The sequence below is a fragment of the Lissotriton vulgaris genome, chromosome 12 (assembly GCF_964263255.1).
Source record: "Lissotriton vulgaris chromosome 12, aLisVul1.2, whole genome shotgun sequence".
NCBI lineage: Eukaryota > Metazoa > Chordata > Amphibia > Caudata > Salamandridae > Lissotriton > Lissotriton vulgaris.
In genome coordinates, this window is record NC_141700.1 from 274,686,136 (window position 1) to 274,830,314 (window position 144,179).

At 46.1% G+C, this 144,179-nt stretch overlaps 1 long non-coding RNA gene across 2 annotated transcripts; it reads right to left on the reverse strand.

The window, feature by feature from the left end:
* Positions 1–8,029: 8,029 nt before the first annotated feature.
* Positions 8,030–94,793, reverse strand: LOC147673948 (uncharacterized). 2 transcript variants are annotated; one of them, XR_015302525.1, is made up of 3 exons: positions 94,674–94,793; positions 9,148–9,533; positions 8,030–8,392 (listed from the first exon to the last, which is right to left on the reverse strand). It is a non-coding gene; the product is annotated as an uncharacterized LOC147673948 (long non-coding RNA). The 2 variants fall into 2 exon arrangements; XR_015302526.1 differs by lacking the exon at positions 94,674–94,793 and adding an exon at positions 9,629–9,663.
* Between the last annotated feature and the right edge of the window lie 49,386 nt (positions 94,794–144,179).

Here is a 144,179-nt window from a genome sequence, read left to right on the forward strand (position 1 = left end):
ATGGTATAGGTCGAACCGGTTACAAAGATCCATGAGAGAGCAGGAGAGGAGATTAGCTGCTTTACAAGACCAACAGTACAAAAGTTTAAGAGCTCTCTCATTTTTGCACAACGCAAGGTGGTGAAAGAGTGACACAGGGCTCTCATTTCAATTTACGAAGCCACGCAAAGTCACCCTGCATGGCTTTGAACGGCCTCATAAATCATGAGTAGGGCGACTTAGCACAAATAGCATTACTCGGCGCCTGGGAGCTGTTCCATGGTTCTTGCGGTGGGTTTTCCTTTGCTACACCCAGGGAATTTGACGCTGCCCCAGATTTTTTTTTCTTCTCTTTCTATTGCTTGCTACATTCTGCAGCACACATGGAAAGAGAAGAACACACACCTCTTAGGAATGAATTGGTGCAGGAAGGTGCATCTTCCTGCACAAAAACAATCCTGCATGCAATGGAGGCACTTTTGCACCAGGGTGCAAGGGCGTCTGCGTTGGTGCTAGGAAGCTGAAATGGCACCAGCACAGGGAGAAAAGACCGAGATGCGTTGTATTGCTTAAATGTGGTGCATTGATGCCCTTTCACTTTGGCATTAGGCAGCACTGCAAGGTGCGTTGTTGCACTCCGCTGCCCTATGCCAAAATCCCATAAATAAGCCCTCAGTGCCTGATTTATCAAGAGAAAGAGATGCAAAATCTTAATAAAGTATTACATTTTCTGCAAAAAACCTTTTATTACCCTGGGTAGTTGCACTTTTTGGTAGCGCAAATAGCACTTTGTCCTGCTTTGCGCAACATTGCCTCAAGGGGGAGTTTAATTGGTGGTACTTGTGCATTTCAGCGCTATCCACTCATGGTTTTTGATGCAAAACCAGGCTACAAAGATTGTCAGATCTGTTTTGCTCAAATAATAAGGCCTAACATTTTAAACCTTGTACATGTGCTTCACTGTACAGCGCACACCCAATGTGAGAAATATGTTTTTTTAAAAGATCTTTAGGCTGAGGATTTTGTACAGGAAAGACAGCCTTCTAGTACAAAACCTATGATAGGCAGCACGGACATCTTTGCAAATGTATGCACGTATTTCTCGACAGCATTAAAGAGCGCTAGTAAAGGGGGAAAGAGCACAAGTGTGTCACGATTATTAAATATGGCTCTGTGCTGCTCTCTCCCTATAGCATGATGTAATGCATTATTTTTGTTGCTGCACTGCATTGCACTTGTGTTGTGAATCTGTCCTTTAGTTTCCCATCATGGGTTTTAATCAGGGCCAATAGAATTATGTGATAATTATGGAGTTGCCATATTTTCCACATAATCCATCATCTGCTGCATAATCTGCAAGTCTTAACAAAAAACATTGCTTCTAGCTCAAACAGATCAAAAGTTACTAAAGATGCAGCAATGCATGTTGCGGTACAGTGGAAGGTACATGGCAAAGGTTGACTGTACATCTTTCAGTTGCATATTGCTGTATTTGCGTGTTAAACTAGTACTAATATGGTGAAACCTTTGTCCAGGCTGTGCTAAAGTAAGTAAAATTGTCAAAATAAAGACCTGATACTGTCACAAGTACTGCCCCATTATGGTGCATAATTTAATTGCTGCATAATTTAGTAAAACCTATCACATAGGTTGGTCCTCCCTTGCTGCATCATTTCAGTGGCCCTGGATTTAACCTCTTAGGTGCTGCGCCTATTCCAACGGCCGACGGCACCACTACCTCAGGAGTGCTGCCATCGGCCATTGGACGTTCGAACCTCACCTGCGCAATGGAACGTTCAGCACTGGAGCTGGACGTTCCATAGCTGCTAAGAGGTTATTACTAAAGTTCACAGCGTTCTGGAAGATGCAGTCGCGGTTCATTAATATTGAGCTAATAACACTGACACTCTTGGAAACAAGGATTTAGAAACTAAAATTACAGGACTGCTAAAAAATAGCGTTTTTGTGGAGTGATCTGTTAATCCAATCTAGATTGCTGTGAATTCGCCACATATTATAATAGTAACTTCCTTCTAGACATTTTATTGGATCCTATTACTCCAAATTTTTCTTTTCCCATCATAAAGTTTGGACTACATTGCACAGCATGCTTTGAACTGTTGGTTGAATAATCAGTACTGTCTGAAAGTCACCCAAATTGCATAGGGCTCGTTCACAGTAATCGTGCAATAATCAGGCCACACTGATGTTTGAAGAGTAAATGGCCATTTATTAGGACCAGGCTGCACAAACATAAACAACAACCAAATACACATTAATCAACAACAAATCCCGCCCCAACATCAACTCAACCTTCATACACTCCAGACTCACCTTCCATTCCACTTCATGACCCATTCCGTTCTTCATCCCTTTCTTCAGATCTCTATTAGCATTCTGGCATTACACTCATGCCTCTATTCCCCCACATCATTCACTCTTCCCCCCACGAGAGGTGGGTGCGCCCGCTAGTGACTCCCCCACCCCTCCCAAGTACCGCCAACCCGGCAGCCCGTCCTAAACTGGCACGCTCTGCCAACCCTACCCCAGAACCCTAATAACTGAAGGGTGGGTGGGAGGCCTTAATTAAATCACCCCACCTAACGATGCCAGAATGCCAGAATGCAGGAAGAGGAAGTCGCTTTCCTCTCCTGCATTCTTATACTCACCCCCAAACCACACCCCTAACCCCAGCCTGGCCCTCCCAGCACGAACAACTCCGGGGGAAGACTAGTCTGCGACTTTCACTTCCCCCGGGGCCCTGCATCACGCAATAATCAGGCCAAACGGACGTTTAAAGCGTAAAAGGCCATTTATTAGGACCAGGCTGCACAAACATAAATAACAACCAAATACACATTAATCAACAACAACCCCCCACCCCACCCAACATCAACTCAACCTTCATACACTCCGGACTCAGCTTCCATTCCACTCCATGACCCATTCTGTTCTTCATCCCTTTCTTCAGATCTCTCTTAGCATCCTGGCATTACACTCATGCCTCCAGTCCCCCCCCTTCATTCACTCTTCCCCCCCACGAGAGGTGGGTGCACCCACTAGTGACTCCCCCACCCCTCCAAAGTACCGCCAACCAGGTAACCCCCTTTAAGGCGGTCACCTTCTCCCTCCCGCCCTGGAACCACTGTGCATATTTTGCACCCGGTCAACTCAAGCATTCCTGTGACACCATATTGCCTCATTCCACAACTTGCTGACCACGTCTCATCTCCATCATGTGATAGGCTTTCCACATTGACGAAAGATGCACACCATTGTCCCTAAAGAGTAGCGGTTCTTGCAGTCGTAGTCCAGGGTGCTCTATTATTTTAATACCTTTTTCTTCACAAAAGACCCTCATAGCTCTGTTCAATTTCCTCCAAGTCTTTTCCACTGCCCCATGTTTGATTGCCCCTTTCCAAATCCATCTAGGGACAAATTAAGCCCATGCAATACAAGTCCCAGTCAATTTTTGTCTCATCACTTCCATGTCTCTTTGCATCAGCTGTAAGAACGCCAAACCCAACAGCCGAATTAAGTTGTTCTCCCCCAAATGGATAATCAAGAGATCCGGACATCCTTTCTGAGGGACCATCTTCGGGAGCCTGGGCAATAGTGCCCCCCCATCGCATCCCACCTTACCCCACCAATGCACCTCATGTTGTTGTCCTCTGAGTCCCAGGTTACGGCCATGCACCTATTGCTCTGCATACTTGGAGGCCCAGTTCACAAACAAATGCTCCACAATCCATGTGACCGTCTTGGCCACCCACTCAACCTATGAGAAGAAAAAGGAATTAGTATACATCCTGAAACACAGCTCCCCCAAATCCCCCCATTCCCTTAGTTGCCCCCAAAACCCAGACCAGGTCCCTACTTCCGGACATAATGCTCACAAAACCGAGACTTCCACCTACCAATCCGTCGGATCCTGTCCCAAGACCAACCCAAAAGTGCTGCCGCCGTTGCAGCCCCAATGCGGAAAGAATGCGTCCCAAAGCCCGCCGGATTCACCCCCAACTTGGTCAACGCTATGCGCAAGATCGCCAACAATTGTGCAGCCATCACTCTAGCCCCAGACGCATGACAGAAGATCTCACCAATTGTAGACACAGAGGAACCCAGAAATGCCCTCCACTCAGCCACCGGGCACACTTCCCCACAGCCAGCCCCACACAACCAAACGCACTTACACCACCACGACTGATCTAATTTTAGACTGTCCCAACCAAATCCCCAGACAACCAGCATCCAACCTGATGATCTCCTCATACCTCCTGCCGCCTCTGGCCCTCGTCCCCAGCAGCTCTGAGACTCTGAACGCTTCAAAAAAACATCCATACCATGCACAAGCGGAAAATACGAACCTCAAAGCTGTTATAACAACACAACGGTAAAACCTCAACCAAAATGACCAACAAATCAAATCAAAACAGCTACCCTCAATGCCCCTTCCCCTCTGCTCCCTACCCCAACCCCAGAGCACCCTACCTATGACCACATCTTTCGTGGGGTCAAAACCGAAAAACAAGCTACCATAAAATGACAGCCCCGCCAATTTTCCAGCAATGGTCGCAGACGACAATCCCCTGTTAATGCAATGTAATACAAACTGCAACACCCCTTGCTCCACCGCTGAACGATCTCCACATTCTGCATCTTATCGCCATCCAATAAATGGGCCGAACTCTGCCCACGCCAGCCTGTAGGTCCGCTTCGTTGAGTCTGCTATAGGTTTCTCCACCAGGCCTAACACCTTCACTCCCCCAAGGCCCAGAGGCCGTCCGGCAAACTGGTCTTGAATTGATCTGCTCCAGGTGCCAGTCTCCGGAACCGCTGCCACTGCGAACTAGACAAAGCATCCACAATGTAATTATGCGCCCCAGGAACATGCATGGCTCGAAAAACCACATTCAACCTAAATCATTTCAGCATGAAACTCCTCAACAAACGCAGCACTCTCAGATCCCTTGCCCTCTGCTGGTTGACCAACTCGACCACAGTCATACTGTCCACATGGAACAACACCGATCTGTTCTGAAACTCCGACCCCCACACCTCCAATGCCACCAACAAGGGGAAAAACTCCAAAAACGCAATGCTCCTCCCCTGCTTTACCCAATGGGCTGTCCAATCCTCAGCGCACCATCTGCCATCCCAAAGATGCCAAAGCCTGCTGCCCCGGCTGCATCAGAGTACATTTGGATTTGCCAAACCATCCTTTCTTCCACAAAGTCCAATGACACCCCGTTGAAGTCGGACAAGAAAGTCAGCCATGTCCTCAAGTCAGCCCGCACCCCCATGGAAATTCGGACTCTGTGATGTAGTAGGACAGCCCCCGACATGACCATGCCGAGCCGCCAGCAAAGCGTCCGTCCAGCCCTCACTACCCGACATGCAAAGTTCAGAAAGCCCAACAGTTGTTGCACTGCCCTCAACACAATCCTCTTTTTCCCGATCGCCCACAACCGGCATGCCTGTATCTCAGCCACCTTTGTCTGTGAAAGGTGAGCCATCCAGTGAATGGAATCCAGCTCAATCCCCAAGAACGTCAAACAGAAGCTGGGCCCAGCTGTTTTTTGAGGCACCAAAGGGACCCTGAACCGCTGAGTCATCTCCTGAAACTGTCTCTGTCTGGGTAACACCAGAGTCAAAAAGGGAGGCTGAGTGCCTCAAACATAAGGGGTAGTGGTCACTCTCTGTTCAGTCTTCAACTACTAGGTCATAAACCATAGACCAGAGTGGGATAGTTACCAATATGTAATTTATGTAACTTTTAGAATTTCCCCAAGTAAATGTTGGTAAATTAGGGCTATCGGAAGGTAATCACCCATTACAGGCACGAAGACCATGTGCTGAAACCAGCCTTAACAGTTGCGCTACAGCACCTGTGCAGGATACTACTGGGCTACTATCCAAAGATGGAATATTGTTAGGCAGGTCCTCTTCTTCTAAAATATTTTCAAACCCAGCCACGGGTTCAAATTTACGGTTGAAATCACCCCCAATAATTATCAAAGCTCTCTGGCTAATCATAGTTAAAATTTGATCCAGATGCTTGATAACTTCAACTTCTCTACTTGCTGCATTTGGTCTACTAAATACATATATTAAGGATGTAGACCTCCCTTTTGTCTGGTGCTAAAAACTTATTCCCAAGATGTCTTGACAAGGGGGATCAATTTGTTTAAAGTCAGCACCTAGAGTAATTTTCACCCAAATAGCTAGGCCGCCCGAAGGCCTTCCTCTCGCTGACGGAATAGCAGCGGTACTAAAGGTTTTAAATCCTATTTTATGAGGGATTTCCATGTCCCAGGTTTCTTGGAGTAGGACTATTTCACGCTGCCCAATATAATCCTGCCATACTACATCCCTTTGATTTCTCCTAATCCCTGCAATATTCCATGAGGTAAATTGTATCTTTGATTTACATTCTCCCATGGTTTGTTCACTGTTTATCTCCTCACTTCCATTTTCTAGTGTTGTGGCTTCTTCACAATCATTACCAAAGCTACGGACAAAATTGCCATTTAATATATCATCCTCGTTCTGCTTGGCTGCTGAGTCTTTTCCATCATACACTTTGCTTAAGTCAACAAAGCACTTTGTATATCCTCCAGAATTCCTACATTTAGATTCATTCTGAATATTTCTAGGGTTACCTGTCAGATCCCTTAGGCAAGTACTAATAAGCACCTCTGAGACCATATTATCAATGGCTATAGTTCCTGTCCCTATAGGAGCTAACAGAGCACTACTAGGTATTGCCACAGCTGCGCCCTCATTGGTCTTGCCTTGCCGAGTTCCAAGTAGTTGTCAGTCCTGAGAATCCACTCTGACAATGCTTGGTATCTATTAAATTGTGTGGCCAGTGGAAGTCCAATAACTTTGGGGCTCATGCATCAATGTGTTGATTTGCGATTCGGAATTTGCGAAAAATAGAGAATCGCAAATTCCGAATCGCAAAACGGAATGCATCATCATTATTGCGAATTTTTACCGATTCGGTAAAAATCGCAGAAATGTGCGAATCGCATTAATTTATGCGAATTAATTGCGAATTCGCATTTTGCGATATCGCAAAATGCGAATTCGCAATTAATTCGCATTTTCATGCATCACAGCCCAGCCACACCCAGGAAGCCAGGAGCCTAATTGCACACACCTGCCAAGCAGATTCAAACTGAAAACAGGCAGTTGGTGCATTCAGCTCTGTTTGTCTGCAGTGGAGGAGTGTTTTGGAGTGCTGCTGTTGGAGAAATGGAGCCAGAAACTGCCAGTCAGGATGTACAAGTCAGAAAAAGGAAAATCAAGTTCAGTGAGCAAGAACTGGAGATACTGATTGAGGAGGTGACTTCACACCACGACCAGCTGTTTGGAAAGCTCTCTTTGAAGGTCCCTGAGGCTGCAAAAAGGAAAGTGTGGCTAGCCATACAGGCTAAAGTGAATGCTGTGGGGGTTGCCCACCGGGACATCACCAACCTACAAAAGCGTTGGTACGATTTACGCTCACGAGCAAAAGACAGTATAGCGTCCAGAATGAAGAGTAGTTTGAAGACTGGTGGTGGCTCCCCTGACAATAAGGTCACAACTCCCCTTGAGGATTTGGTTGAGGGGACACTTGTTGCAGAAGCTGTTGTTGGAGTGACCAACATAGACACCTCTGAGCATGCTGGCACTTCTCAAGGTAAGATTAATTTTTTGGGACAAATGCAAACTTAACTTAAATTGGGCTGCAGGATGTATTTAGTCATGTGTTTGATGTAGTAACATATAATTGTAATCTTCTGTTACATCATAACTTGCATAGCACTAGTGTAAAAGGCAATTTCATTGAACAGTGCAATGCATCATGGGAGTTGTAGTTTTTAGGTCTAAATCATTATTCATCAATGCAATATGTACATTGTCAGTTTGCCTATCAAATAATTGTTACACACATGGTAAATGAAGATTTAAAAGGCGTCCTTCTTCTGGAAAACATTGTCTTTATTACAAATCTTTTTTCTGAGAAGACATTACATTGATTTCATGCTTCATTTTTTTAATTATAGATGTACTAAAGGCTAATGAGGCAAACCCTTTTGATGACATCAGCATGGATGTACATAGCCATTCAGACAATAACACCATGAGTTCCTCACCCTCTGTGCATGTTAAAAAAATCAGAAAGTCAGTGCGGAAAGTACTTGAATCAGACTCTGAGCAAGATGCCAATGTCACGGAATATGTGGTTGAAGATTCTGAGAAGGCTGCCACTTCCAAAAAAAACTTCAGTGGTCGTAGAAAAATCCAAGAATTCTACCGAAGAAGGCCTCGCACTACAAATCCAAATGACTCCACAGTGGATGATGTCCATGCTAGTACAGTAGAACTCAAATTATTGAAAGTCCAGCGTCTTCAGGGGAAAGACCTGAGAGTGATAAAGGGACAAATGAGTCACATAGTGGAAGACATCAGTGGAATCAATAAGAGCTTGAAAACATTATGCAAGGTCATTGAAGGGGCACATACTGCCTCAAATCTGAATTCAGAGCGTGTAGCAAATGCATTAGTCACATTAACTGACATTTTTCAAAGTCAAAACATTGCCAACTGCAATAGACATTTGAGAGCTGTTGCAAGTATGCACACATATGCCCGGGCTCTGAATAGGGTGACCAGCAGCAATGCAAGTGTCATAAAACACACAATGCGCATGCAAAAGGGCATCAAAAAGTGTTGTGCTGAACTATGTGAAGGATTGAAAAATATTAAAAGAGGGGATCATGTGCTGCCAACTGATGACAGCAAGAATACATCTTTTGAAGGCAATGTGATCAATGAATCTGCAGGAACCAGTGTTGCTGCACACACAGATGACGTGTGTGAAAGGCGTAGTAAAAGAGGAAAAGAAATGTATATTTCCCCATGCATGGTTTCTGAATCCGTGAAAAGTAAAGCTTTAGGTTTGCGTGGAAGGAAGAAGTGATTACTTGTAATTGTTGAATTTTATTTTACACATTTTCAATGTTCAATGATATGGACTAAGAATTACATTAGGCCAATTTCTTGAATTGTTTATCTTTTGAGAAAGTCTTTTTTTGAATATTTTTTTCAAACTACTACTGTGTGCAACATGGTTTATTAAAGTGTTCACCTTTTGAAGCATCAAAATATGTTTCCTACCTTTTATTAAAAGTAATGTTGTGTGATTTCTTCCCTTCTTCTTCTCCCTTCCGCTGCGTCCGGTCCATGAACTCTTGCATGTCGTTGTTGTGGCTGGTTGAAATTATTTGGTAGCAAATCATCCTCATGTAGTTCAAGGCCTCTCCTAGTTGCTAGGTTGTGCAACACTGCACATGTTGCAACTATTTTGCAACACACATCAGGCCGATATTGCAAGGCTCCTCCAGTCTTATGCAGTATTCTGAACCTGGACTTCATGACCCCAAACGTCCTCTCTATTATGCTGCGTGTTGAGATATGGGCCTTGTTGTACAGTTGTTCTTTGCGGGTAGTTGGATTCAGGTATGGGGTGAGAATGTAAGACCTCAATCCATATGCACTATCTCCTACATTGATAGATGACATATGTAAGTAAAACATCACAGACATTGCAATGGATGTCAGAATCATTACAATTTGCATTAAATTAAATAATAATTACCTAACAAATATCCATCTCCAAATTCTCCAGCAAGTAGGCGATCATGAATGGCACTATGTTTGAAAATATAAGAATCGTGGGCACTACCTGGGTAGCTGGCAACTAAGTCAGTGATGATTCCTTTGGAATCACAGATTGCTTGTATATTTAAAGAGTGGTAACTTTTTCTATTTCTAAAAATGTACTCATTAGCAGCTGGTGGACAAATGGGGACATGTGTTCCATCAACACATCCTATGACATGTGGGAAGTGTGCCACGTTATAAAAGTCTAACTTGGTCTGCATTAACTCCTGATGCGTTGAGGGGAAAATTATGTGGTGATTTATCCTATGGAGCATTGCATTCAGGAAGTCATTGAAGAATCTAGACAATGCACTCTGTGACACACCCCCTGCAACTGCTATTACCCCTTGGAAGGAGCCAGAGGCTAAAAGGTGTAGACAACATAAAACCTGCACATGGGTGGGTATGGCTTGGGTTCTACGCGTCTGCCTTTGCAGTAAGGGGTCCAACTCTGCAATTAAATCAATGATAGTGTCTGCATTCAGTCTATACTTATCATATATGTCAGCCTGTGTCTGCCCAAGCAAAGTAATGCGCAACCTGAAAACCCTTTCACTGAGTTCTCTTCTCCTCCTCCCTGCTGCTCTCATCCGCCATCTACGTGCTAGGAAAATTGCTGCTGCCATCCTGGAAGGGATCCAGAGTCATTCTGAGGTCCCTTTTATAAGTTGGTAATCATTTCAACATGTGTTGGTTTGAAAAAAAAATTTACCACCTGGTCTCACTTCTTCTTATTTTTGCACTTCCTAAATGTGTTTTCTGAGAATTACTGACATGTGCGAAAATTGATGCATTCCGTTTTTCGCATTTTTTTAAGGAATCGCAAAATTTGCGATTTTTTAACGAATCGCAACAAGGATTGCGAGTTTCTAAGGAATCGCAATTGATTTTGCATTTTTTTAAGGAATCGCAAAAGTAATTGCGATTCCAAAATGGACAAAAAAATGATGCATCTCATTTTCAGATATTGCATTCGCAAACGGCCGATTTTTGCGATTCGCACCGTTTGCGAATGCAAAATCTGTTGATGCATGTGCCCCTTTGTTCCCTCCTCCCAGTCTATAAAAATATCCCAAGGTAAGTACACTAATCCCAGTATCAGGGGCAAAAGTTGCATCACAATGTTGTAAAATATGGTAAACCACCCTTGGCCTACGAAAGGTAACCACAATGCAATCACCTCTTGTACTCTTGGTTGATTGCCCTATCCATCATACCCTGCGAACCATTATAATCTCATTGCTATTAGAGGGGTGAAAATTCTTATGTTTGGCCAACTTGTCTACAGTTTTGTTCCTTAGGTCAGACCAATTTTCTTTCTGTCCAACCCTTAATGCTGGAACCCCAGTCAAAATCAAAACATGAGGGCATAGTGGCGGGGGGAGTCGCAGTGTTTCTGTGCTAGGGGCCGCAGTATCATTAGGTTCATTAGCTCTCAGACACCCAATAGTAGCTCTCCCTCCATCACTCATGGCTGAAGTTACTACATTCCCCCTATGTGGTCCTAGGAACAGACCCCTTTTGATCCTACAGACAGTGCATCAGAGCTATTTTTCCCCCTTTTATTTGCAATGGGCCTGTTCTTATTTGCATTCTCAGAACTCCCCTCGTGGGCAGATAATGAAAAGCTATCCATTGTCGGCCTTATCACCTCTCTTTCCGCTCCAGATGATTGCACACCCACAATATGACAACTTAAGGTTTTTGTTATAGACTCTAAAACACTGATTTTATTCCACAGCATAGAAAAAAAATGTTTTCAGTCAGGTCTCAAATTTGAGTTAAAGCTGCTCGTAGTCCATGGACATTCAGTCCTTCAGGAAACTCGGTCATGGCTTCCTTAGTGTTGGCTACTTCCAATGGTATAAAAGATGAGCTTAGATCTGTTTGTGTTCCAACTGTAGTGGTTTTTAAGAGGGCGGGAATGCCATTGTCATCCTTACCCTTGGTTTTCCTTGACCCAGTGTCCGGCTTCCTTTTATCTGACCGGGGCTCAATTTATCTGTAATCATGTTTTTTGCAGCCCTGGCCATGGTAGTTCTATTTGGACCCACTAAAGAGCTTGTGCTCGCTTCAGGGGGAGATAGGGAAGGGGCAGGAGCTGGAGTGGACAGGCCACTCAAGGTAATATTTGGTGGAATCTCCTGATTGTTATCCTCCAAAACAGGTGAAGAAATACCAGTTATTAAGTGTCTCTGTACTGTAGAGGGGTCTAAGGAAAGATGCCGCTCAGTTAATTGGATTTCATGGGTTAATAGTGACTCCACCCTTACTAGAAAGACATCTAACGTGCCAGCGACCCCCTTGCGTTTTTCCATTTTTTTATAGCCTTGTCAATCAAATAACCCAGGTTTTCTCAGGCTCTTTAACAGTACCTTATTTTTCCAGTCGGGTTGCGGGTTTCTGTAGTAATCTGAGATGACACCAGTATGATGTAGTCAATGTAGGTTTATTGTAGTAAAGATAATGCAGGTAAATAGTGTAAAAACAGCTTTTTTAAATGAGAGTAGTTCTGTGGAAGTCCCAGTATGTAGGGACTGACTTGTACCTTCAGGTGTCAGGAAACGGCTTTAGCCTTGTTAAAATGTACATGCAAGTCACTCTGTGCGCAGAAATCCTGAAGGAAAATAAAAGGCTTACTGTGTGAAAGTTCTCTCTCTGCGCAGCAATCATTAAGCAGAACAAATGGCTTACTGTATGTGAATGCTCTCTCTGAATGCTCTCTCAGCGCAGCATACAAGGAGCTTCTTGCAAAATCCATGTAAGAAAAGGAAAGACTTACTGTACTTTGAAGATCAGTTTGCGCAGAATCTATGAAGTAGGCTGTAGAAGTGCCCTGTTTAGATGATGTACAGCACGTATGTTTGGGGGCTGTCTGATGTTGTTTGGGGGCTGTCTGATGTGATGGACACCGGTAGGACTGCACTGCGCGCTGTTTTTGAGTAAGATCCATTTGTTTCATTATTAGCTTAAAGTCTTTAAAGAAAGGTACCTGTGAGGCCTTGTGAATGTCTTTCTTGTTGCTTCTTCTTCTTTTTTCTTTGTTTAGTTGTCCGTTGCTTGTAATATCTTTACACCAGCGTTTTGTAGAAGTCATGTAGAGGTTTCTTTAGCCACTTGTACCTTGATTTAAGCGTAGATACGTCTCCTAGTCGTCGCCAAAAATAATATGTAGTAATCAGGGATGACACCAGTATGATGTAGTCAATGTAGGTTTATTGTAGTAAAGATAATGCGGGTAAATAGGTATCCATAAGCTCCATCAAGGTCTTAGATAGGTCCCATCACAGTCCTACCGGGAGCAGCCTGCTAGCTGCTCAGCCCCATCCATCCAACTGTCACTCTCTCTCAGTCACTCAAACCTTCCACACATAGCTCACACACTCAACGTTCCATTTAGAACACACACACAGGCTGAGCAGCTAGGGAGAAGAATAACATGAGATATATAGTAAGAGGAGAATACTACAGTTTCCAAAATGAAAAGTCCAAACTTCTCAGAGGGGTAGCCCAGCCCTGCCTCTTCCTGCTGCTGATGGGCGCAGATGCACTTGTTCCGCGCTGCGGGAGCCCTGGCCCCCTTTTCAGTGCCTCCTGGCACTCGAAAAAGCGGTGCATGGCGTGTGCGCCGCAAAGGACTGTGGGGGATGATGTCCCCTGGCCGCGCCGGGCATCGGCGTGGCTCTGCAGTGGATGAGAAGGCCCCCGATTCAGTGGCAGCTGTAGTGGGCTCCAGCAAGGTGTGACAGGATGTTGCAGGTAGCAAACAAGTTTACTGACCACGCTGGCTCTTCACTCCCCCTCGGCGCTGCAGATGGGGCACCACTCGTTTGCCTGTCGGGCAGTGCCTGAAGCTACAGTTTTTGGCACCGGTACTGGTCTCCTTGCAGCCAGGTCACTCACTTGAGCCGCCGCTACCAGAAGGCCGCAACGCTGCCCGGGCTCTCCGCAGGCCTCGAGATTCCTTGACCGGGGCTCACAGCAGAATCGCCGAGCCCGTCTTTCCGGCAGCCGATCCCCGGCTCGTCACAGGCCGCAGTTCCGTCTCGCTGTTCCTGCGTCCCTCAATGTACTGGCGTGGTCCGGAAAACCGCAATTCTCAGTACAGGGGGTAACTGCACACTATGCCGGCTTATATGCCCTTGGATGAGTCGCCAGGTCACGGATAGTTGTCGGAATATGTGCTCTGCCGGCAGAGCCACCGCACTATGTGGCCATCTTGTTGCTCGGCCACGCCCCCAAGGCCTGTTTCTTTTAGTTGTGGCGTGACTTGGCCAACTTTGAGGCATTCAGGTATGATGCCAGTTCTCAGGGAGCTGTTAATGATCCTGCACCAGAATGGGGCTATGGAGAGTTTTCGTTTTTTGGTCAATTGGGTGGGTATAGGGTCAAGGATGTGAGAGGTGGGTTTGAAGGTGGAGGTTAGCTTGAGGATCTCGGCTTCCGGGATGGGGTTCAAGGACTTCCATGTTTTCGTTGAGTGCATGCACGTGCTTTCTATTGTCATCGGAGGCGTGCTTTTGCAGGCGGGGTTGTTATTGATGTCTAGTAAGAGCTCAATCTTGGTGATTTTTTCTTCGAAGAAGTTGGCAAAGTTTTCACACAATTCCTTGGAGGCCTGCATAGAGGATTCAGGGGGCTTGGAGGTTTGTTGCATGATGATTTTAAACCGTTTGTTGGGTCTGTTTTTTGCGTTGTCCAGGGCAGAGCAGAAAAAGGTGGATTTTTTGCTGCTGATGTGTTTTTTGTACTTCCTTCGAGCTGCTTTGGGTTGTTCGAGTAGGCTTGTGCAGGGGTTGCTCCTCCATAGTCTTTCTGTAGCTCTAAGTTGTCTCCATTTGTTGTTAATGTCTGTGTTGAACCAAGATCTAGATGATATGTTCCTGGGGTTTTTTAGTTTCAGGGGGGCTACTTGGTCTAGAATAGATGTCAAGGTTGTGTTGTAATGGGCAGTGAGTTCTTTAGTGGATAGATCATCCATGGAAGTAGTGAGGAAGGAGTTAACCCTTTCCTCCAGGTCAGTCATGTTGATCTGAGTTAGGTTTCTGGTCCATTTGGGCTGGTCTTGGGTGGCGGGTTGGAAAGTGTTTGGTTGAGTTAGGTGGAAGAGGATTAAGTGATGATCTGACCAGTCCACGTGCAGGGTGTGGTTTATCGTGACGGTATCGCGTTTGGCGATAATGGTATCTAGGATTGCTTCTGTATCACTTTGTGAATCTCCCAGTGGTGATTCCAGCATGGATCTTCAAAAACGTAGACTCTTTACTGAGAAATTTGATATGGGGATCAAGGTGTCATAGAATAGGCCTCGCTAAATTGCAGGTGCCTAGTTCTAAAGGTGGTATGGGGCCCCAGACTTCAAGGTATATTTCATAGTTGGAGAATTGCAGTGGCTGGCTTATTGTCTAGCAGGCCGTAATTTGTTTGAAATTGAGTATACGACTGCATGGCTACGGATCAGAACACTACAATCATTACTTTGTCCCAAATCCAAGAAAATGAGGAATGCCCCCTTATTTCTCCAGATGGCGCTCCACTGTTGGAAGCTAGCACTGAAGTATGCCAATGTACCCACCCCATACACGCCAAATATTCCCCTCTGTGGCTTGCCAACCCCGCGAGGAGTTCTATTGCTAATAGGTTGGAGCCTTGGGAGGAAGCTGGAGCTGTGACGGTGGGCTCCCTGTTCACAGACAGAATCCTAATGCCCCACGCCGAGTTTGCGGGAACCCATGCAGTACCTACTATACTGTTTTTACCCAGCCACAATAACACATTTTATGAGCCAATATTGGCTAGTGGAGCATTGAGAAGCCCCCACCTTTCAACTATTACAAGTACACCACATAAAGGGTCATGGAAGCCACTTGGTCAGATGGTTACACCTGGGATTGAGGGAACATTTAGACGTCCCACTGGTCTCTCTTCAGCAGAAGTGGGAGACAGACATAACTAGGGCTCTCACAGACAGGGAGTGGGCGGTGCTTTAGAATATCCCAAACAGGTCTCTTGTAATGTCTGATTAAAATTCATGCAGCTCTTAATATTGCATAGGGCGTACTTAACGCCGCATAGGATTCAGGCAAGGTACCCGTCTGCTTCCTCAGATTGTCCTCATTGTTATTTGCCTGATACTGGATTCATTCATATGTTCTGGGCATGTCCTTCCTTGCAAGGGTATTGGAGTAAAGTTACTGCAGGCCTATCCCAATTATCGAACGCTCTTCTTGGTCCACTATCGAAGCATGCCTCATGGGCCCAAAAAAAGCAGTGGTATTGCGCCGCTTTGCAGATCTTTCCATAATATTGGCCAAAAGATTGCTCACACAGTGCTGCAAATCCCACTCAGCACCGAGGAAGGAAACATGGGGGGAGGAGGTCATCTGTTGGGCCACAGGAGAAAGAGAGGCGCTGCAGAGGGAGGAATACAGGGGACATAGAAAAAAAACACTCTCAATAGAATGGGCCCACCTATTGGAACATTTAAAGTGTATATTACAGTTGATTAGAGGGGGTGTACACTGTAGCCCACCCTAATACACCTGATCTCAATAATTGGAGTGGCTCACCGTGGATTAGTTACCTCTGACCTACTGGCCAGTTGTCCTACCCTTTCCACCCCCTTCCTCTTCCCATCCCCATCAAGCAATCAATCAGGGAGGTTTTAAGTGCACAACTCACCTGTGAGGGTTTCAAGGCACTGAGGGAGGGGGGGAGCAGCTCGGGTCAGTCGAAGAGCCAGGTCTTGAGGATATTCCTGAAGATGTGTAGGGTGGGGGTGCGTCTGATGTTGATCAGCAGCTCTTTCCAGGTCTTGGCCGCGATGTAGCAGAAGGTTCATCCACCTGTTCTGGCTCTGTGGATGCGCGGAGGTTCAGCGAGAGCGAGGTCAGCGGATCGGAGATTTCTCTGTGGTACGTGGAAGGAGATTCTGTCATTGAGGTATTGGGGTTGGGTGTTGTGGAGGCATTTGTAGGCATGGGTGAGTATATTGGAAGTTACTCTTTTATCGACGGGGAGCCAGTGGAGGTTTCGCATGTGCTGGGTGATGTGTTTGTGTCGAGGGATGCTGAGGGCAAGTCTGGCTGCTGTGTTCTGTATGGTCTGTAGTTTCTGGAGAAGAGACTTGTTGATTCCGGGATAGAGGGCATCTACATATATAGGATACACACATCTGGCAGCCCAGACCATGTAAGCAAGTTTTTATTTGTTTCACAGGGGGCGAGGGGGGCTGGAGTTGAGCATGTTGCTTATAAAAACATCTTCTGTAGTGTGTATATATAATGATACGGTTTACAGCACCATCTGAGTGTACACAGATGCCATGTTTATCTTTTTGGTATATGAATATACGAAATGCAAAAATGTGACTGATATGTTACTCATGTGAAAGTTTATTATTGATTCCAATAACGTAGATGATCTGCTATATGTATACACAACATTAAAATGAATACATTATATATATTTCTTTAAATGAAGAGAAGCAGTAGCTTTTGCTTGGGGTGTAGAGAAAGTTTAGACATACAACTGGGGTACATCATTAGTGGTAAAAACTGATGGCAAGTCTCTTTTATTCTTTTTGAACAGCATCAGCACTGGTAGGCATCTTCACATCCTGTCAGAATTCTCTCCAGGCTGTATGATTACAATTAAACAGTCTGATGTGTTCAAGGCGCACAGAATGTCAGGGCGGACTGTTTGTCAAGGTTTCCTTCTCATAACCGTGGCCATTTGTTACGAGATAGCATGTAAGAGTGTGTGATAGCTTTAGTTCATGACAAAATCATCTCAGAAAAAAACATGGTCAGATGCCCTCGAGCAGGATGTCACTGACTAAGGTCCAAGAGTTCATAGCACATGGATGGTCAAGAGAAAAGCCTCTCAGTCCTAAACTTTGCAGCATGTGGAAAGTATGCGAGCAGTTATAAGTTGAGGATGAGCTAATTTTCAAAGGGGTGTGTCATTCTTTCTGGACCGCTTTATGGGAAATTAACTCTTTACCTCAGAGTGGGCATAATGAACAAACAGATACAATTAGCAAGATCAGGTTTACCTATATTTGCAGAGCATGGATAGTGAAACGTCTTTCTTCAAAACTGAAGTCAGCGTGCCAACTCTGTAAATCACTTAAGATGTTTCCTGTCAAAATACCAGTCCACAACTTTCCCAAGGCACCATGTAATGAACTCGCCATTGATTTTTTAGGCCTGTATGAGCAATTGGATGGAGATAAAATATATGCCCTCATATTGATTAACTATTACACCCCACTCAAGTGGTTAAGTAATCCCAATACCGAATCTGTGATGCAATTTCTAGAAAAATCCTTTCATAGACAAAGCATTCCAAATCCCATTACTTCTTCAATCCTTGGGGTTTGGCCTGGTGTCATATGCTGACAATGCCCAGCTTGCGCTCTCATTCTCTAATAATCCTACGTCAGACCTTGCCAATTATCAAAGGGGAATGTTAGCAATCCTACGTCAGACCTTGCAAATTATCAAAAGGGAATGTTAGCTGTTGCAGAGTGGATGAATGTCAAATGTTTACACCTGAATTCGAGCAAAATGAAAATTCTTATGCAAGGCAAAGATACCCATTCTTGAGGTAAACATTGGTGATCTTCCTTCCTTGGGTCCCACTCAAGACCTCTATCATAACTCTAGGCATCTAGATGGACAGCACCTTAAACTGAAGCGCAGGCCAAATCGGTAGCTGGCACTTGCTGGCACTTGCTTTGGGCTCTTGAGAGGACTCTAGCACTCGACAAACCATCAGTCAGACAGTAATCCTATCCTGACTAGACTATTGTAACATTCTGTACCGGGGTGTCAATAGGCAAGTTACTAGAAGACGCCAGCTGGCACAATATGCTGTGACTAGGCTGCTGTTCTCCCTTATGAAATTGTGCTCCGCTTCTGGCCTTCTTCACAAATTGCACTGGCTCCTTGTGGATAGGCATGTTCACTTTAAGACCTTGTGTATTGCTCTTAAGATCCTACATAGCCAGGGGCCTCAGGGGACCCCCATTCTGTTTAACCTGATATCCCTATGCAGGCCCGCACATCCTCTGCGTTTGACCTATCTCAATCTGGTCACTGTTCCCCTAATCAGGAGGGAAAGAGTGGAAGGCTGCTCTTTCCGTGCCAAGGCCCCATCTCTCGTCAACTCGCTTCCATTTTCTATCAGGAACATCCAGAACCATTTACATCTTAGAAAAACCTTGAAGACCTGGCTTTTCTGTTCTTAGGGTCTCTTCTCTTTTATTTCCTTCTATAGGCCAAAATCTGTTTTAGTCTGGGCTTTCACTGGACTAGCACTGGGAAGCCCAGTTGCTGGGGCAGCTACACACTTTACAGATTCTATAACATAACATAATGATGTGCAATTTACCTTTTTCAAGTTTATGGATTACTTTAGTAATGACCTCAGTAAGATGGGCATCACACTTAAACGCACTGTTACGTATGCCCACGTCATGAATGGCTTTGTCCAAAGTTTTAGTAGGATGGTGGTTGAAGGAGCTCAACTTGCAAGGGAAGCTGGATTGGATAATGACAGGTATATTTCTAAACTGCTGTCATTTTATCTTGCACATCACATAATTCAACTGGTTTTACCCTAATTGAGTTATGCAGGGGCAGAGAACCTCACACCTCATTTCTCCAAAACCGGACACAAAATTCAAAATCAAGAACTCCCTGTCCAAGCCCGTCCCAGTGACCCTGGGGGTACCGCAAGGATCAGCACTATCTCCAACACTGTTTAATCTCTTCCTGGAACCTCTAACGGAAATTCTACAAACCTCTAACGTGCAATACCACATGTATGCAGATGATACACAGCTATACCTCAAGATACACTCCTTAGAGGATATCAAACTACTCAACACAGCTCTTAGGAACACCCAAACTTGGCTGGCAGAAAATCATCTTAAATTGAACGCCCTAAAGACTGGATTTCTTCTAATAGCCCCAGCGGCTCAAATCCCGAAATTGCAAGACTGGATCAAACATATTACGGCGTTCAACGTACAACTGACCAGTGTGGATTCAGCGAAGTCACTTGGAATAACTTTAGACAGTAACCTCAACATGCAAAAACATATCAGCAATGCTACAAAGAGAGCCAACCTTCAGATAAACACATTGAGGAAACTAAAACTCTTCCTACCACACAATGACTTTAAGCAGGCAGTACAAGCTCTGGTTATACCCAGAGTGGAATACGGTTGCGTCACCCTTTGTGGCCCGCCCAAAGCATCAACTGCACCCCTTAGAGCCTCAATCAACGCTGCAGCAAGACTCATAACTGGATCTAAACGTAGCTCCCACATCTCCCCGGACCTTCAATCCCTGAACTGGCTACCCCTAGATGCGAGAATTCAGCTGAAAATTGCGTGCATGACGCACAGAGCATTACATCAAAAGACCCCCAGTTACCTGGCACAGAAACTGACGATCTCTGGTGGTTCCAGATTAAGTATGGGCGAATTTTGCGAATCTCGCGTTCGCGAATTTTGCGGATTTGCGAACTCGCAATCTGCAAAATCCGCGAATTCTTGCGAATTTGCGGATTTTAATTTTTTTTTGTGTTCGCAAGGATTTCTGCCAGTTCGCGAGGGTTTCGTACAAGTTCGCAATTACGAACTTACATTTCGGCACGCAACGGTCGCGATTATGTTGTTTCTACGTCTGGTTCATCATCACAGGTTCCCAGCACCCTCTGTTTCACCACTGCAACCCTCTGTTACATCAATGCCACCCTCTGGTTCATCATTACTGTAGATTATGGGGGGGAAAAGCAAGCACACCAGCCCTGCTTCAACTGACATGAATTAATTTGGGGTTAGTTTATTAATGTGTCACTGTTTTAAAATTCCAGTCTGGCACCTGCTTCCTTATCTGTAATTTTGCTTTCTGTTGCAGTGCATTTTTTTTCCCCAGGACCTTTGTGGCCTACTTGTAGCTATTCTATGAGCCTGCTGTGAGGGTCAGAGCAGGGTCATACAATTGTTGCAACTAGCAACTGAATTCTGGAGGGGCCCCAGTCAGGAAGCACTACAGGGAATTGTTACTAATGATGAGTTTGAACTCTTGCCCCTGCCGAGTGCTTTCAGTTTTGAAAAACTCGTTTTTCTGCAATTTCGCGGGGTTCGCGGGGCGCGAACACACGCGAGATCGGATTCGGAAGCCGCAAATTCGTGCGAATATGCAATTTGTTTTTTTTGCGGCGTGTTAGTTGGCAAGGTTTTGTGCGTTTTTGCGAGCCGCTCGTAGCGCAAGGCGCGAAGTTACCCTCGCGGTCGTTCAAGGGCGCGGCCATCTTGTTTGCCTGACGTATTTCCGTTTCCGGGCGCGAAGTGTAATCTCGCAAAGTCTGCGGCTTGCCAGTACAGTTTCGCGCGTGTTCGCAAGGAAAATCTCGCGCGAACTTACCCGCGCGGTCGTGAACGGGCGCGGCCATCTTGTTTCTCATTCATTGCTATGGTTCTGGGCATGGTCTTTGTATCCTCTGTCAATCTCTGCCATCCTTTGCTTGTTTGAAGTTTTTTTTATCTATTTTACTTATTATCTATCCCTCTATTTTTCTAGCCCTATATTTTTGTGTTTACTGCTACTTTTGGTTAATTTTAAACTACTTTTTTAAACTCTTTTCTTTTCTTCTCTTCCCTATTCTATTTTCTTTATTCCTTTCCGCCCAGACCATGGTGAAGGGAGCCGGGAAGCATCCCGAGAAGGGGAAGGGTCCCGCACCCCGTGTCCGGCTCCCGTGCGGGCATTTGAGGGGGGAGGAGGTCGTACCCAGGGAGATCTTTAGCCCGGAGGAGGTGGGCCAACTCATTTTTTATGTTCAGCGCCGCCTCCCCAGGACCATCATGGGAGGCGGCAAGATCAGTGCCGGGTACGGGGCCCGGGAGCGCCGGAAGCGGTGGGAGAAGGTGTGCCAGGCCATTTACCACCACTCTCGGGTCTGGCGCACCTACAACCAGGCCACCCACCGCTGGACGGATGTCCTGACCCGTGAGCGAGATCTGCTCGACCTCCTTGGCCTTGAGATCCCCGGGCTTGGTGAGTAGTAGTAGCTATTTCTTTACTACTATGTTTTCTCCTGCTGTGTTATTCTATTGCAAATTTTTGTTTTTTACCAAGAGCAATAATGCTGCTCATTACATTGTAGGTAAATTATATTTCAAAATCTTCTGTGCATTTCAGGTACACTGCTCTCCTTCTTCTCAGTAGTGTTGCTACTATGCTTATTTGTTTTAGATTTTGTGTTCATTTCATTGGCCTGTGAAATTATGTATGAGTGTAGTTTAAAGAACTGCGTAATGCTACACACTAAGGTTCTGATTTTGAATTACCGGCGCATCCCTGCAAAGTAGCAGGTATGCGCCAGTAATTGTGCGTCACGCCACCATCACCCATGGTGCGCCGTATTTACAATGCGGCGCACCATGGGCCCAAAACGTCACCAAAGCGTTGCTGGAGTTGCGTCGCAACGATGGAGCAGCTCCATCAATGCTCTGGGGTGCCCTAATGTAGTAGGAAACTTTAGTGTTGTCGCTGATCTTCAATCACGATGGACTTTGGCTGTCACTTTGCGTGCTGCGGACTGCTGCCTGCCAATCCTAGGCAAACCTTTTTAGTACTTTGTTTAGTGAGTTACATAGGGTAGTTTCCAATTCGACGGTCCGCAAATCAAGCAATACTAAAGTAATAACGTAGTCGACCACATGAGATTGGTCAATAATATATCCCGTGGAGTCGTTCCCTATTTGCTATTTCGCAAAAATATTTTGTTAGTTCTTTTGAAATGTTTGATTTGGTTGAGAAATATCATCCATGTTTTCTGTTTTTCTTTCTTTCATGTTGTACATCAGCTTCCCCCAGGGGCAAGAGGAGGACACAGGAGGAGGAGGAGGAGGGTGCTGTTGACGATGCAGGCCAGGACCGGGCAGGCGAGGGCTCCTTTGCTGGCCCCAGTAAGTTTTAATTTTAATATAGAGTACTTATTTTTTCCTAGCGTTCCTCATTCGATTTTTTCTAAATCGTCTTTGATCTTCTTGTAGACACGATCTAAATTCTTATCCTGCCTCGACTATGACTCCGTGTGGTATTACTAGATTATTCTTATTAGTCTGTCTGTGTAGCTAACTAAGATTGCACATTTGGCATTTCCATTGGACTCCCATTCTAGTCAGCAATAGCTCTATATGCACTGAGTGCAGTCCTCTGGGATTGTCCATGATGTCTTTTCAAGTATTCTAAATGTTTATGCTTTGACCATTGCCAACAATAAAAAGGTGAATGACCACCAAGAAAGAATAAGATACTACTTTACTTTTGGTTTGGATAGGAGGACAATCCATTCTACTACTGTTGCAGGGACAAATCTGCACAAACAGAACTATGGACACTAAATAATGCATTGCTTAGCTTATCAATTATAATAGGTGCTGTTAGACTTTCCACATACCTCAGTGATAACAGACTTTGTAGTTGAACCCCCAATCTCCTTACTGACTAGATAGTGTGGCAGAGTCATTTAGCTCCCAAAGTCACCGATGGCAGAGGCACGGACTCATGCTTGCAAAAATTCCAAAACCTTTAGCTCATCCACTCTAGTCAAAAACCACAGAGTCTATTTAAGTTTAAAAGTTTTATTAAAAGTAAACACATTTATTAAAATCAAGTTTGTCATAAAAGTGAACGTGTAACTGAAAATGGAAAAGTGCTTAGTGCTGACGATTAATTGGACACATTTCTTGTGGTCGAGCCGAGCTCTCACCTGGTTTGAACTTGATCCTGCTCGTGTTCTTAGAAGTCAAGCTTCTGTCTGTTAGGAGAAAAAGTGGTGCGTGTTAAAAAGTAAAAAGCAAACATTCATCAGTTGTGCCAAAAAGTGCAGCAAGACAGCAGCCTTCCCTGGAAAAAGGGACATTTTTACTCTAGAGTACACGTCATAAATTATTAAATTGTATACTGTTTTTTTCACATTTCTTTCTTCCTCCTAGACCAAATATTATATAGTAGTGAGTGGTGTATTCTAACATTATTAAATGTACTTTGTAGGTGGAACATCTGGAGACGGGGCCAGCGCGGAGGTGGTGGTGGCATTGGACGAAGAGGACAACTCTGGGGAGGAGGCGGTGCAAGTGCCGGACAAGGACATGCCTGTGAGGGTTCACACGGTGGTGGCGGGCAGAGGTAAGCTATACATTCCTTAGTCATTGAGATTGAAGACTGCAGAGTGTGCTTTCTGCACGGGTGTATTATAAATTAACCAGGTAGTAGCCTCCTCTAAATGTACTTCGACTTAGCTGTGAAGTTTTTGGCAAGAAGAATCCCAATCAGATCTGAGGTGAACTTGATGGATGGGATGAACGAAAAGCGAAAGAAGGGTGTAAGTAAGTGTGGAAGCACAAGAAATGTAATGATGACTGGCAAAGAAGAATGATATGTGTTTGCTTGGTCCCCGAGGTGGCTGGGAAGGAAAGAAAATGGTATGGTGCATGGCTGGGTGAATGATGAAGCAAGGATGGGTGGAAGGAGAACAGCCTGGGTGGGTGAGACAGAAACTGTATGTGTGCATATACTTTGAATGGATGGATGCCTGGATCATTCATGGTACTATCTGACTCTTAGATAGCATATGTGTATCTAGAGAGAGTAGACGGTCACTGGATGAACTAAGTGTTACTTTGAAGAGCATGTAACACCGCACCCGCACGTCCGTTCCAGTGTAGGAAAGGCAAGGAAAAGAAGTTGTAACGTTGTCCAAATACTACCATGAATAGTAGCAGTAGTTTGTATTGCAACTGCAAGCACAGCATATATCCGGTTATTACGGTGGACACTCCCTACCTCTCTTAATAACTTTAGTTTAGTAGTAGTACGTCATTCATGTGTGGGGGTATCACTGTTCACTCAATAATAAGCAAAGCACCTAAAGTCATCCCATATGTCATCAAATACATCCCATGTGAAGTGATAGATAATCAGATAATTTAGCTTCTTCATTTTCCTTTTCTAATACTCATTTGAACTGTAGGGTGAAAGCTAAATTAATTAAGCAGTAGCCCTTTTAACAGAGTATTCTCAGTGCCACCCGTAATAGAAAAGTAAGAGCTTCACCACCTGAATGTACTGGACCGGTACAGTAACGCAAGTCTGTCTCACTCACCATGGTGTGCGTCTGTTTTTCTCGGGTGCAAGTTCACTGCGCTGGCATTATGCCGGCTTGCATAAGATAACGTACCAATTTTCCTAAACAAGAGAGAAGAAGAAGAATAAGAGTGGTGTACTGTCATAGTCGACTGTAATGGAAGTCCATAGTGCTCGTAGAATTTGTTCCATCCCATGTGAAGTGATAGATAATCAGATAATTTAGCTTCTTCATTTTCCTTTTCTAATACTCATTTGAACTGTAGGGTGAAAGCTAAATTAATTAAGCAGTAGCCCTTTTAACAGAGTATTCTCAGTGCCACCCGTAATAGAAAAGTAAGAGCTTCACCACCTGAATGTACTGGACCGGTACAGTAACGCAAGTCTGTCTCACTCACCATGGTGTGCGTCTGTTTTTCTCGGGTGCAAGTTCACTGCGCTGGCATTATGCCGGCTTGCATAAGATAACGTACCAATTTTCCTAAACAAGAGAGAAGAAGAAGAATAAGAGTGGTGTACTGTCATAGTCGACTGTAATGGAAGTCCATAGTGCTCGTAGAATTTGTTCCTGAAACTCCCACTAATGTTAGAGCAAGGATGAAGAAGTCGGAGGTTACATAGATACTGTCCTCAATAGTTATGTACTGTGCTTTCAATTTGCTACTTGTACTGTGACAACTTTCTGCTCAATCATTTTGTGTTAATCTTAAGGAGCATTGGTTACAGACTATGTCTTTCTTTTTTCATGTAGTTGCTCCTTCCAAATCCAAGACACCATCAAGGAGGAAGGAGCTGGCTCGAATGGCCCGGCAACGGAGGCTGGATGCCACTGTCGCTGAATATCGGCGGCTGGTGGCCCTGGAGGAGGAGGAGACGCAGTCTGGTACAACAACAACGTCCACTGGGACAGCTGCATCCTCCTGCGTGCGGGCTGCCAGCCAGCGCAGTGCTCCAGCGGTACGGAGCCGGGCTACCAAAGCCAAACGCCACCGCCGAGCAGCAAAGAAAGCAGCTGCCCCTCACAGGATTTGCAAGGCACACCTGCGCCGCTTATCCCTCAGACTGTCCTACCTGGAGCAGGAGGTCCATAACTATAAGAACTTGGTGGAGGGCCTCCGCTTCGAACTTGCCACCCTCCGCAAGGAGCATGATGCCCTGGCTGCTAATTCCAACAGCACCCTACCATAGTGTCCCTTGCCCCTTTTTTAGAGACTTTTGGGGGGTGGGAATTGGGAGTTGGGATTTTTGGGGACTTTTGAAGGACAATCGTTGGGGTTAGGTAGGGTCTTGCGGGAGATTCTTTTGTTAGGGCTATAAAAATATACTTTTTGAAACTTTATCTGACCATACCTGTTTTTTACTGCTTTTGAGTCTGGTGGGTGGGGGTTTAACAGTAAGTTTGTTTTCCTGAATAGTCCTAGGACTTTAGTAGTACTACCGTCAATCCAATCTCTCGTCTCTCCTAATACTCCATTATACTACCTCCAACCAAACGCCTATCTTACCTGTAATTTCTGTTAGCAAGTAGGGCTAGGCACAGGGCTGGCTCCACGGGAAACAGCGAATAAGGTTGGCAATCCTGGGCGGATAAAATTTCCTCATAGCGGTGGTACTAGTGGTGTGACACAGTGGCAGTTGCATGCCTATGAAAAAAAAGAAAATGAAATCTGGTTTGTCCTCCTGAGCAATACAACGGTACAATAGAGAATATAGCAGGTGACAGAAGTACACTAGAACAGTGCCACATTGTAGCCTAACAAATGTTAAAGTATAACTAATTCGGTTGAAGTTCTTTGACATTAGCCATGGGTCTTTGTCAAGCAGAGTAAGAATATATCCTCGGATTTCTTCACCAGCCTGTTGCTATCACCTTATCCTCCCCAGCAAGTGTGTGGATTTATTGCTGTAATTTAGTCACACATCAATGAAAACCACACAGCCCGGGGGAAGAGGGTTAGGGTTTGAAAAATGGATGGGTACGGGGGTTTTTGGGAAAGGTTTTGGGAGACAAGAAAAAATAGCACAGCATGGACAAACAATTGTGAACATAAACAAATCTTTGGGTACAAACCTATCCATCAATCTTTGAAAGTGCATGCACTACTGCATGCATGTCAGTGAAAAGTAAGTAGTACTTTCGACAACTGTGGAAAAAAAAATGCGACAGTACAGGGCGTGTGTGGAATTATTGATAACTATATTCAACATAAGGTCTCTGTTGCCAGATACCTGAGAGCCTTGCTGGTCACTATAAATCTATTCACAACACTCAATGGGGTTGGTCTGAAAGGTATAGTAGATAGAAAAGGAGAAATTGCTCTTTTTCTAGGTGTCCCCTCACTCACCAGGGTTGCCCCTTGGTGACATGCTTCATCATTGGGGCCATCCCAGTCCTCTACGGGCTGGGGCGTGCTGCGACTTGCGAATTACGTAGGAGCACTTACAAATGACTATGTGTGGTGCAGATGTGATAGTGGAGTGGACTAAGTGATGTGTTAAGGGATCAATTTAGAAGCAGAGAGAGATCCAAGAAATGCAGTCACAGTCAGAGAAAAAGACAAAGGATACTGTATCTGTATGTTGTTGTAGTTGTCCTGTTGAATTTGGTAAGTAAGTTGCCTGCAGAAAAAAAATCCTCTTATTAGCGGCACTCCTCCATTGCAGCCGACGCTTCGTCCATCGATGTTGGTCACCAGAAGACACCCTGTAAAAAAAGCACAGCATGGACAAACAATTGAACATAAACAAATCTTTGGGTACAAACCTATCCATCAATCTTTGAAAGTGCATGCACTACTGCATGCATGTCAGTGAAAAGTAAGTAGTACTTTCGACAACTGTGGAAGAAAGAATGCGACAGTACAGGGCGTGTGTGGAATTATTGATAACTATATTCAACATAAGGTCTCTGTTGCCAGATACCTGAGAGCCTTGCTGGTCACTATAAATCCATTCACAACACTCAATGGGGTTGGTCTGGAAGGTATAGTAGATAGAAAAGGAGAAATTGCTCTTTTTCTAGGTGTCCCCTCACTCACCAGGGTTGCCCCTTGGTGACATGCTTCATCATTGGGGCCATCCCAGTCCTCTACGGGCTGGGGCGTGCTGCGACTTGCGAATTACGTAGGAGCACTTACAAATGACTATGTGTGGTGCAGATGTGATAGTGGAGTGGACTAAGTGATGTGTTAAGGGATCAATTTAGAAGCAGAGAGAGATCCAAGAAATGCAGTCACAGTCAGAGAAAAAGACAAAGGATACTGTATCTGTATGTTGTTGTAGTTGACCTGTTGAATTTGGTAAGTAAGTTGCCTGCAGAAAAAAAATCCTCTTATTAGCGGCACTCCTCCATTGCAGCCGACGCTTCGTCCATCGATGTTGGTCACCAGAAGACACCCTGTAAAAAAAGCACAGCATGGACAAACAATTGAACATAAACAAATCTTTGGGTACAAACCTATCCATCAATCTTTGAAAGTGCATGCACTACTGCATGCATGTCAGTGAAAAGTAAGTAGTACTTTCGACAACTGTGGAAGAAAGAATGCGACAGTACAGGGCGTGTGTGGAATTATTGATAACTATATTCAACATAAGGTCTCTGTTGCCAAATACCTGAGAGCCTTGCTGGTCACTATAAATCCATTCACAACACTCAATGGGGTTGGTCTGAAAGGTATAGTAGATAGAAAAGGAGAAATTGCTCTTTTTCTAGGTGTCCCCTCACTCACCAGGGTTGCCCCTTGGTGACATGCTTCATCATTGGGGCCATCCCAGTCCTCTACGGGCTGGGGCCTGCTGCGACTTGCAAATTACGTAGGAGCACTTACAAATGACTATGTGTGGTGCAGATGTGATAGTGGAGTGGACTAAGTGATGTGTTAAGGGATCAATTTAGAAGCAGAGAGAGATCCAAGAAATGCAGTCACAGTCAGAGAAAAAGACAAAGGATACTGTATCTGTATGTTGTTGTAGTTGTCCTGTTGAATTTGGTAAGTAAGTTGCCTGCAGAAAAAAATCCTCTTATTCGCGGCACTCCTCCATTGCAGCCGACGCTTCGTCCATCGATGTTGGTCACCAGAAGACACCCTGTCCACTGCCTGCCTGATGCTGAATTGTGGCTCGCTAATGTGAAGCCTGACTCCATCCTTTTTTCCCCATTGCACAGACTGAAACCCGGCCTGTAATTATTCAACGAAAAACAGGAAGTGATATAATATTACAACACCACTGATAAATAAATATAAGGTATGTAGGCTGTGGAGTGCAAAAAGTCACACTTTGATTTTCCTAGTAGACAGTACAATATTTTTGAAAGTGCGTACTCTGTCAGAGTCACCTTTTGAAGGATAAATAAGTATGGGCAAATTAATGTAGCGGATCTTTCCCCTCAAGCTAGGTGTCCTGTAAACTGTGTTTTAGAATAAAATTAGATCTTCCCAGCAGTGCTCCCACCCTGACCGTTACTAAAGCCAGTCGCAAAAATGTAGAAGACCCCCAATCAAATCTCAAAAAACTAGGCCTAGCAGAAAACTGGTGACAAAACGTACTTTGAAAGTAAAAGTAGGCCCAAGTACCCCCTTACCCACCGTGGACTGCATTCAAACCACTTGCAAGCAACCAAGCAAAAGTATCCATAGCCAGCATCGCTCCAAGACTCGAAAACCCCCCCACCCAAACACATGCAATAGAAATACTGCTAACCCTAACGAACCCTAAGTTAAGAATAGTGGCAAAGGCTTTCTTTAACTATGCCAAATCCCCCCTTTCCCACCATGGATTTTCTTCAAATGACTTGCAACCAAAATTACACAGTCTCACGAGTGTTCTAAGACCCCAGAACTCAGTTGCAAAAATCTAGAACACCCCGAAACACATGCAATCCTGCTGCTAGGGCTAACCCTAACGAACCCTAAGTTACAAAAAGTGCCAAAAGGCTTTTCCGCGAGGATTTTGTCCCAACCACTTCTACCCAATATTAGACCTTCCCAGGAATGCCCCAAGACCCGCCAACCCACCCGCCAAGAAGCATAACACCCCCAAACAGGCCAAAAGCAAAATCTCATACTTGCAATATTTCTCGGCCTTCGGTCCAAACGCGCTGCGTAGCTAGGCCATAAGTCGGGGTTGCCACCACGGATTTCCTGAAAAGCAAATGCAATCAAGATTAGAGTGTCCCAGCAGTGCTCCCAGACCCCGAAACTCACCCACAAACACCAGGAAGCCCCCCAAACAGGCCCCCGAAAACGCTACATTGAACAAAATGTCAGAAATAGCACAAAAAAAATCGGCCTGGATTTTGTCCCAACCACTTCTACCCGGTATTAGACCTTCCCAGGAATGCCCCCAGACCCGCCAACCCACCCGCCAAGAAGCATAACACCCCCCAACAGGCCAAAAGCAAAATCTCATACTTGCAATATTTCTCGGCCTTCGGTCCAAACGCGCTGCGTAGCTAGGCCATAAGTCGGGTTGCCACAACGGATTTCCTGAAAAGCAAATGCAATCAAGATTAGAGTGTCCCAGCAGCGCTCCCAGACCCCGAAACTCACCCACAAACAGACGGAACCCCCCCTAAGAGCACCTCAAAGGCAAGCAAGTCAGCAAAAACACTAAATAATTTGCGCCTCGGATTTGGTCCAAACCACTTTTATCCGGTATTAGAGCTTCCCAACAATGGTCCCAGAGCCGTCAACTCACCTGCATAGAGGTAGAACAACACCCCCACAAGTGCTGAGTCTTTCTTCATTGGGCGTAAACCAGCCCTCTGGTTTGATGGAAATAGGAGTCTGGAGGAGGAGGATAGAGGAGCATGTTTATCTGAACTTGTGAACCTGAGGAATGCAGACTGCGGCAACTTCAAATCAATTAGCAAACCAGTGAAGACAGTTCTGCTGATGGGCTTGTTTTTGTGATTATCTGATTAAAGTTTGAAATATATTAACTGTGCACAACAAAGAAAGACAGACACACAGGAATAAAAGTGAATAAGGACGAAAAAGAAAGTTATTGATTCGTTGTCTCATTTTCAGGGCTCGGTATCACGGTCCAGGAATGAGAATAAGGATTCGTCATCATACTCTGCGAATTCAGGCAGGGTGAGCTCAGTGTCACCTGACAGTGTAGAAATTCCCTCATCTATGTTGCTGGCCACCTCGTCTTCATCCGGCGCACTTTCTCGTACTCTGAAATCTGGTGGTATGAGGTGCTGATTCATCTTGATCATTGTTAACCTCTCCACATTTTTGGGCGAGAGGCGGCTCCGTTTGGGAGTTACAATGCCACCAGCAGCACTGAAAACACGTTCAGAAGACACGCTTGCGAGTGGGCAAGACAAGTAGTTTAAAGCCAGGTTGGTGAGCTGTGGCCACAATTCTTTTTTCCCATGCCAATACGCCAATGGGTCAGAATTAACATAGACCTCTGTTGAGTCATTCAGATAGTCCTTCACCATCGACTCAAGGTCCTCATCCAAGGTTCCTCCACTTTGCTTAGCTCTTGCTGTGCCTCTGAACTTTTGAGAACCAAACCCACGCAGAGCTAGCCAATCCTCTTCAACCTCCAATGTTTCTGCTGTGTCTGGTGCAGATGATCCGGTTGCAGGTGTCTTTAACGGCTGAGAGGTCACTTGTGCCACAGCCACAGGTGCAGAAGTGGATTTTTTGAAAGGGGATGGCCTGCTGATGTACTGCCATTTCCTTCAATTTTCAGCCGTTCTCTTTCAAACCTCTTGGCTGACAAGGCTAGCCAACGTTTGTACTTTGGGACATGTTCATCATCAAAAGGAAAGAATGCTTGGCCTGCCAGCGCCTTTTTGTAGCGTGGATCCAGAATAGTAGCACAAATGTAATGCTCTTCTGAGTGGATCATTTTAAGACTTTCATCACCTTGTAGGAGCTCTAATAATTTTTCAGCCAGAACAAAAGAGTCTTGGTTTTTTACATCTTTTTCAAACACAGAACACACCTCCTTCAGTTGGTCCTCCAGCATGTACAACAATGGGATAGCTTTTCCCAAATTACAGTCCTCCTTGCTGACTGCACGCGTGAAGAACTCAAAAGGGCGAAGCATGCGTGTCAGGCTTTGAACTATGTTCCATTGCGCCGCACCCATCCTCAGGTCATCCTGAGCTGTACCCTCTGTTAAGAAATATTGATCGAGTACCGTATACTGCTCATACAGACGCTCAAGCATGTAGAAGGTTGAGTTCCAACGTGTTACCACCTCCTGGATGAGTGCTTTCACTGGCATTTGACGTTGATATAGCAGGCTCCTCAGCTGCTTCCGGGCCTTAAAAGAATGGCTGAAATGGTTGCACATTTTTCGGCAGGTGTCCAATACTCTGTACGCTGCACTGCCTTTATTACCCAAGAATTTTTGGACAACCAGGTTTATACAGTGCGCCAAACACGGCACTCTGAAATAGTTACCCTGCCTCATGGCCTTAACTATATTGGCGCCATTGTCCGTGGAAACATAACCAACCTGGCGTTTTAGTGGGGACAGCCAGTTAAGGACCTTTGTGTTAAAGACATCCAAAATGTTTTCTGCTTTGTGACTTTTCTCCAAACCAAACATGGCTAGTGTTGCATGTTTCCGAGCAGCTTTAAAAACAATGTCCGTGTCAACACCTGTGTTTAGCTTTGCTTTAGCCCCTGAAAAAGAGACCCAGTGTGCAGTGATGCACATGTAATAAGTGCCTGCGCCACTGGTCCACATGTCTGTTGTCAGATGTATAGTGTGAACAGCACTCTTCTGCAAAGCTGCCCCAATCACCTTCAGAACATCTTCATGTAGTGCTGGAACCGCAACTCGGGCAAAATAGAACCGGCTAGGAACCTTCCATTTAGGGCAGAGCGCTGCCACTAATTCTAGAAAACCAACCCCTTCTACAAAAGAAAAAGGGAGAAGGTCCAGAGCTAGCATTTTAGCCAGCTTAGTGTTATACAGACGCGTCAGTGGGTGGTTGCGTTCATATTGCGCTTCTGTAAATAACATCTTTTTAATGTTGCCCTGGATCAAGGATTTACGGGATGATGATGATATCTTCGACCCAGTTACGCTTGCTGATGAACTTTTCCGCATTGATGTCTCACTCTCTCCCACACTCTTAGTGTGCCTCACATGGGGTGTGCTGCTGACAGGGGTACTGGGTGTAAGTGAAGTGTTTGAATCGTCTTCTTCCTCCTCGTCATCATCAGATGAAAAATCAACGTTTTCATTACGTGCAATTCGGGCTTCCTTGACCGCCTCTAGGTGCGCAAACCATTGGACAGGGTGCGCTCTCTTAAGATGACCTCTCTGGCCTCCGGTACCATAGTTGGTACCAAACTTACCATGACTAACTCGAAACTTACACATGCTACAAATGGCTGCGTTTTCCATTCTTGGGCAAACACTAAAGAAGTCCCAAACTGGAGACTTGAAATGTCTTTGGGGGCCGGAGGAGGCGGCGATACTGGTGGTGGTGGTCCTGCTGCTAATGCCAGATGAAGTGGAGGATGTGGATTGCCGAACTTCAGTACGTTTTGCACTTTCACCATCACGAATTGAGGTCGAGGTGGATGGAGGTCCCTTCTTGCGAGGAAGAAATATGGAAGCGGTAGGTGTTGGTGTACTAGTTAACTCCAAATCTAATGATTGTTGTGTTTCCATTTCCATTGCCTCCTCGTCGACATCATCATCACGCTCAGCAGCTTCTCGGGATAGGGTCAAAATGTCTCTTTGCTGCATGCCCGCTGGGGCTGCAGTGACCTTTATGATGACTGGATCGTCGTCGTGAAGGGCTTCATCAGCAGCAGTATGCGTCACTTCTTGTTGAGCCTCATCACACTCCATAGGTATGAGTTTTTCGACGACCTTCCTTTTACGCTTAGGTATCTTTGTCAGATCATGGTGTGCCTCACTCTCAGGCTGCCGTGGTGGTACCCATTCGTCATCCAGATCATCAGAAGGCGGTGGGCTTGAAGAAGATGTAGACACCAACCTTGATCTTTTCCTTGCTAGGGATGTGGAAGACAATGAATAATCATCAGGAGGAGTGGCTTCCAATGATACCTCGGCTTGATTGTCGATTTCCTGATGTGCCCCTACTTCGGGAGGGACAACTATTGTGGGAACTTGTTGTGACCCTCCATGCACCTCTGCTTGCGCATCTCCTTGCGCTGCCTCTCCTTCCACATGTACTTGGGCTTGTACTACTTGCACAATGTTGTTGTTGCGGCGGTGGTTGTTCAACACTTGTCAGATGAGTTACAACAACCTGTGTTGATTCAGGGACATTGCTGCTACTTTCTTGCGATGAGCCAACATCACTGGTCGATGGTGATTGGAGAAGTACACTGACTGCCTCTGAAGCACTCAAGGGCTTTGACTTAAGTTGGCGTGGTGGTGGAGGCACTGAACCTAATGGAGCGGGGGTGCTGCTCCCAGCTTGGTCCCCAGCAGATCCTGCTGCTGCAGGCGTACTTTTTTTTTTGCTCCCAAAAAACGTGGCGGTTGGCACACCAGCCTCCTTGGTAACTTGCTTCCTCTGCTCCTTACTAGCAACTTTCTTGCTAGAGGAGCTACGGACACCTTTTTTTGGGGCCATCTTCTTCAGAGCAGGTCAGACAGCAGGCCGCAGTTGCACAAATTGTAGAGTTGTCTGAGGCCAGACGTGACGTCGCGTGACGTTATGCTGCACACACACACCGCTGCAGGACTTCTTCCTGGCACTGGTGGTTCTCTTGAGTCTTGTGCACCTAAAAACAATGGAAGACAGAGGAACATCAGTTCAGTTATACACCCCAAAAAAATCGAAAAACCCCCCAGAAAAATCAGCACAATCCCATTCCATCCATGCCCTCCATGATGTTTAAGTTCAAGACACCCCACAGAAAGACTAGGCCCATGCTAGACTCAAATACCCCTGGTGAAAAGGCCACAAGTACAGCCCCCAAAAACGGAAATCACTGAAAAATCAGCACAATCCCATTCCATCCATGCCCTCCATGATGTTTAAATTCAAGACAACCCACAGAAAGACTAGGCCCATGCAAGACTCACTACCCCTGGGCATAAAGGTTGAAAAGTAGGCAAAATGGTTGCAGGCCTAACAACAATGCCTGCATTCAAAATGGGCACTTGCCTCCCAGCACATGGCCAGGGCCTGTAGCAGCACTCAAAATGGCCCCCAGCCACATGGCCTGTCCCTCCCCATGAACACCCCCAAAAATCGAAAAACACTGCAAAATCTGCACAATCCCATTCCATCCATGCCCTCCATGATGTTTAAGTTCAAGACACCCCACAGAAAGACTAGGCCCATGCTAGACTCAAATACCCCTGGTGAAAAAGCCACAAGTACAGCCTCAAAAAACGAAAATCACTGAAAAATCAGCACAATCCCATTCCATCCATGCCCTCCATGATGTTTAAGTTCAAGACACCCCACAGAAAGACTAGGCCCATGCTAGACTCAAATACCCCTGGTGAAAAGGCCACAAGTACAGCCCCCAAAAACGAAAATCACTGAAAAATCAGCACAATCCAATTCCATCCATGCCCTCCATGATGTTTAAATTCAAGACAACCCACAGAAAGACTAGGCCCATGCAAGACTCACTACCCCTGGGCATAAAGGTTGAAAAGTAGGCAAAATGGTTGCAGGCCTAACAACAATGCCTGCATTCAAAATGGCCACTTGCCTCCCAGCACATGGCCAGGGCCTGTAGCAGCACTCAAAATGGCCCCCAGCCACATGGCCTGTCCCTCCCCATGAACACCCCCAAAAATCGAAAAACACTGCAAAATCAGCACAATCCCATTCCATCCATGCCCTCCATGATGTTTAAGTTCAAGACACCCCACAGAAAGACTAGGCCCATGCTAGACTCAAATACCCCTGGTGAAAAGGCCACAAGTACAGCCCCAAAAAACGAAAATCACTGAAAAATCAGCACAATCCCATTCCATCCATGCCCTCCATGATGTTTAAGTTCAAGACACCCCACAGAAAGACTAGGCCCATGCTAGACTCAAATACCCCTGGTGAAAAGGCCACAAGTACAGCCCCAAAAAACGAAAATCACTGAAAAATCAGCACAATCCCATTCCATCCATGCCCTCCATGATGTTTAAGTTCAAGACACCCCACAGAAAGACAAGGCCCATGCTAGACTCAAATACCCATGGTGAAAAGGCCACAAGTACAGCCCCAAAAAACGAAAATCACTGAAAAATCAGCACAATCCCATTCCATCCATGCCCTCCATGATGTTTAAGTTCAAGACACCCCACAGAAAGACTAGGCCCATGCTAGACTCAAATACCCCTGGTGAAAAGGCCACAAGTACAGCCCCAAAAAACGAAAATCACTGAAAAATCAGCACAATCCCATTCCATCCATGCCCTCCATCATGTTTAAATTCAAGACAACCCACAGAAAGACTAGGCCCATGCAAAACTCACTACCCCTGGGCATAAAGGTTGAAAAGTAGGCAAAATGGTTGCAGGCCTAACAACAATGCCTGCATTCAAAATGGCCACTTGCCTCCCAGCACATGGCCAGGGCCTGTAGCAGCACTCAAAATGGCCCCCAGCCACATGGCCTGTCCCTCCCCATGAACACCCCCAACAATCAAAAAACACTGCAAAATCAGCACAATCCCATTCCATCCATGCCCTCCATGATGTTTAAGTTCAAGACACCCCACAGAAAGACTAGGCCCATGCTAGACTCAAATACCCCTGGTGAAAAGGCCACAAGTACAGCCCCAAAAAACGAAAATCACTGAAAAATCAGCACAATCCCATTCCATCCATGCCCTCCATGATGTTTAAGTTCAAGACACCACACAGAAAGACTAGGCCCATGCTAGACTCAAATACCCCTGGTGAAAAGGCCACAAGTACAGCCCCAAAAAACGAAAATCACTGAAAAATCAGCACAATCCCATTCCATCCATGCCCTCCATGATGTTTAAGTTCAAGACACCCCACAGAAAGACTAGGCCCATGCTAGACTCAAATACCCCTGGTGAAAAGGCCACAAGTACAGCCCCAAAAAACGAAAATCACTGTAAAATCAGCACAATCCCATTCCATCCATGCCCTCTATGATGTTTAAATTCAAGACAACCCACAGAAAGACTAGGCCCATGCAAAACTCACTAACCCTGGGCATAAAGGTTGAAAACTAGGCAAAATGGTTGCAGGCCTAACAACAATGCCTGCATTCAAAATGGCCACTTGCCTCCCAGCACATGGCCAGGGCCTGTAGCAGCACTCAAAATGGCCCCCAGCCACATGGCCTGTCCCTCCCCATGAACACCCCCAAAAATCGAAAAACACTGCAAAATCAGCACAATCCCATTCCATCCATGCCCTCCATGATGTTTAAGTTCAAGACACCCCACAGAAAGACTAGGCCCATGCAAGACTCAATACCCCTGGTGAAAAGGCCACAAGTACAGCCCCAAAAAATGAAAATCACTGAAAAATCAGCACAATCCCATTCCATCCATGCCCTCCATGATGTTTAAATTCAAGACAACCCACAGAAAGACTAGGCCCATGCAAGACTCACTACCCCTGGGCATAAAGGTTGAAAAGTAGGCAAAATGGTTGCAGGCCTAACAACAATGCCTACATTCAAAATGGCCACTTGCCTCCCTGCACATGGCCAGGGCCTGTAGCAGCACTCAAAATGGCCCCCAGCCACATGGCCTGTCCCTCCCCATGAACACCCCCAAAAATCGAAAATCACTGAAAAATCAGCACAATCCCATTCCATCCATGCCCCCATGATGTTTAAGTTCAAGACACCCCACAAAAACACTAGGCCCATGCTAGACTCAATACCCCTGGTGAAAAGGCCACAAGTACAGCCCCAAAAAACGAAAATCACTGAAAAATCAGCACAATCCCATTCCATCCATGCCCTCCATGATGTTTAAGTTCAAGACACCCCACAGAAAGACTAGGCCCATGCTAGACTCAAATACCCCTGGTGAAAAGGCCACAAGTACAGCCCCAAAAAACGAAAATCACTGAAAAATCAGCACAATCCCAATCCATCCATGCCCTCCATGATGTTTAAGTTCAAGACAACCCACAGAAAGACTCAGTCCACCCACCACTGAGTACCCCTGGGCAAAAGGCCCCAAAACAGCCCAAAAATCGAAAATTCCAAAATTGTAGTTGCAGCAACTGTAATGCCCCAAACAAACTTACTTGTAAAATTTCTAATCCAACAGTGATCCAAAGAAAGTCAAAAAGGCCTCAAATCCAAATATCCAGCAGCATCCACAAAAAGTAATCCTTCCAGCTCCAGATCCAAATGAAAAGTGACCAGGAGATGGACAAAGCACTGGGAGGAGCCTGCTGGACAGGAACAGGAAGTTGAAGACTGTGGGGCACTTCCTTCCTCCCACCCCCCTCCCCCCCTCCCCAAAATGGACTCCTCGCTAAAAAAGTGCAGGCAAATGTCAACCTAAGGAGTTATTCAGATAAAAATCATCATTTCAAGAAGGTTTATGCTGCTTGCTGGTGGATTTCTTGTGCAGAATTGCAAATTTTATATTTTCGCTTGTGCGAGATTGTTGCTGCTCGCCGCATCTCAAATCTCGCAATTGCGAAGTACCGCGAGACGTGATCTCGCCGTACTCGCGTTGACAAACTCTTGCTGTGCAAGTTGGCAAGCCGCGATGACGTAATCGCGCTCGCCAAATTCCCGCGGGATCACACAGCAGGATCCAAAATGGCGCAGCACTCGCAAAATATCGAGAAAAACAACTCGGCAAACGATGATAAACGCCGCGCGCCGCAAAAATTGTATCACCAACGCCGCGCGCCGCAAAAAAAATCCGCTGCGTGCGAATTTGCGGATTTTGCGGGAAATTCGCAAATCTCGCGGATTGCGAATTTACCGAAAATCCGCGAAATCCGCGAGCGTAACGGATTTTCCACCCATACTTATTCCAGATCTTCAAGAAATGCGGAAAAAATTACTACTGAAACCACAAAAATTCCATAAGGAAAAAAACCTATAACAGACAGATCCTTCTCTGGGATGGCACCCAGAATTTGGAATGCCTTACCCCCTGAAATCAGACTTAACCCGTCCACTACTGCTTTTAAAAAGGAAGTTAAATCCATTCTCATGGCTACACATAAGTATGGTCTGCTGAATCAATGTGATGAAAGGCAGCTAAGCTCTCAACCACAAGACACTTATTGATGCCAAATATAACTATAATGTTTTTCTTTATTATATTCTTTGTACTGCTGTGTGGATCTACTCTTATTGCCTGTATATGTAACATTTACTGTTTGTATAGCGCACTGATATCCGCTTGGATCTTGTTCGTGCTTTATAAAACTTTTCAAATAAATAAGATTACTGGTACAATGAAAACTGCATCTTGTAGTATGTTTAACAGTAATACTAATGTACTACCAAATGCCAATCACAAGTGTACATGCAGAGGTCTCGCCTAGCCTATCTTTTCTGGCTGGAGATCTCCGCCCCAACTGTGGGGATCTCCACACACATAAGGATATGTTTTAGAAGTAAATGGGGAAGGGCCAGAGGGAGTGGCTGGAAAATGGGGAATACTTACTAGTAAAGCAGTGGAGTTAAGGGAAGGGTAAGGATGGGTTTGGGAATGACATGCACTCACCTTAGCACCTGTAAAGACTTTTGTTTCCCTGTTAGTGGTATCTTGCGTAACATACCATCCCTCATGTAGGTCCTGCTAGTAAATACTACAATAATGCCTTGATTTTTAATTATACTATAGAAAGGCTGTACTATTGCTGGTATTTTGGAGCTTGGCGCTAAAGATGGCGAATTAGTGTAGTAGTGGTTATGTCACCGCTCCTATCAGGGGCTAGTGCAGAAAGTGCAGTGGCACAAGGGTTTGGCGTGCTCACTTCACAGCCATTATGGATGTATCTTACCACGCCTCTGCAAGGCAAGTGGCCACTTTTCATTGCTTGCCTATGGCACCCTCGATACATCACAGGAAATTCTCTTTCTTCAGTTAGCTATTTCCCAGCAGCCATCAACTGGTTGTAGTCCTTGGCAGTAATTACCACAAACAGTCAAGGTAATTACAGCAGTGACTAAATGCAACGGAGTGGTAAAAATGCTTTTCCATCACTTCAGAATCCTTCCAACTACCAAAACCCAACAACTGTGGTATACTCATGTCCTAATGGGAAATGGCATGTTATATTTTGTGGAGATGGCAGGTCACATTACAGCATACTTGCTAGCCATTTCCGCAATATGTTAACCAACTGCAGAGATTTAGGGTAATAATTGTCCAATCGTTAAAGCAAATCTCCACCCGCAGCAAAAGTCTGTTAGTTACTTTAGTCATTTCTGAAAATGAATAAAGGGAGTCTGGTATTACCAGCATACTTCCTGGTAATTTCTGGAAGTACCTATTGTGCTCCACAGTGAATAACAAATTGCTAGCTATCTGCCACTGGATATTTTTTGCTTTCTGGAGTGTTATCAGGAGGTTGAGACTGATCGTGTCATTCTGGTTATCAATAATTGTTCGAAAATGGATTTAACGATGGGAATCGGCTGAATGGTGCAACAATACATCTCGAAACCCCAAATTACATCACCAAATAAATAAACATTCTAGAATGTCTTTCACTGGTAATTGTTCGAAATGAAGGAATCGGTAAAGAGAACTTTTTTTTCTCTACACTGGTTGGTGCCTTTAAGGGCAAGGGTGTGCGACCAACCTCTAAAAAACTGTTCATAATTGTTATGAAATCGCATCACTCTGGGGGTAGCGAAATAAGCACAGAGAACAAGGGTTGTGTTGAGTCCCAGAGAATGAAGGGGGCGGAGGGGCGGCTGGGAAGATGTCCCTGTGGTGCACGAGAGCCCCAGAGGCATAATTAGTGCATAATCAAGAGTTATTATGCACAGAACTCATCCCCCACGCATTTATTGTAGACGAATGTCTGTCTTCACTGACAGAGTCAGTGAAATGCCCGACTGCCACCCACACCCAAACTAATGTGGGAGGGAAAATGTACACAACACAAAAGCACATTGCTTGAGAAATGCACACAGGAAATAATATCAATTTCTGAACATGCACCCGATCTCGTAAGAGGGGGCGTTTGTCTGATGAATGGATTTGCCAGCCAGGGCCCTACAACTCATGGGGGGGGGGCATGCCTATGGGCGCGAGGGTAATGAAGGAGGACGGTTGACTTCCGCTTCCTCTCAGCTCTCGAAGAGACTGTGAGATTAACCGTAAACTCAGTTCCAAAGTTTCCCTTGGAATTATTGATGCAGTTCCTCCTCTGCCTGTCTGTGGGTGGCGAACACAGAGCTGACTTTGCCTCCGCCATAAACATCAGCAAAACCTGCCTCCTTTCCTCCTCCTCATTTCCGTCTCCTCGTTTCCTCCTCTGCAGGTGCCTGTTGCTCTTGACAATTGGAAATGCCTTGTTCAGGGTTTTGATCCAAGCCTGGTCAGATAAGGACATGATAACGCTGGTAGGCGTAGAAACGAGCTCGTGTGGGCGGCTTGAATGCGGAGGGCAATTGAGACAGGCGGTCTAAGGTGGGCGTCAGAGATGTACAGGTCCCAATCCAGGTAACACCCACATGCCTTCAGCCTGCATGTCTAATCCTTCGTCTCTCTACCCTGCACTCCTCCTCTGTGCATTCTATGTTGCTTGCTACACCTTTCAATGTGCCTGTTCTTTCTCTTCCTATACTGCATCCTGTCCTATGCCTTCCTCTTCACTTGGTGGCTTAGATGACAGGAATCCACCATCCAGTGAATTCACCAACCATTCAAAGGCATTAACAATGTAGGGTGAGCCACAGAAAGGTGGTAGAGTTTTACTCAGAGCAAAAACCACAGGTGGGAAAATATATATATATTTGTGTCCCATACTATCGTTGCAGTGCAAGTACGGGACACGGACTCCAAGGTTTGTGCTTTGTTAAGTATTTCTTTATTTGCATGACAGGATGACGTGTTTCGCCCACCACACTGGACTTGTGTACATAATGAAATGTGCCGTGAATCCACCATTTAAAATTTTACACACACCATGTGACCCCACACAGGTATGGTCATAGACAACAGACTATGACTTCGAATTAACATCATAATGTCTCACCCTTAGAACCTGTTCTTTTACAGAAATTAATAAAGACAATGCTCCTTCCACAAATATACAGTACTGTGATTGGTCATAAATGGATTTATAGCTATATAACTGTACAATATAGTTATGCAAAACCGTAGAAGTTTGGACTACCCCCATTGCTGTTGTTTTGGGTTCCCTTCCCCCTTTTTTAGGTCTCGCTGAGCTAGCGCATGCGCTGACCGGAGAGACATTTAGTAGGTGAGTTTTGAAAGTGCTACTGACTGGCCTAGCGCTTGCTTTCACGCGAGACTGCATGCGCGCAGCCGCCAACTGTCTCCTCGGTCATGGGTCATTTAGTGATATCACTTTCACTTTTGAGGCCCAACATTATCGCCGAAAATGTCCACATGAGGGCGCTGTTGGACCTTTTATGGCCGCCTTCATAATTATCTACTGCATTTAAGATTCCCCTTGAGGTTGTGAATCTTAATAGTTCTCCAGAGCAAGCCTCACCATCTCACCTAATGCCCTTTGACCACCTGGGAATGCGCAGGGAGGTAACTAAAAATTCGAGAGTGAGCCTTCCTCGCAGTAAGTTATCGAACGTTTACTTTTTAAGCCAGAGAACAGAATAGCTGGGTCGTCTGGTTTAGCCCGCTCTGCGCCTGACTTTGGAGACAGCGACTATCTTTGCGTGGCTTGTCTTGTGTGACATAACACCCATTATTGTAACTTAGGCTACTTATGAACGCTATGCTATGGTATTGGCATAATGCTCTAATTTCTTGAGTAGACTTAGCATTTAATTGCACCATGCCATTTTTTTACAGTTTATGGTGATTTGACCTGTGGGATACTGGTGACATTTGCATTAATCTCGCACATCTTTGTGTTTACCTACGTAGGACCCTCTACTTTGCATGAATTCTGCGTGTTGAATTAAGTTAATTAACACCTCATAAGAGATCCAGAATAATAATATGCCTCATTTAAGTTTTTTATTTTTTCATACTCAGTATTTTATATTTGCTCTTCTATGTATTGACACCGATTGGTGAGCACAAATATTTGAGTTAGCTGCATGTATGGTCTTTGACAGTCTTGACATTGGTGTTGTATTCACTTTGTAATACTGCTATTTTGATGTGATTTCATCAGTCCTGTAATGCTTCTAGTCATTTGTATGCGTCACTTGTGACCTGTGACTCACAGAACTGTACTGTGTGCATGCGTCGTCCCCTTTGGACAGATGCGTCACGTTGGACTTATTAGTTAATTAATTTATTTAACAAAGCTTTGGACCACGCACTGAATGGTGGGCGATGGTATGATAACATAAAGTGTATTATAGTTACTATTTGTTTTGGTTTGTTTATTATTTTCAGCCCTGATAAAATCGGAGGCTAATTATTCGTAAGCCGAAACAGGTGTTGTCTGTGTTAAGTGCATTACCGATGTATTCATGTTGAGGTACAGAAACTAAAGTGTCAAGAAAAGAATTTGTGGATCGAATTAAAGACTATGGACACCTCACAACTTCATGTTGAAAGTTTAATTTTCCTCGAACTCTGAGTGCTCAGGACAATTGTTTTGTATTACTTTAACCTGTGTGTTATATTTGGGGCTTCCTGCTAGCCAACCCATGTTCTTGAGCACCATTTATTTGTAACTTTTCTTTCTTCCTAGTTCGGTGTGCTTACTGCTTTTGGCCTGGCTACTATATTACTTCCATTTTTTCTTATAGCACACATTAAAATTTAAATGCCAGTCAGTGAACTGAACAATTATTTCAGATTATATAAAAATTCACAAAGCACAAATGAAGCACATTTGTTGGTAACTCTGAAGTGTGGTGGAAAAAAATAATGTAGAATGATCAAAACAAATCAGTACACAAGGTGATGTTGATTTCCATAGTTTTAACAGTAAAACTATGTATCTGTGCAACATTAAGAGTCATTTCAATAGAAAATGTGTTTTTTGTAATGGCAGTGCACTACGAAACCATGCATACTCTACTCTACGTCACTCCATTCTATTCCACTGTACGCAAATCTGCACCTATGCACTCTGACACTCTACTCCACTCTTCGCCACTTCCACATTATGCCATTCTACTCTGCTATTCCACTTTACACCACTCTATACCCCTCTACTGCACAACACTTCACTCCAATGTATGCCACTCCACTCTTACTATTCCAATCTATTCTACAATGCTATACTCCACTCTGAGACTCTATGCCACTCTACTTCACTCTATGCCACTTTTCTTCACTCTATGCCACTAAACTTCACTCTACACCACGACACTCCACTCGGCTTCGCTCTATGACACAGCACTTAACGCCACTTTACTCCACGCTAGTTTACTCCACACTGTGCCACTCCACTTTATGCCACTCTAATTCATTCTAACCCACTCCTCTACACACTTCTGCACTCTGACACTCTACAACACTTCTGTCTACGCCACTTTACAAAATTCCACTCATGACACTCCACACCTCTTTACTCCACTCTATACCACTCTACAACACTTTCCTCCTCTCAGTGCCACTCCACTCTAGAACACTACTCTACGAAACTTCACTCTACGCCACTTCACTCTACGAAACTTTATTCTACGCCACAACACTCTACACCCTCCACTCTGACACTAATCAACTCTATGATGAATATGTGTTCTTTTTTCGAAATGTGTTTACCATGCATGCCACAACAACGCAGTCGTTACAACAAGTGCGTTGTTATTTCGCATACCGTTAAAACGTAGGTCGTAACAATGACTTGCGTTAGGGGGCGCTGGATGTTGGAATAGTATAAATTACTATTCCAACTCCAATCTGCGCGGACACTAGGGAAGGTGTTGGATTTTATATCCAACACATTCTGCCCCTCAACGCAAGTCGTTGTTACGACATGCGTTGTAAAGGTATGCAAAATAACAACGCGGTTGTTGTAACGACTGCGTTGTTATGGCATGCGTTTTCTACTCCCTCCACTCTTCCCTAAGCCACTCCAAGCCGCTTTCATCCCCTGTACACTACTCCACTCTACACCATTTGCCTCTTCTCCATTCCACATCACTCTTCTCCACTCCACATCACTCCATGCCACTTCACCCTACGCTACGCCACTACCTCCACAACATGCTACCTACCTCCACAACATGCAGCACTCTACTTCACAGCCCTCTACTCCACTCTGTGGCACTCCACGACACTCCAATCTGCTACACTGTTTACCACTCTACTTTACGCTACTCCAGTCTATGCCCCTCCACTGTAGCGGAGAATACATCAACTTGCATTTGTAAAGAGAGACGGGCCAGTTTCGAGGCAACATGGTGTCCCTGGAAAAAAAGCTGAAAGATTCTCACTTTCCTCTTCCTGACCTCTCAACCCGTTTTTAGGTCTCGCCTACGCAGTGCTCTCCCTCTCTACCTCTACCTCTCTACCTCACTGTACCTCTCTACTTCTCTCTCTCTACCTCTCTCTACCTCTACATCTACCTCTACCTCTCTCTCTCTACCTCTCTCTCAATCTCTCTCTCTACCTCTCTCTCTCCCTCCCTCTCTCTTTACCTCTCTACCTCTCTCTCTCTCTACCGCTCTACCTCTCTCCTTCAACCTCTTTACCTCTCCCTCTCTACCACTTTACTTCTCCCTACACCTCTCTCTCTACCTCTCTCTCTGCCTCTCTACCTCTCTCTACCGCTCTCTCTCTACCTCTGTCTCTCTACCGCTCTCTACCTCTCTCTACCTCTCTCTACCTCTCTACCTCTCTCTCTACACCTCTCTCTCTACACCTCTCTCTCTACACCCCTCTCTCTACACCCCTCTCTCTATCCCTCTCTCTCTAACCCTCTCTCTCTACCACTCTCTACCCACCTCTCTCTACACACCTCTCTACCCACCTCTCTCTACACCTCTCTCTCCCTCTCTACACACCTCTCTCCCTCTCTCTCTCTCTCTACACACCTCTCTCTCTCTCTCTCCCTCTAAGTGGCAGCCGGAGCCTGATAGCACTGCTTGTTCTTAAAAAAAACAAAATAAGCATTGGCATAGCCAATAGGTCTCGCCTTTGGGGCATTATAAGTGTTTAACCATGCAACAGTTAATGTTGTTGTACCAAGGATATTGTGCTGCATAACTAAATACTTATAAGGTCCCAAAAGCGAGACCTATTGGCTATGCCAATGCTTTTTCTAATTAAGTCACGGGTGCCTCACAGAATTCTCTTATATATGGATTTGGTGCTATTTCTATTTGCACTTTTCGATATATCTTGGTCTTCTTGACAGTGCTTATCTTTTTAGCTGACTTTGAAAAACACAAATTTCTCATTGTAAAATAATGTTAAGACTAACATTACGCATTTGACATCTATTATGTAATGTTCAGTGTTGGATTGAATATTTCTGTCAACATCCTTGAAAATGTCGTCTACACGATGAAACATGTGTCATCTGCCTGCATCTACGCTACATACTTTGCGTCAAAACAACCTTGCGTCCCCCTTCACTCAGGAACCCTCTTCAACCATCAGCACACCCAAACTCAAATGTATTCTCCGAAACTGCAGATCGGCCGTTAGACATGCAGCGGACATAGCTGACCTCATCCTCACACATGACCCAGACCTGTTAATGCTAACTGAAACTTGGCTAAAAGAATCCTCCACACCAATCATTGATATTTTAGTTCCACCCAATTACAACATCATCAGACTAGATAGAGCTAGAGCCGACAAGTCGGGGGGAGGCATAGCCTGCATACACCCTAGAAATATATCGGTAAGCAGAGCCATCTCCCCATTATTCCAGTCATGCGAATACATGTGCCTTACCATCACTAGCAAGGGTAAACCTGTTTGCTCTATGCATACCATCTATCACCCACCAGGTGAGAACCTCGCCTTCATCGAACACTTCAGGGACATGGTTTCATCATACACGGGGCGACAAATTACCCAAATATTCCTCGGAGATTTCAATCTCCATTGGGATGACCCTAACGATACTGCAGTGAACAGTCTTAAGAATTTCCTGGCTGATCTACAACTAATGCAATTCTGCAACATCCCAACACATGACAAAGGATCGATTCTGGACTTATTAATATCTAAATCAGACTCCATTCAGCTAGATTCGACCCTACCCTGCGACTGGTCAGACCACCACATCATCACTTTCACCATTAAAGAAACGGTGAAATTGAACTCAGCCCAATCCACAAGACCAAAAGTCTGGAAAAGAGACCTGAAAAAACTTAACCCCAACACCTTGTCTTCGTCTTGTTCCAACCTACTGTTGCCTCCCGCAGGATCTTCCACAGTCCACGATTTCACCAGTCACTACCTTACGACCATGGCTTCAATTATAGACGAGGTAGCTCCTCTGCAACTAAAAAGAGTCTCACTGAAAGATTCCAAACCTTGGTATAACGGTATACTCAACGAGGAAAGGCGCTCACTCAGAATTGCAGAACGGATCTGGAGATCAACACCATCAACCTACCACCTCAAGACTCTTAGGTCAAAGAGGAACGCATATTTCCGCAAGATCAAGCGAACCAAAGCCGATTTTTTCAGCCTCCAACTTGACCAGGCAAGAAACCGTCCTAAAAAACTCTTTGATCTGATAAAAACGCAATCTAAGGAGACACCCCAACGACCACAAGACTCTGAATACTCGCAGCCAAATTGTGAAGAATTCTCCACCTTCTTCACCCTGAAGACTGACGCCATCAAGAACGACCTCCTAAAGGATCAAACCTTATACGCAAGACCGAATACACTAACCTCGCTTGCCCCCAGACCTACGCCTTGCCAACTCTCATCAAAGTCTAACCCAAAAAATAATGCAGACTGGTCATCATTCTCCTATTACTCCGAAGATGCTTTAGGCAAAATTCTCAGTGCATTGAACCCAGCTAACCATTCTTCCGACCCGCTTCTGGCAAGCGCAGTCAAAGCCCTTACTCCACTACTTCTACCTCTCTGGTCCAAGATTATAAACATTTCACTTCAACAAGGATGCATCCCAGACACCCTCAAAGTGGGCCAGGTCTCTCCCATTCTTACGAAGCCCACGGCAGACCCCACAGACCTAAACAGCTATCGCCCTATCTCCAATATCCCTACCATAGCCAATTTGCTGGAAAAATGTGTGCACCTACAGCTAACCAAACATATCGACCACTTTTACCTTCTCAACAAACACCAGTCAGGTTTCCGTGCTGGCCATAGCACAGAATCAGCCATGACACACATCATCGATGATGCGCTGCAAATACTCGACCAAAATAGGCCTTGCCTACTCATCCTACTTTATCTCTCCTCGGCCTTTGACACGGTCAAGCACGCGAATTTGTTAGACCTCCTGAAACACAGAAGGGGCTTATCTGGTACAGTGCTGAGCTGGTTCACTTCTTTTCTCCAAAACCGGACACAACAATTAAAAGTCAATAACACCCTGTCCAAGCTCGTCCCAGTAACCCTGGGGGTACCGCAAGGATCCGCACTATCCCCAACACTGTTTAATCTCTTCTCGGAACCTCTCACCGAAATTCTACAATCATCTAACGTGCAATATCACATGTACGCAGGTGATACACAGCTATACCTCAAGATACACACCCTAGAGGACATAAAATTACTTAACACAGCTCTTAAGAATACCCAAACATGGCTGGCAGAAAATCATCTTAAATTGAACGCCCTCAAGACTGAATTCCTCCTAATAGCTCCGCCAGCTCAAATCCCGAAAATGCAAAACTTGATCAAACATATCACGGCGTTTAACGTACAACCTACCATTGTGGACTCAGCGAAGTCACTTGGAATGACTTTAGACAGTAACCTTAACATGCAAAAACACATCAGCAATGCTACAAAGGGAGCTAACTTCCAGATAAACACATTAAGGAAATTGAAACCCTTCCTACCACATAATGACTTTAAGCAGGCAGTTCAAGCTCTGGTTATACCAAGAGTGGAATATGGTTGTGTCTCCCTATTTGGCCTATCCAAAGCATCAATTTCACCTCTCAGAGCCTCAATCAACGCTGCAGCAAGACTCATAACCGGATCTGAACGCAGCTTCCACATCTCCCCAGACCTTCGATGCTTGAACTGGCTACCCCTAGAGGCGATAATTCATTTGAAAATTGCGTGCATGACACACAGAGCCCTACATCAAAAGACACCCATTTACTTGGCACAGAAACCTACGATCTCTGGTGGGGCCAGATCCTCAAGAAATGCGGAACAATTACTTCTGAAACCACAAAAATTCCAGAAGAAAAAAACTTATAACAGATCCTTCTCTGGGATGGCACCCAGAATTTGGAACGCCTTACCCCCAGAAATCAGACTTAACCCGTCCGCTACTTCTTTTAAAAAGGAAGTTAAATCCATCCTCATGGCCCAATACACATGACAACGGTCTGCTGAATCCCTGTAATGAGATGCTCTCGCGCTCTCAACTACAAGTCACTTATTGATGCTAAATCTAACTATGCTGCTTTTTACTATATTTTATGTACATTTAATTTTATCTATTTCTATTTCCTGTATAAGTAAAATTTATTGTCTGTACAGTGCTCTGATATCCGCTAGGATCTTGTTCACACTTTATAAAACTCTCCAAATAAATAAATAAATACTTAGATGGTTTTATAATCTATTGTACATATTGCATGATGCTATGTTCATTAAAATCAACTGACAACTTGGTCGGTTGTCAAACTAACCTGTTGCTGTGCTCTGTATTATATGTTTGGTCTTTAAATGTATAGAGAAAATTATTTTTCTATACAGGATAACACTGGTTAAGTGACACCTATTGGAGGATAGTGCGGAAAAAAACAACCAATTCTCATGAATTTAGGTAGCAGACCCTAATGGAAAATACTAAGATGATTCATTTAATTGATATATGGAGGAATATCAGGACAGGGCCCTACCCACCAGGGTTTATTCCTGTAGGGGTAGCTCTATGGCTCCCCTCCAAATTGTTTTCTCTGTTCAATTAAAACCCAAAACCCATTAACCAGACAACATACAGGCTTAACATTCCAAAAACATGACTACCCAGAGTCATCCAGTAAGCCCGTATACTAGAGGAAATTGTGAAGTTCCTCCCCATTGTTAAGCCCATTTGGTGTACGTGTATCTAATTCCAGTATGAATTTTGCCTCCAAATGACTCAGTTTATTTTCTCTGTTTCCACCTCTTCTCAATGGGGGCACCGCAGCAATTACAAAATACTTCAGGGAGTTCAGGTCATTGTTATGAACTGCTTTTAAGTTTATATATATAGTTACCACTCAGCAGTTATAGTTATGGGCATGTTTCCATAGGAAAGCATTTTTTGGTTTGCTTATAACTTTGGCGCAATCTTCATGGAACCTTAAATAAAATGTTCCTCCACCTCAGCTCCTTCCTGGAATATTTTGGGGTGATCCGCCAAGTGACCTGAGAAAGAAGGGGGTCCCAAAATGTGTTTTTCCCATTCGTTTTTCTTTAGACACAGCGACAGCCCACATGGCTAAATGGAATTACACCAAATGTAGAAGAACGCTAGATCCTGGACGAGAAAGCATGCTTTTGTGATGAATTGTGTAAATCTTTTTAGTAGTTTTTTTTTATAACAGATGTTATTCATCAAATGGCACATATAAAGCAGGGCTCTGTAACCCAAAGACATCTGCACAATAAATATGAAGCTTCATGACTTTGACTTTTCAATAATAAAGTCAAGGAAAAATAGAAAGCAATACAGATGAACTAAATCATATGCAAACCCCCACCCAACAGCCTCCCAGTAACAGCCTAGCTATGCATTCAGCACCACAACAACTCGCTACAATAAACAGAAATATAAGAAACTACTGCTTGCACCAGCAGGGTAATATTACACTGGATGAAGGGGCCCTGCTGCATCAACCGGCTCCAGCAGCAGCCCGATGGTCTGTCCACCGTTTCCAAACCTTATAATGTTTCTGCGGGCACCCTCTTGCAGTGAAAATAGGAAGTTACAAGCCCATACAGAAGTCCAGACCCTTCTTCCAAGCCAGCACTGAGGGTGGCCCCGGTGCCTTCCATGCTCTAGCAATGTCCCTCTTCGCCAGAGTAAATCCTAGCAACATAAGATGCCATTTATAAATGTTACCCCCAATGCCATCCAAAACAAGCAAAAGCACCATTTTTTGTGATTGGGGCAGGTCACAGCCTAACACCTCAGAGAGGCATGTCACAACCCCTCTCCAAAACTGTGACATGGAGAGACAGTGTCAGATCATGTGCATCAGGGTCCCCTCCTCCCTCTCGCATCTAAGACATACAGGGGAGGCCACTAGTCCAGCCCTCCATAACTGGACCCGCGTGAAGTAGACCTGATGAAGATATTTAAACTGGACAAGGAGCAAACGTATCGCTATGGCTACCCCCCGTGGGTAGGCCAGGGCCTCCATCCGGTCCTCCTCATCATGTGGGCTAACATCGCCTTCCCAAGCCCTTCTACGCTTCTGCAGGGTAGGGGAGCTGTGAGTCACCAGTGACTGGTAGATCTTAGATATTTTATGATCCTGAAGGTCCCCCATTAATACATTCGCTTCAATCGGGCTGAACCCTGCCAGTGACTCCAAGCCCTCCATAATAGGGGAGAGGGCGTGTCGAAACTGGAGGTATTTGTAAAATTGGGTTTTTCGGCATTTGAAAATCTTTTTGTAGGTCTTGAAAGGACTTCAGGATCGGCCCCCGCATAACGTCTCCTAGGGTAGAGATACCAATGATATCCCAACCACGAAACCTTGACAAAGTAGCTAGTTGTTGTAGACGGCCATTATTCCATAAGGGGGTCAGTGTGTTCCACCACCCCATCCTCCGCAAGGCCTGTCACCAAATTTGGAAAACTACCTGGGTTGCTGATGGCAGGGATCTACATACCGGTGCTGAGTATAGGATCGTGTGTAAGGAATAATCCCCCATAAGGTGCCGCTCTACAGCATAAGCAGGGTCATCTCTATCCCCATACCACCACTCATTTAAGACCAGTAATTGTGTGGCCATATAATATGAGAGTATATCAGAGGTCGCCAGCCCTCCACAATACGTGGAGAGGAAGCATGTCCGTAGGGCGACTCTTACCGCTTCCCCAGCCCATAGAAATTGACCCAATGATGCATTGACCTGCCTGAACCATCTAGGGGGAATCGGGAAGGGGTAATTCTACAATTGATACAATAATCAGGGGAGAGAGACCATCTTGAAGATGGCCAATTGACCATATATAGACAACAGTATATAAGACCATGTCTTAAGATCTTTCCGGACACGTTCCCAGACCGGAACCAAATTCCGTTCCCATGCCAAAGTAGGTGAGTCAGATAAAAATACCCCCAGATACTTTATCCTGCTGGTAACAACCCGAACCAACGAGGCCCAGGCGCCCAGACCCGACGAACCCCCAAGAAGCCACAAGGTAGACTTGCTGGGGTTCAAGTATAGACCCGATGATTCCCTAAAAATCTGCATAATACAAAGCAGCCACAGCGCATTCCGATTTACGTCCGTGCGAAATAATAAAAAGTCATTGGCATATAATGCTATACGATCCGACAATCTGTGCGTCCATTCAAAGCCCTCCACCTGCGTGCCCATGCGTACCCAGGTGGCCAAAGGTTCAACCGCCAGTGCAAAAAAATATGGAGACAGCAGGCAGTCTTGCCGGGTACCCAGTCTAAGTAAAAAGGTGGAGGAGGTAGAGCCAGCAACATGTAGCTACGCAGTAAGTTCAGTATAAAGTAGGGACAGGTAGGACCAAAAGTGCGGTCCAAGATTCAACCTGCATAACAGCGCGAATAGATATACCCAACGAAGGGAATCAAATGCCCAGTCCATATCTGCCAGCAGGAGCACCGCCCGTTCACCAAACCCCCGGATGGCCGCAACAGCTACCTGCGCCCGGCGAATATTATGTTGTGTCACCCTCTGGGGCAACATTCCGGCCTGATCCAGGTGTACCAAGGTAGTAATGTGGGACCGCAAGCGGTTTGCCAACGCCTCGGCCAATATTTTTGCTTCTACATTCAGGAGTGAAATGGGACGATATGAAGCGTGCTGGTGCGGGGGTCTGCCTGGTTTGTGGAACACCACAACACCCGCATGTCGCCAATCCTGAGAAAGATACCACAGCTCACGGGACTCCTCCACCACTCTAAGGTAATGGGGTCCAAGCTGCAGAAAGTAATTCTTGAAAATCCACAGAGAAAACCGTTTGGCCTCGGAGCCTTACCCAAGTTAAGGTCACCAAGGGCTACCCCCAATCCCTCCTCCATGAGCAGGAGATCAAGCTCTGCACTCCGCTCATCAGACAAAGCCCGAGGCGGGAGGTCAGCCAAAAACCGGCCTATCACGTCTTCGTGGAGACATTCTCTGGGGTATACAGCTCCACAAAGTATGTAGAGAAGCTTTCAGCAATGTCCTGGGAGTCTGTGAGGAGCCTTCCATTTGGGCCAACTATACCGGGGAGCTGCTGGGAATGGAACATCCCCTGACATAACCGATGAAGCATCTTGCTAGATTTATCCCCCATTGATAACAAATATTTCCATATCCCCAAGATGATTGCCGTGCCCACCACTTGCACCCACCTGCACAAATTAAGCCCTGTACATTCACCGCCCCTCAGGTGTGGTCAGAGGTAATAATTCAGCAGCAAATCAAATTGTTCCTCAGACAGCCTGGCATTCATTTTCCGGCTCAGACTAGCCTACAGGGAAATTATGCAGCGCTGGATGGGCTGGGCTGACGGGTCAGTGTGTGGGCCTGAATTTTGGCTCTATCTGGGCCTGTTTCATGCTATGCTGGGGTGGATACAACTCATAATTTCCCTGATATTAAAACAAACATTGCCAGCAGGAAGCACAAATCCATTCAGTCTCCCATTACTTGCAAAACACATATACAGTGTTGTTTGTCTTCATAAAATCAAACTGCCCTACTTTGCAAACACGGGTTACTTTCTAGCTGTCTAATTCACTAATGGGGACCACTTTTATTTTGGTGCCGGGCCTATTTTCTGTCCCAGTCCGACCCTGATAATGTACCCTTGCAAGGGGCGTTTCAATGTGTTATGGGGGAGGGGGTCATGAAGACTTGAGGGAGTTTATTCCCCATATACTTCTTGTCTGTTAATAGCCCTTCTGCTCTGTCAGGTTAGAATTAAGACAGTTTATTCAAGATCTGAATCCCTTTGTAAGAAGCTTTTCCGTCAAATCAAGGCATTCCCCTGCTGTTTCTTTGATGTCAATGACATTAGGATTTATTTGAGGGAGTCTTGTGACAAAGACAGAAAGAAACACCCTTTCTGTTTTGCAGGCCATACCCCCTACTGAATTCCTTCCACTGCTGAGTAAAACACCTGTCAACTTTTCAAGTACATACCAGCAAAACATACAAGATGTTGGACGGAATGTTGCACAATGGCATGCTTGTTTCCAGTCCAGGGAAGACCTGGCTTGGCAGTTCGGGCCGGACTGTTCCCATGGGGCACAGGGTCAAGACTGATTTGCATATGGATGGGTTCAAACTGGAACGGCATGGTGAGCAAAAAAAACGATGGATTTGGGCCCAGATCTCTGTACTGGGGTGAATGTATGACATTGTTCTGCATCCTGTCCATCAACTTGTTTTTGGCATCTGTCACACCGAGTGGGACGGGTATGCTCAGACGTGAGACCCGTGCTCTCCATGCCACTGGAATCAAGCTATCCTGGCTGAAGAGGGCTGAAAGCCCGAAACTGGTCCTAGGATGCTTGTTTCCAGTCCAGGGAGGACCTGGTTTGGCAGTTTGGGCTGGACTGTTCCCATGGGACACAGGATCAAGACTGATTTGCATATGGCTGGGTTCAAACTGTAATGGCATGGTGAGCAAAAAAAACATGGATTTAGGCCCAGATCTCTGTACTGGGGTGAATGTATGACATTGTTCTGCATTCTGTCCATCAACTGTTGTTTTTGCATTGTTCAATTGTCCCTAGACATTTCCGGAACCTATACTGCACAGGCATTAGGATGCAACGCTCTTCAGCCCATTCCTCCAACCTTTTAAGTAGAACCCTACTCATGATTTTTAAGGAGGTATCCAGGAAGGAAATCGGACGATAATATTTTGGGTCCGTTTTGTCCCCCTTTTCATATATAGGGACAATAATAGACTCACCCCATGTTTGTGGTGTTGTTTCTTTTGCGACTGAATTGAACACTCTAGTTAGAATAGGTCCCCATAATTCCAGTTCCGATTTATAGACGTCTACTGGGACTTCATCGGGACCTGGTGCCCGCCCACCAGCACTCTCCTGGATTGCCAGTACGACCTCTGCACATGTGATATCTAAGATGCAAATCTTCTCTTCATGAACATCCCTATCTAATTCCCCCACTATCTCCTCGGCGTTGTTGAAGATTCCAGAGAAGTGTGCCACCCATTTTTCTGCAGAGATAAATGAACCAAACTCTGGTACATCATTATTTTTTTGAAACGGACATTTACAGTGTCCCAAAAGAGTTTGCTGTTCCTTGTCTCAGTTGAAGTTAGCAAGTTATCACATGCTTCTTTCTGTAGTACCTTTTTCCTAGTTACTAGAGCTATTTTTTATTCTTGTCTTAGGGATATGATCACCAATGCATCTCGCAGTGTTTTGGATAGTGCATGTTTGAGCACCTGGAGTGCTTTGGTACAGGTATTGTCAAACCACCCATTCTTAGTTTTAGCTGTGTTACCGGGCTGCCTAGTTAAAAGTACTTTAATATACATGGTGATGCAGTTAAAATTACTTATTAATACAATTGAGGAAACATCGTCCTGAAGGCAATAGGTGATTTCACCCTGGTTATTTATAATTATTTGCTTTACTGACCTACTGGGGTCAACGCCTGTCCACTTAATTCTAGTTCCATTATTCCTGAATGGGGTAATAGTGTCCGCTATTGAAAACGCTTCGCCCTTTGTGCCCCAAAAGATCAAAGGTAAAGCCAGTAGGTTGTGGTCACTCAGAATGGAGGGATGACGATGGGGTTTCCACACCTTAATATATCTGAGGTAGATACTAATACCCGAATCAATAACCGAATACATATTTCTACCAAACAAAAGTTGGGAATACACCCCTGTCTTGGCCGCAGCCTACCCTAAGTAAAAGGAGATCGTATTCAGACATCATCTGGTTTAAGGTTTTCCCATACTCACTATGGTAAAAGTGGTCAGTTTTGTTCCTGTCACCACAAATAGGGTAGCATGTCTGGGGGTTTGAGGCATTACATGCCTGTATATTAAAATCTCCTGTCCATAGTAGGACATGACCTGTACTAATTGTTGCTAAAGTTTCTAGTTGCCAATCATGGGCTGTTACCACATGAATAAGTTTAGAGTCAAAGATATTATTATAAAAAATGACTAAGATAAGGTCTTTCCCTCCCTTCTTGCTTAGCCATAAGATCTGAGCATGAGGTTCCACTAATACAACTTTTTAAACCATTATAGGTATTTTATTGGAAATAAGTATCTGCAAGCTCCCCTTTGCTCGACCTGATTTTGAGCCAGTTGCTGGAAGGAAATGGGACGAAAAACCATCAATATGTACAGAATTTGCACACCAGGTTTCCTGAAAGCATACATTATCATAACAGGAAGTAAGGTTAACCCAGTTGAAACCCTTCCCCATTATGTTGACCAGATAACCCTTTGCTTATCACTCTATTTCCAAGTTGATCCCTTTCTGGTTACTCAGATGCCTCTCCTGCATCAGAATCCATATTTTTAACCCTCCCACCCATATGGGGGATCTTTATTATATGTGTGCCATCACCAGGCGCTAATTTACTTGATTGGCTATCATTAGATAGGGAGGCGGGTGGCCCTTGCTGCTCTCTATATAACAGTGACTTCAGTCAATCACACTGTTCCAAGTCGCCTACGGAGGCAAATCTATTATAGGTGGCTAACTCTCTAGGCCCCCCTCCATTTGGACTGTAGTTTTCATTGGTCCTCCCCCCCAGTAGTGTCTACTTATTAATCAGTGTTGGGGAGTGTCTATGAAAGAAAAACCCATAGGGTAGAACTTTTATCTGAATATTCCTACGAAAATCCCCCTGCTGGTAGTCCAGAAGGATTCTAGGGCTGTAATGATTGTTAAAATTCAGAATAACACATTGATTTATTAGTTGGGCCCAACCACTCCACCCTTCTCGCCATATTGATCTGTTTTGCGAGTGGGACAGCCCCAGTTACCCTCTAGGGACCTGACGGGAAAGCCAGTGGAGAGATTTGTTTAGCAGTTTAATAGTGCTTTCCAACTGATCTTTCCCTAAGGTCGGGATATTGGCCGGAATCATGACAAGAGGCTATGAGACCTTAGGAAGGTCCAAAGACTGATAGGGTTTAGTAAGCCCCCCCCCCCCCCCCCTCCCCGACGGGCTTTGTTTATTCATATAGGCGACCCTCCCCTTCTGGCCCTGTAATGTTGGGAGAATATTATTAACTGGGTCGTTTATGATAGTGACCGGTTGCAGTAGGGGGTACCATTGCTCTGATGAAGTTGGTGTTGCTGTACCTCGTAAGCCATTTGGCTTTGCGATTTAGTTTGAGTAGTAGGTGGCAGACGCCTCAGAGAAAGATGACTGTTTGTGTTCCCCTCCTTTATATTAGAAGGCTCCATCTGTCCGTCTCCTCTCTGGCTAGGTTGATTCCCCTTCGCAGTACCATTACTTAGATATGGCTTGGCCGGGGGAAGGGGCGGGGCCCCAACCTTTTGGCGCTGATGGAAAAGCCAAGTGGGTGAATTACAAAAGGAAGTTTCTGGGCCCTCAATATGCTCCTCAATTCTATTCAACTGTAATTGTAAAGGGTTATGCAATACAGTAATCATTGTCTCGAACCTCTTCCACATATCATCACCCTTAATTAGTGGGAAGGAAGCAGAGTCCTTATTTATAGCATGAGGCACAGTGTCATTTGGGCCAGGATCAGTTCTTTCAGTTACTTCTTTTCCTTTACATCTTGTGGGTTGCTTTTTTTTCTTCACCGGTTGCTGTACAAGCGCACCACCCCTTCTTCGCTTCACTGGGTGCTCGTTGCTTTTATCAGGCACTACGATTGGCCCCTTGCTTGCTATTAATGGTTTAGAGCTAGTAATAGGCTCACCAGGTGGATGGAATGGGTGCTAGCTGACTGATGCAGCAGTTTGTACAGGTGATGCCGATGATATTGACGGAGTAGAAGGTGAGGCCAATAGCGGTGTTAGTGAGGTAAATGTACCCAGTGAGGAACGCTTTTTTGCAGTTAACAAGTCCAAGGAAAGGCGTCTCTCTGTTAATGCAATCTCATGCGTCAGTACTGATTCTGTCCTAGTCAAAAAAGTATCTAAAGTTCCTGCCACACTCCCTACTGTCTGATCGGCGCAGGTCTTCCTTTTTGCCATTACTTCTAACTTAATTTTAAATAGATATACAATATGTAAAAAGGACAGTCAGCATTTAATTTCTACAATTAGCTATAAATCTCATGGCAGTACCTTTTTAATGAGTTATATAGTCCAGAATGTCAGAGGGTAGGCCCAGTCCAGTCTCTTCCGGGCTCCGACGGGCGTGGACAGGCCTGCCCTTGACCCGGGCATGCCCATGCACGTCCCGTGCTGCGGGAGCCGCAGCCGCCTCTTATGTGCCTCCTGGTGCTGTGCAGGTGTGCTTGCTCATCCGCTGGAGCATGGGACTCTGGATGTTGCAGTCCCCCTCCTTGCGAAATGTGGGCTGGCGATGCGGCAAAGATCAAAGAACAACAAGGGCTCCGCGCAGCGGGAGCCCCAGCCGCCGCTTATGCGCCTCCTGGCGCTTTGCAGGTGTCTGCTCATCACCTGGCGCGTGGGACTCTGGATGTTGCAGTCCCCCTCCTTGCGAAACCCGGGCTGGTGATTCGGCAAAGATCAAAGAACAACACAGGCAGTCAAAAGAAAAAGTTCAGTCTTTATAAGTAACTTTGAAAAAGCAAGGGACGTAAAATTGGTCCAAAGGAGAGAAATACCTCCCAATGAGCAGCAGTTGCTCATGACACATCATGAGAAATAAATACCTTCTGGCCAGACCATAGTATTTATTTTCTTTACTTAGCTGCCGATAACATCATCAGAAGTTCAGTATATTCTAGAAAAAGAACAATTATTCCTCTAGGACCACCAGAGCTTGACATATCAGAAGGTTTGGGGCCAATGCGTTGAGCACGCTGTAAATTGAAATGTACTCCTTCTTTGAGACCCACCAGTTTGGGGATATGGAACCCAAGAAATGCAAGCATGTCCAGTCTTTCCGAAATACAATAAATCCGAAGATTATGACGCCTGTTGCGGTTTTCCAAATCCTCAGTCTGTTGCTTCAAAAGTGTTATCTCTTGAGACATACTATCTATTTTAGTGGCAGCATCTTGTACATCACTGATCTGTTGTTCAACATTGGATATTCTAGACTCCAGCGAAGACCACTTTTCTTCAATATGTTAAAGTGTAATATTAGTTTCCATGACAAAAGTTTTCAAATGCTTAATTTCTTCCATAAGACATTCCAAAATCAGAGGCAGAGGAGACTGTAGGACAACCAGGATTCTTTTTCTGTCTTTTAGTGGAAGCATTTGTATCTTTTCGAGCAACAGGCATAGCTGTGGATGTGATAGTAGCCTTCCAAGTAAAGGCATAATGGAGATCCATACGTTGTCACCTCCCAGGAGGAGAAGAGAAAAAAAAGTGATGTACAAAATATGTGTTCAATTCAGGAAGTGTGTAATGAGGCCCAAAACAACCAAACCAAATAAATCACTATCTGAATTACATTAAAAGTTACTAAATAGATTAGTCCCTTCTGTTAATCAAGCTATAAATAATGTAGAGACTAGTCCACATGAGAGGAAGCATTTGGAAAGAGGTTATTAAAAATGCAGCAGTATTTATAGTTGAAAAAGTCAATGTGTCAGGCATGACTGCTACATTTCTTCAGTATACTGCTGAAAAAACATATAGAGAAGGCAAAACATACCCAGGCCCAAAGTGTGCTGAATAAATTGTCTCACAAGAATCAATTCTTCAAGCTATATTTAAATCCAGTTACTGGAGCTTGAGCTATCATTCATTCATACAATGCAGGCAGTAGAGGAACATTAAAATATTATTTCAGGGCTTTTAATGCCACTGAAATGTATATATGCTGCCACGAACTTCAGTCATGCCATGCAGTAAGAACTGCCTCCAGCGCTCTCCGCTGCAATAAAATGGCGGATGCGACCGCCAGCTCTGAGATGTGTGATGCGGGGAAAGAACGAGGCAAGCAACCCTTAAAAATGTGGTAGTAAGAAGTTACCTTGTCTCCCCACGTCTGCACATCTTTCCACGTCTTCAGCACCTGTTTTTGGCAGACGCCTTCGCCAGAAGAAAGGAAATGGCCAGACACCGAGCTGAGCCTCAGAGACTTGCGGCCATCTTGAAGGCAGTTTGGCCACGCCCTCCTCAGCTTACTGACTTAAAGACCCTCTGTGCTATTTTGTTCACGTACGAAAAAGGTTCAGTCATTTGCCTTGAGAACTCTTAATGGAGTGTGGCGGACTCGGTTTGCTAGTCAATGAACATGCCCAGAAACTGTGCCCCATTTCTTAATAGCATGCCCTTTATATAGGTATGAACTGACACCACCCACGGTAGCATTTTTGTCTCCCCTCATGCTTTTGGCCTTTTGGTGTCTGATTCTACCTTCTAGGAAATGCTTCCATTCAGGGACCAAGTCCTAGTAAAAGAAGTGGGGGGACGCTGTCACCGGAAGTGACGTCACAACAGGAAGTGGCGTCACGAAAGGTGCTGAGCTCCTCGACCCAGAGAGGCCAAAGAGTAAATTCCAGCTGTTTGGCAGGGGGACTGCGTCCCCCCGGTAAAATAAGTGGGGGGACGCCGTCCACCCGCGTGGTACCCCGACTTGAGCCCTGCTTCCATTGCAATATATGAGTGATTATTTAATATCCGAAAAGCTACTACATTGACACCACCCACGGTAGCATTTTTGTCTCCCCCTCATGCTTTTGGTCATTTGGTGTAGGATTCTGCCTTCTAGGAAATGCTTCCATTGGAATGTATGAGTGATTATTTAATATCCGAAAAACTACTACATTGTTGCACTGTTTGTTGCATTCTGCTCTTTATCTCTTATAAGCCATCTTTACAGAAACCATTACGTTTTTGCTTCTCTCTCCCTAGCACTGACTACAAAATAGGACTGGCTTTAATTTCCCAACAGCATTTGCCTGTATGTATATGTGACTTGTTGGCTTTGCCAATGCTTCTCTATCTCTGCTTACAGGTTATAGTTAAACCAATACAGGAGACATCACCTATAGTCTTTTCACTAGTTAGATTTTTTGCTCTATAAATTGTGTCTTTGTATTTGTTATGGGAGGGGAATGAATAGAAAAAAAGATTGTAAGTGCGCAAGCATAAGGAAGTTGAGGAGGATTGTGGGACAATTTCTTGCATTTTTTTATCAAATAGTTTTGCCATTTGTATTTTGACTAAATTATTTCTACAATAAACTGAATTATAATTTTAATATAAGGGACATATTTTGCCACATTCTTAATTATTAACTCATAATCTGTTCAATTAAAATTTATTTAACAGCATCCACAATATCTAAGTCACCCAGTGAGTCGAATTGTAGTAGTGAAAGTATTTTTATTTTTTTATCACCTTTTTTTAGAGTTTGTTGATAACCACAACATGAAAAGAGCCTTTAAGCACCTGGTAAAATATGATGGATTGGCAGACACATGAAACCTCTTCTCGTTATTCCTCATCTGTTTCACAAGGAAAAGAGGGTTTTGGGTATGCATGGCGAGTTCATTTCTCAGCTGTGGGCATTTTTCTTAAGATGCAGTAACTCAGGCAGTTGTCAGGCAATCATTTAGATGAATCAGAGGTTGCACAGGATCACTTGTTGACTGCCATGAGGACAAGTTGACACAGTATTTAATGTAGGACCATCCCTACTTTCTGAATAAACTTGCGGTCTGCCAGTGCTAGCGACAACAGGTACGGTATTGCAGCAGCAGCATGCAGGTAATGTGGAAAGTTTCCGATCATGAGCTGCATGGTAAAGTTAACATTTTAAACCCCAACCAAAATTAGCATTCCTTGAGGCATCACAACAACACTACCTTCAAAATACATGTTTTTGGCCCAGAATGGGGAATAACATGTGAAGTGCAAAATTAGAGCACCTGCTTCTCCATGTTTACTGGTCAATTACTGGCTTGATGTTGCATCTGCTTTTGGCTGACTTATACCTGGGTTTTATCAAACCCAATAATTCCAGAGGTGGTAAAACCTAACAAGTTGTAATTCTGTTCTGGCTAAAAATGGGATGCTCAGAAAGCCGCATCCAGTGCTATCAAAGATCAGGGTTCAAAATACCAAAGCAGCGGAGTCTTGATTCCAACTCACAACTCTTTAATCCACTGCCAGAAACTCCCTGCCTTTTTATCTCACTCTTTCAGGTACTTGTCCATTAATGCTATAACCCTTTATCACTGTTTTTCCATCTTTCTCTTTTTCCTTCTTTGCCCTTTAGTGTTTTGCTATCTCTTGCTTTAGATCAAAGTCTGTTGAGAAAAGAAATAGGTGGCAGCCCCCAAAAATCAGTGCTAGTGGGTCCCCCCTGCAACTACAGGCTCAAATTCAGCACTGGTTATTGGTCCTAAGAAATAAATCTACCAAGCAAAGCCTTGGAGACTAATATCCATCAGGTTGCCTAAACATTGGAGAATATGCAGGACATATACACTTAAGTCATATCTTAGTGAGGACAAGGAACTTCCTCCCGTCTGCAATAAGCAGAAAAGGTTCATGCCCGCCTAATTCATAGTTCCCCTGTCTGATTTAGAGGAGTGGGAACCGTTGGATTGTTTTTTCAGTTATCCTTATTGACACTTTCCATTAACAGTTCTTACACTACCGATTTTTAGGTTTCATCTAACACAGCATGCACTGTCTGTTGCAAGATAATGCCCTTGGCCTTTGGTTGACTTCATTCACACTTTGATTTGCTTGTTTCTTATTCATTAGCGGTGTGTTTTCCTTCCTTTTCTTGTGTTCGTTCAGCCCCTTGAGCATGGACCATTACTTGTGCCTGTCCGCAGCTCCCTTTTTCAGGCACTACTTTTTTAGGTCGAGCATAGGGTACACAGTCAAAATAGCGAGTTAGAAATATCGATGTACCAAAATATCGTGTCTATAATATCGAAGGTGCAGAATATCGAAGACAAGAATATCGTTGGACAGAATATCGACCCTAAGGTAAGTAATATCGAAATACTTAATATCGATGTAAGTAATATCGAAGTTAGTAATATCGATTTTTTATTTTATTTTGAAAGTTTTATATAGCGTGAACAAGATCTTTACAGATATCAGAGCGCTTTACAAAGCCGGGAATACCAACAAGAGAGTGAATTTAAACATAATAAGTGGTAAGGGTAGGTACGTGAGGGAGCAAATTAGTACAGCAAATCAATAATATAAATATAACAGTTAAAAGTGTGCATAGATAGTCAGTAGCATCAATAATACAGGTGAAATACATAGTCATAGAGTTCGAACATAGTAATACAGGTCGGTGTAGAGTCTTTCTAGATCAATGCTCAAAGGTCAGGTGTATTTGGCCATAAAAATAGCTTTCACTTCTTTCTTAAAAAGTGTAGTGGAGGAGATGAGCCTAGTTTCAGGAGGGAGTGAGTTCCAGATCCTGGGTGCCATTCCTGAGAAAGAGCGTTTATAAGTTTTTTCCTTCCGGAATCTTCGAGGTTTTAGCAGAAGATTGTTTGTGCCTCTGGTGTTTCTAGAGCCGCCAGAGATTGACAGCTTCTGAGTGAGGTATCCGGGAGAGCTCAGGTGTAGAGCCTTGTGTGTCATGCAGGCGATTTTCAGATGTATTCTGGCTTCAAAAGGCAACCAGTCTAGTGATTTCAGGTCAGGGGAGATATGAGAGTGCTTTTTTGATCCAGTGATGAGTCTCGCTGCAGCGTTTAGAGAGGCTATTAGGGGTGCAGTAGTGGTTAACGGGAGACCGCAGAGGGCGGTGCTGCCGTATTCAATTCGCGGGATGACTAGTGCTTGTACTGCAGTTTGGAAGTCTTTGGCTGGTAGGAAGGGTTTAAGTTTCCTTAGGGTATTGATTTGGAAGTTCGCTCCCTTAGTAGCCTTGCTGATATGATGCTGCATGTTGAGATTGGAGTCGAGAGTTATGCCTAGGGATTTCGCTGAATCCACTATGGTGGGTTGTACATTGAGTGCAGTTAGCTGTTTAAGCCAGGTTTGAGTGGTAGAGATCTTCGCTGGAGGTGAGATCAGCAGGAATTCTGTTTTCAGAGCATTGAGTTTGAGATGATTATCAGCAAGCCAGGATTGGGTGCTTCTGATCGTAGAGTTCAGGAGTAAGATGTCATTGGGGGATTGTAATTTGAGATATAGTTGAGTGTCATCTGCGTACATGTGAAAAAGTACATTGGATGCTTGAAGCAAGGTGGTGAGAGGTTCCATAACTAAGTTGAACAATGTTGGTGAAAGGGAGGATCCTTGGGGGACACCTAACGAAACAGGTATTGGAGAGGACATCAGGTTGTTACTCTTGAATTTCTGTGACCTGTTGTGTAGAAAGGAGGTGAACCACTTGAGAACAGTCCCAGAAAGACCCATTCTTGTGTTCAACAGATCGAGTAATTTCTCATGTTTAACAGTGTCGAACGCTGAAGAGAGATCAAGAAGGATGAGGAGGCAGGTATCCCCTTGATCTAGGATTTGAAGGGCGTCGTCGATTATGTGAGTCATAGCAGTTTCGGTGCTGTGACCTGCTCGGAAGCCTGATTGATGAAGGTTGAGGAGATCTAACAGATCAATGTGTTTAGTCAGTTGTAGTTGAGCGCATTTTTCCAATAATTTGGCGAGAGTGGGAATATTGGTAATGGGACGGTAGTTGTTTAGGTCGGATGGGTCGGCAGTAGGTTTCTTTAGCAGGGGTGTGACTTGTCCAACTTTAAGGGAGTCAGGGATGGTTCCTTATTGGAGCGAGCTGTTGATAATCTTAGTCCAGAGTGGAAGGAGTAGTGGGGTGAAATCTTTGACAGCGTTAGCAGGGAGGGGATCCGTGAGGTGATTGGAAGGTTTCAGTGTGCTGAGCAGTTTGCCTATTTCTTCTTCGGAGTAGGTTTCAAAGGTTGACCATGTAGCATTGTTTTGAGGTCCAGTGGGTGTTATACAGTTGAGTGTGGTGTGGAGTCTTGCGTCAGCTCGGAGATCACTCTTTATATTGTCAGTTTTTTGGGTAAAGAAAGTGGCGAAGTCTTCACAGGAAGGTGCTTTGTGCAAGGTACTGAGAGGTTGGGGTTGTTCCTTGGTTTGTGTTCTGATTAACTCAAACAGTTTTCTTGGGCGATTTTTTGCTTGGTCGAGCTGGAGGCTGAAGAAGTTTGCTTTTGAGCGCTTTATTTTCCTGAAGTAGGCGTTTCTCTTTTTCTTCAGGGTTTTCAGGTGCAGTGCAGAGGGAGCTGCCCTCCAGGTGCGCTCTGCCATTCGCATGGCTCGTCCATCTTCATTGAGACTCCCATCGTACCATGGATTGGAGATTTTTGCGGAGACTCTTTTTAGCTGCATAGGAGCAGCCTCATTGATTATTGAGGTCATGGCGTTGAGATAGTGGTCAGTCAGGGATTGTACATCTGTAGCGCCCGTGGGCGGGAGTAGGATGTTGCGTCTGTTCGGGGGTAAGGAGACTGGGTTGAGTTTTTTCAGGTCTCTTTTCCAGACTTTAGGTCTGGAGGGTTGAACCGGGTTGAGTTTGACTTTTTCATTGATGTGGAATGTGACAATATGATGGTCTGACCAGTCACAGGGTTGAATAGACTCAAGTTGAGCAGCGTCCTCTTTGGCGATGATAAGGTCGAGGATAGAACCTTTCTCGTGGGTCGGGCTGTTGCATAATTGTGTGAGATCCAGGGCGCTGAGGAAGCTTTTGAGACTATTTACCACCGCATCATTAAGATCGTTCCAATGGAGGTTGAAGACACCAAGGTATATTTGGGTAAGCTGTCATCCTGCGTTGGTTGAAATCAAGTCCATCATTTGTTGGGCGAAGATGAGGTGGTCTCTGGGAGGGTGGTAAATGCCATGAAGAGAGCATATCGGTTTGCCCTCACTGATGATATCAAGGCAGATGTATTCATAGCAAGTTGGAGAGGGTAGGGAAGGCGCGGAGACTTTCAGAACAGAAAGGCTGTTCCTGTATATGCATGCGATTCCGCCGCCTATCTTGCCAGACCTGTCAAGCCTAATAATGTGGTAGTTGGGGGGAACCAGAATGTCCATTATAGGTGTAGAAGATTCGGTTAGCCAGGTTTCAGTCAGGAAGATTAGGTCAAGGTCCAATCTTAGGATGAGATCAGTGATGGCGGAGGAGTGTTTAGAAGCCGATCTGCAGTTTAGGAGAGTGCATTTGAGACGGGGTGTGTCGGGAGAGGAAGAGGGAACTAGAGAGAGGGGGACTTTTCTAAGGTTATTCGGGACGGATATTCTGTTGTTTAGAGTGGAGGGTCTATGGGGATTTGAGAGTAATGTGGGAATGGGGTGGTGCGAGGTCGAGGTGGTTGTGAGGTTTAGGGGTGCAGGGTCGTAGGAGCGGAGGAGGGAGAGAGTGTCGAGCTCTGAAAGAGGGTTGCATGTGCGACGGGGGCGGTTGTTGCGATTGTGGGCAGGGATCGCGGTCCAGTGAGAACGGCGGGTGCGGTTGTTGCGATTGTGGGCATGGATCGCGGTCCTGTGTGAGGGACGTAGCTTAGGCTCGTCGTCAGGACGGGAGGAGAGCAAGTTGAGAGGGGGGGTGGTGGTGAGTGAGGTGAGTCTAGGGGGTGTGGTGAGTAGCTCTTTTATGGTGTGCATGTCTTCTTTGATGGTGTGAATTTCTTCTTTGAGTTGTAGGAGGGAGGCCATAATCTTGTCCAGCGTGGGATAAGTGTTTGTGCTGGGGGTGGAAGTCATGGGTGGGTGGCTGACCTGGGACTTATCGTGCGGATGGGGTGGAGGGTTGGTGTTCATGCAGGGCTCCGTGATGTCATCGTACGGGTTGGTGTTAGGGAGGAGGGGGTAAGGGGGCGATGAGAGTGTATGGAGTACGGAGGAGGTTGGTGGCGTAGAGGAGGGAATTCGTGGTAGGCGAGAGAGCGGGGTGGAAGTGGAGTGTATGATGGTGGTGATGGGGGAGCCTGAAGGGTAGTGAGGGCTGAGAGTGGGGTGGGAGCTAGGGTTGGAGATGGTCCTGTCATGGGGAGGGGGAGTTAAGATAGTAGAGGTGATGTGGTCTGCATGGTTAGTTAGCGTGTGGGAGTGGGGGCTGAGAGAAGGGGGGGACAGAGTGTGGGAATTGTCGCTATGTGTGTCGTTCTGGCGCTGAGCCAGGTTAGGGGGGTTGTGGGCGGGGTCTGTGATATCAGGGGGGAGAGGAGGAGTGGGAGTGTTATGGATGGGGGTCCCCGGGACGGAGGTGTGGGGGCGGCTGGTGTAAGATGGGGAGCTAATTGTGTCTGTGATCGCGGAGTGTGGGGTGGTTACAGCCGGTGGGTGATCGACTGGTGTGGTGGGGGAAGTGGTGATGTGCATGTCGTTCTGGTGCTGAGCTAGGTTAGAAGCGTTGTCGGTGGGGGCTGTGAAGTCCGGGGTGATGTTACTGGAGGGGATGTGAGTGGAAGTCCGATGGTTGGAGAGGTTCTCTTTGAAAGTGGGGAACAGGTTGTCTAGTAGTTCCAAGTTCCTGTCTGTGGATTGAATTAGGACAATCCCGTTGTTGTAGATCGTAATGGTGGTTCTGCCTAGGAAGAGTTGGGATGGTGTGATGGAGAGAGTTAAGCCATGCGCGGATTTCCTGGTGGTGGAGACAGTGAGTAGGGTGAGGAACGTTTTTCTCCATTGAGCTCTGCGAGAGGTGTGAAAGATGATATCGATGTTCAGGGATCCATTGACCGGAGAGAAGTAGGTGTCAACAAAGGGGGTTTCAGGGTGGGACCTCAGGAAGTTGTGTTTAAAGCGTTTAGCGGCTTTTTTGGTGAGTGCGGGTGGGTAGTTGATTTTATATGTGTGCTTGCCGATGGGCTCCATGTTGAGATGGCGGTATAGGTGGGTGTGGGGTTAAAAGTGGGTGTGGGAGGGTGGACAATAGTGATACACATGTGCAAAGAACAATGCAGTCAGTAAGTTACATGGTACACACTTGACAATAGTGAGTAGCAAAAATAGCCAACATATAGAGGTAGCAATGTGCAAAGAACAATGCAGTCAATAAGTTACATGGTACACACTTACACACTTGACAATAGTGAGTAGCAAAAATAGCCCACATAGAAAGGTAGCAATCTGTGCAAAGCAAAATGCAGGCAGTAGGTTGCGTGGTACCCGTGAGACACTAGTGAGTGACAAGATAACCAGAATATAGAGGAAGCATTGTGTGCAAACCAAAAATAGACAGTGAGAATGGGTGCATACAGGAATAATACTAGGAATGGGAGCAGGTTACATAAATGCAGCGGGTTCTATGTGAGCAATTAGTAGGTGCATTACAGGAGTAAAAAGTGAAGTCGGTGTCGGTAGCAAACGTGTACAGAGTATAGTGTAGTTATATTACTGAAATACCTGAATCAAAAGTGACAATAGTAATTAGTCCAAAAAAGAGTGGTCAAAAATCGATGAGGTACATGGATCAGTAACAAGATAGAGCTGCAGCATAAGTTATATGTTGTATAACATAGTGAGTAGTCAGTAATGAATGAGGTACATGAGTCCGTAGCCAAAATACTGAGTAGTCAAATAGTGTCCAATAGTAGTCAAATAGTGAGTAATCAATAACAAATGAGGTACATGAGTCAATAGCCAAAATACAGTTGCAACCAAAAATTATATGAGGCCAGAAGTGCCCCTAATGAGCAGCCAGAATATATGAGGTAGCAATCGGTGCCTACAGGTGAAGAAGTGTAATGTGCAGGATACAATTAGGAATATAGACATATGAGACCAAAAGTGACCCTAGTGAGCAGCCAAAATATATGAGGTAGCAATTGGTGCGTACAGGTGAAGAAAAAGTGGAATGTGCAAGAAACAATTAGGAATATAGACACATAAGACCAAGTCTAAGGCAGACACCCTATCTTCGTCTGGCTTGTAAACATATGATGTAAATATATGGGGTTACATCGGTGCCTTACAGGTGAGGAAAGAGTGAGATGTGCAGGATTCAACTAGGAATATAATGCCCCTGTAGATAAAATACCACTGTAAACATATAATATAATAACATATAGTATAGTAACATATAATACCACTGTAGAAAGGCAGACACTCAGTCCTGAGGAATGACTAGTCCATGATGGTCGCCCAGGATAGACAGTCTAAGATGGCCGAACCGTTATGAGAGATAGGGGAGTTAGTCCTCTGTCTGCTGCTATTACTTTGAGCATAGGGAAGGGCAGTTTCACTTTCCATTAGAGCAAGCACTGTTCATAGCATGATGGGAAGGAGGCTTATCTCTACTTCTGGTAGTCTTGTGTGGAGGAGTTGAGCTGGGAGCCTCGTGGACATCAGAGGCATGAGGGGGATTTATTGCTACAGGTTTATGGCCCCAGCCATTTTGAACAAAGGGGATAGCTTAGCAAATGTGAGCAGGCGGGTAGGGTGAGATAAATACCTTATGTGCAAGCTGCACCGTGAGCCTGTTGAGTTTGCCAGCAAAGTTTTGCAGTTGTAGTCCTTAATCAAAGCGTGTAAAAGTTTTGCAGTTGTAGTCCTTATTCAAAGCGTGTACAGGTCTGGATGGGGGCCTCTCTCAGCCCTCAGATGTCACTGTCACCTCCAGCCTCCATTGATCCGGCGTCCCTCCTGGTCCCTCCCGGTCCCGTTAGCCTCAGCTCTCACTCTTCTGAGCAGCGGTGTCACACAACTGCTGCAGAGCTAGCGGGAGGAGGGGGGGGCCGTTGTCATGGCCGCGGCATGATGTGGGCTGGTCGCAGCAGCCCTCGTTTCTGCCGTGGAGCGGGCGGGGGGTGCTCTCTCTGCCCTCCGATGCCGCCGTGACTCACTGCTGTGGAGCCGGCGGATCAGCTCCTCTGCTATTCAACGCTGGCCGCAGCAACCAGTGCAGCCCGCGTCTCTGCCGTGGAGCGGGCGGGGGCATGGGGGGCCTCACTCAGCCCCTGATGCCGCCGTGAATCCTCTGCCGTGGTGCGGGCCGAACTCAGGACAATCCGCGGTGCCGGCTCAGCAGACACCCGGTGCTTCAGCTACCCAGCCACTGCGCCTCGATGGGGGTGTCTGAAGACACGGATCCAGTGGCAGGTTGCGGTTCCGCAGGCGTCAGTCACCGACAAAGAGTGCCGGCTCAGCAGCAGGCTCCCGTATCCTCAGGCTCCAACCTCCTTCACTCAGGTCAGTGGGCAATCCGGGCAATCGGGTGCTTGTGGTACCGCTCCGTCTCGGTCTCGGTGGCGCGATGTGGGTGCATGAAGGAGAGTGTCCAGTGGCGACTCAGCAGGCTCCCACAGCTTCAGGCTCCATCCTCCGTGAAACAGGTCAACGAGCCGCCCGGGCAATCCAGTTACTTGAGGTTCCAGTTACTCTTACTCCAGTTACTTTTCCTGCTTTCGTTCCGACGAGCTGGTGGGTGCTGACAGGGATAAAGCCCGGTATGGGATCCCCAGCACTGGGAGCTCTTCACAGGAGCTCCCACCAGGCGGCCATCTTTCCAAACCATCGCCGCATCGATAGCATATATATCGATGTTACTAATTTCGATTACACTAATATCGATATTTGTATTATTTCTGTTGTTTTCTATTATGTATGTGTTATATGTTTTACTTAAGTAATTAAATTAAGTACTATTATATGTGTATTTCATATATATATTAATAAATTTATTTATAAGTTAATTATATGTTTTAGTACCGGAGCGGGTTGTGGGTTTATAGGGGAATAGGGTGGGAAGTAATTTAATTATGTTAAATTGATTAATAATTAGTAGTTAATATATATTAATTATAAATAATTGGTAATTACATTTAATTAATTGGTTAATCATTTTAAGTAAATGATTAATTGATAAATATGTTTTATAGCGGGTTGTGGGTTTATAGGGGAATAGGGTGGGAAGTAATTTAACTATGTTAAATTGATTAATAATTAGTAGTTAATATTAATTAATTATAAATAATTGGTAATTAAATTTAATTAACTGGTAATCATTTTAATTAATTGATTAATTGATAAATATGTTTTATAGTGGGTTGTGGGTTTATAGGGGAATAGGGTGGCAAGTTATTTAATTATGTATAATTAATTAATCAGTAGGAATTATAAATTATATTTAAATAATTGGTAATTATTTTTAATTAATTGGTAAATAATTTTAATTGATTGGTAAATAATTTTAATTAAATCATAAATAGATAAATGTGTTTTGTTGTGGGTAGTGGGTTTATAGGGGAATATGGTGGAAGTAATGTAAATGTAATGAAGTAATATTTTTTTTTAAATTATTGTTTTGTAAATAATATAATAGTTAAATAATTAGCAATTGATAATTAAATATTATAAAATGGTATTTTTTAATATTTATTTTTGCTTAAATATATTTAGGTAATCGTGTTTATTATAATTATGTATATGTATTGTATATGGTTTAAATTTTTAAAATACTTTATATCATTATTTAAATAAAAAGATAGTATTTATAAGTATGTTTTTTTAACCCCTACGCTATCCTACGTTTTCCCTACTGTTGCACTCTCTGGTGTGGGAATAGTAATTTTTACTCCTACGCTATCCAACGCTTTCTCTACTGATGCACTCTCTGGAGTGGGAATAGTAATTTTTACTCCTACGCTATCCAACGCTTTCCCTACTGTTGCACTCTCTGGAGTGGGAATAGTAATTTTTACCTCTACCCTATCCAACGCTTTCTTTACTGTTGCACTCTCTGGAGTGGGAATAGTTATTTTTACCCTTACGCTATCCAATGCTTTCCCTACTGTTGCACTCTCTGGAGTGGGAATAGTAAGTTTTACCCCTACGCTATCCAACGCTTTCCCTACTGTTGCACTCTCTGGAGTGGGAATAGTAATTTATACTCCTACGCTATCCAACGCTTTCCCTACTGTTGCACTTTCTGGAGTTGGAATAGTAATTGTTACCCCTGCGCTATCCAACGCTTTCCCTACTGTTGTACTCTCTGGAGTGGGAATAGTAATTTTTACCCCTACGCTATCCAACGCTTTCCCTACTGTTGCACTCTCTGGAGTGGGAATAGTAATTTTTACTCCTACGCTATCCAACGCTTTCCCTACTGATGCACTCTCTGGAGTAGGAATAGTAATTTTTACTCCTACGCTATCCAACGCTTTCCCTACTGTTGCACTCTCTGGAGTGGGAATAGTAATTTTTACCCCTACGCTATCCAATGCTTTCCCTACTGTTGCACTCTCTGGAGTGGGAATAGTAATTTTCACCCCTACGCTATCCAATGCTTTCCCTACTGTTGCACTCTCTGGAGTGGGAATAGTAATTTTTACCCCTACGCTATCCAACGCTTTCCCTACTGTTGCACTCTCTGGAGTGGGAATAGTAATTTATACTCCTACGCTATCCAACGCTTTCCCTACTGTTGCACTCTCTGGAGTTGGAATAGTAATTGTTACCCCTACGCTATCCAACACTTTCCCTACTGTTGTACTCTCTGGAGTGGGAATAGTAATTTTTACCCCTACACTATCCAACGCTTTCCCTACTGTTGCACTCTCTGGAGTGGGAATAGTAATTTTTACTCCTACGCTATCCAATGCTTTCCCTACTGTTGCACTCTCTGGAGTGGGAATAGTAATTTTTACCCCTACGCTATCCAACGCTTTCCCTACTGTTGCACTCTCTGGAGTGGGAATATTAATTTTTACCCCTATGCTATCCAATGCTTTCCCTACTGTTGCACTCTCTGGAGTGGGAATAGTAATTTTTACTCCTACGCTATCCAATGCTTTCCCTACTGTTGCACTCTCTGGAGTTGGAATAGTAATTTTTACCCCTACGCTATCCAATGCTTTCCCTACTGTTGCACTCTCTGGAGTGGGATTAGTAATTTTGACCCCTACACTATCCAACGCTTTCCATACTGTTGAATCTCTGGAGTGGGAATAGTAATTTTTACCCCTACGCTATCCAATGCTTTCCCTACTTTTGCACTCTCTGGAGTGGGAATAGTAATTTTTACTCCTACGCTATCCAACGCTTTCCCTACTGTTGCACTCTCTGGAGTGGGAATAGTAATTTATATTCCTATGCTATCCAACGCTTTCCCTACTGTTGCATTATCTGGAGTGGAAATAGTACTTTTTACCTCTACGCTATCCAAAGCTTTCCCTATTGTTGCACTCTCTGGAGTGGGAATAGTAATTTTTACCCCTACGCTATCCAACATGTTATATAATTATTTGTAAAAATATTAAAAGTATATTTAATTTTTTATGTTTTGTACATTTTATTTTTGTTATTGTTTTATGTTTGTAAATGTATTAGTAAATTATAATATATTTTAATAATTTATAAGTTAGTAAAATAATGATTACAACAAATTGTTCAGAACATATATATTAGATATTTACAGTATATATTTAATTAATATATTATTATTATATATGTATTATTTATTAAGTTTAAACATTATTAGATACTTATAACTATGTATATTATATTTATTAGTGTTATTAAATTTATTTTACAATTATATTTTAAAAGAAAAAAAATCGATATTTTTAACATCGATATTTTTAACATCTATATTATTTTTTCGATATTTTTGTACTTACCATGTTGTAGATGGGATGTCGATATTCTTGCCCTCGATATTTTGGACTCGATATTTCTGTAGGTCGATATTTTGGTGGTCGAAATTTTGTCAGTGATCCCGAGCATAGCATTGCAGCGCATGCGCTGCTCGCTTTGCGAGACATGCTGTATTCAGTATAGCGTGGAAACTTCGTGGAAGCTCCGCCCACTCTCCGACCATCTTTTTCATTGGCTTAGGTCCTAAATGCTGCCTTCCGATTGGTTTTAGACTTATTAGTCCCTCCTCGTGACATACATGTTGAGTCATTTGTATCCTTCCAGGGCTATTGGCCCCTTTACTCTGAACACTATTTTCTTCCCTGTCTCATCCCCCCTCCCGCAGGCTATGACTTCTCAGCCCCCTTTGCTCCCCGCCCACACTCCTGTAACCAATGCAATAGGTCTCGCGTAAATGTGAGTCCTATTGCATTACAAATGCTTGTTTTGTAAGTCCCTCATTCTAAACTGGATTGAAAGAGCTATCTTCGAAGATGGCTGCTGTGATAGATTTGTAGGGACATTCGGCCTGGCGACAAACACATGCACTAAACAAGCTAACATTCAAGTCCTTCACTTATTTCCCTAGATCCCTTATCATTGCCTCACTCGGCTTGTCTCTCTCTCTCTCTCTCTCTCTCTCTCTCTCTCTCTCTCTCTCTCTCTCTCTCTCTCTCTCTCTCTCTCTCTCTCTCTCTCTCTTTCTCTCACTCTCTCTTTCATCCGCCAAGCCTTCTCTCTTTCTGCACATGTGCTGCCTCGTTTCCCATGGACTGGGGAGGGGAGGGGTAAATAACCTGTAGCGAGCTCTCGCTCAGTAAACCTGGGGCAATGATGCGCGCTATTATTTCTTGCGAGCTCTTCTCGCTGGATGCTTGTGTTTCGTTCCTATTTCACGATGAACTGATGGCCATATCCTGCAGAACCCAGCTGGAAACTGACTTTTAACCATTGGTTATTCTTATTCAATTTATTTTTGACCTTCAGATTATTTTTGTGACGTTTTATCTGGCTTGCAGCAGCTCCAGTTAAGATAAATATTTAACCTTTTAGAAAATACACCCTCCCTTGTAAAAATTGTGACTTTTTCGATTTTAAAGCACGTTGAAAAACATCTGCTCTGGATTTTAATGAATGTTTTGTCACTTTGTTGCTTGCAATTCCAGGTAAGGAAAAAAACACAGAACACCCTTTGTTCCTTGAGAGGCAAGGACAAAAGCAGGCTAGTTCAGGGACAAGGGTGCTATGTTGCTGTGCACTTGGGCAAGATGACTTCCTAATCTAAGTCATTATAACTGTGATTTTGCACATTTCAGTTTGTATTGTTATTAACTTATTTTCTCTTTCTTGTTTTTCAGTTACATTAAAATGTACAACACCCTTGTATAACTTCAGAAACAGTTTTTATTTTAACTCGCCTTTATCCCTCAGAGCACAGGTGGCAGGCTTACTATGTCACGTGTAAAGCGCCCAGAAGCTTCATTGTTGCTGCTTGAACGTTTGTAGACTTTACTGTAACTCATCTTTATATACTGTGCATCCTCGGCCGTCTCTCTCATCCCATGGTACAGCAAGAATAAAACAGGGCTAAAAGGGACATCCATCCATTCATAAACTGAAAAGTAAAGTAATTTCCTAATTTGTTCAACACAATAAAAATGTTTACCGTTTCATGTAAAAACATGATTGTTTTTCTTTACGGGACTTATGGTCATATTACCAAGCCCCACAAGGTAACTTTTTTGTGAGGTGTGGCACAATAGGGTCAGCGGCTTATTACCAAAGCAGCGTTAAACCACATGACGTGGCTAAAAGCCACGTTACGTGGATTACCGCTGCCTTGGTAATAGGGCCCCTTTCATGCTAAAATTAGCTAGAAAGGGGCGTGCAGTGGGTGTTGCGGTGGGCGTTCCACCGCAACACCCATTCACTTCGAGGCTGCCACCTATTATCAAGAGAGGCGATAATAGGTGGCAGCACTGAACTTAAGACCAGGAAAATCCTGGTCTTAATGTGGCGAAACAAGGAGAAATGCTTCATTTCTCCTCGTTTTTGCTTTTTCCATATGTATTGCCTTGTGCAGCATACATGGAAAAAGCAAAATGGCAAGGTTTGTTTGTGTACAGGAAGGTGTCCCATCCTGTACATAAGCAAACCTTTTTTTATATTTGCCATTTTGTAACTTACATGTGTGCTGCACGAAGCAACACACATGTAAGTTACAAAATGGCATTTTGGGTTTCTCTATGAACAGGAAGAATTACCTTCCTGTACATAAACGAAACTCCCTGCTCTGGAGCAAGGGTGCCTGTGTTGGCGTTAAAAGCGAAACAAAAGGGGATGATGGACGGAGCGTTTGAGCAAATCAAACACTCACCCCCAGTCATCTGATCTGGGTTTAATCCATCACCATTCTTTAGCTCACTCAGCCACCCCAGTTCAGACATGGCCATATGCAAATCAGTCTGACCCTGTGCCTCATGGGAACAGTCCAGCCCGAACTGCCAAGCCATGTCTTCCCTGGACCGGAAACAAGCATCCTGGGACCGGTTTCGGATTCATAATCCTCATCAGCCAGGCTTGCTTGAATCCAGTGGCCAAGTGAGCAAGGGACTCACGTCTGAGCATACCCTGCCAACTTAGGGCGAACAAAGCGATACAAAAGGGGATGATGGACGTAGCGTTTGAGCAAATCAAACACTCACCCCCAGTCAACTGATCTGGGTTTAATCCATCATCATTCTTTAGCTCACTCAGCCACCCCAGTTCAGACATGGCCATATGCAAATCAGTCTGACCCTGTGCCTCATGGGAACAGTCCAGCCCGAACTGCCAAGCCATGTCTTCCCTGGACCGGAAACAAGCATCCTGGGACCGGTTTCGGATTCATAATCCTCATCAGCCAGGCTTGCTTGAATCCAGTGGCCAAGTGAGCAAGGGACTCACGTCTGAGCATACCCTGCCAATTTAGGGCGAACAAAGCGATACAAAAGGGGATGATGGACGTAGCGTTTGAGCAAATCAAACACTCACCCCCAGTCAACTGATCTGGGTTTAATCCATCATCATTCTTTAGCTCACTCAGCCACCCAAGTTCAGACATGGCCATATGCAAATCAGTCTGACCCTGTGCCTCATGGGAACAGTCCAGCCCGAACTGCCAAGCCATGTCTTCCCTGGACCGGAAACAAGCATCCTGGGACCGGTTTCGGATTCATAATCCTCATCAGCCAGGCTTGCTTGAATCCAGTGGCCAAGTGAGCAAGGGACTCACGTCTGAGCATACCCTGCCAACTTAGGACGAACAAAGCGGAACAAAAGGGGATGATGAACGGAGCGTTTGAGCAAATCAAACACTCACCCCCAGTCAACTGATCTGGGTTTAATGTTGTCGTTAAGTCGTGAGACTTAGCACCATTGCAGAGGGAAATGCAAGGCTGCACCATATCCTTGGTAATATGGTGCAGCCTGGCGCTTCCGAAGTGGCGATGAGAGGCGTTCAGTCAAGGAGACTAATGCCTCTCACCGCCACTTCCTAGATAATGTGTCACTGAGTCTGTTGCTTATCAACAGAGAAACATTTTTTTCAATCTGCCCTCCGAATTATGCCTTTTTTGTTAATCTTTGCAATAAGTACGTAATTGTAATTTGCGAATTTTCTGAAGTATCCTACAGCCTTCCGTGGCGCTGTACAAAATAAAAAACACAAGATTTCCCTGGTTGGGCGGTCGAATCCTGGTAGCGCCTCATCTGCCTTTCCTCCTACCGAGATAGATAGAATGAATGTCATTGGGTTTGGGCTGTATGCCTGTTATGTAGAGGACTTTGTGGCTGCACGGTAGTAGCACTGTATTATAAGTGATTGCTTGCAGCTAACTGCCAGTCAGGGGCTCATAAATCACAATTTAACTTGAAGACAGAGAAAGTGACAGGATAGATCTTTGGGTTAATGTATCTGCTGCTGTTGTCTATGTACATCCTGCAGGTTCGAAACCAAGCGTGGTGAATGAGCCTGTTTTTCATTAAAGGTCGACAAAATGAGCATCAGGGAATAACAGGAACACATGGTATTTACAACTCTCGTGCCAGTCAGAACTATGCATAAATAAACCATTTCTTTAGCGGTCCTTCATAAACCTATCTCTGCATTTGAGTTTAACTGATTGTAGCCTGAATTTACAGGTTATGACTATATATTATTCCATAGGTTACTTGCAAAATGCCTAAATCATTCATTGTTCTTGAGCTCTATATGAATAGGGTTGATAAACGTAGGTGTCTAGGAGAGGGCCTCTTGGAATCACTATAAACTTTTCTGTGTGGGTCTGACTCCCCCCACGCATTTGGTTGGCTGTTGGCTGTGTCAATTTCAAATGGGAGGCTACAAATGGGTAAAGGCGAGCGCAAGTCCCACCTCTTTTCCAAATGTTCACTCCCACAGCGTTTTGCTTGAGGGAGTGAGCATCGGCACACAGAATGGCAGCTGTCTTCTTTAAATTATTTGCAGCGAACGCACCACTCGCTGGCTTGTCTCCTGTGCGTCTCTTTGGCTGAATGAAACACCTGTCTGACGTCATGATGTTGCTGAGGCGTGTAAGGAAACTACGGAAAGAGGACAAGATCCCTAAGTGGCGGCACATACAGCTTGACCTCTGGTGAGAATTATGGGGCTTGCAACATTCAATCAACACTGGAGCGCATGGCTGCAAAAACAGGCTGTTGCCGTTGAATGGCTTTTAGCATGTGTAATCTTGGCCCGAGTACGCACGTGATTGGTGGTGCCGTCTTATAACGTCAGTGGGCGGGCGCTATTGAGAGTTGATATGTGTGCCATCTTGGAAGCTGGGCTATGGAGGATGGTTGTTTTCCCGCCCGAGTGGAGCAAGTTGTGATGGTCGTCAGGTATTTATAGCCCGCTCTCTCCCTCGGTCCGCCGCTGTGCGGAGAATGGTTGCACATATAGGGGGCAGCCTGCGGACGGCCAACACCTGAGGGGAAGGGACCCGTGTTTTTGCTGTAGCTGTAGCAGTTGTCGTTGCAGAGTGCCTTCACCACTAAACTTGTTCTGTGGCGCACTCTCGAACACTAGAAGGGTTCCTTGTCAGTTGTGCTGTGTTTTAGTGAGTCACTAACTTGGATAACACACCAAGCCAATCCTGCGTAATACGGCAGCCATCCTTGGCCTGATCCTACCTGTAGCCTCCTTTTATCAGATAAGTCCTTTACTGTGCATGCCTATTCAGCTACATATTTGGAACACTATCGCATATCTAGCGCTTGTTCCAGTTTCTTCGTTGAATCTCTTCCATCGCAAGAAGCTTTCTAGAATATCATATTACTGATTTTTACATTTAGCGGGATCAGGTAGCTTTGTAAATATACCTACACGAGGCTTGTTTGATAACCAGACATCCGACCTTTTCAGGATATCGTTGATTTTAAAATTAATAAGACATCGCTGCACATTCGGTGCACCGCATTTTTATCAGCCATTTATTAGAATCAAGATCATCCACCAACTATGGAGTTGCAGGTTTTAATCACTAGGAACTAATCACATTGAAACTGGATCTATCGGCGGCCTTCGATACGGTGTCACACTCCGTACTGATTTGCCGCCTAGTAACAGCAAGGGTAGCAGGGACTGTGCTTGATTGGCTAAAGAACTTTCTCAGCCATAGGAGGCAAGTCACGGTGCTGGGGGAGTACTGCTCTGAAGAAAAGCTATGCCAACAGGGACTAACGCGGCGATCAAGGCTGCTAATGTGGGTGACAGAGGCTGCTGCTGCTTATCGCACTCGCTGCTGCTGATTTTAAAAGCAGGCTTTGACGCTTTGACTAAAGCATTTAATTTTTAAAACTGTTTAGCATTTGTAAACTTCTTTTAATTTTCGTAGTACTTGCATTGTCAGTCGCTCGTGGCCCCGTTCCGCCCCGGCTTGGTGCCGTTTGTTGCGGAGGGTCAGTTTTCCAGAGCGCCACTTCTTGCTCGTTACAGCACTTCCGCCCTGCACGCAACCTTTGCAGGTCAGCGGTCTAGTGCTGCCGAGCCGATATCTGTATTTAATTCCTGCTCTGTGCCTCCGCCCATTGACTAACGCGGCGATCAAGGCTGCTAATGTGGGTGACAGAGGCTGCTGCTGCTTATCGCACTCGCTGCTGCTGATTTTAAAAGCACGCTTTGACGCTTTGACTAAAGCATTTAATTTTTAAAACTGTTTAGCATTTGTAAACTTCTTTTAATTTTCGTAGTACTTGCATTGTCAGTCGCTCGTGGCCCCGTTCCGCCCCGGCTTGGTGCCGTTTGTTGCGGAGGGTCAGTTTTCCAGAGCGCCACTTCTTGCTCGTTACAGCACTTCCGCCCTGCACGCAACCTTTGCAGGTCAGCGGTCTAGTGCTGCCGAGCCGGTATCCATACTTAATTCCTGCTCTGTGCCTCCGCCCATTGACTAACGCGGCGATCAAGGCTGCTAATGTGGGTGACAGAGGCTGCTGCTGCTTATCGCACTCGCTGCTGCTGATTTTAAAAGCACGCTTTGACGCTTTGACTAAAGCATTTAATTTTTAAAACTGTTTAGCATTTGTAAACTTCTTTTAATTTTCGTAGTACTTGCATTGTCAGTCGCTCGTGGCCCCGTTCCGCCCCGGCTTGGTGCCGTTTGTTGCGGAGGGTCAGTTTTCCAGAGCGCCACTTCTTGCTTGTTACAGCACTTCCGCCCTGCACGCAACCTTTGCAGGTCAGCGGTCTAGTGCTCCCTCACCTGTAGGGTATTTATGACGACATGGGGGAAGCGCAGCAGACGAGCGCAGCGGGAGCGCCGACTTCGCGCCGAAGTTGCGCACAAGTCAAGCCCGTCTGCGCCCGTCCGCGGCCGACCAGGCCCAGGGTCCTGTCGTAATGCCCAATTATACTCTTATTCCTCTGCCGATCTCCTGAGACTTAATTCCCCAGGACCCATTCCTGCCCGTGCTGTCAAAGCGGCTCAAACATGTGGCATTCTTGTCCCATCTGACTTTCCGGCACTGGCTGATCTCCACGATCCTTCCCCCTTAGGTCCTCAGATCTCCACCTCTCTCTCGATCTACTACCTTAACACCCGTTCCCTCATTCGCCATCAGCTTGAGATCTTCCAATTACTGCACCAAAGCTCTATTGATATTCTTCTCTTAGCAGAAACTTGGATCACTGAAGACTCGGCCCCCGACATTCTTGCAGCAATCCCTACGGGATACTACATTATGCACGCCAACCGGCCCGTTGGGAAGACTGGTGGCGGAGTGGCGGCTATCATTCGCTCCAAACATACCTTTTCCGAGATTACGATGATCCCTATCCCTAAAACCGAACACTTGGCACTGAAATTCACTTCCCCTAAATCATCTTTCATCTGTGTCCTCGTATATAGACCCCCTGATCCTATGCCTCTCTTTCCCCAACTCTTCAGTGACTCTATCGCTCAACTGGCAATCAACCGCGCTAATATCGTGGTTATCGGTGATTTCAATTACTGGCCATCTGATATCCACGAAAGCCAATCACCGGTGGAATTCACTGACCTTCTCAATGGTATGAATCTCTCCCAACATATTCACACCCCCACCCATCTGAAAGGTCATATCCTTGACCAAGTCTGGACATCAAACCTTGACATCTCACCTCCTTCAGTCCTCCCTTGCTCCTGGTCTGACCACTACTTCATCTCCTTTCACCTACATCTGCACACTTTGTGTCTTCCCCCCCGTACTAAGAATAAGATGGCTCGTAATTGGAAAAGGGTCAATCTGCCTGATTTCCACGACTCATTGGCTTCCACTGCACCCACGCCGCTGTCCTCATTAGAGAATCAGGCTGAAAAACTCGACGAATGGCTGCGTCAAGCTAGCGACAAAGCTGCCCCCCTCAAAACTATTAAAGCTATGCGCCCCCACGACGCTCAACGTTGGTTTACGGACCAACTTAAAGCGGATAAACTCGCCCTGCGGCAAACTGAACGCCGCTGGCGTCGCCATTACGATCCTCAGCTCAAACTTGTTTACATTGAGACTTTAAAATCTTACAAACAATCTATCTTGGCAGCCAAGACGGCATATTTTTCACAAAAAATTTTGAATTCAAATAATAAAACGAAAGATATCTTCTCAATAGTAAATGAGCTCTCCCTACCAGATAGAGTCACCCCCCAACCTCAGCTGACCCAAATCCTCTGTGATTCGCTCAATTCTTATTTCATAGAAAAAATCACAACCATAAAAAATAATATCCCAACCCCGGCATCTCCTATTCCTCCCCCTCTTCCCCCTACAAACACTAGCATCTTGACTGAATTCCCACCTATATCTCTACAAGAGTTTGCCTCACTCCTTCATAAAGTCAGCTCGGGATCCCCCAATGATTGCTGTCCTCCGCAGGTCCTGAAAGGAGCCTTTCTTGCATGCCCAGGCCCCCCGCTAGCATTACTTAACAACTCCCTTGCTACCGGGGAGGTCCCATTCTCTTTCAAGCAAGCTGCAGTCCTACCAATCTTAAAGTAACCCAATGCAGACCCTACAATACTCAGTAACTACAGACCCATTTCCCTCCTCCCCTACCTAGGAAAGATCTTGGAGACCTACGTTACCCGCTGCTTGAGCTCTTTCATAGAGAAATCATCTTTCCTAGACCCTCAACAAGCGGGTTTCAGACCCCTCCACTCCACCGAGGCAGTCATAGTAGCAGTCATGGACACCCTCAGGAAAGGAGCTGACAAAAACACCTCTCAAGCCCTTGTCCTATTAGATCTCTCGGCGGCATTTGACACGGTCGATCATACCATCTTGATCGACCGTGTCCACAACGCCGGCATTCAGGGAGTGGCCCTTGACTGGCTCAGATCTTTCCTTCACCAGCGTTCACAGTCCGTCCACCTTTCCACCTTTTCCGCACCTTACACTTCCCTTCCCTGCGGTGTCCCTCAGGGCTCTGCACTATCCCCTCTCCTTTTTAATTTGTATCTCCAACCACTCTTAGCCTCCCTCCGCAACTCCCCGGTCACAATCTTTAATTACGCGGACGACCTTCAGTTAATCTTTCCCATAGACTCCGTCCCTTCCTCCCGTATCAACTTTCAGTCCACCATGCTGTCCATCGCGGAGTGGATGTTCCACAGCCACTTAAAGCTGAACCCTACCAAGACTGAGCTCGTCTTGGTAGGCGGCCCCAATCACCCATGGAATGCCACCTTCTGGCCTACATCTTTGGGGACTGCACCCACTCCTGTGAGCTCAGTCAAAAGCCTGGGGGTGATCATTTCCGAAGACCTATCAATGAGACCACATATCAACGCGGTTACCTCTGCCTGTTTCTTCCATCTCAGGCGGATCCGCAAGATCAGCAGGTTTCTTACCAAAGAGGCCCTGACTCAAGTTGTCATTGCGTTCATCACCTCCAGGCTCGATTACGCCAACATTCTGTACGCAGGAATTCCTGCAGGTCACCTCCACCGACTTCAGCTGGTGCAGAACCAGGCTGCTCGCCTGATTTTCCGCCAACCCAAACACCAGCACGTCACTCCACTCCTCCGTAGTCTGCATTGGCTCCCGGTTTCCAAACGCTGCACTTTCAAACTGGCATGCACCACCTTTAAGGCCCTATCGGACGCAGCCCCTAGGTTCATCTCTTCGGCCTTGTCCCGTCACATTCCTTCCAGAGCCCTTCGCTCAGCATCACTTAACCTCCTCGAGGTCCCCAGATTTCAAAGGAAAAAGCACGGTGGCCTGAGCTTTTCTGTCCTGGCTCCCTCCACCTGGAACTCCCTACCTTCCTCTCTCCGTCTCTGCTCACAGTACGACCGGTTCCGTACACTTTTAAAAACCCTACTCTTTCAAGCTGCTTATGATTAATCCCTCACCCTGGATCAACGCTATATGTCAATGAGCGCCAAGAAACCAATGGTGATAGTGCGCGTTACAAATAATTTTAATAATAATAATAATAATAATAACAGGGGTGCCTTAGGGCTCAAGTTTGAGCCCGGTACTGTTCAATCTGTACATGACCCCCCTGATTGAGCTGATTACATCTTTTAACATCAGCACTATATCGTATGCTGATGATACTCAGCTCATCCTTGTACTAGACCGGGAAACGGTGAAGGCAGAGGAAAATCTTAGAGATTGCCTCGCCGCAACCTTCGCCTGGATGAGGAAAAATCATCTCAAGTGTAACACTGGGAAAACTGAAATTCTACCGTTCGGGCCCCAAAACCCTTTTTCCCCTAGATTATGGTGGCCACGAAACACGGAGATCCCCCCCCCTAACACTATCGACACGGCCCGCAACCTAGGGATTAGGCTCGACGAAGCACTGTCATTCAAACAACAAGCAGGGGCTGTGGCAGGGTCCTGTTTCAGTATCATCAGAGGACTTAGAAAGTTCTTTGGCTTTCTTCCATTGGCAGCCAGGAAGACGGTGGCGGTAGCACTCATAACATCTCGTCTGGACTACTGCAATAGCCTACATGCAGGATTAAATAGATCAGTCCTGCATAGGCTGCAGTTGGTCCAGAATGCTGCCACCCGTCTGGTCCTAAACTGGCCGAGGAGGTCATCTGCCTCGGGTGCGCTTAGGGCCTTGCACTGGCTGCCCGTCCACAAACGTATACTGTTCAAAATCTTGGTGATCACTTTTAGAGCATACCACCAGCAAGGACCCAAGTATTTTCTCCCTTGGTTCAGACGTTATGTACCGGCTCGTACCCTCAGATCCTCCAACATGAACCTGCTGCTGATCCCCAAATTTAGGCTATCCACGAAGGGAGGAAAATCTCTCGGAGCACTGGGTGCTAGAGCCTGGAACAAGCTTCCACCCAAATTGAGACTAATCCCTTCTGAGAGCAATTTCAGAAAGGCCTTGAAGACTTGGATCTTCAATCTCCCAGATACAGTATGCATGACTCTGGTATAGACATAGGGAGATAAGTGAAGATGAGACTGATGTGTGAGTAGTTTTGCCGGCCTTTCCATCTTGGCTACGGGCTACAGCGCCAAGATGCTCCTTGGAGTGATAGCTGCGCTCTATAAAAGTATATTTACATTACATTACATTACATCTATAATTGTGTAGCTTTCCTGAAGAAGGCGTTGTATAAGCCGAAACCCACGTCGAGTTAATAAAGATATTGCTACTTTTTAACCCTTTATTTATACATATTGATTAAATGTGATGTGTTACATATTGTGTTTCATTTTTTAGATGTTTTGTATTAATATCATTTGTTTAGATAATATGAGAAGAAATTATTAAAATGGTAACAACTTTGAATATATTTTTTCTGTCTTTCTTGGTTTTCTTAATGTTTTAGATACTGTATATATTTGCTTTATTGACATTGCCTATGAGTTTTTGTCACTACCATTTAAGTCCCTATCCTAGGAATTGAACTATCCATTGTTCAGGGGGTCCTTGTTTTTTCTCATTAATCCTGCGTAATACACCATAGAATAACCATCACCAACTCCATTGTCCAAGAGGCGACTACTGTCCTCAATGGCTCTGAGGCTGTAGGTAGTGTGTGTGCACTCAATGTATGCTCTGCTAGTGATGTGGAAAGGAGGCGGCGAGTTAGCTGTAACTTTGATATTAGTTTTTCAATATTTTACCACTCTGGTACTTCTGCCTTCACCCTCTGGTTGTCTGCTCACTTCTGTCTTCGGTGGCTCTTGTGTGAGTTTCACACCGTGCGCACCACTTGCAGGCTTGTTCCTGTTATGATGTGAAGCAGTGTCCCTGATTCTGCCACATTGGCTGCATCCGTGGAACGGAGACAACATCTTCTGTAACGGGAAATTGCTGACTACTTTATTGCCACCAACACCGCATTGTACCTCCCTTGATGTTATCTTTGTTATTACAATTATGTGCTTAGTAGTGTCAGAGAAGCGCTCTACGCATCCATGTGTATATTCAAGCACAACAGTAACTATAGAATTACACAGCAATCTTTTTTATGCTAAGGGTTGCTTCTGAAACCTCAGTACCCTCAAGCACCAACCATAGCTGTCTATTTCTAGAGATGCGGGGTAGGAAAGACTTCCATTAGCAGACCAGTTTTACACTCTACCCCCTCACCCTGGCCCATCTCACTTTGTTCTCTGTTTCTCTTCCCCCCCCCACCCCCCGCCCCCATCCTGCACACATTTAAATCTCTCATCACCCTTGGAGAGAAGCCGGCAACCTGCTCGGCTCCCAGCTGGCAGGCGGCCACCTAGCTCTTGCTAAACACTTATAAAGCCCCAAAGGCGAGACCTATTGGCTATGCCAATGCTTGTTTATTGTGATTTTCAGAACATTGTGCAGCTCCGCAGGCATTGCTATCAGGCAGCTTGCTTACCACTTATTTCATCAATAGTACGCCACATCCGCACAACCACTGCTTCTAACCCGGGAAGCCGTTGTGAAATGTTTTTCTTGATATGGTATAATTATTTTTAATGTTCCAAGGCAGCATTCATGTTTAGAAGTATTATGTTAACCATCTGGAAATGGTACAACAGGGATACAGGAGCAACAACACAGTTTCACTCCCAGTGTAATGTTTATTGAGGGACCATCTTGGAATGGTATAAGCATAGCGTATCATTTTTTTACTAATCTAAGATGGCCAGCGCGTTCCTTCTAAATCTGGTGCCCATGTTAGAACTTGAAACCATTAATGCACTATGGTAAATACCAATGAAAAAACTACTTCTTGCTGCTACGTATAGTTATACTATTTAATGCAAATGTAAATTGTTAGGGGTAGAATGTTTTCTTTTATGTTTTCAGTTTGTCGTGTATACGCCTTTTCAACACTTGTGTGTGTTTTATCAGGGCTGGCTAAGTTGGTGAATGCAAGAATGAATCAGTTTGTGGATACATGAGTGCAAGGATAAGTAACATAGTGCATGGATGGTGACTTATTGAGTGCCTAACCTCTCCAGTGATTGAAGATGCACTCTCAATAATAAGCAAGACTTACTGGCATCTCCAGTGCTTGTTCTGCAACTCAAAGCGAGAAGATACCAGATGGAGATCTGGTAGCACCGGTGCACTGCTACAAGTCACTCAAATGAGTGTACTAAACTATACAATAATTTCAATGATATTTCAAAACATTTCAATCGTGTTTTCAATTTTCAAAAAATAACATATCTGGCAATGAAGCAACATATGGTCCTTGATGCTTTGCGTAAAGGTTTCTTTATTTTCATTCATAAAGTTCAAAATTCTAATTCAAAAGTAGAGTCCAAACAAGTTTGTGAGGGGTTTCCGATTACATATCCCAATGCATTTCGGGCAAATAGATTTTGCCCTTCGTCAGGGGAATCTACAAGAAATAGTGTAAACATATTGTACACCTCCATCCCCCACCTAGAGGGCATTGAAGCCATTGAATGGGCATTTTTGAATACTGAAAATGTTAATGCTAATCGAGTTTTACTTCTTGAAATTCTTCACTACTGCCTATTCCATAGCTATTTTCAATGGAAAGACTGCTTCTTTTTACAGTCCAATGGTACTTCAATGGGCTTTTCTGGATCCCCCAGCTACGCCAACATCTTTATGATGAAATTTGAGATTGAAAACATTCTCACTGATCCACAATGGCTTGAACATTTAATTGTATTTAAGAGATATATAGATGATATTTTTATCATCTGGCGAGGCGCACGATCACTTCTGGCCAACCAAATTCAAGAACTTAACATGATTAACCCACAAATTCAGTTCACTCATCAAATTGAAGCAGTTCACATACCTTTTCTTGACTTCCTGGTCACGCTCAAAAATGGTCATATGTGATTGAAATGTTTTGAAATATCATTGAAATTATTGTATAGTTTAGTACACTCATTCGAGTGACTTGTAGCAGTGCACCGGGGCTACCAGATCTCCATCTGCTATCTTCTCGCTTTGAATTTTCATAGGCCCGCAGAGCCTATTCTCCCGCTGCACGCATTGTCTATTCTTGTTTAAATCTAGTCTAACTGATTACTCTTAAGATTTTTTAATACAGAGTGCAAGACGGTTGCCATACCTCCCTTATGTTCTGCAACTCAGGCAATATTAGGCTGCCTGGTTTTGTATTGTCTGAATTACTGCAGCTTTTACAATGCTACAGCTATCCAAACTGGACTGTATCAGTGATGTTATGGGTTTCATGCATTCATTGCAGGAAATAGGAATCATATAGATTGGAACCCCCCAGTCTCGGCATAGAGGTGGTGTCAGGTGTGTTCAAAAGTGGCAGAGACTGTGATAGTCGGCTTAATGGGACAGTACATGTGCATTAGATTTTACAAATTACCTCACCAACAACTGACAAAGAGAATTGCAAAAGCTGATCATGCTTACGTTATTGTTTACGAATAGACGAGGTTCAACAGACTGCCCTTTATTTTGTCACTACACTTCACACAAACAATCAAATTTTGCGAAAATAAGCCCTGTCTTTTTTCTTCTTTATTTAATAAAAGTGTGGGAGAATTTACAGAATAGCCCAAACACTGCTTTTCTAGTCAACCTCATGTTTGTGTCCCTGACACTAACTTTTAGGTCGAGCCTGGGCAGCGCATGCGCTCCTCTCCGAGGCATGCAGTACTTGAGTATGGATTTGAAGCTCCGTCCACTCTCTGCCCATTTTTTTCATTGGCTTTTGTCATTGTCCTTTGTAAATGCTGGGTTCTAATTCGTTAACATGCTTGTTAGTCCCTCCTTAGTACAGCCTTGTCTTCATTTATAACCTCCCATGAGGACTGGCCCTTTTACTTCTGTTGTTACACGGTATGTCTTATTTAGTTTGTAAGTACTATTTTCTTTAATGAGTTTATTGTACTGCAGGTACAACATGCTTTCCTGCAACATTCAGCGCACCATGCACGCTTTCTCTTTCCAAGCTGCCTGGGACAATGGCGGCTGCTTCTTTGAAATTAAATGGGTCTCGCATTTGCAAGCGTTTAAGCTGCTATTGGCAATGTGTTAATTATCAAAACTGATAAATAAAAGCAATTGTCATTTACAATGCCAATAGCTTAAACTCTCGCAAATGCGAGACCTATTGCATTGCAAATGCTTGTTCTTCTTTATTTAGGCTTCACCTAGGGTAGCATTTTTTTTCCACTCATGCTGTTGACTATTTGGTATATCATTCTACCTTATAGGAAGTGCTTCCATTGGAATGTATGAGGGGTTCGTTAATAACCATAAAATCGAAGCCGGTATCGCACGTCTCTCTCTCTCCCATGTGCTTCTCCCCCACTACACCCATTTTGTCAAAATGTCAATGACAAAACATTCACCCCCAAACAGAGATCTGGGTTTAATTCATCGTTAATCGCTGATAGCCAGACACCAGTCCTAGGATGCTTGATTCCGGTCCAGGAAAGATATGGCTTGGCAGTTCAGTCTGGACTTTTCCCATGAGGCACAGGGTCAAGACTGATTTGCATATGGCCATGTCTGAACTGGGGTGGCTTGGTGAGCAAAATACCGATGGATTAAACCCAGATCTATGACTTGGGTGAATACTTTGCCATTGTGCAACATTCCGTCCATCATCTTGTGTATTGTGCTGTTCACCCCATGTGGGAAGGGTATGCCGAGACGTGGGTCCCGTGCTCACTAAGCCACTGGAGTCAAGCTATCCTGACTGAAGACGGCAGACAGCCAGAAACCGGTCCTAGGATGCTTGATTCAGGTCCAGGAAAGACATGGCTTGGCAGTTCGGTCTGGACTGTTCCCATGAGGCACAGGGTCAGGACTGATTTGCATGTGGCCATGTCTGAACTGGGGTGGCTTGGTGAGCAAAATAACGATGGATTAAACCCAGATCTGTGACTGGGGGTGAATGTTTTGCCATTGTGCAACATTCCGTACATCATTTGTGTATTGTGTTATCCTCACCAGCTACAAGTTTGTATCCCCCCCCCCCCCCCACTGGTGCCCCATGTTGCTTCTCCCCTCCTGCCCTCTCTATGTTGTTTCTGTCCTTCAGCCAATGTGTTGCTCCTGCCCTGAACCCACTCCCCTGTGTTGCTTTCCCAGCCCACTTTAAAAATCTGCTTCCCATGCGTGCCCCCAGTGTTACTTCCCCACCTCACCCGCTTTAAAAAAAGAAAATAATGTTTTCATGCTTTTTTCTTATTTTTAGTTGGATCCAACTCGGATGGTCAACTATAAATAAAAACAAGCATTGGCAAATCCAATTGGTCTTGGGAAAGGCCGAGCTATTGGCACTATCAATGTGAATGTCTTTTAGCCATTTTTTATAGCAGCACATCTTAGTAGCTATTGCTACCGGACTGGGGTGATGGGAGTGAAAACTATTTTTTTTAAAACACTGCCGCCTCTCTTCTGTCCTCTTCTTCATGCTCTGGACCTGCAGCAGGATACAGGAAGCAGCAGCAGGCACCCGGCTCCCGATAGCCAATCTCAATGCTGCAATGCAGCATTCTGATTAATCTGAGCGCTGTGGATCGGCGCTCAGCCAGGGAATGGGGGCCTGTGTATGTTCTTTATGCAGGCTGTATTGCAGTCTGCATAAGGAATATGGAAAGTGAGCATGACTGTTTTGGGCCGCCCAAGAGGGCTGACCCACAAGTCATGTCACTTAGAAGTGGGCAAACCACTCCTCCCCTACTCTTCTGTCCACGGAGCAGCCCCTCCCACGCAGAAAGCTGCCGCAGCAGATGGACACTTAAAATTATAATAACGCAAGTTATTATCATTTTATGTTTTCCACTGTGGAGCAGTGGGGCGACACTCCTCCGCTTTATCGGGGGAGAAGCCACTGGCACATCTGCTGTTCAGCATTGCTAAAAGTCACTTTTAAATGCCGAATGTACCCACAAGATGCCTGTATCTCATCTGTATGTGCCCCTGCATTACCACTGTACTGTATTAAAAAAATCTGCAATAAAACTCTTTGAAATAAAAAAAAAGTGTTATGACGTGGCTTGTGCCAGTCATGTCATAGTGTTTTTTGTGTGTCGGGGCGGGGTGGGAAAATGAACTCAACAAGGTTGTGAAGAGACAGCACATATGCTGTCTGGCGAGGCCTAAAACTGAATGCATCCTAGTGGAATGTATTTTTTTTCAGTTTCATAAAGTACAATCTCGACCTGAAAGTATTGGAGCACTTTACCTGAGTACCAGTTACATTAGGTGATATGCCAAGAATCACAGAATGTTGTTTCGAAGCTGAGACTTGAAACTGGTTCCCCAGTTCCAAAGTCGACCGCTGAGGCCATTACACCACCTCCTCTTTGCATTAATGATACTGGGCTCGAGATGGGGAAGAAGCAACAGGGATAGGTGCATGTGGGAGGAGGAAAGAAGCAACAGGGTTGGGGAGGGTGGAGGAATGTGCTACGGGGATAGGGGCATGTGGGTCGGAAAGAAGCAACAAGGATGGGGCGGGTGGGAGGGGGAAAGGAGCCACATGAATGGATAACATAGCAAGTGAAAACACAAGCACTCGTATGCAGTGCTTAAACACAAATTAAAAAGTAGCTTCAAAAATGGGACCAGTGGATGGACAAAAGTACTTGGTCCATGTTCTAGGAAAGGACCTATCACAAGAAGAGGCATGACGTATGCATGCCATGAACAAATAAAAACAGTGATACAGGAGCGAAGTTGACACCAACAAATAGAAAGCCTATGGGATGGCTGTAGCCCACTGATTGTAAACAACATGCCTTGAAGAGACAGGTATATGTTGTCTAGTTGAGACCTAAAAAGTGGCCATGTCCTTTTGTAGGCACGTGCGTGAGTGGTGCCTGCCTACCAACCGATGCGTTGGTGATGCTGTGTGTGCGGCATACATTATAAATCAACCAGAGCTTCCATGTCAACCACTGACGCACACCACAACCAAACACATGGGATGTAGGGTGACCAACCGTCCGTAAATGTCACGGACAGTCCGTAATTTTGGCTGTCTGTCCGTTGTCCGTGAAGGATTCTTTAACGGACGCCATTTGTCCGTAATTTTAACCGGGCACAGCTTGCCCCCACCTCCCTTCTTGACTCCGATACTGTATGAAAGCTCAGACCCCCAGCAGCACTGTAGAGGCACAGCGGGATGGCAACCCTCACACCTCCAGCCCTTGATGAGCTGTTAAGAGGTGCCTGAAGGTGACAGAGGCATGGGCTGCAGGTTCAGGAGCAGGGGGCATCCATTCACATGCAAACAGCCCTGAATGCGTCTTGTATCTGCTATTTAGAGGGGGGCTCACGCATTCCATTTCTACCCAGGGCCCCAAACATCCTAGACTTGGTCAGATTACACCCCTGATTACACCGAGGCAGCACCTGCTTCTCTTCACCGAGCTTAATTACTGTCACTAAATTGTAAGCAAACCTCGGTTCTTCAAACATGCGTAATGTAATACAATAAAGAAATGGCACAATCGCACCCACACTGATTAACAAAGTATGGAGGACAATCAGTTCAATCAGTTCTCTTAGAGTATCTCCTGTAAGTACTGTACAGCACAGTGGGGGATGGCATTTTGGACAGAGAGCCTGTCTTCTCGTTGTCTTGTGCAGGAGGGGGCGAGAAGCCCAAGATGATACTAGAATACTGCATGCCCACCCCTGTGCCCACCCTGGTGGATCACGTTCCCTCTCCTGTGATGACTCCTGCTCCTGTCCCCCCATGTGGTGGCTCCAGTCAACCCCCGCCTGTGATGGCTCCTGTCCCCCATGTTGTGGCTCCAGTCCACCCCCCGCCAGTGACGGCTCCTGTCCCCCCATGTGGTGGCTCCAGTCCACACCCCGCCAGTGACGGCTCCTGTCCCCCCATGTGGTGGCTCCAGTCCACCCCCCGCCTGTGATGGCTCCTGTCCCGCATGTTGTGGCTCCAGTCCCCCCCCCCCCCCCGCCAGTGACTGCTGACTGCTCCTGTCCCCCCATGTGGTGGCTCCAGTCCACCCCCCCCCCCCCCGCCCCCCGCCTGTGATGGCTCTTGTCCCCCCCTGTGGTGGATCCTGTCTCCTCCCTGGGTGGCTTCTGTCCCAGTCCTGGAATGGCTCCTGCAGCGAGGGTGAAGTTCTTGATGGGCCTCTTCTCAAAAGGGCTCAGCTCAAAATTAATATGGAAAGGTGGGCGAGTAAGCAAGTGAAGGGATGTGTGAATGGCTGGATGAATTAGTGAAAGGGTGAATGGATGAATGAAAGATTGAATAAATGGATAATGAGAGAGGATATATGGATTGATGAGTGAGAGGAAGGATGGAGAGAAATGTAAATAGCTGGATGTATGGGTGGAAGGGTAGCTGGATGATTGATGAGGGGAAAGATGGATGAGGGGAAGGATGATGGATGAGGGGAAGGATGCATGGATGAGGGGAAGGATAAATGGATGAGGGGAAGGATGGATGGATGGATGGAGGGGAAGGATGGATGGATGAGGGGCAGGATAAATGGATGGGATGGATGGATGGGTAAGGGGAAGGATGATGAAAGAGGAGAAGGATGGATGGATGGATGGAGGGGAAGGATGGATGAGGGGAAGGATGGATGGATGACGGGAAAGGATGGATGATGAGGGGATGGATGGATGGATGATGAGGGGAAGGATGGATGGATGGATGGATGGATGGATGATGAGGGGGTGGGTGAAAAGATGGATGATGAGGAGAAGGGTGGATGGATGGATGATGAGGGAATGGATGGATGATGAGGGGGTGGGTGAAAGGATGGATGGGTGATGAGGGGAAGGATGGATGGATGATGAGGGGAAGGATGGATGGATGATTGTTATGGCTGGATTTTCTGAGTAGGTGGGATCAGCCCCTAGGGGCCCCTCCAACCCAGCCAGAACGTAATCACATCCCTCCTCAGGACCAACTATCCAGGCACCTGGTACCTACCCGAGGATGGGGAACTCGCAATATACAAGCTCATATTATTAAAAACACCACTAAATCTATAGGGATACTAAGAATACTCACTGATTACTAGGGATATCCATACCCTACACCACACTTATTTACATCAGTTGGTCTCGCGGCCACCCTGACCCAGACCGTTCTACCCTAGGGCAGATATGACACACAATCCTGTGCGTCTACACATGGGCCTGCAGAACCCAATGCTCCCTTTTCCAAACTGTTCACAATCCTGCGAAACTACACGCCAGTATCCTCCCTGGCGTTCTCACTTATTTAAGCCACAATCCAGTGGGTATCCACACTGGTCTCCCACCCAGTGTTCTCACTAACGCCGCATATCAACGACGACCACATTCCTATGAACACCTATACATATATATATATATATTGGGAAGTCTCTTCACTAAGGGTCTGCTACTACAATATTAGGAGTTAGCCAATTGATATCGTGTTTTCCGTATTCTCGGCATCATAGGTCCACTCACTCCCTATTTATGTGATCACCACTTACCTGATTGGGATTACTCATCCATTCACGTACCTAGTAACCACCTAGGAGCTTTGTTCACCTGGATTCAACAAGAATACAAGGGGACACGTGCCAGTTTTCTAAAAACTGGGGGTTGTTTTATTACAACAATATAAACATTTACACAGATCTGACAAAGACTATAGGTAGAACACACCGCTGAAAGAGAAAAGATTAAACATAACAATAGCCTAGGGAATAAGGACAAGATTAAGATGCAAGTGTAAAGTAAACTAATGTGATGAAAACAATATCACCTGATTAGTGTGAAGTCTTGTTCTAGCTGTCATCTGGGTTCCTCTCTCGTCTGTGCCTTGGCTCATCTCAGACTCCCTCTCTCTCCTGCACTCTTGGGTACACCTCTGCGCTGATCGCTCTGTCTCTGGACTCCTCTCCCCCCACACGAACTGTCTCCACCTTCTATCTTCAATCTTAATGGTTCCTGCCGCTCTGATCACCGTTCATTCCACTAGCTTATTCACTCTGTCTCTGCGCCAATGTCCAATTAACTCCATCTGCTCCCATAGGTTAGTCCACGATCTCTCCTCCGTCTCTTCTAAAAGGCATTACTTCAGACTCCAGCTATTCACACCTCCTCCTGATAAGCAACTGCTTCTGACTGCTTCCTTCAGTTCCAGCTCACTATTCAACTCAGCTCTTCTCCAGCTTGAACCCTCTCTCTCTCTCTGCCAACTCCACTCCACTGCTCGACTCTCTGCTTGACTCCCTCTGCTCGACTCACACTCTGCTTGACTCTCTGGCTGACTGACTGACTCCGCCTCTGCACTTCACTGATATAGAATGCTGTTTCCTCATGGAAAGTTCCAGCCAGCAGCTTCCTCCCACCAATCCCATGCACCAGGCTCCTTGCGCTAGACGCTCCCACAGTGGCACAGTCTGCTTGTTTCGTCTAGAGACCTGAGCCCGGGAACAATTCCTGATTAGATTCAGCTCTGGCCGGTTCTCTCCGGTCCGCTTAGGGCGAACAACAGTTATAACTATAAACTTTGCCTTTGCCCTGAAAAGCCTCTCAGCTTCATCAAGATGGAGTCCCTCTAGCTCTAGGCCTGTAGGCCTGAAAGGGGTGAAATGCTCCTTAGCTCTGTCAGAATACCTACATAAACCATACCAATGTGTCTAATATGTCAAAGCCAATAGGCAATAGACAGGTTAAAGTCAAGAATAAAGGCATATTAAGCAGCTATCCTCTTCTAGGTCTGGAAAAAGGGCTTAAAAGGGCCAACACAGGCTATGAATACCTATACTAGATGCGAGCAAGATTAATGATCTATATCACTGCTAAACAAAGCCAAAAACTCTGCCATTACAATGATGAGGGAAAAGGATGGATGGATGATGAGGGGAAGGATGGGTGGATGATGAGGGAAAAGGATGGATGGATGATGAGGGAATAAAATGGATGGATGATGAGGGGATGGATGGATGGATGATGAGGGGAAGGACAGATGGATGGATGGATGGATGGATTATGGGTGGGTGAAAGGATGGATGGAGAGTGGGTGAAAGGATGGATGGATAAGTGGGTGGGTGAAAGGATGGATGGATGAGTAGGTGGGTGGATGGTGGGTGGGTGAAAGGATGGATCAGTGGATTGGATGGTGGGTGGGTGAAAGGATGGATGAGTGGGTGGGTGGATGGTGGGTGGGTGGATTATGGGGGGTAGGTGGATGAGTGAAATGATGGATGGATTGATGGATTGATGGATTGATAAGTGCAAGGGTGAATGAATGGACATATGAGTGAAAGGGTGGGCGTAAGGATGGATGAGTGAGTGAAAGGGAGGGTAGATGGACAAAAGGATGAATAGATGTGTGAAGGAGTGAAATGATAGATGGATGAGTGATGGGGCAATGGATGGATTCATGAGTGGATGAGTAGATGGATGGATGGGTGGGTGGATGGATGGATGGAAGGAAGGCTAAGTGAAAGGGTCGATGGAGAGAGAAAGGGAGGATGGATGGATGACTAAAAGAGTGGATGGGTGGAAGGATTAGTAAGTGAAAGGATGGCTGGATTGGTGAAAGGGTAAATGGCTGAATGGATGAGTGAATGGATGGATGGGATGAAGAGTGGATGGATAAGTGTACAGCTGGATAGGGTGAAAGGGTGGATGGATGGATGGATGGATAATGGAGGATGAGTGAAAGAATGGATGAGGGGATGGATGAAGGGATGGATGAGTGAAATTGTAGATGGAAGGATACATGATGGATAGGTTTGCAAATGGTTGAATATGTTTGGGAATGGCTGGGCTTACTTATATACTATTGCGCGACCTCTGATGTGTCTGTAAAACGTACCTATTGTCCTGAAGTTTTGTCCTGAATTTTGACCTCCTGTCCTGAATTTGTGTCCTGAATTTTGACCCTTTGTCCTGAATTTTTACACTCACCGTCCTGAATTTGCACCAATGCCAGTTGGTCACCCTAATGGGATGATTGTGATAAAGCCTCGGAGGTGCTGACACGCACCAAGGACCAATCACAATCTTGCGGTTTCCAATATGTCCCTGCACCAGCATAACTGTGCCACCGCTGGGGGTCATGGAGGCGTGCCACGTTCAGCGCCATCCCGACCACTCTCAGAACACCCCTCTTGTCGCCTGCATCCAGGGGTTAGTCTAGAAGTGCCTGCTCGCGGTTCGGTTCAGTGTAGCGCTTTGGAAGTCGCATTACTCTCTCTTGACGGGTTTGCCGCCCTCGGGCCTCCCTTGCCGCTTGTCTCAGCTTCTAATGCAGCAAGTCGTCCTGGGGCTGGTGCCAGCAGAGCTTGGTTTGCGTGCCTTTGCTGACTGGCTTCCCCTTCAAAGCAGAAAGGGCACCCGCGCCCGGTCGATCTGGGAGGGAAAGCTTTTAAGAGCCGCGCGGCGCGCTCTGTTCTGCATCCATTAGTCTCGCAGAGTGCCGCATCCGTCTCTAGGCCGCCTCCCCTCAGACCTGCACCGGGCAGCAGACAGGCCCTGTCATGCCGAGGCGGCCCTCCGTCCCCTCACACGGGAGTCTGGTCAGAGCCCGGGGCGGGCCCGGCACTCTGATATCCCAAAGTCAGAGCGGTGCAAGCCACCTCTAGCCGCTACTGCCGCAATGAAAACACCATCCCGGACCCGGGCAGTGTGTTATCAGTCATCACCAGTGCTTCCACTGAGGACGGTGCCCCTTCAGTCTCTTCACTATAGGAAGAATGTCTGACCGGCTGCTGCCTGTGCACGTCTGGTGATGGGTGCCTGGCATGTGCAAGCCTACTTGTATTGAATTTGAATGGCATTTACAAAGCCCTTCTGCTCTCGCTAAGGAGTAGCACGCTGCTCTGTGGAAGGGCCATGGACGGGAGACTGTCTCTCACGTGGCGTTCTGGGTAGTGTAGATACCGTGCACATGGACAAGGGTTGTGCTCCTGTCTGTGTTTTTAAGTTGCGGCTATGTATCGCCTTGAAGCAGAAAGAAGTGAAGAATGGGCTAGTTACGGGTAGGAGATGCGGGCATACAAGCTGCCATGCAGGCAAGGGTCATGCAAGCGGCCATGCATGCAAGGGTCATGCAAGCTGTCATGCAGGCAAGGGTCATGCAAGCGGCCATGCATGCAAGGATCATGCAAGCTGTCATGCATGCAAGGATCATGCAAGCTGTCATGCATGGAAGGGTCATGCAAGCTGTCATGCATGCAAGGATCATGCAAGCTGTCATACATGTAAGGGTCATGCAAGCTGTTATGCATGCAAGGATCATGCAAGCTGCCATGCAGGCAAGGGTCATACAAGCTGCCATGCAGGCAAGGGTCATGCAAGCGGCCATGCATGCAAGGGTCATGCAAGCTGTCATGCATGCAAGGGTCATGCAAGCGGCCATGCATGCAAGGGTCATGCAAGCTGTCATGCATGCAAGGATCATGCAAGCTGTCATGCATGGAAGGGTCATGCAAGCTGTCATGCATGCAAGGATCATGCAAGCTGTCATACATGTAAGGGTCATGCAAGCTGTTATGCATGCAAGGATCATGCAAGCTGCCATGCAGGCAAGGGTCATACAAGCTGCCATGCAGGCAAGGGTCATGCAAGCGGCCATGCATGCAAGGGTCATGCAAGCTGTCATGCAGGCAAGGGTCATGCAAGCTGTCATGCAGGCAAGGGTCATGCAAGCGGCCATGCATGCAAGGATCATGCAAGCTGTCATACATGCAAGGGTCATTCAAGCTGTCATGCATGCAAGGGTCATGCAAGCTGTCATGCAGGCAAGGGTCATGCAAGCGGCCATGCAAGCTGTCATGCATGCAAGGATCATGCAAGCTGTCATGCATGGAAGGGTCATGCAAGCTGTCATGCATGCAAGGATCATGCAAGCTGTCAATACATGTAAGGGTCATGCAAGCTGTTATGCATGCAAGGGTCATTCAAGCTGTCATGCACGCAATGGTCATGCAAGCTGTCATGCATGCAAGCTGTCATGAATGCAAGGGTCATGCAAGCTGTCATGCATGCAAGGGTCGTGCAAGCTCTCATTCATGCAAGGTTCATGCAAGCTGTCATGCTTGCAACGGTCACACAAGGGGTCATGCATGCAAGCGGTCACTTATCCTTTGATATTGCCACCTCGGAACTGTGGTACAGCTCAGCCCGTTTCCACAACTGATCACAACTTTGCACTACCTTGGAAGTAATGAACAGGTAGAAAGGGCCAACAGAATGCCAAAGGAGCACACCCTTTAAGTGATTCGTTGTGAACTTCACGTCTTTTGTAAATTCAAGAGGGGAGATGTTTCATACCCTGCACCTCCCAATTCTGGGATGGGAAATCGTGACTCCCTGATGCAGAGAGGGCATCCTCCTGCAAGAGGCGCTGCCACCAGTGGGGACATCTATTCACTTAGGGGTGTTAGAACGTGCTGCCTTGTACCTTTCGGTTACTTCAGAGCACTGACGAGTAAAGGAGTAAGGAAAGTGGTGAAAGCAAAGTCTTGTAAAATGATAGGATGTTAAACTAATGCAAGGATGTTGAACTGATGAAAGGATGTTGAACTGATGAAAGGATGTTGAACTGATGAAAGGATGTTGAACTAATGCAAGGATGTTGATTCGATGAAAGGATGTTGAACTGATGTTGAACTGATGAAAGGATGTTGAACTGGTGAAAGGATGTTGATTTGATGAAAGGATGTTGAACTGATGTTGAACTGATGAAAGGATGTTGAACTGACTAATGAAAGGATGTTGAAATGATGAAAGGATGTTGATTTGATGAAAGGATGTTGAACTGATGTTGAACTGATGAAAGGGTGTTGAACTGATGAAAGGATGTTGATTTGATGAAAGGATGTTGAACTAATAAAAGGATGTTGAACTGATGAAAGGATGTTGAATTGATGAAAGGGGTGGTGGAAGAGGCCTCCACACTTTGGTGCTACTGTTAAGGTTTCTTCACTTCTAGCTGGGTGGTGTGTTGAGATTGATTTGTGTGTTGCAATGACTTAGGGTCAAATTATTGAGGGCCACTGGTGGTGAAGCAGGTGTCGGGACTGTGGTTGTAAGCAATGACAGCTGGAGTGGATCAGAGGAGTTCAGCAAGACCCTGGAGTCCAGTATGCAGCAACACTTTATATCATGCCTGCAGCTGCTGCCGCTAGATGATTCAGGCTACATAATATTAAGAAAAGATGTCAGTTCCTTTTCTTCTCCACCACTATGTTACTAACCAATACCGTAACCTAACATGTATCTGTCGAGTGAAAGTTCTTCCCTCTGGGGCATTTTGCTGCTGAGTAATAATTATTTATTGTTACACAATTCAACAGTGATCATTTTATCAACCTCAGAAGGAAGAAAACCCGAGTGGGGTCGCTGGGATCTGAAGGTGTGAACATGCGGTCAGACTAAATACTTATTTCACAAAAAAGTTTGTTCTGGAGCCAGACTCCGAGTTGTCCTTGCTGTCCTCCTACTGGACGGATTTCGAAAGCAAAAAACTGGCAACATTTATTAGGAAAAAAAAGGCTGGTAAAAATCCGGATCATACTGATGCAGCATGTCCTGCCTCAGTTTTACCTGGAAATGTCATTGTAAATTATTGTCACCCCGGGTTATTGTTATTTACTGTGTGTAGCCTTTATTTAACAATTTGTATGTGATCATTTAAAAACAATCATAAACGATCAATAGTTAAAAATGAAATTACAAAATTCATACTTATGACAATACTAAAAGTTTACACAAACAATATCACTTTATAAATCAGTAAAAACATTAAAACCATTATATTAAAAGTTGTCTACAAAGTAGATCACGTGCTCTCTTTGTAAATATTGCCAACCCAAGTAACTCCAAAAATTATTTTATACTGTATAGCAAATCTTAAAAACAGACCTACTCTCAGGCAGATCTCAGAGCAATTGAGCATTTGCTAAATAAATTACACCCATCTGCATCACTTAAATTGTAGTCTTCAGAGAATTGGTATTTAAAATTTGTGCGAAAACGACTGATAGAATTTACAAAAGAATAAAAACCGTAACTGGGTCTGTTAAGTTGTTTCGTTACATGGGCAACTACATATCCCTGCCATATCATATTCACCCAAACGGAAACAGAGCTGCGATCTGATGGAGCCCCATCTGAACCAGGTCAAAAGTGTCCTTTCCAATGAGGCAAGTACCAGATCCAAGAAAGGCTCTAGACCTGCCGAAGTTTGAATCAATATAAAAGAGGGTGGTGATGGACTGTTCCCATGAGGCACAGGGTCAGACTGATTTGCATATGGCCATATCTGAACTGGGGTGGTGTGGAGTGCAAATAAACGATGGATTTAGGCCCAGATCCCTGTACTGGGGTGAATGTATGACATTGTTCTGCATTCTGTCCATCAACTGTGGTTTTTGCATTTGTCACCCCAAGTGGGATGGGTATGGGGCGGAAGACGGCTGAAATGCCAGAAACCAGTCCTCGGAAGCTTGTTTCCGGTCCAGGAAGCTTGTTTCCGGTCCAGGGAAGGCATGGCTTGGCAGTTCGGGCTGGACTGTTCCCATGAGGCACAGGGTCAGACTGATTTGCATATGGCCATATCTGAAATGGGGTGGTGTGGAGTGCAAAAAAACGATGGATTTAGGCCCAGATCTCTGTACTGGGGTGAATGTATGACATTGATCTGCATTCTGTCCATCAACTGTGGTTTTTGCATTTGTCACCCCGAGTGGGATGGGTATGCTCAGACGTGAGTCCCATGCTCTTCACACCACTGGATTCAAGCAAGCCGGGCTGAAGACGGCTGAAATGCCAGAAACCGGTCCTCGGAAGCTTGTTTCCGGTCCAGGGAAGGCATGGCTTGGCAGTTCGGGCTGGACTGTTCCCATGAGGCACAGGGTCAGACTGATTTGCATATGGCCATATCTGAACTGGGGTGGTGTGGAGTGCAATAAAACGATGGATTTAGGCCCAGATCTCTGTACTGGGGTGAATGTATGACATTGTTCTGCATTCTGTCCATCAACTGTGGTTTTTGCATTCGTCACCCCGAGTGGGATGGGTATGCTCAGACGTGAGTCCCATGCTCTCCTCACCACTGGATTCAAGCAAGCCGGGCTGAAGACGGCTGAAATGCCAGAAACCGGTCCTCGGAAGCTTGTTTCCGGTCCAGGGAAGGCATGGCTTGGCAGTTCGGGCTGGACTGTTCCCATGAGGCACAGGGTCAGACTGATTTGCATATGGCCATATCTGAACTGGGGTGGTGTGGAGTGCAAAAAAACGATGGATTTAGGCCAAGATCTCTGTACTGGGGTGAATGTATGACATTGTTCTGCATTCTGTCCATCAACTGTGGTTTTTGAAGTTTGAATCAAAGCATATTCTTAAATGGAAAATTCAACTTGCTCCACCTTTTTAACATAATTCGTAAATGGGCCTAAAAGTTCTGTTTAAAGTATACCATTCACTCAGTACTTAATTTGCAAAATAATAAGTGCCGGTGCTCAAGGTTTTCCTTGAAGCCCGCAGATGGCTCTGAAGAATGTTGGGATTGGTGAATACCAAGGAAGCATAGTGTGCTTTCCATCTCTTCACTCTTTCTGCCACCACCAGGCAGCCTCTGCCCCCTTATTTTGATCTTAAAGGCTGTTTTCTTATCCTTGCCTTTGGTCTTTGGAATTGCTTTTCTGTCTTTCTCCCCCTCCCTCTTTCCTCTATTTGTGCCCTTCTCTTTCTTATTCTGGTCAAACGTCTGATGAGTAAACGTAAGTGCTGGAAGTCGAAGATAAGTGCCAGTGGACCCTACCTGAAACCATCAGCTCAAATTAATCACTGCATTAAATGCCTTTAATATCTTTCAAGTGTCCAATTCCATTCGGTGGCCAACACCTCTCTGCTACCACCCTTTAGCCCTGCTGTTCCCCTGAGCTGTACAGTGAAATATGTAGTCTCTGTAAAAACTTGTGCTTGATACATATATTGCAATGTTCCTATTCATGTCTCACTGAGCAGTCGATGAAGCACCACAATCTCTGGTCTGAAGAGGACATTCAAGGACGAATCAAAAGGGTCTGTGTGAAGGTTGGGTTGGGCTGGAACATTACACTTAAGAAGTTGGAGAAGACATTTGTTACGATGGAGCTTGCATTCCCAGGCAGCACCAATGTGACACAGAATGTAAGACATTGTCATGGGCATAGCAAAGCGCACCTTTTCAACTGGCATGAATGAACGCGTTGTACAGTGTTATACGTGTGGCCTGGATGTGAAGAGGCACAGAGAGAGAGAGTTTGAATGATTGAATCTGTGTGTGTGTGAGTTGCATACTTGCATGAGAACATGCATGCTTCTGTATGTACATGCATGTGCTTTGGGAGTGGGGTCATGTGAATGCTGCCATCATCAAAGACTTTATTATCGATCACTAGGATCATAAAAGTATATCACATTACATCACATAAAACATTTAAAATCACAGACCAATAAATATTACTTTAAAAGAATCAAATAAAGTATCAAAGTACAATATCAACAAGGCAAAGTTAAAGCAGCGCTGGTCACACAAAACAGCCTAAGACCATTGGAAATACAACAAGCATTGGAAATGCAATAGGTCTCAGATTTATTTGAGTTTGAGCTAATGGCATTGTAAATGGCAATGTCTTTTCGCCATGTGTTATGGAGTGTATGCATGTGGTGTATAGTGGAATTAGGTGGGTTGGATTTGAATTGTAGCAATGGTGGCATGCTGCGTTTTAGATGAATATGTTTAAAAGTAAAGTGTTCCATATTGCGATTGCTACAATAGTTAATTGTGGATGCGTTAACAATTGATTTGTGTACTGATTGCTGGTGGTGTGTGCGCCTGTAGAAATTGTGCACTGATGGCTGGTGGTGTGTGTGCCTGGTGGAAGCGTGCACTGCCGGCTGGAGGTGTGTGTGCATGGTGGAAGCGTGCACTGACAACTGGTGGTGTGTGTGCCTGGTGAAAGCGTGCAGTGATGGCTGGTGTTGTGTGTGCCTGTTGAAAGTGTGCACTGACGGCTGGTTGTGTGTGTGTTGGTGTGTGTGTGCAGCAGTGTGAGGCGTGCAGCAGTTTGAGGCGTGCAGCAGTTTGAGGCGTGCAGCAGTGTGAGGCGTGCAGCAGTGTGAGGCATGCAGCAGTGTGTGGTGTGCAGCAGTGTGAGGCATGCAGCAGTGTGTGGCGTGCAGCAGTGTGTGGTGTGCAGCAGTGTGTGGCATGCAGCAGTGTGTGGCGTGCAGCAGTGTGTGGCATGCAGCAGTGTGTGGCGTGCAGCAGTGTGTGGCGTGCAGCAGTGTGTGGCGTGCAGCAGTGTGTGGCGTGCAGCAGTGTGTGCTATGTGTGTGATTAGTACTTCCTTAGATAGCGCTTAGAGGCGAGTCAGTTTGAAGTGTGTGCTACATGTGCTCGAGTCAGTTTAAAGTGTGTGAGCTCTCGCAGTTGCAATGTACTGTTTGATTGGTGGAAATGGCAGGTTAGCGTCCATGGAGTAACCGTGTCAAATGTACTTCACCACAATCCTTGCTTTGCGACAAGCTCAAATAAAGCTAAACCTGGAAAGTTCAGTTTCAAGAGTTTTCTGAACCTCACAGAAAGCCTGTACATAAACAAGCCACATGCACTGTATGCTTTTTTAGGTCTCGCAGAGAGACCTATTGCCGCCCATCCACAAAGCTGACTTTTACGATCCGGATTTGTAGAAGTGCACGTGCTCGTGACCGCGCTTCTATCCTCCTGCCTTGCTCTTCAAAGGCTTGCTTCATTGCCATGACTCGCAGCCCTCCCCCTCCCCAGCCAGCTTCCCCTAGGCCGTGTTACCTCCCACCTTTCCTCCTCTGTCAAACATGTCTCGGCAGGGACACTCACCATCCAGCCTTACTCGTATTTCTCCTCCCCCTCCCCAGCCAGCTTCCCCCAGGCCGTGTTCCCACCCACCTTTCCTCCTCTGTCAAACACGCAAACACGTCTTGGCAGGGACACTCACCATCCTGTGATTCTTGGCAAATCATGCAATCTCCCTGTGCCTAGAAATTAATGTGTCCCTCTGTAATACAACTGCCTGGTGCTTATGAAAAGTGCTCTGATATATTCAGGTCGAGCTCTTCCTGCCTTTCACTCGCGGAAACACGCACACCAAACTCAAACAGCCCACAGACTCTCTCTCCCACCCCCCCACACTCCCAGTCTCTCTTCCATTCACGCACGTCAACACGCACACCATAGCATCTCTCTCATTCATCTGCACGTTCTCACCCCCCCCCTCCCAGACTCTCTCCCATTCACGCACGGCAACACGCACACCATAGCTTCTCTCTCATTCATCTGCACGTTCTCCCACCCCCCTTTCTACTTTTTTTCTCAAAACATTTTACTACACAACCAACAGCCCCCAGACTCTTTCACATTCACGCACACCAACTGCTTCTTCCTTCTACCCTCTCGAAGGTCCAGCGCGCGCCTTTTGCTGAACCCACCCCTTCCTCTGTAGCACGACAACATTTATTTATTTATTTATTTATTTGCTTTTATAGCGCAAGAATCAAGCCCGATTGGGTTATCTCCGCGCTTTGACTGCAACAACAGGTGGCGAGAACTACTTAACAGGTGGCCTGAACGTGCAAAAGGGACAACCAATAGTTATATCTCCATAAACAGATTCGTTTTTAACATGTTCCTAAATGCAAGGTGATTGGAGGTCTGTCTAAGGATAAGCGGCAGGTTGTTCCATAAAGTCGGCCCCACTGAGGAGAGGGCTCGGCCGCCTTGTCTGGTCTTTTTAATAGAAGGAGGTTTAAGCAGGAGTTGGTTACTTGACCGTAGATCTCGTTCCGGTTTGTAAGGCTGAAGTAATTGAGCTAGGTAGTTGGGGCCGTTTCCAAATAGACATTTATGGACAGTGCAGCAGATTTTAAATTTAACCCGTTGGCGTATTGGGAGCCAATGTAGTTCTCTCAGTAGGGGTCCAGAAGATGTTCTTGGGGGGGCATTTAGAACCAGTCTGGCCGCCGTGTTCTGGACCACCTGCAGTCGGTTGATGGCATCCTCATTGGCTTGTATTAGAAGTCCATTGCAATAGTCAAGGCGACTTATTACAAGGGCCTGAACCAGGGTCTTTCTGTAGGTGTCCGGTAAAAGAGGAAAGGCTCGCCTGAGTAGTCCAATGGTATGAAAACAGGCTCCTGCAATTACATTTGCATGATCTTTTAGGGTTAAGTTTTGGTCCAGTTTCACACCCAAATTTTTGATGGTTGGTTTTGGGGAGGGTACAGGTCCCAAGTCCTGGGGCCACCAGTCGGGAGACCAGAGCATGCTAGCTTTCCCAAAGAGCATCACTTCTGTCTTCCCGACATTACACTGGAGGTAATTGGAGGCCATCCAGTTGGAGATGGCCCTCATACCTTCCGCAAAGTTATCCCTGACATTAATGTTTGGGGCATGGAAGGGGTAGAGGAGTTGAGTGTCGTCAGCGTACGACACTGGTGTGAATCCGTACTTCCTCACAATCTCAGCAAGGGGGGCCACATAAACATTAAATAATGTGGGGCTTAGGCATGAGCCCTGTGGCACCCCCTTAGTGAGCACCCTGGAGATGGAATGATAGGAGCCCAGGCTGACAGATTGTGAGCGGCCAGAGAGGAAGCTTTCCAGCCATGCAAGCGCTTGACCTCTAATGCCCACTCCTTGTAGTCGGTTCAACAGGATTTTATGTGATACAGTGTCAAAAGCAGCTGACAGGTCTAACAGCACCAGAATCATCGAGCCTCCTCTATCCTGTGACATCTTGATGTTATCGGTTGATAGAATTCACTTTTCGATGCCCCAACTGCCCCTTCTCATATGTACGTTAGCATCATATGGCTAACTAATGAAGTTCGTATATGCACCTGTGTTGAATTATTTCGCTTGCTACTTTATTATTCAAATGTACGTGTGACCATATTAGTTCCTTAGCTTAGCCTGTGTGCCACCATTTTGTGTATTCCTCTGTGATCACGAGCCTTACTCGCTCATCTGCCCCTCCCGCAGGAATAGAGAATTTCCCTAAGACAGCAGTTTTCGTTTCTCGGCTTACTGTGGCCGAAACTAACAAGTCTCTTTATCAGTAATGTTCTCATGCACCAGAGACGCTGAAGCCTAGCTCCATGGCCTTGAGTAAAGATAGCGATGTATCCCCTGCAGGTGCAGATGCCTGCTGTATGATGGCATTGTTCGCTGATCTGGGTTTCAGTAATTTTCCAGAAGGGGCGTACCCCAATGAACTGTGTTGCATTATAATGTATTGCTGTGATGCAGAGAGTCAGTCCTCTCGTTCACACTCCCAGGAGTGAGGTCGGACAGGGCCCTCTCATATGAGTGTTGTTTGGCCTAATAAAGACTTTGTTTATTCTTCTCCACTGTCCGGCTGACTTCCTATATAATTACTATAGGTGAGTGCGGTAAGTCACTCGGGTGGATTTGAGCCACGCTTATCAGATGGCGCCCAAACAGGGACCCCGCGATAAGGATCTTTCTCACCCATAAGGGGGTAGCAGAAGACCGGGGACCCGCTGGTCGGCACGGTGGGCCCGGGTACCCATCTGATGCCGAGCTTGGTTCTCGCAGCGCTGCCCCACCCTGCTGATCGGGAGAGGTCCCGGTTCGGATCTTACGCCGGGGTCCAGAAGGCGGAACTCGAAGCTGACCGTGTTGGTCCTGGCAGCCGGAGGTGGAGAACGGTAGAGGTCGGTGCCGCCTACGGAAGGTGAGTGGTCCACCTGTGATTGTTTCAGGAACGGGAGTGTTCCGGGAGACTAGGGTGTCTCCAGAGGTTTGAGGAGCCGGTGCGCTCCTGGGGCTAGTGTGCTCCGGGGAACTCAGAGTGCGAGCAGGCACTCTGACAGACTTGACGAGGTTGGGGGGAACGTCTAGATATATTGTTTGTAGTGATCCGACCAGGTGGTACTGTGGTGAAGGCGTGGCTCATTGCGGGTGGACTCCGGTGCTCACCCTGAACTCCTAGAGTGGTGGTTCAGTGGAGGTGAGACCTGGGTCTCCCGTGGTAAAGTGCGCAGTGATCCATAGTGCCGCGCGGGGAGCGGATTTGTTCCCCATCCTCAGAACAGTTAGTGTACTGTTCGGTCTGCGGTAGGGTCCAGGTTCCCCAGGACTTGGTCGACGGGCCTTGTCCCATTTGGTAACACGTGTTTGGAGGTATTGTGTATGAGTGTGCGTGATTTCCCAATGCATAATTATATGTGTGTGTGAACGAGCTCGAGCTAAGTGATTCAAGGTAACGAAGGTTGTTGACAGAGAAGTGTTTTAAAAATGCCGTGTTTTAGCAAGTTACGATGTTTTGGATGCTGTTGTCGACCCTCAGATACTAGACTGGCCGAGAGCCAACCTGCACCCCCTGAGGGCACTCCAAGCTTTGATATGTACGTCAAGCATGGATTGGTCCCGCTTTTATTTGGTACTTTGTGGCACCGGTACACCGCTGACAATGTGGATTTACAATGGCCCTTGACGGGTTCTTTTGATGAAGATAAGTTGGATTATTTACAGGACAAATTGTTTGCTAGGCGCAGCCGTCAAAGCATGTTTGATTCTTTAAGGGTGTGGCAGAAAGAAGCCAGGAAGCGAAAGTTGAGAGACGAGAAAGAGGCTTTTAAAAAGTCCGCGCAGACTATGGCACAGAAAGCGAGAGAACAGGTTGGGAATGAGAACGCGCTGCGTTTGGAGCGCGCAGATAGGCTTTGCAGGTTGAAAGAAAATAAGAGTTATGTAGTACGAGAGGATGACCCAGATGAGATGGAAGACATTTTGAATACCCGACCCCCTCCACCTTACGCCCCGCAGTCCTTGTATCCCTCCCTGCCAGCTCCGGCCCCTATTAGTGGGGTCCCAGGTCCATCAGCGTGTGCTCCCCAACCTAGCGCAGTTTCCTCGCCCCCGACACCTCTTGTTTCTTTACTCCAGACCACTTCACCTGCACCCTCCCAATTCTCTTTAGCACTCCCTACTGTTTCAGCTAGTACCACCCCCAGTCAGGAGATGTTAACGCCGAGCCGAGGCGGACTACTCACACAGGTACGGAAGTTGCTTACGCGTTCTACAGTTGGTTTAGATGAGAAGAGTATAGTGGCTAATCAGGCATGCCAGTGGGCGAGGAATAATATTTACTCGTTTGAGGATATTTGGTCCACAATGAAAGATTTTGAGCCCTTAATGCAACAACACGCTTTGTGGCATATGTCGAATGTATTGATACCGCTATGGGAACAGGGGTATGGAGGTGTAGCTCCGGCGACTTTGCGAGACATACAGAGTGGAGCTTTCAGAATGAATACTGGGGTGAAGGAGGTGATGCGTAGTTTAAAGGCTCTACTACAGTATAGAAATGAATTGCCCTTTGCAGGTACGCCCCATTTTCCAGGTATACACCCAATGCGTGAAGTGCACCCTATTTTTCATCCCGAGATCCCAGAAATGGTAGATCCAGTTACGAAGGCTGTCACCAGGAATAGGATAGATGCACACTTCCAGGAGCAATGGGTGTATACGCCATGGAAGAGAAGTGAGGTATTATCATTGAAGGCTCAGCTCCCAGATTCTAGGAAAAATTCGACTGCCTACTACAAAGAGCTAACGGAAGCTGCGTCTTCCACTGTAATGACTTTGGCAGATGTTGAATTGTTTTTTGGGCTTTTGGTCCCAGTTGATGTGTGGCGGCAGGTAAAAGGTACAGATCATTCGGAAGAGTTAGGAGGTACGTGGCAGGAATTACAGGACTGGGATAAGGAACGTAAGCCAGGAGAAAAGCCGAAAGCTGAGATTTTGGCCTTGCCGGGGCGCATAATAAAATACATGCATTCTCTCATTCCCCCGAAGAAGGTAGATTGGGACAAGTTGACGGCTTGTAAGCAGAAAAAGGATGAGGCAGTCTCGGACTTCTTTACGAGGTTTGAAGAAACGTTTATGGACTTTAGTGGGCAAGATGTGTCACAGGATGGAGGGTTGCGGCTTTTTGTCAATAGGTTTGTCATTAACTTATTGCCCGAAATTTCAGCGAGATTGCAAGAGTCGGAGAGCACGTGGACAACGTCCTCTCCTTCAGGTATCCTCAGTATGGCACAGTATTATGAGCACAGAGAAAACGAGAGTAAGGACAAGCAGGAAAAGAAGGCTAAGGATTTGAAGACAAGGGTTTTGTTGCAGCAAGTGGCTAGAGGCAGAGGAAGAGGTGCGGCGCCGAGTCGTGGTGGCTATGGGAGAGGTGAGAGTAGGGAAAGGCTGGGACCGAATCAGTGCGCGAAGTGCAAGCAGGAGGGGCATTGGTGGAGGGATTGCCCATTGCTTCAGTCGAATGCCGGTCCAGGACGAGGACGAGGGAGAGGTAGTGGTGATTATGGGAGGCAGGCTGCACGGTCAGAAGGAGGCGGGAGACCGGGAGGCAATTACTTTGACAACAGTGCGGACAGACAACAGTTGCAGAGGGGCGGCGGTTAGTACTACAATGATGATTACTCAGTGGACGATCTGACAGGGTTCTCCCACAACTAGGACAGCGTAGGACAGAGCGAGGGACCAGTGCCTGTGGAAGTTGATCAAAGGGGACCCTATGTCGAGGCAGACTTATTGGGGTCTCAACAAAATTTTTTAGTGGATACGGGTGCAATGAAAAGTTCAGTGGCTCGTTCTCGGGTCCCAGGGGCGGCTCTGTCTGGCAAGAATAACATCTCTGTGGGTTTTGCAGGTACCCCGGTGATTAGCCCCATTTCTAAACCCCTCACGTTAACGATTGGTCCTTTTACTGTTGATTCACCGTTCCTATTGACTTCGAATTGTGGAGAAAATTTGTTGGGTTTAGATCTTTTGAAGAGGTTGCACGCCACTATATATTGTTCCCCGGATGGTGTGTATCTTACGTTAGGCCCAAATGTCGCTCGCCCACTACAGTGTTTTTCCAAAGACGACCCATTACCACCTGAATTCCAAGGAATACCCGACAGTCTCTGGGCTGTAAATGACACAGATGTAGGAAAAATGGATATAGCCCCGGTGACAATAAGAGTAAAGGTGGGCGCGAAATTGCCCCGGGTTCCACAGTACAGGATTCCTAGGGAGGGAGAAAAGGCCCTGTTACAAATAATACAAGATTTGATTCGGTCTGGTGTAGTGGAAGAGACGGATTCGAACATATGTAACAGCCCTATTCTACCTATCCTTAAAAGACGATCGCCAGATGCTACAGATAACACTCCTGATGTATATAGGTTTGTGATTGATTTGCGTCACGTGAATAGAGTAGTGGAGCCACAATACCCGGTGGTCTCGGATATCACTACGATATTGACGATGATTCCCCCTTCTGCCAAATATTTCTCTGTTCTGGATCTGAAGAATGCTTTCTTCAGTATTCCATTCCACGAGGACAGCCGTTATTTATTCGGATTCTCATTGGCTGGCCGAAGCTTCAGGTTTAAGAGAATTCCCCAAGGGTACACGGAAAGTCCGGGCATATATAGTCAGGCTCTGAAGGCACAACTGGATGAACTGGAACTTCCACCTGGCAACGTCATGTTGCAGTATGTGGATGATATCCTGATAGCATCGGACGACGAGACGGGTTGTCGGGATGCTACTGTAAAATTGCTACACCATTTGGCAAAAAGGGGGCATAAAGTGTCCCTTCCAAAGTTTCAATACTGTCGAACGGAGGTCACCTACCTCGGTCACCTCCTTTCGAAAGTGGGGAGGAGATTGACGCCAGAGCGCATAAAAGCTATCACTAACATGAAGGTACCTAACACGCAGCGAGAGGTGCGCGCGTTTCTGGGCATAACATCGTATTGTCGCCAGTGGATACCTACCTATGCGTTACTAACGAAACCCCTATTGTATCTGACTACCAAAGAAGTGCGCGAACCCCTACCCTGGACCCCTGCATGTCAAGAAGCGTTTGATTTACTAAAAGATGCTTTATGTTCTGCGCCCGTTCTTGGAACACCTGATTACCAGAAGCCTTTTGTTCTTTACGTACATGAGGCGGAAGGTTGCGCGTTGTCTGTCCTAACTCAGTGTTTTGGGGGGAAACAGAGACCCTGCGCTTATTTTTCTGCAATGCTTGACAATGTGGCAAGAGCACTGCCGAGTTGTCTGAGAGCCACGGCGGCTGCTGCGGTCTCTATAAGACAATCGGCAGGGCTCGTATTGGGATCAGATCTCACAGTAATGGTACCGCATGCTGTGGACATTTTGCTAAACAGAACACAGACGCAGCACTTAACTAGTGCTCGTCTTACCGGTTATGAGATGACTCTCTTTGCACCTCATGTGACGATCAAAAGGTGTGCTACATTGAATCCTGCCACATTGTTACCTATCCCCACAGATATAAAGGACGATGACATACACGACTGTCTGTTCAGGACAGAAGAAGAGACAAAGGGGAGGGTGGATCTGACAGACAAGCCCTTAGACGAACCGGACGGGGAGTTGTATGTGGATGGGTCTTGTTTCAAATTGCCAGATGGTACATCGACAGCAGCATATGCAATAACAACGTTACAGACAGTAGTAGAGACATCTAGGATTCCTTACAATTCGGCCCAAGCTGCTGAGATAATAGCCTTATTGAGAGCATGTGAATTGAGTGAGGGACTGGACGTGAATATTTACACTGACAGCCAATACGCCTTTAGCGTGGCTCATAATTATGGGCGACTCTGGGCGGAACGGGGATTTCTGACTTCACACGGCCAACGCATACAACATGGCCCACTGATACTACGACTGTTAGCGGCACTGACGCTGCCCAAAAGATTGGCTGTGATAAAGTGTAGCGCACACAAGACAATAGTGGATGACGTAGGGCGAGGCAATGGCTTTGCAGACGAAACTGCAAAAGAGACTGCTCGGACAAAATTACCACGGATGTTTGTGGCAGGACCAGCTAGATGGGTCCCAGATGTTAATATGTTCTCAGATACTGTACAGAGTGTAAAAAATATACAAGAAAAAGTGACAGAAGATGAATTGAGGGCATGGAAGGATGGGCAGGGGCGATTGGATGCGGATGAATGTTGGACAGATGTGACCGATAAGAGACGATGGTTACTCCCAAATGCATATGTTCTCCCAGTAGTGACGATGGCTCACGAGCCTGCACATATTAGCGCGAAAGGCATATGCAAATTGTTGGACCCAGTGTGGAGCAATAAGAATATCTCCAAAGTGGCGACCCACTGGTGCATGGTGTGTTTGAGGCACAATCCTGGGAAGGGTACCCCTGTCCCAGCTGGAAATTTTGCACCTCCCTCTTTCCCTTTTGAGGTGATCCAGATGGACTATATTGAAATGGAGAGGGTCAACAACTTAAAATATGTTCTTGTGGTTGTATGTGCTTTTAGCAGGTGGGTGGAGGCTTTTCCAACTAAAGACTGCACGGCCATTTCTACTGCAAAAATGTTGATAAAGGAGTATTTTTCTCGCTTCGGATTACCTAGGGTGATCTGGAGTGATAACGGTACGTCCTTTAATGCAGAATTAGTCAAACAAATATGTAAAGGCTTACAGATTTCCCAAAAATTCCACTCGGCCTTACACCCTCAGGCAGCGGGTCTTGTGGAGCGGTTTAATGGAACGCTCAAACTGAAAATGGCCAAAATACAGGAGAGTACAGGTCTCCGCTGGCCAGATGCCCTTCCTTTAGCCTTGCTTTCTACGAGAGTAACAGTGAATTCGAAAACGGGCGTCTCCCCTTATGAAGTGATATTCGGCCGCCCGGCCAATGTCTGGGGAGTGCCCAGGCCTAAGTGCTTCTCCGAAATTCAGTATCCTTTGTTGACAGATTACTTGTATGCTTTGACTAAAGATCTTCGTTCTATTCATCAGCAGGTAGCAGACACCCTGTAGCCGTTGCCGGAGGGGCCCGGACACTCCATCAACCCAGGTGATTGGGTCGTCGTCCGAAGATATCAACGGAAATCCTGTCTGGAGCCCAGGTGGTCGGAGCCGCGTCAGGTGCTCCTCACGACGCGTACGGCGCTTCGGGTGGAAGGAAGGAAGGCGTGGACCCACGCCTCGCATGTGAAGAAGGTCCCGCTGCCGCTACCCTATGATCAATGGGTAAAGGAAGGCATTGCTGACGAGGAACACGAGCAAATACCCAGATATGTTCCTTTCTCGGATGCTTCCCTGATTGGAGAAGAGCGAAGCGAAATTGAGCATTCAGTGAGCTCTACTACTCCCGTTGCTACTAGTGAAGAGACATCAGAGAGTCCAGCATCTGCCATGGATACACCTGGTTTGTTCATTGATCCCGAAGTGCCAGGGAGCACTCGCTATAATCTGCGGCCCCGAAGAAAATAAATAAGAGTGACAAATGTGATGGACTAAAACACTGGAAGAAGGGCTTAGTGGACTTTCTGAATACGAAGATTTAGCGGTAGGGATGGACTTGTAAGAGCCCTGGTGTTTAGCCGAAGATTGTGTCCTATGGGACTATAGAGTGGTGCGGGGCCCGGATTAAGTGCTCCCCTGTTTTCAATTGCTGTGTGTTAAGCGACGTTGGAATAAGGTATGGACGGTAAAAGCCTGCCTGTGAGGCTTTGAAGGACACAGGGAGAAGATCCCTTTTTAGGGTTGAAGAACCCCTCTGGCCGGTTTTGTGGACTGTCTGGGACTATTTTTTTTTTTTTAGTAGAAGTGTTTTTCTTTTTTACATTTTTGATATATTTTGAACGCTCTTGAGAATGTATCCTTTTGGCTGCCCCATCCCTGATGAGGAGCAGCCCTTTGCGGCTCCTCCGAGACCCGTGCCTGATTCCCCTTGGTTGGCCCTTTTCCGGAAAGGAAAAATAGTGGTCATCATTGTTGTTTTAATTGCCTTTGTAGTGACTCTTGGTATATTGTTTTTCCTGGATAAAGCCTACCCCGTTCATGTGTTTGTACCCACACCTACTGCTGTTCCTGAACATAACATGATCACTGTGGATTATGGTGAACGAATGTTGAGGAAGGGTTACAAAGAAAATGTTTTTATTAAAACTTTGCACCATGCACATGCCACTACCAATTTGACTGACTGCTGGGTCTGTGGGCTTCTCCCTTCTGCTGCCTACAAGAAAGATAGATTCCTAGCACTTCCTTTGACTCCTGTGAATAGTTGTGTGGGGTGGTATACTCCCATAGGTCTTGTTAAATATTTTCAGCAGCCAGATTTCCTGACTCCTAGACTGCAGAATAGGGGGTCGACTATGACAATGCGAGTGCGACCTCTGCCTCCATCTTCCCTTGGACGTGTATATACTGACGGGCGTTTTGACCAGACATTTATAGAGACGTGTGAGAAAAAGTTGGGCCGGTTTCTGATACCAAATGATACTGACAAGGTTAGAGAAAGTTTCCTGAAATTGAATTCCTCACTGTCTTACAGACACCCCCTAAAGGGAAATAACAGTATCAAGTCTCTGATACCCCTGGCTGTGGTGGGTCCTTCACCATTTTTCTGTATAGAGGGAAGGGGCCCAATAAAGGTTGGTAATAGCTCCTGTAATGTGACTGCATTGATACGTTTGCCTCTTAGCCCCTCTTTGGTTACACCCCCCAGTATCTATTTGTGTGTGGAGATAATGGATATTTATGGTTGCCCGAGGGTTGGGGTGGGGTGTGCTATTTAGCCTATATGATTCCTCCTGTATATGTGGCCCCTTCTGATTACCACAGAACTCATCGTAGATTTCCCAGTCCACAAGAGCAGCGTAAAAGGAGGGAGCTTCAGGTAGATGACGTTGACCAGACAGACACCTTGTACCAGCAATGGACTGATTTTTCTAAGGGCCTGCTACCTTTCTGGGGTCCGATATTTAACAGTAGGGCCATTCGACGACTGTCCAGGGTAATGGAAAAGGTAGTCCTTACTGAAGCTGACATTGCGACTAACATGTCTGTTGAGATTCAGGCTATGAGATTATTTACGATTCAAAATAGGATGGTGCTTGACGTCATCCTGGCAGATAGGGGCAGGGCCTGTCGCGTCATCGGGACGTCTTGCTGTGTGTATATTCCTGACTCAGCTCCGACTGTTAACTTGGCAGTACAGAAATTACATAGGTTAGCGACTGAACTACATCAAGATAATGGGACATGGTCCTTACAGGGGTGGCTCTGGGGTGCCTTCTCCTCCTGAGGTTGGAAAATTCTGATGGGTTTGGTGGGCGTGGTGAGCGTCATACTGACATGTTGCCTTTGTGTATATTGCCTCCCTCCATGTTGCTCAATGTGTGCTACGAATTTGCGTCCACAGAAGAAGGTGTCGGGTCAATATGCTACTTCAATGATTACTGAAATTCCTGCTGATGCAAGTTGGTTGATGTTTATTTCAGAGGATGTTTTAGACTAAAAAAAAATAAAAATAATGTGTTCTGCCCCTAGAATGGATATGCCGGCACTATCTTTTGGCAAATAAATGTGGCCGTAGTTAGCCAATGATGCTAAAAGGAGGGTCTGATAGAATTCACTTTTCGATGCCCCAACTGCCCCTTCTCATATGTACGTTAGCATCATATGGCTAACTAATGAAGTTCGTATATGCACCTGTGTTGAATTATTTCGCTTGCTACTTTATTATTCAAATGTACGTGTGACCATATTAGTTCCTTAGCTTAGCCTGTGTGCCACCATTTTGTGTATTCCTCTGTGATCACGAGCCTTACTCGCTCATCTGCCCCTCCCGCAGGAATAGAGAATTTCCCTAAGACAGCAGTTTTCGTTTCTCTGCTTACTGTGGCCGAAACTAACAAGTCTCTTTATCAGTAATGTTCTCATGCACCAGAGACGCTGAAGCCTAGCTCCATGGCCTTGAGTAAAGATAGCGATGTATCCCCTGCAGGTGCAGATGCCTGCTGTATGATGGCATTGTTCGCTGATCTGGGTTTCAGTAATTTTCCAGAAGGGGCGTACCCCAATGAACTGTGTTGCATTATAATGTATTGCTGTGATGCAGAGAGTCAGTCCTCTCGTTCGCACTCCCAGGAGTGAGGTCGGACAGGGCCCTCTCATATGAGTGTTGTTTGGCCTAATAAAGACTTTGTTTATTCTTCTCCACTGTCCGGCTGACTTCCTATATAATTACTATAGGTGAGTGCGGTAAGTCACTCGGGTGGATTTGAGCCACGCTTATCACGGTCACGGAGAGGAGTGCAGATTCGGTGCTGTAGTTAGGCCTGAACCCAGATTGAGATTGGTCCAGGCCCCCTGTCGCTTCTATGAAACTGGAGATCTGGGTGTTAACAAATTTCTCAGCCAACTTAGTCAGGAGGGGCAAAAGGGAGATGGGGCGGAGGTTGGAAAGTTCCGTCCAGGGAGCGGTGGTGTTTTTACGTATCGGATTCACAACTGCCTCTTTCCACTGTTGTGGGAGTTTACCTTCTTTGAAAGAGAGATTGAGGATTTTTGTAATGATTGGGCATAATGATCTGCTCAGGCTATTGGTTAGCCTAGCAGGAAGAAGATCATGAGGGGAGCCAGATTTCATGTTGTTTAAAAGTGTAAGTATTTCACTCTGTGTGACTTCTGGAATGACTGTAAGGGTCTCTATGGAAGTTTCATTGCACAAAGTACTGGGGTCTTCCGGATTTTTAGGGTGTTTGGCCAGGATCTTGTTATAAATAGTGTCGATTTTGTCCTCAAAGAATTGGGAAATATTATTGCACAACTCTTGTGAGAAAGTGTCAGGATTTTCGCAAGCCAAGGGGTTGGTAAAAGTCCTAAGGATTTTATATAATTCTCTTGTAGAGTTGGCGGCTTTATCAAGCTGGGACAGCAGGCAAGTTTTTCTTGCCTTTTTAATGTTTTTGTAGTAGGTAGATATAGCCTGCTGATACAGTTCCTTGCTGGCGGGAGAGTGATTCTTTCTCCATTGTTTTTCCAGCTTCCTACATTTTTGTTTCTCTGTTTTTAGTGATTCGGAGTACCATGTTTCTTTTTTGGTGGTTAAAGGTTTTTTGACAGTCTTTTGAGGAGCTAAAGAATTAATGGTATCCAGAAAGGTGTTATTTAGTTTGGATAGAGCCGATTCGATGTTGTCAGAGTCAGAGATGATTGGCTCTTTCCAGGTTTGTTCAAAGGAATCCGGAGTGATTTTATGCCATGGTCTTTTTGTAATGCTCAAAATAGTAGGGGGGCCAGAAGGTTTAGCAAGTTGTAAAAAGGAAAATTCCAGCATGCTATGGTCGGACCAGTTGATGGATTTGGGTGGGTGGCAGTGTATTAAAGGATAGTTGGTAAATATTAAGTCCAGTGTATGGCCTTTTCTGTGAGTGGGGCCACAGTTCCTTAAATGAAGACCTAAAAGAGCAAGGTCAGCTAAGAGGAGTTTAGTGTGAGGGTCTTCTGCTATGTCCGCATGAAAATTAAAATCTCCAAGAACGATAAAATTTTCTTTTGCTCTTAAGTGTGGGGCTAGTATTTCGGTTAAGGCAAGTGAAAAGCCAGCATTGGGGCCTGGAGGTCGATATACTAAGGCACCTTTCCAGTGGTCTTTAGTTCTGATATTGATTTTAAAAATCATTATTTCCATAGTAGGCAAAGTAATTTGTTCCAATACCGTAACATGGAGATTTTCTTTAAAAAGGATGGCAATTCCTCCCCCAGTTTTTATTGGGCGGTCCTGTCTCAAAATTTTATATCCTTGAGGGATACCCAAAGTTATGAGTGGAACAGTGTGAGGCTTCAGCCAAGTTTCCGTAAGGAAACATATTTCAGGCTTGTGACTTCGGATAGTATCCCAAATCTCGACATGATGTCGGGGGAAGGATCGAACGTTTAAGAGAAAGCTTTTCCAGCCGTTCGTTTTGGTGATGGTATCGTTGGTCCTGGCGGAACCAATAATAATGGAATTAGAAGTAGCTTGGAATCTGCACAAGGGACATGAGAAAGGGCCTTCGGGAAATGGCCAATTATCACTTGCACACCTCGGTTGTCCCTGAGGTCGGAGAGCTAATAAGCATTTAGGGGTGTACCTGATGCGTATGTCATTTGTAATGGCCATAATGGTGATGACAGCTGGGTAGAGTGAGGGGCCCCTGGTCCCGTCCTGTCGCGGACGGGCGCAGACGGGCTTCTCTCTGGCGCGTCTCAGGCGCTTCGCTGCGCGCGACCGCTGCGCGCTAGCTGTGACGAGGGGGCTATATACCCTCAAGGTGCAGCAACTAGAGCGCTGACCGCTCTGACCATGCGGAAGTGACCTGGCTCTGCCTGACCCGCCCTCCGCTCAACGGCACTGGTTGCCGAGTCGGACCGGGGTGGGCAGGACAGCAAATCGAGCGCAGGCTGTTTACAGGTGATTTTTACTGATTAAACACAATAGCATGTAGCGTTTCAATTGACTGCTAAAACTTTTAAAATACGGCGCTTTAGTAAAATTGGTGGTTAAAATCTATTTTCCAATCTCAATACTGTATTACATCACAGTTTTAATCACAATTAATTGCACAAGTCAGAACTCGATACCTGGGCGTCAGCGGGTCGGGGAGACACTCTCACCGTCCTCCCTACCGCAGTCCACCGCCTGTTCCTCGCTGCCTATATACCCTCAAGGTGCAGCAACTAGAGCGCTGACCGCTCTGACCATGCGGAAGTGACCTGGCTCTGCCTGACCCGCCCTCCGCTTCACGGCACTGGTTGCCGAGTCGGACCGGGGCGGGCAGGACAGCAAATCGAGCGCAGGCTGTTTACAGGTGATTTTTACTGATTAAACACAATAGCGTGTAGCGTTTCAATTGACTGCTAAAACTTTTAAAATACGGCGCTTTAGTAAAATTGGTGGTTAAAATCTATTTTCCAATCTCAATACTGTATTACATCACAGTTTTAATCACAATTAATTGCACAAGTCAGAACTCGATACCTGGGCGTCAGCGGGTCGGGGAGACACTCTCACCGACCTCCCTACCGCAGTCCACCGCCTGTTCCTCGCTGCCTATATACCCTCAAGGTGCAGCAACTAGAGCGCTGACCACTCTGACCATGCGGAAGTGACCTGGCTCTGCCTGGCCCGCCCTCCGCTCAACGGCACTGGTTGCCGAGTCGGACCGGGGCGGGCAGGACAGCAAATCGAGCGCATTCAGACGTGCACTCTTTCCAAGCATACGACTTCCTGCCTTTCAACTCGCGGCAACACGCACATGCACTTCTCTCACATTCATCAGCCCGTCCCCCCCCTTCTCTAGCACGACAACATTTAGCTGTAGTAATTAAACATTTTACCACACAATCAACAGCCCCCAGACTCTTTCACATTCACGCACACCATCTGCTTCTTTCTTCTAGCCTCTCTAAGGTCTAGCGCGCTCCTTTTGCTGAACCCACCCCTTCCTCTGTAGCACGACAACATTCAGACGTGCACTCTTTCCAAGCATACAACTTACTGCCTTTCAACTCGCGGCAACACGCACACGCACTTCTCTCACATTCATCTGCCCGTCGCCCCCCCCCCCCTTCTCTAGCACGACAACATTTAGCTGTAGTAATTAAGAATGGCGGACAAACTTTTCATGTGATACAAGTTACAACATAAGTACAAAGTGTGGCGCATGAATTGGATTTGGCTGTATCCGTCATTGCATCACAAGTCACAACATCAGTAAAAGTGTGGGGCCCGATTTGGATTTGGCTGTATCCGTCATTGCATCTAAATATATGAGACAATTTTGATGTTTTGTTTAATTTAAATTATTTGAAATTTTATTTCTACTGCGCGCAAACACGCCGGCTACAGCCTCCCTGTCACTTAGCTGCACGTTCTTTATTCCCCCCCCCTCACTCTCATGCACGCTCGTCACACTATTCTGTGAACCATCAGTTTCTTTTTTTTTTCAATGGACTGGGGGCGCCATCTGGTGAGGATACCACACCAGGATACTGGAGTGCTTTAAGCACAGCCATAAAGATTCTTATCTGTTGGCGGACATCCCCTGTGAAATGCAAATCGGAGCTAAAGGAAATGAAAACAACGGCCCATCCACAGTCACATCATAAGTAGCAAGTGTGGCGCCCGGCTGGTACTTTGCTCTTTTCGGTATTGCATATCGATATATGATACAAGTTACATGCTTTTGGGAGTTTTATTTTACTGAAAGCAAACACGCAGACGACAACCTATCTCACTTATTCGTCCATTCCAACACCCCCCCCTCCCTCTCATGCACGCTCTTCGCTCTCCAAACACAATACGCAGGCCACATACTCCTTGGTCTCATTTTTTTTCTTCTTATTTATCACTAAAAATATTCATTTGGCCACAGATTCCTCAATAATTTTTAGGGAGAAACATGCTAACACGCACACCACAGCCTACCGATCACTCAACTGCACGTTCGTCCAGTCCACCTCACCCCCTCCCTCTCAGGCACGGTCTTTGCTCGCCAACCACAAGACTCAGGCCACAGACTTCATTACTTGCGTGCAATTCTTTTCGGTGATACAAGTCGACATTTATTACAACACTCACACCCTCACACGCTCCCTCCCTCACACATACTCTGCCTCCTCCCTCACATGCTCCCTCCCTTACACGCTCCCTCCCTCACACATACTCTGCCTCCTCCCTCACACGCTCCCTCCCTCACACATACTCTGCCTCCTCCCTCACACGCTCCCTCCCTCACACGCTCCCTCCCTCACACGCTCCTTCACACACTCCCTCCCTCACACATACTCTGAACCCTCCCTCACACATACTCTGCACCCTCCCTCACACGCTCCCTCCCTCACACATACTCTGCCTCCTCCCTCACACGCTCCCTCTCTCACACATGCTCCCTCACTCACACATGCTCCCTCCCACATGCTCCCTCCCTCACACATGCTCCCTCCCTCACACGCTCCCTCCCTCACACATACTCTGCCTCCTCCCTCACACGCTCCCTCTCTCACATGCTCCCTCCCTCACACGCTCCCTCCCTCACACATACTCTGCACCCTCCCTTACACATACTCTGCACCCTCACTCACACGCTCCCTCCCTCACACGATCCCTCCCTCACACATAATCTGCCTCCTCCCTCACATGCTCCCTCACTCACACATGCTTCCTCCCTCATACATGCTCCCTCCCTCACACATGCTCCCTCCCTCACACATGCTCCCTCCCTCACACATGCTCCCTCCCTCACACATGCTCCCTCCCTCACACATACTCTGCCTCACACATACTCTGCCTCACATATACTCTGCCTCACACATACTCTGCCTCACACATACTCTGCCTCACACATACTCTGCCTCACACATACTCTGCCTCACACATACTCTGTCTTTACTCACTCCAATCAGAAATCACCTTCAACCTTCTTCCGCTCACTTGCTACCTCTCACACACTTCCATTCACACTGACATCCCTCTAAAATTGGGTTTGTCACACTCCCTCTAACTTTATCTCTTTCATTCAATCACCTCTTTTTTCCATCTATCACTCTCTCACACACTCCCTCACACTCACACACTCCATCCCCCTCACATGCTCCCTCTCCCTCACACGCTCCCTCTCCCTCACACGCTCCCTCCCTCACACGCTCCCTCCCTCGCATGCTCCCTCCCTCACACCTGCTCCCTCCCTCACACATGCTCCCTCCCTCACACATGCTCCCTCCCTCACACATGCTCCCTCCCTCACACATGCTCGCTCCCTCGCACATGCTCGCTCCCTCGCACATGCTCCCTCCCTCACACATGCTCCCTCCCTCACACATGCGCCCTGCCTCACACATGCACTCTCCCTCACACATGCACTCTCCCTCACACACCACCAGCCATAAGTGCACACTTGCAGCAGGCACACACATACACATCACCAGCCATCAGTGCACAATTCCACCAGACAAACATAGATACACCACCAGCCATCACTGCACGATTTAAACAGCCATACACACCACCGCCAGTCACTGCACATTCACACCATGCACACACACACACCAACAGACATCAGTGCACGCTTTCACCAGGCATACACAACACCGGTCGTCAATGCACACTTTTATCATGCGCACGCACACACATGCGCACACTTGCAACAGGCACACACACACACATCACCAGCCATCAGTGCACAATTTCACCCGACACACACTGATACACCACCAGCCATCACTGCACGACTTTAACAGGCATACACACCACCGCCAGTCAGTGCACATTCACACCATGCACACACACACACCAACAGACATCAGTGCACCCATTCACCAGGCATAGACATCACCGGACGTCATTGCATGCTTTCGGCAGACACAGACACCATCAGTGATCTGTGCATGCATTCAACTGACATACACATCGCCGGACTTGGGTGCACACTGCACTGTCTCTCCCTCACTTTGTTTGTCTATTACCTTAGACATTCCTCTACATGCCCCCTATCTCCCAGGTTACTCCATTTTCAGATGCCCTCTTCTACTCGCCTTGCTTCACCGGCAAAAAAACGTTGTAGCCAAACCCAGGGTATCTTTCACTTTGTTTACGTGGCTCATGGGTGCGAGAGCCTCAGAGAAAGGCCACAAAAGTTCTTCCTTATACTTTTCAGATCATAAGTACAAAGTGTGTCGCATGACTTGGATTTTGCTGTATACGTTATTACATGTAAAGATATGAGACAAGTTTGATGCTTTTGTTAATTTACATACTTTATCTTTACTGCACGCAAACACGCCGGCTACAGCCTCTCTGTCACTCTGCTGCACGTGCTTTATTCCACCCCCCACCTCACTCTCATGCACACTCTTCGCACTATTCTGTGGACCAGCTTTTTTTTTTTTCAGACAGAATGGGGGCGCCGTCTGGTGAGGATATCACCTCAGGATACTGGAGTGCTTTAAGCACAGCCATAAAGATTCTTATCTGTTGGCGGACATCCCCTGTGAAATGCAAATCGGAGCTAAAGGAAACTAAAACAACGGCCCATCCACAGTCACATCATAAGTAGCAAGTGTGGCGCCCGGCTGTTACTTTGCTCTTTTGGGTATTGCATATCGATATATGATACAAGTTACATGCTTTTGGGAGTTTTATTTTACTGAAAGCAAACACGCAGACCACAACCTATCTCACTTATTTGTCCATTCCAACACCCCCCCCCCCTCCCTCTCATGCACGCTCTTCGCTCTCCAAACACAATACGCAGGCCACATACTCCTTGGTCTCATTTTTTTTTCTTATTTATCACTAAAAATATTCATTTGGCCACAGATTCCTCTTTAATACATACTGGCAGTCAACACAGCAATCAAGGGCACAAACACATCACTCAGGGACACTACATCACTCACTGAGGCACACCATCAAAACTAAAAGACTCCAGTACACAACCACCCCAATAATGCACACACAGCTCTTAATACTTCGCAACACCTCACAAACACACTACCATGCAGCTCAACACACAATCTGCCCCTGCTCAGCAAACTCTCATCCCTCCTCCGCTACTACCCGCTAACGCACCCACAAGTCACACCACTTCGACACACCTCACAGAACACCTTCTCTCCAGACAAAATAAATAAAGTCTAAACAGGTGCGTAATCACAAGAGCACTAGAATTCACAGCCCTCACTCAGTGCACACAGCCCTCACTCAGTGCACACAGCCATCACTCAGTGCACACAGCCATCACTCAGTGCACACAGCCATCACTCAGTGCACACAGCCATCACTCAGTGCACACAACCATCACTCAGTGCACACAACCATCACTCAAAGTGCACACGGCCCGCAATCAGTGCACACAGCCCTCAATCACACTGCACACAAGCCTCACTCGCAGGGCACACAGCCATCACTCATACTACACACAGGCCTCACTCAGTGCATACAGCCCACACTCAGTGCACAAAAACCACACTAAGTGCACACAGACCTAACTCACAGTGAACACAGCCCTCAATAACACTACACACATGCCTCACTCAGTGCATAAAGCCAACACTTAATGCACACAGCCCTCAATCACAGTGCACACAGCCCACAATCAGTGCATACAGCCCAAAGTACAAAAAATAAAAAACAGTATCTATTAGCATACATAAATTAACTGCTAAAGAAATTACCACAATTCAATTATTAATAAAAATAAAACAATGTTATAACAAAAATACAGCTATAACACCACCAGCAAAAATGACCAAAAACTAACAAAAAATACCTCAGAAAAGGTCTCAAATAACATTAGGTTCAACAACAAATACAAAAGACTCATTTAAAAACCAAATACAATAAATATACACTAACACCAAATACACAAACCAAACGAGACAATATCAATAAACCACACCTTTAAGGAAGGCTACCCAAACACATATCTAAAATAACAAAAGAAAAAACCATCGCGAAATATTCGGAAATAACCAGCCACTACAACGAAAATGATACTGGAAACACAAAGTTAGTACAATTTGTGTTGTTTGAAATTGGTGCATCACAAATACAAACATACAACATAAATAGATATAGGTAACACTTTCACAAAAAAACAAATTGTATAAACATACATATAAACAATAAGCATTCATTAAGACATTACAATATAACGTTATACATTTTGAATATAAGTAAACGTATATGCACACATAATATAAATGTCATAATATGTTTTAAATACAATGAAAGCAATTAACATATTCGAATACATTAAAGTCAACAAATATTCAAACATAAAAAATCGAAAACAAAATACATAGGAACAAAGTACATTTGCAAACTTTTGAAAACAAAGAAATGTTGTTGAAACGTCGCATACAAGCATAAAAATATAAGCTAAACATTTCAGTTAAACATTTACATACAACGTCTTCATTTCAAACATTACAAAAAATACATATGTATAATACTAGAAATTAAACAGTCGCGAAAACTTAAACTCAGTTATAAACATTTAACATATAAATACACACCATCAATACTACATTCACATTAGTACAATTATACAAATAAAATCATTGCTTACCTGTCAAACAACGCTGCAACAGAACTAGAAACATAACACGCCGTCGCATACAAGCGAGAAAATACAATGAAAACATTTCACAAAAACATTACATCAGACATCATTATTTTAAACATTTAAAACAAAAGAAAACAAATAAAGATGCGAAACCGGAAACACTCGCGAAATATTTTTTGTCTAAATACCATACAAACTATGGAAAATTAACAGTACATTAAACACATATGCAATTATGGAATCCGAAAACATAGGGAAACACAAAAAAAATTGTCACTTACATGTCAAATGACGCAGCAACAGCACAGGAAGCACGACACGCCTTCCACACACGCCGGCTTGCGAAGATCTGGAAATTTCCCAATTGACGTGACGCAATTGCAACGCTACGTAAGACAACGTTGCAATTTAATTGGATGGAATAGACGTCAATCAAAATGCAAGGTAAATAAGGAAAAAAAACTAGAACACCAACCCAAAAAAATCTGTAACATTATTGAACAGGGTACCGCGCGCCATTTTTAGCCACAGGGAAACAGTTTAAATAAGAGGACATACACTAATTCTAATACTAGGCCAATATCCGTACTCAGAACGCACACACATACAAACACACACAGACACACACACAAGCTCACAACAACACACACTTACAACACACTTACACTCACACCCACTCACTCACAATCACACCCTCACACACCCCCACACCCTCACCCTCACACACTCTCACTCACTCACTCTCACACCCTCACACACCATCACTCACCATCACCCCCTCACCCTCTCACACCTCCTCACACACCATCACTCACCCTCACACACCCTCAACCCCTCACAACCCCTCACACACCTACACTCACCCTCACACCCTAACCACCCTCACACCTCGTCACCCACCCTCAAACACCCACTCACCTTCACACCCTCACTCACCCTCACACCCTCACTCACCCTCACACACCCACTCACCATCACACACCCACTCACCCTCACACCCACTCACCCTCACACAGCCACTCACCCTCACACACCCACTCCCCCTCACACACCCACTCACCCTCACACACCCACTCACCCTCAGACACCCACTCACCCTCAGACACACCCACTCACCCCCTCACCCCCCTCACCCTCACACCTTCACACACCATCACTCACCCTCACACACCCTCACAACCCCTCACACACCTACACTCACCCTCAAACCCTAACCACCCTCACTCACCCTCACCCTCACCATCACAACACTCACCCTCACACACTCACCCTCACACCCCCTCACCCCCTCACCTTCACACCCCCTCAACCTCACACCCCCTCACCCTCACACACCCTCACCCTCACCCTCACACCCTCACCATCACAACACTCACCCTCACACATCATCACAACAAACTTACACTCACAACCACTCAAACACCCTCACCCCCTCACACACCATCACACCCTCACCCTCACACCCTCACACACCATCACTCCCTCACCCTAACACACCCTCACGCCTTCACACACCATCACTCAGCCTCACACACCCTCACCCCCTCACAACACCTCACACACATACACTCACCCTCACACCCTAACAACCCTCACTCACCCTCACCCACCCTCAGACACCCTCACTCACCCTCACCCTCACTCACCCTCGCACCTCCTCACCCACCCTCACACACCCTCACTCACCTTCACACCCTCACTCACCCTCACACCCTCACTCACCCTCACACACCCACTCACCCTCACACACCCACTCACCCTCACACACCCACTCACCTTCACACACCCACTCACCATCACCCCTCACCCTCACACCCCCTCACCCTCACACCTTCACACACCTACACTCACCCTAACCACCCTCACTCACCCTCACCCTCACTCGCCCTCACTCGCCCTCACACCTCCACACCCTCACACACCCTCACTCACCCTCACCCCCTCACAACCCCTCACACACCTACACTCACCCTCACACCCTAACCACCCTCACTCACCCTCACTCACCCTCACACCCTCACCATCACAACCCTCACCCTCACACTCTCGCCCTCACACACCCTCACCCCCTCACCCTCACACACCCTCACCCTCACACACCCTCACCCTCACACCCTCACCATCACAACCCTCACACATCATCACAACAAACTTACACTCACACCCACTTAAACACCCTCACCTCCTCAAACATCCTCACACCCTCACACAACCTCACACCCTCACACACCATCATTCACCATCACCCCCACACCCCCTCACACATTCACACACCATCCCTCACCCTCACACACCCACTCACCCTCACACACCCACTCCCCATCACTCTCTCACCCTCACACACCCAGTCACCCTCACACACCCACTCACCTTCACACACCCACTCACCATCACCCCCTCACCCTCACACACCCTCACACCTTCACACCCCATCACTCACCTCACACACCCTCACAACCCCTCAAACACCTACACTCACCCTCACACCCTAACCACCCTCACTCACCCACACCCTCACTCACCCTCACACCTCCACACCCTCACTCACCCTCACCCCCTCACAGCCCCTCACACACCTACAACCACCCTCACACCCTAAGCACGCTCACTCACCCTCACCCTCACTCACCATCACACACACACACCCTCCCCACTCATCCTCACACACCCTCACACACCCACCCCACTCATCCTCACACACCCCCACTCACCCTCACCCCCTCACAACCCCTCACACCCTAACTACCCTCACTCACCCTCATCCTCACTCACCCTCACAAACTCACACACCCACTACACCCTCTCCAACTCCACCCTCCAACTCCACCCTCCAACTCCACCCTCCAACTCCACCCTCCAACGCCACCCTCCAACGCCACCCTCCAACGCCACCCTCCAACTCCACCCTCCAACTCCGCCCTCCAACTCCACCCTCCAACTCCACCCTCCAACTCCACCCTCCAACGCCACCCTCCAACGCCACCCTCCAACGCCACCCTCCAACGCCACCCTCCAACGCCACCCTCCAACTCCACCCTCCAAAGCCACTCTCCAACGCCACCCTCCAACGCCACACTCCAACTCCAACCTCCAACTCCAACCTCCAACTCCACCCCTCAATGCCACTTCACCGATCAATGCCACAGCACCACTTAATGCCACAGCAACACTCAATAACTCAGAACAGCACAACACAACAGCACCACTCAACACAACAGCACCACTGAACGCCACAGCCCCACTCAACACCACAGCACCACTTAACGCAACATCACCACTCAACGCCACAGCACCACTCAACGCCAGAGCACCACTCAAAGCCACAGCACCACTCAACGCCACATCACCACTCAACGCAACACCACCAATCAACCCCACATCACCACTCAACACCATAGCTCCACTCAACGCCACAGCAACACTCAACAACACAGCACCACTCAACAACACCACATCACTCAACGCCACCGCATCACTCAACGCCACCGCATCACTCAACGCAACAGCACCACTCAACAAAATAGCAACACTTAATGCCACAGCAACACTCCACAACACTGAAGGCCACATCATCACTCAGCACCACTGAAGGACACAGCATCACTCTGCACCACTGAAGGCCACAGCATCATCCAACACCACTAAAAGCCACAGCATCACTCAGCAACACAAAAGGCCACAGCATCACTGAACGCCACAGCATCACTCTTTGAAAACAATCAACAACAACTGGTTCTAAGATGTTCTCTCAATTTTTTAAGCTTTATTAGAAAGTTTACAAAATAATGGTAATATTTCATTATGTTCTTCGATTTTCCTCACAGTTAAATACACTGAACATAATCTTCCCATAAGTTATTTACAAAACTTTAAGCTATTGCCACTATTCATTACAATAACTTTTATTTAAGTATTAATTATTAATAAAAATAAAAGGCATTGTTATTTATAATATTGATACTTCTAAATCATGTAAATACAAAACATATTGCATTACAATGCTGTAGGTGTCACTTTTGCAAAAGTTAAAAATATTGCCATTGTAAATAACAAAGGTAATAATTTTCCTACTTTCAATACAGACACATAAATAAAATATTTGTCATTTGCAATACCAATACCTCAAACTTTCCTAATGCGAGACCTATTGCATTGCAAATGCTTGTTAATAATATTTATCAGGAAGAGAATCAGCCCAATGTTTATGTGCAAGGGTTTTTTTCTTCATAAAAGGTACCTATTTCCACTGAAAAAGACAGTCCTTCACGGTGGCTTATGCTCGGTGTGCACCCTGAATATGAAAGCCATAATTTCGAATGAGTCAAAAGGCAAGGATAAAATATTGAATCTAAAATAGGGAAAGGTAAGTAAATAGCTATTTTCTATACATAATACCACATCGATGTACCTTGACGATATATATATCTTCAGGGTAGGTAGATGTGGAGTTAAGAATAGTAAATCTATGCTTGCTCCTTATGCACTTACCTTTTGATATTTTGGCCTTCAATACTATGTCCGTGGTATTCTTGTACCACCTATGCATAGCTCGATAGTCAGTAGTAGTCTAGTCTGGATATTTGTATTGCGCAGACATATCACATCCCGTAAGGGAGTCTCATGGCGCATGCGGACAATCCCAGAAAAAAAAAAGGTGAAAGATCCTGCAAAGGAAGACCTAGCTAAAAAGCCATGTTTTCAACAACTTTCGGAAACTCATGTGTTCGATCGTTGCACGGATATTCAGGGGAAGTTTGTTCCATAGGAGTGGTGCCATATGGGAAAAGGCACGTCCACCATTTCTGACTGTTTGTACTCTAGATGGCGTGAGTTGGAACTTGGAGCTAGATCTCAGTTCTCGTACGGGCTGGTACCAAGTCAATTTTCGGTTCCAGTATTTTGGTCCAGTGCCGTGCATATGTTTGTGCACCAGACACATGGTTTTAAAGATGGCTCTTTTTTTATGGGGAGCCAGTGTATATTTTTTAGGCTTGGCAGGGAAGGGGATCGTTTTGGAAGTCCCAAAATCAGACGAGCAGCAGTGTTTTGAACAACTTGTAATTTCTTTATATGGCACTCATTTATGGCAAGCAGGATGGAGTTGCAATAATCTAACCTATTTATTATGAGGCCCTGAACTAGAACTTTGCGTGCTTCTTTTGGTATCCATTTGAAAGCTCTGCGTAGGCTTCGCATGATTCCAAAACAGGTCCCAACAGTGTGGTTCACATGGTCCTTCATGGATAGTTTATTATCCATGTGGGTTCCAAGATTGCGGACGGATTCTTTTGGGACCGGACATTCCCCCATTTCCGGGGGCCACCAGTCCTGAGTCCAGTGTACACTGGCTTGACCGAATGTCATTATTTCAGATTTTGCACCATTCAGTTGTAGGTGGTTCAGACTCATCCAGTTTTTAACCTCTATCAAACATTTTTTGAAACGCTTGTACAATCTTTATGTTCCCATTCTCTATGCTGTGTTGACAATGTGATTGCCATTTTGTTGGCTGTTGTAACAACTATTAACAGCAGCACTTTCCTGTCAAGATGTGCAGCTTTGTCCCTGGCACACACATATTGTAAGAAATAAAATGTGCTTCTGGGTATCAATTGCTGTGTCGGTTCTTTGATGCTCGGCGTCCTAACACCATGGCAGTGTCTCAATGTGCTGCGAATGTGACATAACAACCAGAGCTGGCCACACTGGAATAGGGGAATTGGGTTTGAGTCTCGGCATCGCCTCAACTTCCTGTGATTTTGGACAAATCACATATTCCCCTCGTGCCTACAATGAACCTGACGCTGTGTAATGTAACTGGTGCTCATGTAAAGGCTAGCGCTCCAATACCTTCCGGTGGAGTTCGCGCTACATTTAACCTAGAGTAAACAAATATACTGTGATTTGTTTTACTTCTGGATGGAAGTCGGGAGTAACGAGGTTGCTACCTGCCTGCCTGACTTCCTCACTCTAATTAAAGGCCGTAAATGCTCTCCAGCGTCACCCGCTTACTTTATTCATTGCAGACGCATTCTTGGCGCTGCCACTCTTGTTGAGACAGCAGTGTGCAGGCATCCTGCCCTACCTCAGTCTCGCGTGGAGGCACAAGAGATGGAAACGGCTCCTCGGGGCAGAGGGTGGCGATTTCCTTGCCAGCCCTGTGCCTGAGCTGGGGACCACCAAGAGCATTAAAGGGGTATATCTGAAAACATAGCAGCGACGACATGCATCGCCCAAGACCCTCAAAAATACTCTTTAAAAATGGTAGTGCATTTCTTAGATAGCGCTTTGTGCAGCAGCCAATCGTTGTTGCAGCGCTGTGACAACAGGTGCAGGTAACACTCCACAGAAAGCTTCTCCATTCTCTCCGTCCATCACGATTAGACCTTCTGACATGAGAAACTGACCCAAGAGATGTATTTGTTTTCTGGAAAACTAGAGAATTATATATGGTACACATTACCGTACTGTGCTATTCCCCAACATCCCACTCGGCATGAGATATTGCATTATGTGGCAAAGACGCCACATTAATAAAAGCAGAATTTATGTTTCGTTGTCTGATCGGTCTGTGCAGTTGTCTCCCCAGGCACAGCACTTGGTGAGCCCTAGCTGCTCTATGCTGGCCAAGAATGCCCTTTGCCACACACAACCAAGCACCTCGCCCGCGCACACACTTGAGCGCAGAAATGTGTCTGCGGTGCTGCAAGGACAGCCAAGTTAGAACAAATTGTACAGCGAGGATTGTGAAAGAAAGCTTTTAATTATAATCTCGAAACCGACAGCCACCGATGTCTAGCGCTCCGAGGGGTGCTGGAAGTGACGATGACTGCTTGAAGTCTCTTTGAAATGGGAAGCACGCTGTCACCACATCTGCTGTTTTTTTTATTCACATAAGGTTGAAGGTAAGCCTGCATTGCATGTTTGTTTATCTTTTGCAGATAGCGCCCACATTCAACTACATTGCCTCTTGACACATACAAAGGCAGCTGGTTCCCAATTTTACAAGAGGGACGGTAGAACAAGGGAGAAAGGCCACGTGCATACATAGCGCACAATCTGCCATTGATATGTCAAGCGCAGTGTCGGGGAATTTCTTTCCAAGCGCTGTTTTGAAATATTAAAATGGAAACTTAAAACAATAGTCCCGGAGGAGTTACTAAAAGAAACGGGAGCCTACCTGCCAGGTCCGGAGGGTCGGGTGTGGAAAGGACCCGAGGGAGAGTGAGAAACTTCAGTGCACGAGTCGCTCTCATATGAACTATAGCTGTTTGTGGATGCCCGGAGCGGCTCGTGGCACTAGCCCCCGCCCGGCTCCCACGGGAGGCCCCATCCTACCGCCGCTGTCCAGGCGCAGGAATCCCGGAAGAAAGATGCGCCGAAGTGCCTAAACCTGGCCTTAAACGTGCTCGTCGACTTCTAGTGAGACAGCCCCGGAGCCAGTGTGTGGCCTTTGCTCCCCGCAAAGTTATTCTCTAACTCGGGTGAAGCAAGGTGTTCATTGGCGAGGCAAGAACCCTAAGTAACATGCATCAGAGCAAGCCAAGTGGGACAGTGCGTCACTTTAAGAGATCTGCAATCTGCAGGGCACAGGTCTGCGTCTCCAGAGGTCTGCTTTCTTGGACTCACCCTTTCATCCCATGAGTTGTAAAACTCTACTGGTCACTGCAGCCAGCTGTACGAGCGTTCAAGAGACACACAGAAACACGTGAGTAGGTGCATGCTTACCGTGCAGGAAGAGGGCAGGCAGCAGGCACTGGACCAGACAGACGTAGTGCGATGGCATGGTGAAGGCTTAGCCGGCCCCTCGAGGCTTTTATTTGGGACAGGAAGGGCTCCCGTCCTCTGGAAAACTTTAACCACTTTCCACAATTCCTTTAGGTGGTAAAAGAAAACAAGCAACAGTGAAAGCGATCGCTTTTGCAGTTGCTATTGTAAAACAAGCCAGCTCTTCAAAGGCCAACACTTACACATGAAAGGATGCAGACGAACGCGCGCCCACCAAACTCACTGCACACTGGTGAACACGCCCCGACCATCTGGATTCTATTACCGCGGCACCCTGACAGCTCGTTTTGTATTTTGACCCATGAAAGGATGCAGACGAACGCGCACCCACCAAACTCACTGCAGACTGGTGAACCCGCCCCGACCATCTGGATTGTATTACCGCGGCACCCTGACAGCTCGTAATTGGAAATGTATTACACTCCCCTGCGCATAACCGCACAGAATATGCAGGAAGTGCCGAAACTGAAATCCATATGGCCTATTGCGTGAAGGCTACTAGAAACACAGCACCGCGAGGACCAATTACCATGCAGATGGCAAAAAAATACTGAAAAATCTTGCGCACTGAGGAATTTTTACTTCACTATTTTGAGCCCCGTAACACAACGGCTCGGAGCTCTGCCCCACTTCTGACGAAGTGGTGACGTAGGCCGAGCCCTAAAAATGGAGCTGGTAGCAAACACATCATAATAGCAGCCAGGAAAGCATGGGTCCGAAAAAAAGAAAGATTGGTAGCTTCATATTGGACTCACAGAGCCATAGCAATGAATAATCATCCTACAACAAGGTGCATCAACGTAGGATTTATAAAGTGACCAGTGCATAGGTACATTGAAGTATCAGAATAGCAATGTGCAGTATGGAGAAAACCACGTCGACCACAGATAGTAGAGTACTGAAGTCTTATTACCAGTTTAAAAACTACTGAGAATGCGTGAAGCACTAAATACTAGTGCTCCTTTGTGTATTGTCAGAGTAATGGTTTCCATTCATATACTTTTGACAGTTTACCCACAGAGCAAATAGATATTTGGCTACCCCAAAGACCACTCCTCTGCTAGTATCAGTTTTCAGTAGTATATGCTTCCATGTCATTTCTGGTGCCCAGATTCTTACATGGTCGCATGGTTGCACAATCCACTTCTTCCGAAACTGGGGATTTGATGGACAAAAGAAAAGTGCATGCGTAGGTAGGTGATTCTAAACCTCCTTGGCAAGCAGGACAATGGTAATCTGTGAGGACCTTTTCATGACATTTATTACTAAAGGTATGGAATGGGTAAAGATTCGTACCTGAATTGCAGGTACATCTTTCTTGACAATGTCATCAATTGTGTACTCATACTGCACACTGGGTTTGAAATCAATGAAGATTAATGATAGGGACCCTTTGCAGTTCAACACGTTCCCAGCAGCAACGCACTTCCAGTAGTTTTCTTTTATACTGGCTCTGGAATTTGTACACAGCTTCTATGACGAAAGTCAGAATTGGTCCAGGCCAGATGTCTGGAGTAGGTCCTTAACGTTGAGGAACCAGGGGATTTTCCCAACACCCTGGGAAGCCATAAGGTCTGTGAGCCCCACCTAGTAGGATGCTGTCTAGAATGTTGTTAGGGTTGAGTCTGAAATGAGAGTGGGCAATTGTGGAGACATCTAAGATGAGATCTTCGGAGCATCTGGAAGATCTCTGGCGAGACGACGGTACTCACAAGTGTTCCCGTAAGAAACTGCTACACCATCTTGCCACCACAATGTCCTCATTGAGTTGTATGCTACTTCAAGGCATCATCAAGCCAATATGCAATGGTCAAGTGGTCCAATAGCAGAAAGTAGGAAGTTAGCTTATTGTGAAACAACAACTTTCTGAGACATGGGCACTTAGCTCGAAACTTTGCCAAGAACAAGGCATGTCAAACACCTGAGGACAATAAAACACATAAGCTTAGCATAGCACCAGACTAGGCAAGGTTGGAGAAAGTGGCTGGTGGTAAAGAAAAGCCTCTTTCATGGTGGCGAGCATGTACCCCTGCCCGAGTGCCCCAACTGCAACGATGTCTGGATCCCTTGTGCTAATTCTTATTTTCATGGGCAAACACAGATCATGCATATAGGCCATGACATAATGTTAATGTTATTGGGTTTTTATAAAGCTGCAGCTACCCAAAGGCGTCCTGGCGCTAGCTCTTAGTACCAAACCTGGGCAAACTAATAGGAGTAAAGCCAAGTCCTCAAGGCCTTCCTAAAAGCCAGGAGGACTAGAGAAGGAGTGAATGGAAAATGGTAAAGCATTTCAAGTTTTAGCAGCAACCAGGATAAAACTTCGACCTACCCAGTTAGCTTTTTGGAATCTGGGGACTGCCAGGAGCTTTGTGCTGGAGGATCGAAGAGTTCTGCTGGGAAGATACAAGACTTGTTTTTGTCTGAAAATAGCCGGACCCGAATTTTGGGAAGCCTTTCAGGTTATACAGATTGCTTTGTAATTGATTGTTTTAATGATGATAAACCAGTGGAGTCCCATAATCACAGGTTTAATGGGACAGCATTTAGGAGTCTCGGAAAGAAGTCTACCAGCTGCGTTTTGGAGGACCTCAAGCCTGTGAAGATGTTGCTGCTGCATGTTCATGTACAGACTGTTGCAGTAGTCTAGTCTCGACAGAATAAGCGAGGATACTACAGTGTTCCTGCCATCTAGTGGTATGAAACACAGGATTTAACTTAACATTCGTAAGATCAGAAATGTAGAGGAAGTACCTGAATTCACCTGATCTCCAAAGGTAAGTCTGTGGTCCATGATAGCTCCTAAATGTCTTACTTTTGTGGCTGGGATAGGGAGTGAACCCAGGTCTGTCATCCACCAGGAGGGGGGCAGAAGGAGGGATTGTTACCAAACAGAACAACCTCTGTTTTATTTGAGTTCAGTTTCAAACAGTTCTGGTCGATCCAGGTGCTAAGACCTGGAGGAAGGGCAGGTCAGAGGAGAGGGTACTTCAAAAGGAAGCAGACCCCTAACACAAGCTTCAAAGACTCACAGCAAATCACATTTTGTGTCTGGTAATGGACAATAAGATGGACAGCTCAAGGCCCCAAATTGACAACTGTCAAGCTGGTAGATGACCTGTGCGATGAGGGGAAGCTCTGCAAGACTTCCGCCTGTTACTAGGGCGGGAGGCTAAGGCCTGCCAGTCTCCCAGTTGGGTGAGGAAACATCACTCTGGGACATCCAAGACCACCTGCCCCTGAAGCCTGGAGCATCATTGTCTGCCTGCTTGCCGAGACTAGTGAGCCCTGTGAGGAACATAAGAGCTGGAGGGAGTGAGGTCCAGTGGGGGAGCCTGGTAGGTGGAGCTCTGTAGTGAGATATGAGGAGATCGCTGCTTACTGATCGGATTATCGCCCATGTGCAGGGTTAAGTTGGCTACCCCTGTATGTCAGATGAGTGCTGCTGTAAAGTAAGCCATACATTTTGCTGCACCTATTGGGTCATTGACAGTGTGCCGGTGCAAGTCAGCGATCCTCGCATGCCAAAGGAGGGACACCGTGAGATGAGGTGTGAACTCTGCTGAACAATCAGGTTGTTGCCCTTGTGCAGATGTAAGCCTGCGGCCCTGTATTCCTAAGGGGGCAGCCATTGAACATTGCCATGCTCATCAGGCTATCACCGGTGTACAGAGTGAGTCGGCTCCCGTATGTCAGAGGAGGCTGCTGTGAAGGTTACCATGCAGATTGGGCTGGCGCCCATGTAAGATGTGAGTCAGCAACCCTACATGAGAAGGAGGGCCGTCATGAAGATTGCCATGTCCATTGGGTTGTCCCCATATTACAGTCGGCGACCCTGTATGCCAGAAGGAGCCTCCATGAAGAGAAACCTGTTGCCTGGCCAATCCGGCTGTTACCTGGGTGAAGAGCAGGTGTGGTGACTCTGTATGCCATAGGGGTCAACAGGAGGAAGAAAAGGATCGCAACCTGGTGAATGCCATCCCAGGGAGGAGAGGCCACCATGGTGACCTATGTGGGCTGGAGCCTGACTGAGTTTCAGAATCTGTAATTGTAGACAAATCTGTCCCTCTTTCGGGGAAGACCGAATGAAACCTGCAGTTGCATCGCAGGGGAGCTGAGGACACCCAGCTGCAGCCTTTGAAGAGCTGTATGTGTGAGACTCACCCGAATGCAGCCACAGCAGCCAAAAGAGAAAGACTCTTGGAGACTTAGGTCAAATGATACCTGCTGGTGAGGGTAAGATTGAGCTATGGGCCAGAGGACCCCAGTGAACTTCTATTCAAGATAGAGCTCCAGCACTGGAACACTCTTGACTTTTGTAAACTGAGTCAGAGTGGGGACTCCTGAGACCCAGATTGCTTGTTGGGCCTAACTTGAATGTCGTCTATAGTGAATGGGGAATAACCACTACCACAAATGAGAGGGAGGCAGGACTCAGGGGATAACAATTAACACCTCCGCCGCGGGGGTAATTCCCCTACGGCGCGGGGGAGGCGGTGGGGGCGGCCACGGCGCCGTTGTGCTCGTGACAAGCCCAGCTCATCATGAATCACAGTAGAGCTGTGCTCATGATGAGCTGGGCTTGCCAAAACTCCGCCCACTGATTAATTCTCCTGCACAGGCGGGAAATTGATTGCGCGTGGGCATGCCGCGGCAGTTATGACGAGCCCAGCTCGTCATGAGCACAGCTCCACTGTGCCTCATGACGAGCTGGGCTCGTCATGAGCATGGAAGGGGCTTAAACACTAGAGCCCTGATTTACTAGAGCCGTGTAGATTGTTTGTGTATGCCTTATTTCACTTTGTGTTGATATATAAATACCACTATTGTCATAAGAGAAAGTATTTGACCGGACAATCAATTATTGCTGTTGTTGAATGTCTTTTGAGTTGTGAGCCTGTCTGCACCCCCTGTATCTACCTCACCCGGAGAAGCCTTGGACTGCTTGACCCGAGCTACCACTTGCAGTCAAGTGCTAGCTTCAGGATCCATGGTAGGTCAGGCCCTTGACACCAGGAGTAAAAGGCCTCTACCCCCTCAGTTGGGCCCAGTAGCTCCTGCTTGCCCCGTGGCCCTTTGAACAGGGTATTGAGAGCTGCACCAGGCAAGTGTTCCTCCGGCACATGAGAATGCAGGGCTTAAAAAGGAAACATTTACAAGTCACATTTGCACTTCTAGGTTACAAGGAAAAGTGCCAACATATGTTACATCGTCATGTGTAGCTCAGCATCTGGCAACTGTAGATGCTGTATGGACTGTTGCTGTTTCTGCCGTTCCTCGTTCACACTACTTGGTTTTCTTTACCCGTTGTCCAGTCCCTTGAGGTCAGGAATTTCAACATATTTCTACAGACATTTACTTTTTGTATCTTGCTGTGCTCTCCCTTTAATGTCCCTTACTTTGCTGGCTTTTCCTTACTTAATTTTCCGTTCCTGGGTTAGTGTCTAAGACTTTCTGAGGACCTGTTAGTCTACTCCATTCTGATGCCAGTCAAACTAGATTTTGCAGTTTCTTTATATCTGATTTCCTTGGCTCTGTGCTAGTAATTATACCATAAGGTCTTGGTAACCTCCTCAAGCTGTGATGCTGCTGACCTACCAATTAGAGCGTTTCTCCAGGTCCACGAGATGACAGTGTCAGATGAGTTCTCTCTTCGTCTGCCATTCCCATTTGGTCTTGCCCATGCACTAGGGGTTTCAAACCAGATACAGATCTCACCGTAGGAAGGTAGAAGTGAGATAACATTGCAATCCACTGCCAGCAGCTCTCTTCGGTAAATCAGGAGGAATCGCTCAGTTGGCAGACTCTTCATTGAGGCCCACATAAAGCATCTTCTTTTATGCTCAATGGGACTGACATGTTGATAATGCAACATTAGAGAATACAGACGAAGAACACAGTAAAAGTAACACAGATAACAAACATTTAATAATCTAGTATAAGGAAGCCAGAGGGCCGATAAAACCATCATGTGCCCCGCGTCAGCCAAGCCTCTATCAACTGAAAGAGTTATCTACAACCTTCAGTTAAACGACAGAAGTGGAAGCTTAGAAGATCCCACTTTAATGTTTGAAGGTGGGGTGCGATAACAGTGTCTTGCGTAGAGGTGGGGGAGCCACTTGAGCTCGAGCCAGGCTCGAGTCAGATGGTTGGCTCCGGCTCAGCTTGAGGTCCTCTTGGAACTTCAAGCCCAGAATGAGCCGAGCTTTCACAGGAGGTCATATGGTTTAGTAGCTACAAATGCTTTAAACATGGGGAACCAGGTTCAAATGCTCTGCTTCCTGTGAATCTCCTAGTGCATTAAAAAACGTGTAAGATAATGTGTGTGTTGGTAAGTGCTTGTATGTATGTGGGCAACATTTGTATTGTGTGAAACTGCCAAAAATAAAACGTGTGTTCTGCCTGTCACCCAAACTCTAACGTCCTTTTCCATGATATAAAGCCAAAGCATCAAACGTTCATACCAGAGATGCCAATCTAGTGGCTGAATTGCACTGCATTGAAACTGGAAACGCTGGAAATCAATCCCGGCTTCCCTGTTTGTCCAAATGGTGTGATCTTAGGCAAATACTTTGTCACAGAGCCTCCTTTTTGTTCAGTTTGGTATATCAGAGCACCATCCAATATGTGAGTTCAGGGTGAGTTCTGTACAAAAACTTATTTTGTTGTAATCTATACTACTATAATAAAGGAAGAACTTTCAGCCTTTGAGGCGGGTAAACTCGGGAACCACAGCGCCAATCCACACACCCGATACACCGTTGGAATCGTCAGGTTGTGTAGATGGTTATAGGCTATATAAATAAAATAAAAAAACGTTATTTAAAAAATTTACAGTAAAAAAAAAGTAGTCCCCTCGAAGTAGCGCCGGCCGCGACGTGCGTGCTCACGTCAGGAGCGCGTGGAGGAGCGGTGTCCAGGAGCGCGACGAGGAGCGGCGGACATGGTGCGGGGCAGGAGCGGTGACATGAGGAGCAGCGGACAGGCCAGCGGCGGTGCGAGCAGCGGACAGGCTGGAGGAGCGGCGGCTGAGGTAAGGGAACGGCAGACATGGCAAGGGGAGGGGCGGTGACGTGAGGAGCAGCGGACAGGCCAGCGGCGGTGCGAGCAGCGGACAGGTGGGAGGAGGGGCGGCTGAGGTAAGGGGACCCATGTCGGGGCAGGCGGGGGTCGGGGCAGGCGGGGGTCAGGGCAGGCGGGGGACGGGCCGGGCGGGGGCCCGTGGCTGCTGGACAATGTCGGGGCGGGCGTGGGTCGGGGAAGCCTGTTGCTCCCGGACAAGGTCGGGACGGGCTGCTAGTAAATTATAATGTTGCTCTATGTCTAATTAAAATCTAGGCCACATATAGGGTACAGGCTACTACTAACGTGATGTTCGTTGCATGATTTCATAGACACATTTTCCAAGCTCGGCTCGTGCACTGGCCTCTACAGCCAGAGCCTAACCTTGGCTCGGCTCTGGTCGTCTGCCTGTACATTTGTTGGCTCGCTTGCGTCTAGTTTTGGGAGCTGCAAGTTATAGGGGCATATTATCAAGGGGGTTTATCTCCGCTTTTTTGGCTTTAAAAGCCAAGAAAGCGGAGATAAAATTATCTCCCTATTACCTAGCTGTCGCTAACACCAGTTAGCGACAGCTAGTAGGAGATAGAGACCATCTTGGGCCCCGCTTTGCATGTCAGTGATATTTATCACTAATGACATGCAAAGTGGGCAAAGTGGGCGTGCCAAGATGTTAGCGACTGGAAACAGTCGCTAACATCGCTATCTGCTATTACCAACTTTTGGAGATATTTGTGCTAAGCGCGAATATCTCCAAAAGCTAACACCTGCCCTGAGCAGTTCTTAGCCATGTTATCCAATGGGAGGTGGATAACATGGCTCGCTAATGCATGAATATCGCTGACTTTTCAGCGATATTCATGCATTGCGGCCGATTTTTATCGCATTTGCGATAAACCTTGGTGATACCAAGGTTTATCTGCAATAAAAATCGCCGCAGGTTGGCGATAAATTTTAGTCTCTAACCAAGCAATAGCGATAATTATCACTATTGCTTGGTAATATGCCCCATAGTATTTTAGTCTCGAGAGTGGTATTATCGGAATCGCCTGGTCTTGATCGCTTCCAAAATATGATCTCACTTCTTCCTGTCTCTGTGACCTGTCTTGGCTTTTGGTTCGAGACAGGGGGGTCAACCTGATTTTTGACCCCCCATCATTCCCCGAACTTGAGTGATTTCTAGTTATAACGGCGAGTCCAGTGCTTGAAATGAAAAGCACCTGCTTGCTTCTGAGAAGTGCGGGTGCTCTGCAATTAAGAGTATTACATTTGTCTTGAGAAGTGCCGGTACTCTCCCTCTCAAAATGAAAGTGCCGGTACTCAGTACCCGCCCATTAAGCACTGGGTGGGCGAGTCTATGCAGGAGGAGTGCTTCGCTCATCCTATGTCAAGGGCATTGCAAACCTCCCTCAGACATTTTATTGGAAGATTACATAATGCATGCAGTGCAGAGGAGGGCCTGGCCAGACTTCGGAAACGCAGCAGAAGGAAACAAGGGCAGACGCAGCGCTCCGGCCGATCCACCGAAACAACTTCCACCACATGAATGATTTAGTGGAGGAAGAAAGGATAGGATCACACGCAAAGCCCTGTTCCTCAGACTGAGGAGACGAGCACTCCCTCCGCTCAGTCGCACCAGGGATTGCTCTTTCAGTCCATTTCTCGAGGAGCCAGACACGGCGGCGGAGACTGGGCCTGCTTGCAGACCCCGCCCCCCCCCCCCCCCCCCCCCCCCCGCAGCGTCCCGCGGGCCCCCTCTCACATCACAGCGCATCAGCCGTTTGATCACTCGAGTGGGCATCAAATGTCACCCAGGGGCGCAGGGGACCGGCTCCGAGCAGGAGTTGGGCCGTCCCTGGCAAGCTCTGCAGCCCTTTCATTTCTCTCGGTTTCCAGTGAGCGTCGCGTCCTAGCACGAGACACACAGAATGTGGCAGTTTTAATCAGCTGCGAAATGCCAGGTTACCCAAAGCTAAGGTCATCTCGGGCTGTGCCGCAGTAGCAATCGGCGTTGCGCGTCTCCTGCTGACATGCAGAGATATTGCTTTCTCACCCCTGACTGCGCTCGACTCCACGATTCCAACATTTTGGCTGCTTAGAGTCGCGTTTGGCACACTGGGTTTCGCCCCCGCCCGTTTCCCCCGGCGTAGAAGTCAGTCCTGCCACGCGCTAGTCTTATTTCATAACATTAAATCTAAAAGGTCCCCCTGCTCCCCAGAGGGAGACGCCTTAAAGGTCACACTGGTGGCAGGGGTTGTGCTGGAAGTGAACGTCCTCCTGTTTGTCTCTCAGATACTTTTGCAGAGCAAAGGGTCTCAAGGTGAGCCCGACAGTTTGGTAAGATGCTCAAAAAATGCACTGCACAGGGTCTGTGCTGGGAGAGACGTCCACAGACCTCACAGGAAAGTCATCGAGAGATCCCCGTGTAGTGGGTGTCACTCACAGGGACGTTGCAACACTGATTAAGATCTCTCATTTTTTTGGGTCTGGAATTAGTATTCGGATCAAACATGGGAATTCATCACCTTTCACAAAAAAACATGTACCCCGACGTTGTAGGTACCAAACTTGAGAACCTGTCTACAAACTACCCCTTTGGCAGGCCCGGACTGCCCGTTGTTCCACCGGGCATTTCCCCGGTGGGCTGAAGCCTTTATAGGTCGATTTTTAGGACAGGGAGTGCTACTTGTGCCTCTGTCACTTTCTACAGCTACCCTGGGTACTTACAGCAGGCACTGAGAAAGGAGAGAGGGAATGAGAGAGGGAGAAACGAGTAGGCGAGAAGGAATGGAGCAGGCCCGGTTCAAGCATTTTTGCCAAGAATTCTTTTGTGTCCTAGTCCTGGAAGGACCTTTCACTTTTCACCAGTGAAGGAAAAAGGTCACACTAGTCAAAATACAATTACTAATTTGCAAGTCAGGACTGGGGAACCAATAGAAACCATAGCAAAAATGCTCGAACCAGTCTCTCCCCTCCCCTCCCCTCCCCTCCCCTCCCCTCCCTTCTACTACCCTCCCCTCCCCTCCCCTCCCCCCCTCCCCTCCTCCTTTCCTCTCCCCTCCCCTCCCCTCCCCTCTCCTCCCCTCCTCTCTCCCCTCCCCTCCCCTCTCCTCCTCTCCTCTCCTCTCCCCTCCTCTCCCCTCCACTCCTCTCCTCTCCTCTTTCTTTTCTCTAACTTTTCTCTCGAATCCTCCTCCTTCGTGCTGCAATCAATCTAAGACCGATGGGGACTGAGGCAGGGAAATCATCAGCACCTCCAAGGGCTCCAACCCACCAGGGAAATATCCGGGGAAATAAAGGCCTGTCCAGCCCTGCTCATGTCTTCATCAAACTCTCACCAATACTATGACGAGCTGGCCGGGAGTAAGGTCTCTGTCTCTTACTCGGTACAGAGCGGCCTATCTGCACCGGTATCCAGGTGCTTTCCACATCTGCCACTTAGGGGGTGTGC